Source organism: Strix aluco, chromosome Z (assembly GCF_031877795.1).
Source record: "Strix aluco isolate bStrAlu1 chromosome Z, bStrAlu1.hap1, whole genome shotgun sequence".
NCBI classification, from domain to species: domain Eukaryota; kingdom Metazoa; phylum Chordata; class Aves; order Strigiformes; family Strigidae; genus Strix; species Strix aluco.
Window position 1 is genome coordinate 21263483 of NC_133971.1, and position 144179 is coordinate 21407661.

Consider the following 144179-nt stretch of genomic DNA (forward strand, 5'->3'; position numbering starts at 1 on the left):
ATGATAGCACCATAAATACAGGATTCAGCATGACAAAGTGTCATAAATGTCTCAAGTAGTAATACTGACTGCAAAACACTGGCCATGTGTTTTCAGGGATCCTTCTGCCACACTGAGGACTACTGGGTAGAACAGTTGCATGGTCAAGCTTCCACATTGTTTTTTAGCACAGTTGATAATGTACTGTACTGTACTGTACTCACTGGAAAAATTACCTCTCTGCTACACTCCTGTTTTGTTCGTGTCTGTAGTATGAACTCTTGCCTTGTTCTAATGAATTGTCTAAGTGTATTACTTCTCAAAATATGCTGCTGCCAAGATCTTAACACAACCAACTCCTATTCTGTGTTTTCCATAATAGATGAAGTCATTTTTACCTTGCTATAGTAAGCAAGAAATTTTTGGAGTAGTTCAATAATAATATAGTGTTGGACTGAAACCCCTTGAAACCAGTGGATCTAGCTGCCACCCATCATCTGAAATGGTTGTGAAAAGTCATTAGAGAAGCAGGCAGAAAAAATAATCACAATGCCTAACTTATTTCATCATAAATGTCTAAGCGGAGATGTGTGTCTCTTTTCAAATCAAAGACTGTGTGAGCCCCCTTGGGATTTCAGTGATTCAGGAAGAAGAATTTTGCATTGTTATTATTTTAGAACATGAATATTTGCCTGTGCAGGAGAAAAACTACCATAAACAGGTGCTAAATATTTTTATTAATGGCTAAGGTCTGTGTCAAGCATGTCATCAGTTACCTGACAACTAAGCTGCTATGGGACTTTATCTATAAATCGGATGTAAGTGTCCTAAGCATCAGAATTCCAGCAAGGTAAATGGGGCAGCACTGCAATCATGTTGTCATTTTTCACCTTCTTCATGAAGAAGTTTGGCATTTAAACAAACAATTTCAGGTACAGGCAAGTTGAAATGGTATTTCATCTTTTTTCTATTCAGCCCTGTGTTCATGTTCTTAATTGTTCTTTACTTTCAGATGTTATCTAAGAGTAATTATCATTATTTATAATGTTAACTAAAGATCAGTAAAAGTATCTCTTCCAAGCTTCTCAAACTACTTGATTTCTAGTAATTGGCTTCAGAATACCATAAGAATTGTTAAGAGTGTTACATTACTACAAGTTGCATCTTGAACACTCTTCTTACTGAGTTAGATGCCGAGAACAGTATTGTAGTTCAGCCATAATCTTCCGTGCAAAGTTCCTCATTTCAACAGGGAAATGAGGTCTACACAGATGAGACTGATTGACAGCAGTGCTGTCACATCCCTCTCAGATGAGGGAGACGAGTGACTCAGATTTGTAAATCTCCAATGGAGTGGACAATGGTGACACAAGTCTCAAAGTCCAAATGTTTATTAACTTCCCACAAGGTACTAATTGGACACATGATAAAATATGCCTTGCATTTCTTAATGATAATGAAGGAAAAGGGGGAAAAGGAAAGGAGAGAGATAGAGGGAATAGAGGAGTAGAGATCACCAGTCTGGGTTCCTGCATTGATCCCGCCAGTGAGGGTTCCAGGAGGCATCTGTCTTCTTCGCTGCACTGCACTCTCCACGCCACTCCACCCCCCCCCCCCCCCCCTTCCCTCCCCCTCGTTTTATACCCACTTTCCTTGGGTCCATCCCCTAGGTCGACCCACATACCTACGTATCCCATGTACAGGGAGGGGTAAGGTGTTTCATGGGATGATGTAATTCGCATGATCTTGTTAGTCTGCGTTAGCATATTGAGGGCTGTTAACTTTAATATACATTTCATGGATAGTGAAGCAAAGGTCATTCACCGGACAGATGGCCCTTGAAATTTGACCAGATGCACCAGAGCAGAGCTGTCCTGTCTCCACAGGGCTTCCCCTTCCAGCTGCATCCTATGTTATTTGGGCATCCTTATCAGCTTCAACCTCCACATTATCCACCCCATGACTATAGTTTCATCTTGTGAGTGTTTGAGGCATTCCTTAGCTCAGAGGGCCTCCACTCCCCCTGCTAACTTTTCTTTCTTTCTCAGGCTGTTTTTCTCAGTCCATGTTTCTCGTAAGGCCTGATTTTTATCCCTCACATCTGCCTCTGGAGTATCAGAAAAAATTAGAGAGAAGTTTGGTCAAATTTCCTGCCAGTAAAGGACCACAGAAGAAAATGGTAAGTGTGGAATGGAGGTGCTTTAAGCAATCAGCAAAACTAACATGTGAGCATGTGGGTCTCATGACAAATTCTCTTATACGTGTCATGTAAGTACGTGTTTCCCATGAAGGCACACTAGGGGACAGCCACATCCTGTCTTTGGGCAGGTCTACTCAGACCTCTCTCATTGTCAAGACATTCCTGTCTCCAAAGCTCTTGTGTCTCCTTAATTAGCTCCTGTGATCCAGGAATGACAGAATGTTGCTATGGGGGGCTGTCACAGATGAAAGTATCTCACACAGTTATGATTTAATATCATTTTAAGATATATTCATGGTGTGAGGTAGACCAAAGGTTGAATTTTAGCAACACTTAATGGTTGATGGATTTAAAGGTCAACAAAGTGATTTAGTAAAATATATTATGATTAAAAGAGCCACTTAATTACAGATTTGAGAATGACATGATTCACACTAACCTACTGCAAGGTATTCTAAACCAAAGTGTGTATATATATACGTATATATGTATAAACACAAAACATACACACATACATAAACCGCAGAAATATTTGGATATCCAGTGAAATACATAGACACCATCATGAAGGCAAATGTGTGTAGTTAAACACATAGATAGGCAAAGAGGTTGATGGAAGAGGCTAGCCTATAGTTAAAATTTCCCTTTTGTCGAGTTTGGACCAAATACTTGCAATGCATTAGTATTTCTCAATGGGTGATAATTGAGATTTGAGGAGTCTGACTTCACCCTGGTCTTCTGTCAGCTTTGTGGGCAGACAATCTTCAATCTTTGAGAAGTCTGAGCCTGACAGGTGTCCCAGCTCAGGAGAGATGCTGGTTACAGTCCACTGAGATCCAGGACAGCTCAAAGGGTCTCATTTAGATTCACTATTTATAAGGTCTGAGATAATTGACTTTTGTCAGGTACTTTTTCATTTCAGCCCGACTCGGATGACAGAATATTTTGGTACTTTCTACCAGCTGCACAGGCCAAGAACTTCCTAGATTTTGGAGTTGTGGTATCACCCCACTTTGGGCCACAACTGAGTACAGATGTATTAGGCTGTCAGGAAGAATTGATGGTTCTTATTGTTCTTTAAATGGTAAGAGAAGGGGGCAGAAACCAGGTGGGCTAAGGGAGTGCCTTAGTGTTTTGATCCCCTGCCTTTGTCATTGTTCTCAAACAGTAGGAGAGGAGGGGGTCAGGAACAAGGTGACTAAGGGGGCACCTTAACGCTCTGGTCTACTGCCTTTCCCAGGCCATTTGAGTTGGCATGTGGTCTGTTCCCAAGCAACAGGGGAGGTAGGAATCAGGAGCATTAAGGGAGTGCCTTTACGCTCTGATTCCCTACCTTTCCCTATACATCTTGGTTTGGCATGTGACCCAGGGGAGGAAAGTTGCACTAAGCACTGAGTGGCCTAAGAGCGGCAGGGTTGCACCACCACAGAGGCAAATACAGTCTTGCTGAAAAGCCATTTTATTCTCCCTGGTTGAGAAGTAGTATAATCTTACATCATCCCTAGAGTGAAGGTGAAGAAGGTCTTGCTGCCAGTGTCACAGCCATGCAACTCTGACTGGGAGAACTATTCCAGGTGTTTCACAGTCTACTTAGGTTCTTTGCATCCAGCGAAAGAATAAATGGACTTCTCCTGGAGGGCTTTTTTTGGGTTATTTGTTTAATACAAAGGTGGAATTGCTTTCTTTTTGTTGCATAGATACACAGATTCTCTGTTTACCAATAATGTTTGCTGCAGGATGTGCAGCTCACAAACATGGGTTTGACTGTCATTCCAGACTTTATTTTTTATCAGGCAGTGCAGTTCAAAGAAACAAATTCTCAACTCTTAAATAATTCTTCTACATGAATGCTAAGTCCAGGCTGTTCTTGTGGTCTTTTCCTTGATTCTTAAGCTTCTTCTTTCTCCAATCTGATGTAGGACTCAACATGGGAAGTTGCAGGCTGCTACTGAGGAACCAGGATTGTATTTGTTTGTGAACAAAATCTGTTAGATCTCCTAGACGATTCTGACTGAATGTCTGGGCCATGAAATTATATAGAGGAAATAGTGTGGATATCTTCTTGGTAATTGTTAGAGTAATTTTTTGGCACAAATGTCTGATACCTCCACTGGTCTATATCTAGATGGGTATGGTTCTATGAAGCTATAAATTGAGGCATATTTTCTTGACCAGGTACCAAATATACACATTTTGCCACCTCTGTTCCTTTGGAAATCAGCTTCAATACCAAATGGCATTTAAATCCAGCCATTGCCAATACAAGTCCCTAATTCAGTGGATGAAGCTTTTGCAAATGTAGTTAATCTGGAGAATTGTCAGTACTTCACATTCTGCACTACATACATTTATAGCAGGATAAATTAGCCAATGCAAGGCTCTTGTACTGCCAGAGCTAACATAATTTTAGCACGTACTGTAACTGGCTCAGAACTCCAGTATGACTGAATCACAGCATTGTCTACAGTCAGCAAACCTGCATACATTCTGCTGGAAGTTGTAACAAATAAGACTGTAATACAACATTGCCACTGCTAGTAACAGGCCATAATCTTTGCAGCAAATTTGGAAGACTTCAGGAGGGAGGCTTTTTGGGCCTATTGTGTTGGAACTTTTCTTGATCTACTTCCAGCTTTGTCGTAATTTGGTTTAACTGTCAGCAATTTTTCTAGTGGACCAGGTGTCTATGCCTAATTTGTTTTACTTTTGTGTATCTTTGTGTGGTACAACCATATTTTTATACAGATAGCAGTGACAAGCAGTGAATCAGCAAAGAATGAAGTATTTCTGACCCTAACTTTAACCACACAGTGCAGAGAAGGCCTGACATCACAGCAGAAATGGAAACACAGGACGGGGCACAGGTTTGCCAGTGGTCACCCCACAGCTATAAACAAATCAACCATAATCAGTTAAAGAAATACATACCTAAAGTTGGGCAAAACTGGTTTTAAGGGTAACAAAGAGGAAAAAGAAATTGGTCTATGTCTACTATAGGTAAAAGTCACCTTATACAACAAATTCACGTGTAATATGGAGCTTCAAAAACAGTTATGTGTAAAAGTGTATTAGTAAATATATAAAAATAACTTCATGTGGATCCTAGAATGAGGAAGGAGAAACCACTGACAGACATCATATTCTTTCCAGAAAAGGATTCCACATGCTGAAACCCACTCCCACTGCCAACATCAGGGTGAGACCATCAACTTTAGGATCCAGAGGAGTAGCTGGAGGGTTAGCATCACATGAAGAAAAGAGGTAGAAACAAAGACTGTGTATAATAATTTTAACTGCATTATTTATTTATTTTTTTAAACTATTAAATGTAGACTATTCTTGAATTAGACTGTTAAGATTTCAATTATACTATCAATAAATTCTTGGTTACATACCTAAATATTTACAGATATGTATGGTATGTTTCACTCTGTCCTTGAACAAAACACAGTATTTGAAGCAAATGTAAATGTGGACAAGGCATATTACTTTTCAGTCCGTAGAGTTACTTTATTTTTAAAACCATGTTTGTCTTTATTTAGCAAAATGGATCCTAATTCAGATTAAAAAAACCCAAACATTTTAACTTAAAGCAATTAGAAAAAAGTGAGAGAAAAAATATTTAGGATAGATAATTCTAAATGGCATAATATTTTATTCTGTAGCAGTTCAAAGGTCAACTGCTATGCCATGGCATTACATTACATCTTGCCTGAACCTTTATGACAATTACTCGAAATAAATAGCTTCATCTCAAAACCTGAGTCACAGCTGGAAGCTAAATTAGGCTGAAGGACAGCTTCCCAGTGTCTCAAGTTATATATTATTCCCAGTTTATTACCAAAATTGCCTTTATCATTTTAATCCAGATAATATTTTCTACTATTTATCAAGCAAATTATTATTCATTGGTGTGACATGCATAATTTTAATTAATTTACTGAGAGATTTTTTTGCTTCTTCTCTTAATATGGAGCCTATGCTTTTGAACAAAACAGGAAAAAAAAAATCCCTAGCTAAATGCATTGAAATCTGTCTCAGGTTGCCAAAGCAAGACCTGATCATCTCAGCATAGAGTAAATATTTAGCTCCTTAACTTTACACTGGTCTGAAATTTCCCAACACTGTCATAGATCATGCAAAGTTTTCCCTTTATTTTTTAAAAGCTGGAAACAAAGTCTCACTTTAATTGTTCAAAGAATCCTCCTGCCTCACAAGCAGAAAAAAGACTCAACCAAATATTAAGGGACCACAGATTTCTCACTTCATTGCCAAAGAATTTAATCTGACAGTGTTTGTAACAAGGTTTCTCTTTCAATAAAATGTGGTGGTGAGAACTGGAACATCTTTTAAACAACCAATTTCTCTTCTACCCTCCCCCCTTCTCTCTGAAAAGTTAACTTTGAAACCAGCAATTATGAAAGGAGCCCTATATCCTAAAGAAAACAGCAGGGAAGCTCTTTGATTATTTATTGAAGATACTTTTAAAAAGAGTGGTACTTTGATCATGAATGCCCATTTTCAAAGACTCTCCAACCCTGCACAAGAAGAACTGAGGACTATATTATGATATTAAGCAACAGATTTTTTCCCTAACAGTAGTGGGATCTGTTGGTTTCAGTGTTGTGCAAACATTTAATTTCACTGTTAAAAATGGAAGAATATATTCTCAGATCTTTGAATGATCATTAGTCTGTTATTGTGAATTCTCATCCTTCCTTTACAATCCATCCATTTTCTGTTTTCAATAATGTGATTCCTCCAGTCTATGCCCTTGGCACAGCACAACAATTTTTTTCAAGCTTCTGCGTATTTAACAATAGCTAGCTATTGTTTACATTTGCACATAAACAGGTTTTTTAACTTTGATAGAAAAATATCCACTATGAAACTAGATCTGTAACTTTGGTCTGCGAGGCTTTTTCTAGGTTGTGATACTGCAACAGTAATACAGATCTAATTTTTTTCAACTTTTCAATATTAAGATTCTATAAAATATGTCATATTTTGCCATAGAAATTTAAAGTCAAAGAGGAAATATTATTCTTTTGAACAATAGAATAAAGAAATATTCTTTCATGTCAGCTGTTGTTTTAGTTCTGTCAGAACTAAGCTAAACTGGACATGGTTAAATGAAGTTCTCATCAAGTGATTACTCTTGAACATGTTGCCATGTTCTGCCAGAAACAATCTGTTCAAAGTGACAATGACTGGTCTGTACTTTAAACAGCGTGTCACTGTGAGAGGTGCATCACCATTTTTTGTGTTGCTGCTAGTAGAAGTAAACGTGTTTATTAGCAGAACTTGTACTGGTGTGAACCAAGGTGTGGTAGGTACTCTGTGTGCGTACTTAAATCATATACAGACAAAATCAATCAGATGGCTATTTCATGGCCACTCTTTGAGGAAGCTGAGTCTTGGGCTAATGCTGCAACAATATTAATTCTTTTCGTATTCCAAGAAGAACTTTGAAAAGGCAGCCTTTCTGGATGTCCTTTAGCTTGATGATTTCCAAGTCATAATGGAAATATTTAATGCTAGATTTACCAGCTACTACCACTCCTTTACATTACCACCATATGTTGTTTTTTTGTTTTTTTGTTTTTTTTTTCCCAACAAGTCCTTTACCTCAATCTAAATGTTTGATTTGTCCATGCAATGGTTTCTTTGATGCTGTGCATATCAAGAATTTGTCAGTAGATCTGTTTTATATGGGTTTTTTTAAATGGAAACAGACAGCTGTCTAGTATTTTACTGATATATGTAATTTTCTGAGAATTGTTCCTCTGTGAAAAGATGTACACGTATGCGCCATCCATTTTATATATTCAGCATTCCAGTATCAGCAATTCAGTCATGTAGGGATCAATAACAGAATGTCCAAATATATGTTTGCATCTAGATCCACATCTACATTTCACCAGAGATATTACCATAATTTTTTTCACTTTTATCTCTAAGCTGGCTTCTATCTAAAATGGAGTGAGATATGCATTGTTTGCAGAGAGGAATTCTGGGTCCAAATTAGTAGAGCAATACATCATTCTGTTGTTACTGTTTACTTCATATTTCTCCCACTTCATGTTTCTTTCATTTTCCATTCTAAATGCAGTAAGAATTTGAGATGAACTTTGCATGTGATTTCAAATATGCATCCATCATGTGTCCAGATTTTATAATGCAAAAAAAAGAGTACCTGAAAGACTAGCCTGTACACAAGCAAAGTGACATAGTTAGTTACTAATTGCTCAGTCAACAAGTGTAATGAATGGCCATTATGATTATTAGTTGCTGATTGCCTTCTGAGCCTCTATTCAATGTCGTGTCAAGCAAAATTATTGTAGCAATGTAGCAAAACTAATTAGACAAGGATAACCACATTGGTGGACAGATACATTTAAAATCAGCTAGTTTGAACATGCTTGAGTTTTTCAAAAAAGATAACAAAGTATAAATTTACTTACACTTCCAAAAATCTTAAGACAATTATATTTTATTTAAAAGGACACATGTACAATTAATATATTTATCAAGCAGTCAGTTCCTGGCAAGGAAAAACTGGAATGCAGTTTTGTCATGTAATGATTTTGTCAAATTAAATAAATGTGTTCATCTGCAAATTCAGTTTTGACTCTTATTTTCTTCTAATTTCCATAAGATTGTAAATCCATTGTCATTTATGCAGTTATTCTTGTTTCACATAAATACAGGTTAGTGAATGTCCTGGTTTAGCCAGGATAGGGTTAAGTTTCCCTAGCAGTGGAGGGGGGAGCTCTAGCCGGGTTATTCAGATACCATGCGGATGTCACATCCTGGCGCAGAAGCGGGACAAGGGGTTACCGCATGTACTGTGGGATTTCCTCTGTTCTCACTGCTGTATTGGTAGATATTTTGCTCTGTTCATCGTTATTACTGTTATTCTTATTGTTATTGTTGTTGTTTGTTGTGTTGCTGTTGCACTGTTGTATTAAACCTTTCCTTATCTCAGCCTCGGGGCTTTGTATTTCACTCCCTTTGTGGGGGAGGGGCAGTGGCCGCCTGGTCTCAGACCCTGGCAGGGGCTAAACCACCACAGTGAAGAACCAAACCCTCTCCACAAGTCAAGTTTTCTGAATGGTGGTGACCTTTTAATATTTGTCGTTTTCATAGCAAATTTTTATATTTGTACAGTTTACATCTGTATGAAAATGCCAATTTCATTGCAAGAGAAAATCAAATAGTTTTGGATGGCAGCTTTTAAATAACCATACAATTAATTATAGAATTAAATTTGTTCCAAGTCTACTGAAAAACTGTTCAATGTACCCCCCCAAGCCCTGTGTCATACAGGAGTTCTGCCCATGACTTAGGTTTCATTGTAAAACCCCAAAAGGATCCTGAGACACCTTCTTTTAGAAAGTTGAGAGAATTGTTCCTTTTTATAAGCAAGTAGAAACAAAAGAGCTGGAGTCTCTCATTTTTCAGACTACTCTGTTTTCTCCTGCAAAATCCTATAAGGAAAGTATTGATTGGAAGATGCCCCACTGTAGCCCAGCAGATGGGCAACAATCAGGGTAACGGTAGAACTCAGGTTGACTTTGCTAACCATAGACCTCCCAGAAAAGAGAAAAGTTGCATCCACAAGACAAATGGGCTGGACACTCGTCTACCCATGGGAAGTGGTGAGTGGTTGCCTTTGCATCATTTGCTCTGTTTTGTTTTCTTTCTTTCTTATTCCTGTTCTTCTTCACTTATAAACCAAGTTTTATCTTGACCCTCATATTGCCTTGCTCCTACTTCTCCTTTGCTCTTCCTCTATCACTTGGAGGGGAACGGGGGAGTGAGTGAGCAGCTATGTAGTTCTTACCTGTCTACTGGGGCTAACCCATAACAGTGTAAGAGAAGTCTGCGAGTTTGAAAACTTCTGATCACAGACTTAGTCAAAGAAAAAAGTTACGTCAAATTCCAGTGCTCATATAAAATTTCCAGTATTGTTATATATTCATGCAGCATTCAGAGATATCAGACATTCAGAGATGGCTGCAAAAGCCTTTGAAACCCGTATTCTGACACCTGCAGATTTATGGCTTACCATCTGCTGTGAAGCTGAAAACTCAGATTTTAAACCTCCCAGACATCTCTTGTCTGTTTTGCCAAACACATTTACGTGATAGAAGGAAAGAATAATGAGAAAGCTCATGTTCATCGAGTGTAGCGAGTACAGCTAATCTGCAATGTTTTATTCTGTGCTATGTTACTTGTTTTCAGCCATTGCCCCTCACTTCAGAGGGTCAATATTGTAGTTTTGATCTTTAGCAGAAGAAGCATACAAGTGAAGAAACCAAATTAAAATCAAAGTTACCACAGGCACTTGTAATAATGTTATAAAGTTCTGGTTTATAAGTTATACTGTTTCAGGTACCAACTGAATAGCAGGTCTATCGTTAAATGAAAGTCATATTCTTATGCATGAAAACAACTATAAGTTGCTGAGGAAGAGTTGGTGACTCCATGAAGAAAAGATTTTGGATTACAAAACATGTCAGTTTGGAACACAGCAGATTTGATTGCCATCTCAGTACCACCTGGATGTAATAAAAAAGGCAACTGTGTTTAAAAAGATACAACCTAACGGAAATCCATGGTTAAAAATTGTGTTGGAAACAATTCCCTTCATCTCAACTGTTTTTCCTACTTCTCTTCATCAATAAAAAGCCTTTGTGAGAACATGAACCTTGTTCTTTGAGGAGATTGCCTGGACACACTGGTGTAGGAAATGCAAGGCAAAGCTGAGGAAAATGTTCAGAAGATGGCATACATGAGCTGGAGAGCAAAAGGGCTCTTTTTTACTGAGCAAAAGGGAGGACCAGGTCGAGGGCAGAGAGAAAGCTGGTCAGTAGTGAAAGCAGAAAAGAAATGAGTTATGAAATATAGTTGGAAATGATACAAGAATTTTATTGTAACTGATGGGATGGGCTTGAAACATTGAAAGGAAATTCATGTAAAACCAAAGCAGGTGTGCCCCACTGTGACCTGAAATCCTATTTGTATGATTCCCATCATGTAAGATGTTTGAAGTGTAATTGAAGATATAATTCACATGTACATTTTCAGTCCCCAGTCTGGTTGCCATAATCATGAAAAATTTTTTTTCTACCTGTAATGAATAACATTTTAATGTTACTTTCAATGTTTATTTGGGGATTATTTTAGAGTCAGCTTTCCCCCTCCCCAGTTTTTTCTTTCCTTGCCTGAAAAAAGTCAAGCTAACATGTGAAAACAAAATCAAAAAATTAGGAAAAACAGTCAAAACAGGCGTAACTAAAATGCATGCAAAGACTAAAATAGGAATTTACCTCTGCAGTTAAAAAATAAAAGTTAAAGTAAGTAATTTAGTTCACTTCAGATAAGCATATATAAATTCAGATAAATTCCTGTTGTTTTTCACAAACAGGAAATCAAATATTTTGTGAAATTACCAAGAGATGTTCAGTACTTTAAGTTTTGCCATTTCCTATAATTTCATACTCTCTGTAAAGCTGATAAGAGATTTAGACAAAAATGAAATTCTAAATTAAACTTTTTTTACTTAACTAAATATTTTGAGTTTTCAGCAAGAAATCTTAACATTTTTTATCTCCATTTAGTTCTCTTTAACACTAGCAGCTTATACTGTAATACAAGATAAATAGCCTATAAAAATGTTAATTTTTTGCTCAGAGTTTAAATTAGTAGCTATACCAAAAGAAAATCCTTTAGCTGAATTTGAATAGGGTGTCTAAAGGTGAAATCGATGGAACATTAAAAGTTGCAATCTTTTTATGTCACATTTTATGACCTCATCACACAGATCCCCAGGCTCATCATTCTCTGTGTTTCTTTGTTAATGGAATGGGCCTGATCAGCCTCTTTTCTGCATTATCATTTGAACTGGTGTATTTTACAGTATAGCTTTGTAATAATCTCTAGTTGTTGTTATGGTTATAGTAGTAATGAAATCCATGATATGATGCCATTAGCAAGCTATATAAAATCTATGCATTCAAGGTCAGTTCAGAGTCCTCAAAACAATGCTAATTCAATCTGTTGATTTGTAGCAACTTTGACTTTTTGCCAAATGTCACAGAAGAATGTTGCACATTGTCAACAACACACAGAAGAACAAGTTTGTCATTTTATGGGTTCATTTATCAGGCAAATGCCTAGAAGACATTCTGATAGGCCTGGATCCTGAAGAGGAGAACTGCAAGATGGTTTTGAGCATAGCTGAGCATTCTTGGCAAAAAAAGACATCATTCAGTTTTCATTGCTTTTGTTCAAAGTTATGTTTACTATGGCTTTTGTTCTTTTATCTGCCACAGTACTGCAGGTTATATTTAGACTTTTTCATCAAGTAAAGATATTCTGCTGATGGCTTGGTAACTCAATTTAGAAGTACTACAGTCTTTCACATGGAAAAAAATATATTTGACATAGACTTGACTGGTTTTTTTTTTCTCATGAAATAAGCTCACAGTGATAATGTTAGGATACCCCAGAATTGATAGTAATTTATCTAATGGCTGCAGTGGAGCAATGGAGCTATCTATAGTTGTAGTTAAAATTTGAAGTCTACTATTATGGAAGCATATAATTGTCCAATGGATTGGCAACCAAACCAGACTTTTCACTTTTCTTCTTTACATTGCTTTGAGTGATGTAGGTAGAGTGATAACTTGCCTGAATACATTTTAAACATGCCTCTAGTATTGCTGAGGTGTCTGAATTATGCTTGCATGATTTCATTGTCTTCAACAGGAGGTAGCTTAGTAGCCCCTGTGCAACACTTAGTAATGTATGGGCAAAGGATTTCGGTCTTAATATATTGGAAAAGAAATACATATGGGCAGGATTCTTATTCCAGACCTCTTTCCTTCACTGAATTTAATGTAGGTTTTCCCATTAATTTAAATATCTGGAAGAGCAGATCTTCATGAATCTTTGACAGTCCTAAACAGAGAGTCTGAGGCATAGCTGTCAGCTACTCCCATGACAACTAGGGCATATTAGTAAGATACATAAGCCATACTGTTACTGTTTCATAGCTGAGCATGTCCTAGGTGGCATTTTGTCTGTTTGGGGGGATTTTTGGGGTGACAAGTAAATTATCTTAGGGAAGACACTAACAAAAGGTTAAATTCACTAGCTAAAACCTACTGTAATTCTGTGTAATGAATCATTTATTTTTCTGTGGAAGTGTTAAAGTAATTAAAAAGAATGACATTCTTTTTCTCTCTATTACCATAAACGTATATATATATATCATGACTATATGTGTGGTGGTCTTAAGCTTTCAGAATATTTGCTTGAAGAAACCAAGAAAGAAAAAAGTATTGTCCATAGCAGCGAATTCTTCCAAAGTAAAGGGATCTCAGAATAGAAATACAATATTCCAATGACGCATTGCAATCTTCCCATTTGGATTTCTCTAAACCAGACTCAGACTATGCCTTAAATTAGAGAAATCTGAGCATCATCACTGGAGAAAACACATAAAGCATAAGTGATATATCTACACCTTGATAGAGTCTTTTGATGCTATTGAAAGTTTGTTAGCTGTCAACCTCCCTAACCATAATTGAGCCATCCAACAAACTGATCTTTCTGGGTTCAGATATGATAATTCTTCAAAATTAGGGAAATCTTAAAAATCTGGGGGAAAAAAAAAAGGAATAATGCACAATTATCTCCTCCCCTTTGTCTCAGCTGTCCAGATTTTCTGTAGCCTCCAGCAGCTTCCTAGTAGCGTATTGGGCCATTGGAAGTTTGGCTGCTCAGCTCTCCCCACAAATTATATTAATCAAATTCAGGACATTTACTTAATTGTCTGAAACTACCACATCAAATGATTATAAAGAAATCTTCTAAAGGCTCTGGCTCATGTTGAGTCTTGGGAATTGTTAATTTGCTTTTATGTGAGTATTAGAATAGAACATATGAGCACTGGAGGCGTAATCTGAAGAAAGCAAGCTAAATACAAGAAGACACTAAGAAATACAGGGGATTAAGAAATTAAATAAGGAGATTAAAACATTCATCTGGTGTCCCAGGAAAAACAGTCCCTTATCAATAACCCTCCCTTCAGAAGCCTGCTAGCCATTAACCACTGAAATTCATCTTCCAGAAGGAAGTTCTGTAGGAAATTATGTTAATAACAGAATTCCACTGGAGGTAAAAAACTTCACAAACTCACTTCACAAGTGTACGTGGAGCAAGAATCCAAGAATTAAATTAACAGTGTTGTGTCTATACTAAGCACCCACCTTATTTCTCAAATAAATATACTAAGACCACCAATAGTTTTAAGTATGACATACAGGTATCAAACAACAATATTCAGGTGCTCTCAACATGAGCTTTGTTCAAACCCAAAACTTTTCAGTGACCATAACATCACTGGATTCATTCAGTCCCATAACTAAAAACACTGAAAAAACAATTAGATGAAAGCATGTATTTGTCGGTGTTTATATGAAGAGTTAACAATTGCATTTCTTAGTGCTGTACAGAAAGTGCTTATCAAATGTCACTGGATGACAGACACTTCAGTTAAGCGACAATGACAATGAGAAAATAGTGATATTATGTGGTGTTCCTATGTATTTTGTTCTCTGGCAGTACTGTTATTTTCAATTCAATGTCCCAAGTATGAATACTACTCTTATTGCCTCAGACTTAATCTCCTGCCAGTAATGTGACAAAGCAAATCAAACAGTGGCCTCTTCTCCTAAGTGAGAAAGCATATTTATTGTAATCTAATCGAATATATTTTTAGTATTGGTGGTAACTCTGTCCTTCAACATCAGAACAATGACACAATAAACTGAAATATCAGTGGCAACTTTATATTAAAATTAACCTCTTCATAAGACTTTGTAAGGAAAGGAAAGTGTAACAACATTATTTGTAAAGCCAGAAAATTGTGATGGTGATACTTTTGCAGAAATGCATTGTCTAGTAAATTTGGGTACTGAAATGAAGCCCTGAATTAATTTTAAGTAAGGTAATGTTGAAAGATATCCTAAATTATCAGAAAGCACAGAAAAAACACTTGGGATTGTTGATTGTTTCAGACACTTATGAAACAACTTATGAAATTCAAAGAGATTCAGTGACCACTTACATGGTGTTGTCCTGTCTTTCTTTCTTTAAATTTCGCTCATGTACATTCATATAATGTTTCTTCCCCAAGAAATGCTTCTTGGGCACTGTTTTGGATGTGGCAGTCTTTAAAGTCTGACAACTTCTGTAGAGACACTAGCCTAGAAGGACTATGTTTACAGAAAAACATACATATATAAATAGATTAATTAGGTCTTACAAAATCTGGACACTATACACATGATAATCAAGAGATTTCTCACCTGAGGGTGAACATGGATCACATTGTATTGGAGAAAGTCTTGAGGCTGATCAGGGCTTCCAATGTCAGATGAGATAAAAAGGTATGACTGAAAGATCTTTCATCCCAGCTGTGGCCAGAGAACAGAGAAAATTTAACCAGAGAAGTCCAGGAGATAGCACCCAGAAAAAGGGAAGGATTGTGATCAAGACTCAAAGCAAGCTCACATGTGGCAAGACCACTGAATGGAGAAAACCAACACACATATATTTATTGTGTAACAGCTGTCAGCCCTGAGACCCTGGCCTCTGTGAATTTATGTGTAAAACTGTTTTCAAAGTCTGTGTTTTTCTAAGTGCTACATTTTAAATCAAAGTACCCAGCAGACTGAAACCAAGCAGGCTGTGCAAGGCCCTGGGAATTTTTGTAGGTTATTGAGAATGTCGCAATATAAGAGGGTGACCAGTGGGTCTCATGACAGAGAGGGCATTCAAAGAAGAAGAGACAGGGATCTGATGATACTATCTGAACATGGCAGTCTCGGGAGAGTTTTAAGGCCACTGCAGAGCTTCACCAAAGCTATGACAAGACTAACAAAATATACTTTCAATGTTTATATCATACCTGGCATCACTTAGCTGACACTTGATGACACGAGATAAATCCCCTGCCATTGATTTTTATATCCAGCTGCCTTAACCAGAATATAGGGTAAAAAACCCTACAGGTCTAAACCAGTCTGAGGCGTTAAGAGTTCAGCTACTCTCCTTTGTCTTGCACCATCTTCAGTAAGAGTTGTGACCAAAACTGAGTCAATAATGTTGCTGTTGATCCCTGATGCATAACAGCAACATGAGGCTGGAATTACTGGGCAACAGCCTCATGTAGTTAATGTTCCTAAGGTGCAGTTTTCACTAAGTTGTGTTAGCAATATTACAATTTCTCAACAACTAGAATGGAATGGATTATATATGAAATGGTGAATTATATATGAAGCAGTAAGGACAATAAAAATTAATTCAGTCTTATAAATATCTTTCAGCTTTTGGGGTTAGTGATACTTGCTCTTATGAAAAGCATTTACAATTATGAAAGAAGAAATTATACCCTCTCAGCAAGGTCACCCATGGCCACACTTATGTTAATGACTCCCAGTTTTCTGTAGATCTCATCTGTCCTACCCCTTTTGGACTTCCAGTTCTACTGCCAGTTTGATATCTTATCTCTGGTATTCTACTCTCAGGTGATATTGAAGAATTTTATTAACAGTTGTCTGGGCAATCTTTATACATATTGCTTATCTTACCTTTAATGCTCACTAGATTGCATCACGGCACTTCTGGTCTTTCTACCTCACAGTTTATTTATTGTGTTGTCTTGCCAGATAAATATTAGTCAAGAATATCAGATGATTTGAAATGAAGAAACACCAGTGAAGTGGTAACTACTGACACTGAAGATCTGGATTGCTTTAACTCAGTTCAGACTGGTTTAGACACTGTATGAATTCCCTTCTCCTTCATATCTATCTGCAAATCTGAGAGTCTTTAACTCTCATAATGGGCCTGCAAGGTAAGGCATTTGCATAACAACCAGAATGAACCATACAAGTAACCCACAACAAACCATGTGAGTAGCTTAGATGCACTAGAATTAATGCTATTGCTGTACATAATCACTCCATGGGTCTTGATTTCTATGAACTTTTGAGACTCCTACCCTTAGTCCTTTAAAATATGAACAGTGACATTTATTTTCTTGTTTCTTTTATTTCTTCTACCTTTTTTTTTTCTATTTCAGTCTGAGCATCTGTATATCTATATTTCAAAAGCTCAGTAGTCCTCTAAGCTTTCTGTTATAGGCAAAGGTGGTATTTAATGCTGATCAAGATACCATGCATGTTTCATCTTCTGAAATTTTATTTTTTATTAACTAAGTAGACATGGCTAAAAACTTGTCATTAATAAAAATTCAAGGGAATGAAGAACTTAAAATGCAAACTGAAAAAAATTGCTCTCAGTATATAATCATCCTTCTGACTTCTATCTTACAAGGTATATCTTGTATCTTACAAGACATTTCTTCTATCTTACAAGCAAATACTTGTTTTTTGCTACTCTTAAATTTCTGCTTCTAAGACAGGAAACTTTGATCTATGGATCTATTCAATGATGGACAGCAGTTAATTCATGAGACGCATCCCAGCAGCACTATAAAAAAAGCTCACATTTTCTTTTCCATTTTTCTCCTGTAGATGCATCCCTACTTAGAAAGGGACATCACAGGCTTGGCCAAGCAGCTCACATGGGTGAGAAAGGAAGTGACCCTGCACCTGGGGCGCCGTTCATTGGGAATGTCAGTCCTTAGTTTTGCCAGATGATGAAAATTTGAATAATCCAGGAGAAAAGCCTGGAGCATATTTCAAGTACTTGTTATTCACCAAAATGTAAAAATCTTATAGGTGGCTTAAAGGAAACTTTTTTCTCTGCTTCTCAAAATATAAATAATTTACCTATGGATCTCCCTCTTGTGGGCACTAGGTATCTGTTATTCATGTGTAAAAAGATATGAAAAGCGTCTTCAAAGAAAGTACAACAGATGTAAGAAGCTCTAGATTTTATTTCATTAAGGTGGAGTTTGGTTATTTTACTCTAAATCAATACCAGTGGCAGTAAAGAAAAGCATGAAATAGAAGTGATTCAACCTAAAGTAATGAGAGCTGAATAGCCATAGTGTATTAATCTAGGTGAATTGGTTTTATCACTCTGCAGGAATTTGTCAAGGTTTAATATTCTCTTATATATATTTAAAAAAAAAAAAAAAAAGAAAGAGAAAAAGGAAAAGATGATTGGAAATTATTAAACATATAATTGGGAAAGATATTCATTTCAGACAAATGAAAATTAGAAAGAGCAATTAATTTCTATAGTGCTCAGTAATGTTATTTAAGAGACAAGTATAGTTCACTTAAAATATGCTGAAATAGATTCAGAAAAAAAAAGACATGGAGGTATTTTAATTTCTAATTAAGTACTTTGAGACAGTGAGATATTTCACTGAAACTAAATTGTCCTTCCTTCTTAAATCTTTGTAGCCATTTCAATCACTTGGAAATTCTAATAATTTTGCAGTGAAATCCATAAAATAAGATTAAATTCCTGTTGTTTATGTGAAAGGATTTTATGAGTACACACAAAAATAAATTCTTGAAAACACATAGGATCTTTCAGAACAGTGTTTCGATTCAGGACAGCCAATATTAGAAATAGACTTAGTAATAACTATTTGTTTCCATTTCACTGAAGCCAAAAGGTCTAAAGCACAAAGTTAAATGTTTGAAATGCATGTAAGTATTGTAAAGCCCAAATATTTCCATGTCGTGAATCGTACTACTGAAATCATGAGACTGAAAGTAATCATGCCATTTCCTGCTTTTCATCTAAACTTCCTACCTTTGAAAGGAGATATCTTGTCCCCGGGGTTAATGAGATCCATTCATGCTGTTAGGGTACTTGAACGTGTCCAGGGGAGGGCAAGAAAGCCAGTGAAAGGGCTGGAAGGTATGTCCTGTGAGGAGCGGCTGAGGACTGTGTGTTTGTTTAGTTTGAGGAAAAGGAGGCTGAGGGGTGACCTTATTGCTCTCTGCAGCTTCTCAAGAAGGGGAAGTGGAGAAGGAGGTGCTGAGCTCTTCTGCCTGGGGTCCAGGATGCGTTAAGAAATCTTTCTTTACCAAGAGGGTAATCAAACACTAGAAAAGGCTTCTTAGAGAGATGGTCGATGCCCCATGCCTGTCAGTGTTTAAGATGCATTTGGACAATACCCTTAATAACATGCTTTAACTTTAGGTCAGCCTTGAAGTGGTCAGACAGTTCGACTGGATGATCGTTGTAGGTTCCTTCCAGCCGAAATATTCTATGCTATGCTATGCTATGCTATGCTATGCTATGCTATGCTATGCTATGCTATGCTATGCTATGTTATTCTGTCATCCTAAAAGGTACACATGAAATGCTGGCTTCCCTAACCACTATGTGCAAGGACGCTTCCCTGATAAGCAGTGACCAACTTTTAACCTTTCACTTTTACTGCCTACCTAGACAACATATTACTCATATCCCTTCTCCAGCATCCTGTTTTTGCCACATACCTTCTATCACTGTTACTTCATCCTTTTGGCCATACCTGCCAACTCACAACCATGTGGTCTTTTCATTTCTCTCTCAGATACTTGCACTCCTCTGCAGTTTCTCAGGTTTTTTTCTGTTCCTCACAGTCCTTTTCACTGCAGATATCACAAGAATATGAGCCAAGCTGAGCAGCTAGCCCTATTACGTATATACCATTTTTTGTATGAAGACCCTCTCTCTGTTGGCTAAATCTAACAAGACTAGTTATCTATTTATGATTGACAATCAACATAATACTTTGAGGCATTTAGGCCAAAATAATTTAGAAGCTTGAAGACTATCATCTTGAATGTCTCTCAAAATTAGCAGACCAACTTAAATTAACTACAGTATTCAAGGCTGTGAGACTAGAGACATATGCAATGAACATTTGATTCTATATCTCTATTCTTCTCTATAGAATTTCTTTTTGTATTTTGATATCTGAATATTTTTAATAAAAGCTTTTTTTTAGGATCTTGAACTATATAGTTATTACAGTAAAACATAATGTTATAATACCCAGTAAGAAGACACCAAGTCTTTGGCATGATGGGAAATAAGACACAACTTGCCTCCTTCCACTAGGCATGAAATAATATCTTCCTTCTCTCAGTGTACAAACAAATAGAAAAAAATGTCTTAGAACAACATTTAAAAAAAAGAAAAAGGAAAAAAAAAAAAAGCTAAGGGTCTCTAAATTGAGTTTCCAGACTTTCTTTCTCCACTTCTTTGTATTTATTTGCCATCCATAGAGCTGATTTCTCATCTTCACCTACATCTCAAGGGCTTCTAGTATCCCATAGAAGACAACTAGCTAAGCATCTGTGGTAGCCAACTTGAAAATAAAAATGCATAATTTTCTTCAGCTTTAGGCTGTAACAGTTTTTCTGTCTAGAGTTTTTTCTCTTGGGCTGTGGTAGGTGGAGGTGCAGAAGGGACAGACAGCTCCTCTCCAAAGTCTGCACTGCTATTCTACATTACTACCCACTTCTGTTACTGTTTAGTTCATATGACCAAACCAAACTTACCCAAAAGTCACTTCTGAATCGCTGTACAGCACCAAAAACTCTTGGGGTAATATCTCCACAGGTAAGTCTGCCACGTGGTGATAAGGTAATATCCTAAGCAATTTTCGATGTTTCTGCTTTCTGTTTCTCATCACCGCTGCTCTGGACTGCACCAATGCAAGTAGTGCCTCCCAGCATCTCACTGCCTATTATATCTTCTCTACAAATAAAGGAGACCTTTTGCTCCTTTTGTTCCTCCACTCTGCTTTAACTCACAATGGAAAAAGAACCCTGAACCCCAAATATCAAAACATTATTTTCCCCATTTAAATTTTACACAGGGGTCTTTAATATAAAGACAACTCTGACTGAGTGAAGTGTTAGTATTAACAGAAATGGTGTTGCACTCAAATAAAATCCTGGAAAAATCGTAAAACACTATACTTCATACAGTTATGGGACTGGAATAGAAATCTGACAAAGATATTATAGGAGAACATGGGAAAAAAGTCCAATCTCCAATACAGATTTTGAAAGGATAAAACTTGTCATGAGAATTTAACATGGAGATGCAGTTTCATTTCAGGACAATCATAGGTGCCTGTATCTACTTAGAGTACATTATTTTGACCTATTATGAGATGTTTATTTGAACTAGACATAAGATAAGAATCAGTTGCATGTTATGATTATGCACCCACGATGTTGTTCTTAGAGTATAAGCATCTAATTTTTCAATGCACTGTGTGAGTCCCAAGTTAGCCAGTTACTGATGGTCTCTGTACTGAGAAAGACTGAGAAGGAACAAGATCCTGGTGTAACTAAACAAGGACAAAAATGCAGTTGGCAGTGTTACTAAAGGTTAGAGTCAGTAGAACTTAAGAGACAAAATAATGCTATGGGAACAAGGATCACCATCCAAATATCAGCAAAATATACAGTTAGAGAGCCTCCAGATATACAGCTTTTGGTAGTAATTATGTTGTAAGTTCTCTATGGGGATCTAAGAGTCAGTCATTATTCTATTCCTAGGTATTAACAAGTAAGTATCAAATACTCCAGTACTTCAAGGAAACTAAACTATTTAAGGATAGCACCTGAGCGGTTTAGGAAATACTATGTGAAAGATAGGAAAATTCTTATAGGTATAAAATTGAGCTAGAGCTTTATGGGTCTAAATATACATGCACTGATATCTTTTAACAGGTTTTAAAGCAGTTTATTACTTCACTGGTTCCACTGTATGTTGCATTAGTCCCATGCTTGAGGTAGAAAGGAACTTCTGTTCCTAGGTACACAGCTTAGCCTTCAGAAGTCTCATTCTTTTGAAATATTGCAGGTCGGTTAGAAGTAGACCCTGGAATAGGGAGTGACAGACCAGTGTTCCTACTACTTCTGAAATCTCTCAGACATCTGGCAAATATTTTGTAATGCACACAAAATTAAGTTGACTAACAGGTCTGATGTCAGGAAGGAGTTTTAGATTGGAGTTTTACCTCTTAAGGCTGTGCATAGATGTTACTAAATTATTTCTCTCTTGTTCTGAAATCTTTGATACTGGCAAAGTCTCTGACTTTTTCTCAGCTTTTTCACTGGTATTTCATTATTGTAGCTTTTAGTCTTTTACTATACTTTTTGGAAGGTTGGGATATGATATTTAGAGGTGGTGGGATAGGCTCTCAGTGTATCTACAGCTTTATTATTTCATCATATTGAATTGTAGAGGACTGCACTTAAAAACCCATGTAGTCATTGTCCGAAACCACTCTGGCAGTGTGGGTGGTTCTGCTTTCCTGAGCCAACTTGTAAGACTAGGCTAAAAAGTAGATAGCCTGCAAGCCTTTCTAAATTCAGGGATATCAGCACTTTAAAATATTCTCTAAAGTAAAGTACACTTCAGTAGACACTCTTACAGATATTCAGTCCTCAGCCCATGGCAACCAACAGAAGTACCTCCCAAACAGAAAAAAGCAGGAAGATTGTGCTTCCAAGAACATATACAGATATATATGGGTACGTGGCCAAGTAAACCTAGAGACCTATTAAGACATCATATACTTTCAGCCTGAATACTTTCCTTCCTCTGATGATACAAAAATTACCAAGCACAGTGCAGTTGAAAAGAGGAGTCTCCAAACCAGCTTCCTGAGGAGAGTTGTCTTCTCTGTAAATGACTTGCAGAGTCTCAGCAATGACTGGTCTAACATGTCTGGGAAAACTCACAATACTTCTTTGCTACTAAATAAATATAATCTATTTCTTACCTGGGGGAAAAAACCAAATATATATATACACACATGTACAACACACATAATATTAAGTATAACTGTTACTACATAACAATAACACTATATAGATATATTCAATATTATATTTTATATATGCACATAACTCTGCATCTCTCTCTCTATATATATATTTACCGTAAGTATGAGGAATTGCTAGTCAACACCAAAGGGCAGAACTTTCTGTAAGATTCTTTTTGTTTGTGCTACTACTTTCTCACTAAGCAACATTAAAGAAAATGTACAAAACAGGCATAATTATTAGTTCCCAGGCCTGGTACTAGACTTGCTCCAGTATTATTCATCACTTTCTCTTCTACATCCGTCTCTTGTTAGAGACATAGATCTAAAAAAAAAAAAAAAAAAACCCAAACCAAAAAAAACCCAACTAATTTTGTTGTGTAGATTGCATTCTTTTTTTGTATTATTTCATGAACAGATCAACAGAAATCCTAGCTGCAACCATAACCATATTTTAAGAAAATATCCACAAAAAACCACACCCAAATTTCAAATATGTAAACATATACAGTTGTACCTATGGTATTATACAAAGACTTGTCTTATGCAACCAAAGCATACTCAACAGATCAGGACATCTAATATACCAAATTAAACAAGATCAAATGTTAATATGTGTTCAATATGCATAAATAAGAACTTCTGCAAAACTCCTCAATCTGCAGATTACATTGGTCTTTTGTTTCCAGCAGCAAAACAAGCCAGAAATACATAGAGAACCATATGTTTGACACTAGGAAAGGAAAACAGACAGAAAAAGGAAAAAACACTTTGCAATAGATACTTTCCTTCTTCAGTTTCTTGCTTCAATAAAATAAAAAATAAGTCTGGCCTGAAGAAACAGACTGCAGAAATCCAATATTTTTTGTGTGATTTTTGAAAAGGGAAAAATTATTCAAAACACTATACTCAATAAGCGTCACCGAAGGAGTGTTGTGGAGAATATTTCATAAAATATCTAGTCAGACTTAAAATATGCCAGTGAAATGGCATTTGGTCAACTGCATTTCTCTAATTTCAGTGAATGAAGAGATGGTCTTTGGATGAAAGGAGGGCATTTCCCAATTTGAGTAAACTATGACTTAGTGAATGCATCTTTCTTATAATCCTTTTTGGAGAAGAGCATTCCATTCATCCCATTTTATCATGTGTTGTAGGCACCTCAGAGGGAAATCCCATGTTCCACAGCATGGTTTCTACAAGGAAAAGATTATTTAAGTCTAAGAAGATTTACAGTTAATTAGGGAACCTGAAAGGGAGTATGTGTAAGTGTGTGACATAGTTCAACTTTCCAGAATGCATATTAATGAACCTGAAATTTCACCAATGGAGTGCATTATTAAAATTTTATTGCAAATGGATGTACACAACATTTCCTATCTGAAAAAAATAAGTGAGACCGACTTTACTACTTTATACATAAATACTTGGTTTACACATGCAATATTTCAAATTATAACAAGAAACATGAACAAGTATTCTTAAGAAAGGAAATGAAAATCTTTAAGAAAAAATGAAAACTTAATCATACACCTTACACAATAAAAAAATTTAAAATCTTATTTTCCAGGCCGTTTGTTATGCTTAACTACACGTAACTTAATTTTGTTTCTGACCCTTTAAGTCCAATCACTAAAACAATGAAAAGATTTTAGGAATACATCATCAGCAAACATTTTTGTAAACACATGTTCAAGAAAAATAATGGCAAAGATGAGTTTTTTTCACATCAGAAAGATCAGGAACTTAGAACTCATAAAAACCTTGAAATGAGAGGAAAGGACATTGTCCTTACTACCTTCAGGCAAATCAGGCCACTACACAAAGACTTTGCTATGTGGTCCCAAAAAAGCTTCAGTGATATCAGAAGACTGTGGTAGTAATCCTTGGTTGGTTGAAAGCTGACTCAATTCTTGTTCTGCTTTGTTTGTGCACCTGGCTTTTTCTTTACCTATTAAACTGCCTGGATCTCAACCCACAAGTTTTCTCATTTTTGTCCTTCAGATTCTCTTCCCCATCCTACTGGGGGGGCGGGGTGTGGGGTGGGGGACTGTGCAAGCAACTATGGGGTGCTTCATTGCCAACTGGGGTTAAATCATGACACATGAAATTCAGGGAAATAATTATTTCTTAATATATATTTTTTCCTTGCGAATTTGATAATTGTTGTTCGTTAGATATGAAATTAATATGTATAATACTACTGCATTTTCATCTTGATTAGGTGACATATCAATGAGGTTAGCAGCACTGGTACCTTATATTACAGATAAATATGCAAGTATAAATTTGTTGTCAGTCAGTAACACAAGGAATTTGTAAGCATTATTAATTAAACTGGTTAGCCGTATAAGCCAAAATTCTAATTGTAGAATGTATACTCATAGCTTGAATGATTTGAAAAACTGTTGAAAATCAGGAATAATTTAGAATAATTAACATGCTTGAAAATTTTGAGAGATGCTTACAGCCAATTTACTCAGTAAAAAAAAAAAAAAAAAAGACAATCAATTATTTGTTATATATTCTTACTTGAACTCTGTAATTTTCTGATCTTCGTATCTGTGAGGTACAGTGTAAGCAATTAATAGGATAGAGTACAATGAAATTACAGGAAATGAGAACAAGATACAAACCCATCTTCTATGAAGATATGCAAGGACTGTATGTTTTGGTATAAAAGTTGCACTTCATGTCCCTAACCATGGATACAGGTAATGCCTGACATTATCATACAGCAGAAGTACTGTTGAGTCACAATGAGAGAAAAAGTATTTCTTTCCAAACACTGCTAAATAAAAACTTCACAATGCTGTCAGTTCTGTAATTTCTAAGAGTAGCTGTGCTCAATTAGGTTTTAAAAAGTGAATAGCCTGGAATATTTCATTTTTTTTTTCCATGCAGATTTCAGAGTGCATTTTATATGATGAAATTTTGAAATTGGATCAGCATGAGCTTGATGACCAGTGTTAGGTACCTACAGAGTCAAAATTCCTCATTCAAATGTGCTCAGCAAAGAAACAAATAGGAGATAAAGAGATTCAAATGAGAGCTGATCAGGCCACCCAGTTTGTTTCCTGAATAAATAATCTGGAACCTAGCTTTTGGTAGTTGGGCAATATGTAACCATGAAGATCTCTGAAAGAGCCTGAAACTTTAAATAGTTCAGTATTTTATAAAACAGATGGAAGCATAGAAGGCTCTATAGAAACTAATAAAAAATTAGAATCTATGTATAATGATATATTCTTCTAGATAATGTATAGTCTAGCTCAGACGTGGTCGTGTTTGTTGTTCAGTTTGAATTGGCTAAATATTTGCATATGATTACACAGCTTTGATCTCTTTTTTCACTCTTTTCTTAAGTTTTTCTGTATTTATGACCAGTTTCATTGAATATTACAGAAGGAACATCAGCAGTTTGGGATCTTAATTCATCTATAGAAGCTTTTTACTTGTATTAACATCATTTTCATGTTTCATTTGCATCTCATTTTCTATCTTGTAAAAAGTATTTATTACAATTAAGTTCATTGTATTATTTTGTTCAAATTCTGTGACGTTTATTGTTCAGAGGTAATGTTCTGGAATTTTGTCACTCTGGTGATTTGAATGCAGAAATTTTCTGCTCTCCTTTTTCCTTAATTCTGAATTCTTATGCTTGTTTAAAAAAAAAAAATTAAAAAATCTGCTTAAGAAACTTGTTATCTGTAGAGAAATTATTGATTATTCCAAAATTCATATCTTTTTGGGAAGTCATATATGAATGTATGCAAAGATGACTTTGTATGCCAACCTTCTAAATTCATTAGAATATTAAATGTATAATATATGTTAATCACAGTCTTCATTGTTTCTCTGTCTTCAGCTTGTGCCAAATCCAATTAGTTTATTTTCATTTTCAAGGCAGTCTAATATTAAAAAAATGAAACAGCAAACACTAGCATAATGAAAGGTAGTTTTAGGAGGACCATCCTCTGAACAGGTGTTCTGGGAAATCTTCATAACTAGCCAGTCCCCATGAACATTACAGAGATTATCTGATGAGGTAGACAGAGCCAAGATTCTGCTGTCTTATTGGCCCTTCTGGGAGTACTGGACATACAACATACCCACATGCAGTTTTTGTACGTGACTGCTACTGGGAGCTTCATGGACAGAAATAACTAGAGGTTTTAGCGTCTCTGTCATAAGACTTTTTTTTTTTTTATGATCAATGAATTAACATTCACTGCAGACATCTAAAGTTTATCACTGGCATCAGAAACCTCACCTGCTGAAATAAACATGCCTTTCACAACTATCTGTACAAATTTTGAAAGCATGCATAAACATTTTTTGTTTGAATTCCAGCACTTTAAGGACCACTTTGAAGGAATGTTTATGTCAAAGAAACAGCATGAAAAGTTTGCCCTTATTTTGTACTGTGACAAACTAGCACAATGCAAATTTCATTTAGTTCTAAACAACCTATAAAAGGGCTTACAATATCACTATAGGTGACAGAGATTTATAACATTCTTGAATATATAAACAGAGATCAGGGAATTCTATGTTCTTTAAATATGTGATTGACAAGACAACTTTGTATACGAAGTAATCTTCAGGGAGCTATATACAAAAATATACTGAAAATTATGAAGGACCCAGAGAATTGTAAGAATGTTTCAAAGACTGGAAAAGTGCCCATCCATGAGGAATGCTACACCTATCTTCTTGGTCTACTGGCAAAAAAACCCAAACCATAATCCTCTGCATATGATCAATATTAATAGAGGATATCAGTTTATCTGTAAAATTGTTTAAAATTGTTGCTTGATAAATTTACACAATGTTCAAAGCTTTTATTATCAGAATGCTTGTCTACAGAAACAACATATTGAGGTGCATTAAGAATTATACATAATTTGAAATATTTGAATATTCTTCAGAAAGATGAACTCTATGTCATAAAAATACATGATTCTGATGGTTCAATAATGTCAAAAGTTTATGTCCTATGTTAAGCAGAATAAATTTCCTAATAAGAGTAATTACGTCTGCCATTAAAAGCTATGAATCCATTAATATAACCCACAAACTACAAATCTCGGCCAGAAATGATACACAGTAGCATAATAATTGCTGCATTCCTCAAAAATATCCAAAGCATTTTAACTTTTGAACAGGAAGGATTTATTAACTCAAATCTTATGAGACTTGTCAGAACAACTCTGTTGTTGAAACAGCAGTGAAATGTTTTCTTTGTTGTAATATCGATTTCAGCTTGCCTAAATTAATACCATTGAACATCATCAAACAATGCTATTAGTCATACCTTTTTTGCAAGACATTGAATGGTCATGTTCCTTATTACTCTGTAAAAAGAAAGCTATGAAATTAAAATACAGCTAATCATATTCAGAAAAAAAGAAACCCTACACACAGCTGTTTTTGTCTTCCATGATTTCTGAGAAAGTATGAACTTAGTAGTTATTAGACAGCTGAAAGTGATTGTGATTAAGATTTCTTCTGTTCTAGAAAGAAAAAAATTTTTAGTTCACTTGCATACACCATTTCCAGCCATTACATATAATTTTATGCACTTTTTGTGATATCTTCCAATGAAAATATGGAAAAAATATGCAATAACATATCAACAATTCCAGCATCTTTAGAAGTTAGAAAGAGTAACCAGAGAGCAAAGTGGTTTAATTCATAACAACCACAAAAATCTCCTTGTTTATATGTAAAGAAGTCAGATAAGAAATAACTGATGGACTAAAAATGCACTGTCTAAAAGACAAAAAACCCAACCCAAATCAAAACAAACAAAAAAAAAGAGTGCTTGCATCCTTTGGGATAAGTACAATCCTTGCAGAACTTGCTTTAAAGGTCAGGAAAGGATCACCAGGGACTGATATCATCGTAGGCTTTTAAAGTGCATTATCTCAGTCTCACTCTACTGCTTCTTTTCCCTGTGGAGGACAGAAACACAACTATTGCAAGATTAACACTTTAGGTTCTTAATTTACAACCATTTACTTACACAACCTTCAAATCCAGAAAAGATCCCTCTATCATATCAGGTCTCTTTATCCCTGTTACTAAAATCTGAAACAGATAGAAAAGACAGTGAGTTATCTACTGACTAACAGGACGTTTTGTAATGTTAGTGTATTCCCTTGATTTCTACGTTTGTCATAGCCTGGATGTCCAGAAGACTCCAGGGTTTCAGTCTCTGATGTCTCCCCTTCACTTCTGCAATTCTGTGTTAAGGGATAATGCAATATCAGCTACAGAGATTCCGGTTTACTACCATACAAGGGAAAAACTTGCCTTCTCCAGTTTCAGAGTTAAGATCTTTTAGCCAAAACACTGAAAACTAGGCTTAAGAATTTTGCTGATATGAGTCATGTATGCAATTTGGCCCTATAAAGGTTCAGCTTTCATAAATATCTTTAATGAAAAAATACACTGGCAAAACAAGTGAAACTTTATTCTTTCAAAATGGGGTGAAGAAAACCTGCTATACTATTTACTAAAGAATGAAACACAGCATTCATAATATGATGTATGTGATATGAAAACTTTGTCTGTGAAGTCTACCAAAAACTTTCCGAGAACTAACATGTATACCCACACCTTTCATTTATAAAAGTATATCTAAATCTACACTTGTTTCCCTTAGAGTTAGTATGTATTTTCCAAGATAATAGTGAAAGCAGTTTTAGTCAATTATTGACCATAAAATTCCGTGAAGTTCTTGCTGATAACACTAAAATTTAGGCTCAGTAAATTATATTTATACCAGCAAAGTTATTTACTGGATTTGCTCAGTGTTTTCAGTTAGTGTCATCTTCCTTTTAAACATTTTAAAGTTCAAATCAATAATGATCCTTCTTCACACTGATATAAACTTTTCAGTAAATAAAGGTTCCATGTAACATAAAGGGTCATTTATGAAATTGTTTATGGTGAATGACATTTACAATTTGCTCTCAGAAATTAATAGGCATTGTTTCTATGACTATGTACCATTACAAAATAAAGTATGTACGGAAATGTCACATCATTGAATAATCTTGTTTCCTGGATAATTGGCTTCTCAGATTATTTTTTTTCACCTTAGAGAAAACTGAAAGTAACCTGACTTGAAATAGGGAATTTAACTAATATTCACTCTGATACTCAGATATGACTTTCAAAAAATCATATCCGTGGTAAGCATTTTGCATCTTCCTGAGGCCTATATCTGCTGAGTAAATTCATAAAGACAGGTATATCAAGGTCTGGACAGTATTTAATCTGGAAAAGTCCACTTATTAACCCAGAGTTTTCTTTCCTTTTATCTTAGTTTTTGCTACTTGTAATGATACTTATTTCTTCTAGAATTTCTTCAATACATTAAAAAGACTGCTTCTATTTCAAATAAAAATTATACACCTTTACCATTATTGTTATCACAGCTGCTCCTGCCATGAAGATCAGGCTCTAACAGACCACCTTCTTCTCCAGCTTGCCCCAATAGCTTTTATTAAGTTCAGTTTCAGAGGGATAGGGAAAAAAAATTGTCAGTGAATATTTTCTGCAATGAACAGAAGGTGTAATAAAAGGACCTTTTATATTAACTATTGGGAAAGCAAAATATAAGGTACCTGTCTTATAATTTGTGTAATTCCACATGCAGGACCTAGTTAGAGAGGAATTTATCTCCTCAAGGTGTTTAAGTTAATGTCATAGTGTTGTGTCACAAAATTACTCATATTCACAGTATGCAACTCTGTAGCAAGTTCAGTAAATATTTTCGTGATTTATTAAAGGGTTCTTTCATTCATCCCTTACCCTCTCTTAGATACAGCAGCATATGTCAGACACCATACCTTTACTTACTTCAGAGAAAACCTTTTTCTGTATAAGAAACATTGGTTCTGATATGTTTGTACTTTGCTGATATGAATCTCCCCTGCAGTCCAACCCAAAGATCTAAAAATGCTGTGTCCCTGGACCCACATAATAGACAAATCTAATCAATATGGAGCAAGAGTATCTTTAAGTGATACATATAGGAAGACAGCAGAAGGAAATATTGAGTGTAAGTGAACACCTTTTGGGAAATAAAAAGGGAGACTGAGAAAAGTTGAAGATTATCTCAGAAGCAGGGCAGAACTATGGATATAAATAATAAATGTTTACATACATTTATAGCACAAAACCTTTCATTCCACTCTTAGAAATAATGACTTACCAGAATGGGGAATATGACCTACAAGGTAGGAGACATATATAGACAACATGACTTCGTGGAGGGGTTATGGATGTTTGTGATCTATGAAAATAATTTTTCCACTTACATGTTTAAGCTTTTATCTTCTTGACAGGGTTGATCACCACAGGTAATTTATGTAGTGTACAACAGGATAGCCATAGACTCTCACAAACCATTTGTGTTCTCTAATCTTTGGGTCAAATTTTGAGCACTTGTTTCAGCTCCAGAACAACTGTAAGTATTTGACCATCCACAGATTTTCCAAGCATTTTGTACTGGAGTAATCAGGAAATAAGAGTGCATTTGGAAAATGGGTGTTTTTCAGAAAATCACTTTCGCCAACAGAATTCTTACTAGACTAAGTAGGCTGCACTGAAGTCAGTTTTTGTTAAATCCATTAATATAGCTACAATTCCAACAGAATAACTTCCAAATCCCTACTGTATTGATAATTCATGCTTTTATATTTTTGTGGAGATGTAAACTAAATAGAACTGCAAGGGGGCAATCAGTTATTTCAGCTTTTGCCTTAGAAATGTCTTGCAGATATTTTATATCTTGCTGTACACAGATAGCTATTAATAACAGAATCATTAAGCTAGGACTAAGGATGCTTACTTTTTATTTAAGCTCTGCTGTTGAACTTTTATATCAATTTGGAGAAGTCATTTCATTGCTTCTTATTTCACATCCAATAATAAAATTCAGACTGTAGAATTAAAAAGGCTGTAAAAGACTGAAGTGTTATTTTTTTTATTGGTAAGTGTAGTAATTTTACATGTGCTTAATTAACAAGTACTGCTGTTCTATTGGTATGATATCATCTTACTAACAGATTTATAAAGACATATAACTCTACATATAGTAACTTATCAGCTACTCAAAGATTCCCTTGGTATCTAACACAAAGATGAATTTGAACAATCAGTTCTCTGTTTTAAATTTAATCTTTACAATATATGGAAAACAGCAAAAAGAGTTTTCATGGAGCATAGACAAAACACTAAGATGCTCATTTTCTGTATGTTTTCTGTGTGGTACTGTGGAGAAGACATACAAACCATGAGATGTTTGGCGAACCACTGATTTTTAGTGTTTTTCAGGTCACTCAACTCAAGAGGATTCACAGAGCAGAGGATAAACTTGGATGTCAACACTGAATATTGCTATTTGAAACAGAATCATAGAAACACAGAATCACAGAATGCTTGTGGCTGGAAGGGACCTCTGGAGGTTATCTGGCCCAAGTCCCCTGCTCAGGAAGGGCCACCTAAAGTCAGTTGCCCAGGACTGTGTCCAGATAACTTTTGGATATCTTCAAGGGTACTCTACAACCTCCCTGGGCAACTTATTTTAGTGCCCAGCCACCCTTACAGTAAAAAAGAGTTACCTGATATTCAGAGGGAACCTTCTGTGTTTCAGCTTGTGCCCATTGTCTCTGCTCCTGTCACTAGGCATCACTGAAAAGAGCCTGAATGTGTCTGCTTTATGCTGACTCTGCAGGTATTTATATACGTATATATATATATATTTATATATATATACAGCCTTCTTTTCTCCAGGCTAAACAACTCTGGCTCTTACAGCCCTTCCTCACATTGGAGATTTTCCAGTGCCTTAATCATCTTCCTGGACTTTTGTTGGACTCTCTCTAATATGTCCATGTCTCTCTTGTACTGAGGAGCCCAGAACTGGACACAGTACTTCTGATGCCATCTTATCAGTGCTGAGTAGAGGGAAAGGAATACCTCCCTCAAACTGCTGTCTATGCTTTGTCAAATGCAGCCCAGGTACCAGTCGACTTCTTTGCTGCAAGTGCACTTTGCTGGCTCATGTTGAAATTGGACCAGGGCCTTTTTTGCCAAAGCGTGTGACAGTTGGGTGATCCCCAGCTTATATTTGTGACTGGGTTTTTCCCTCCCCTGGTGCAGGACTTTGGGCTTCCACTTGTTGAACCTCATGAGGTTCCTGTCAGCACATTTCTCCAGCCTGTTGAGGTCCCTCTGAATGTCAGCACAGCCCTCTGGTCTATCAGCTACTCCTCCCAGTTTTGTGTCGTTGGCAAACCTGCTGAGAGTACACTCTGCCCCATCATCCAGATCATTAATGAAGATGTTGAAAAGAACTGGAACCAGTATAGACTCCAACTAGACTTCATGCCACTGATCACCAGCCTCTGGGCCCAGCCATCCAGCCAGTTTTCAATCCATCCCACTGTCTGTTCATCCAGACTGCTACTTCAACAGCTCCATTATGGCAGTCTTACAAGAGACAGTGTCAAAGGCCTTCCTGAAGTCCAGGTAGACAATATCCACCACTCTCCCCTCATCTACCAGACCAGTCATTTCATTGTTGAAGTTTAAGCATGGTAAAGCCATGTCTACTGTCCTTAATGTGCCTGAAAATGATTACCAAGATTAGCTGCTCCATCAAAATGAAAAGATGATACCTTTGTGGTACTTGGACTGTCTCCACTTCTTATCATAGATTCACACTTTTCTTCTATGTTAGTAAAATCCCTACAAAATGAAGTCTAGGTGGCTAGGAGTAGTGCTGCTATGATATAGATACCCATGTCCTTTAATTAAAATTTCTGACATAGGGTAGTGGATTTCTTAAGGGGCTGAAGCATCCTAAGTAGTTTGCTCTTGCTCTTCCAGACTTAGGGAATTCCTGGTTTTTTGTATTCTTGAGCCAGTGTTTTGCACCAAAAAAACATAGGTTTTCAGCATAGGGTTTGTGGGGTTTTTTCAATATTTTACAGAGCTAATTCTTTTTTTTTATCCTTGCAATCATTTGTTAAAATCATAGGTGCATGAAAAAACTGTATCAAACTTTTCAGGGAAACACCATTTTTTACAGCAACTATTCAATAATATTGTAGGCAGCAGTGAAAACCAACGTAAACCTTCAGATTTGCATGACAATGATGGCTTCAGAAGATTTTTAACAGTAGAAATTATATTGACCTTTGAAGGAAGAGGAAGAGGTAGTATGACTATGCTATGTTAAAAAGTCCTACAAAGGGTCTCCCGGCATAAACAGAATTAAGTGCAACAGGAAAACATCCTTAAGCCTCTATGAATAAGTGTTATATGTCCAGATAATAAAGCTGATGAAAACAGATCTTCTTTTAAATACCTTGACCTTAGGAATACTGAGCAGGGGAGGCTTCAGTGAAGAACAAGGGAGTGAGCGAGGCATTTAACAGATTAACATCTCATAAGCTTTACTTTTCATTATGCTGAATTTTGACCCTGAACTAGATTTGAAAGAAATGTGAAATGGATCCAAAAATCTTTATTCTCTCAGGCATGTGCTTCTGGAATGAATGGCAGAAAATGAGAGACAAGACTTTGCTTACAGATACTAAAGCAAAGCATTTTAACTTAGGAGAAGGTTAAGGAAAACTGTCTTGCTGATTAGCATGACCCTGGAGAAAGTAGCTTTGCCTTTTGCTCCCTAAATAGGCATTGGATAGACATGGAACTCAGTTCAGAAAGAAGGTTCTATTACCATCATTTTCTCTTCACACACAAAGCAAGAATTACTGTGCCCTCTTAGATTCCTGTAAAATGATACCAACAGTGTTTAAGAATTTCTCTTCACTTATTTGACAGTCTAGAATTTTTATATGAGAAGCTCATCAGGATCACCAGAAAATAATGTTCCAATATGGAAAAGGAAAAGTCAGAGAAATTTTTTCCAGCATACTACTTGAAGCAGTGAGCTCTTGCCTTCTTTTTCAAAAAAAAATCTACTTCAAACACTATTAATTTATTGCTCTTTTAAATTTATTTTTATTGGTTGGAAAAAACCTCACAGTTACAAGGAGGGAAGTCCTCCTTTCCTTTACTCTGGTCCTTCCTTATTCACCCACAAAGTGAACCTGCCTCAAATTGTCTCTTTTTCCTTCCACAAGGCAGAGGCAGTTTACTGTTTTTTGTAACTGGGTCCATTCAGAATAAACAATTGTTGAAACAGATGAGCCTATAAGCTTTTCTGTGCTACCGCTTTAGTTCAGTTCTGGCATGTGCTTTTGAAATGAATCTCTGACTTGTTACCATGATCTGTACTTTAGTTCTCAGCACAGAGCAATTTCTTTCAGATCACAAACTGAATTTCTTTTGGTTAAATGTGAAGTAGAAGGTGTGCTCTAACTGGTCAGCTGTGTTTACAGGCTTCCAAAATATCACAAATTTCTGTAATCTCAAAATCTGAAAAAAAATGTTACTTGTTTGGAAATCATCTCAGAAATGTTGATAATATTCTTCTGAAAACAAGCATAGTCATCCCACTGGGAAGTAAACCATCACTGCTTCAGGGACCATTGAAAATCTGTGAATGGGAAAGAGTGAAGAAACCATGAACACAAGTTGAACAACGTTTAAAGGCTAGCTTAACCTACATAATTCATTTTTTATTAACTTTTGTTTTAAAAGAAGGCACATATTTTTAATACCTTCCATTTTCCAAGAACAAAATATCAGTTTATCATTTTAGAAAAATATGAAGTTTTCATTAATAACCATAAAGCCTGTTTGCCATCTCAAAATATGGAAAAACTTAATAGAAAGAATGCAGCTGGATGTTTTGTGGGCACCATGAAAACATTCTCACAAAGGGCAGCATACTGTATCAAAGTACAGTGAAAATAAACTGGGTTCTTTGAATAGTTAGTCATTAAGAGAAAGTGCATATCCTCTGAAAGGACAAATATTTTACATTAATATTGACATACATTTTGCCAAATCACTATGGTACTTATAACATACTGCTACAGCATATTAGACCAACACCTAATAGTACTTCAGACTGGATTAGGACAGTTACACTGGAAATCACACCATCTACTGCCATATCAGATAAAGTTGAAAAGAAACAAAGATCAGTATTGGACAGTGTGTGGGAAGAAGATACTTCAATTCTGTTGAAATATTCTGGCTTCGGTTCAACATTTTCATCTTTCTTTCAACAAGTCATCTAATTTTCTGATTCTAAAGGCACAAGTTTTATGCTTGTGCCATTACAGCCAACAGTGGTTGACCCATGGCAGCAGCACCTACTAACAGACACAAATCATCTGTTTTAGAGCTCGATAAACCTTTTTTAATCAAAAGAGAATTCACGAAGAATTAATCTGTATGTGGGTTTATTGTGACCTGCAGATCTAACAGACCTAGGATAAGTGTGAATTAGACTCTGTTCAGAGAAAAGATAGTAAAATTATTACTATGTTTTTAATTGGTATGATAATATTATTTTTTCAAGTGCCTTTCCTGCATCTAATCAAATGCAAGTAACATTTTACATCACTAATTTTGAAAACAGACAAATAATGATCATTCAATGTGATTCTAATATTAGATACTACCCAGAGTCACCAAATATTGGTCTTTGGCATGGTACGCTTCTTGGATGAAATTTCTGCAGCAAATTTCAAAATGCTTTAAAAGAATTAATGTCATGTAATTAGTGTTCTAAAATTTAGTGAAAAAGCCGTGCATCATTATCACCTTTATGCAGACAGACTAGTTATTGGGCTCCCTGTAGGATGAAATAACTGGATGAAAGTAGGATGATTATGTTTTAATGGAAAAACACAAAGCACTAAGGCAGATTTTTTTAAGGTAGTTCCCTGTTGTTGATAGTTTAACATCAGGGGCTTGGATAGATTGAAAGAAAAACTTCTGATTTTCTTCGCTCTCAAATGTGAATCAGGCAATAACAAAAGTGAGCACATTTCTCCAGAGGACAAAGCTAAAATTATTAAAAGCATAAATACTGTTTGACTTAACTTAGTGACTGCATACATCAAGTCCAGGCAGGCTAAGGGTAAAAGATCCTTGAGATAGTTCAGAGCTTTGATCTTATTTTACAGAGACTAATTGATTTAAAATACATGCCATAGCTGCAGAATGAGTCAGATTCTATTTCATCATGGTTTTGAAGGACAAATCAGATGTCTCCTTATAATATTCTCTACCAGTAGAACTAGCATTTTCATCTCATTACTGTACAAGTTAAACTCAAATGTATTTAGCCAGTACAAAGAGAGAGAGGCATTTGTGACAATTGCAGTAATAGGAAGAATGAAATTTTCAAGCTGCTTGGCAAAGCATTCATGGCTTTGCAGCCTTAACTCAACTCTCAAAGGGCAGCACATCAGACTCTTTAGGTCACATGATTTAGAGCAGGTAGAGAAGACAACAAAAACAACAAATGAATTATGGCTAGAGCACAGAGTAGTTACTATATTATTTATTAGAACAGAGCAAATAATTCACAGCAAATACTCTCTGCTCAATAGATTTTATGCCTCTGGAATTACCGAATCAAACATTTCCTTGACAACATTTGTTGATTTAAAGTATGTTGGTCTGGGCTTTTTTGTGAATTGATAATAAGCAGTTCACTGTTTCCATAACTAGTTTGTTTAAAGATAATTCATTCACCTCTCCAGCACCCAGCACAGTATATGAGAAAAACACAACAAAAAACTTACCAGGAAAAGTTGAAATAAGTCTTAAAAGTTAGAACAGAAATCACTCAAATAATCATTTTTAATTTTACCTGAGACAGTAAAAATGGGATGTGCATTTCCTTACACCCATAGGATGCTTACCTGCTTCTGGATATTTGGTGATAAAGTACATACTATACCTTTTTTAAACATTTATACTTGTGATGTAATGCCTAAATGGTCCATTTTACTTCTGAAACCGATGGCATGTATATGGGCTTGAGGGTGGAGACAAAAGAATTACAAAGCCAAGAAACCTTTACCAACAACACCTTCTGCCAACAATCTTCCATTCAAACAAGCTCTGAGCTCAATGTCTGTCAAGTGAGTTAAAATGCTGGAGAGCTGTACAAAAACGTTTTCTTAGGTAGCTAGCTATAAAACATTCAAACTCCAGGATGCAGTGGGAAAGGAATCTTAGAAACCTATGCAATTTTGAGTACATGGACCTTCCTTTTTTTATTTGGACAGTTGCAAGCCTTAAATAAATTTTAAGCAACTGCTGGAATTGATGAAAAGTATTCTAAAAAATGTACAGACAAGCACGTTATTTGAAGGAAATATTTTTAAAGGAGAAAACATAGTTAGTGGATTTCAGTGTCACTCAGATCTTTGTCTCAGGGACTACTAGACTGATGTATGAAGGCTGTGAAGTATAGAAGTAATGTATCCATATAATAGATTATATTTACTACCTATTTACTATCATACTTGTTGAAAATAAGAAATGTTTTGTATGCTTCCCAAAATAAAAAGTATGGTTTAAATTTAAATAAAAGAATTTTAGAATTGATTTTTTCATTCAATTATAAGCTTTGTACTTTAACACTAGTAACCTGAACTGAAGTTTCACCTAATTCCACCTGCCTCCTCTAAGTTAGATAAATAACAGTGAAGAGTTAGGAAAATTTCCCATTTTTTCTTCGCTATATTTTTTAATAACAGGAGGAAATTCTTCATTTATAAAAAAGCATCATTGGAGCTGTGGATTTGGTGGGGAGATTAGGAAGGGACAAATTTGTCTTATTTTTAATGTAAAAGTGGTTAAGTGTACACCTGCAATCAGTAAATGCATAAGATATTTAAATCTCTTTAGCAGCTTTGCAACTAAATTGTAAAGAGCTTATTAAAAGTACAGCAAATAGCAGACAAGCACAGAATATTAAGTATTTCATAAATACCATTGTAATACTCTTTTTTAAATCATTGTAACTCCTATATGTGTAAACCCATTGCATAAAAATATTTGCCTATTTTCTAAATAATATTTAATTACCATGAAAGTGATCTTCCCTTTTCCCTTCCCTTCCCTTCCCTTCCCTTCCCTTCCCTTCCCTTCCCTTCCCTTCCCTTCCCTTCCCTTCCCTTCCCTTCCCTTCCCTTCCCTTCCCTTCCCTTCCCTTCCCTTCCCTTCCCTTCCCTTCCCTTCCCTTCCCTTCCCTTCCCTTCCCTTCCCTTCCCTTCCCTTCCCTTCCCTTCCCTTCCCTTCCCTTCCCTTCCCTTCCCTTCCCTTCCCACCCCGCCCCTGCCCCTGCCCCTTATCTTCACCCTAATTAAGCTAAGCAGGACATTACCCTACTTGTGTAGTAATTTTTCTATTATTCCAGAGACTATAAGGATTAATTATTCAACATGTCATAACGTTGTCTGTTTTCACCATCCTTCCCCTCTTCTCATCAAATCAACTTAACTTTTGGTAATGACATAACCTTATTTCACAGAATGTTTTAAAAGTAAATATCAGAGAAGAAAATGTGTGTCCATGAACACCCACGTGTTTGCACATTTGCTATATGAGGGAGCACAGACTTTATTCTAGCAGCTGTACGGGGCTAATATTCTTTTCTTTTAATATAGCCTCTGAACTCTCAATACTGAGCAGTTTAAAAAAATAAACAAACAAACAAATAATAAAAAAAAAAAAAGCCCAAGCCCCTCCCCAAAAACCCAAACCAAAAAACCCCCAAACAAACCTAGTATCCAGGGACCAGCTGCAGAATATAATGGATGGACTTACTTTTTACATTTTTAACCACATGGACTAGATGAATTATTTAGAAACCTTAAATATATAATGCTTTCAAAGCAGGGAAATGGACCAGGTTTCTAAAGATATTGCTTTCAAAATGCTATATGGAGAGCAAAGTATTAAATTTTTAAATATTCTGATCTTAATCTTTACATTACAGACTATCAGTGTATTGATTAGAGCAGCATGCTCTTTCTTCTAGTGAAGGCCATTTGAAGATATCACCAGCTCCCATTCTAGGAAATGCATTATTGTGTCTTTATCTTCTCACGTAATCAGAAACTCCCAGAGTTTGTTTTGTCACAGTTGGTGTTTTGTCAGCTTTTTAAAAGCATGATATGGGTTCTAATTTTCAGGAAGAATAGTCTTTTTGTTCAATTGTTAAAGGAATACGGAGATGTCTGGTTAACAGCAGCTTTAGATTTTGCAAAGCCAGAGATGTTGTTCCAGCTTTTCTCCGCACAACCTAGAAACTATATTCAAATGTTCATTTACTTAAGGGAGCAGAGAAACTGAGTTATCCTATAAATAAGTGAAGTGAATAGTAGAAGAGGGAGATGGAATTATCCTATTTGGGCAGATATAAAGAAATTTAGGATTTCATAGACACTGTAAAATATAGGGTTTACTGATTTATTTTTTCAGCACGGACCTTAAATTATTAATGTGAACCTACAAATTTCTAACATACGATTTATTTTCAAGTCATCTCCAACACCATGATTTATTTGTCAAAAAGATCTGGGAGAGTGTCAAGATGTCCACTTAAACTCTACATCCCTAGGTCAAAGTGCATGAAACCAAGAGTTCTGAAAAAGTTTTGTTTTTTTCATTTCATAGTGGTAAATTAGTGCTTATAAAAAAGGTATTCAACAGCTTTTATAGTGATATAAAAACAGCAAAATTAATTTGGAACTATACTGTAACTTCTATACAACACTGTAATTTTTTGTTTTCTCCTGCATTTCTAAAAAGTGGCTCAGCCATTGAAAATTGTAGATTCAGGTTAGAAATGAGAAAAACTTTCCCACAGTGAGTGAAGCACTGGAACAGACTGACTGGGGACTCCAGCACTGAAGATCTTTAAGAGCAGCCTAGACCACTCCTGTCAGGAGTAATAAAGCTGTAGTTGTTTCTGCTCTGGGGCAGAAGAACAGAAAAAATGATCTCCTGAGCCTTTTCTAGCCCCATCAAGATATTCTGGGACAGTGCCTCAATAAGACATATTTTTCAGTACCTTCTTAAATCTTTAATGTACTACAGAATGAATGGTATACGTTTCAAGAGGAAAGGAAAAATTCTGAAGTAATGTATTTTAGAAACCTTTCAAATGTAGTATTTTAAAACCCTTCCTTCCGTAATGATACAATTCTCTCTGGTTTAGAATAGAAGGGAAATATAATACAGGGTCATGCATGTTTCAGTCTTCCTCAAAAAAGTCTGAGCTGAAAAACTCTAGATATCTCTTTCCATTTAACTCTCTAAGAGGAAAAGAAAATGCATCAGAAGGATTTACTGATCTATCTTAGAACTTTTTTTATAATATCCATTGCTGTAGTTTAGCTATAGCCTGAAAACTATGCAAGATAAACATAGTATGAAAAGATTTAGAAACCAAAGAGGAAAGGCATAATGGAAAACCTGTCAGTAGCAGTATACTAAAAAGTGCAGGAAGCACCACTGTTCTGAACTTCTTGTCTCTTTGTCTTAAACTTCTTGAATTCAATTTCAATTCTAAAATATTTGAGAGCTGATTGACATTGGTATGGAGGGTCATATTCCTTCCAATAAAGATTATTAGGGAAAGTCTTTGAATAGAAAGAGTAAACATCATAAGAATTCCTTCCAGCTGAAGTCTCATCGTACATTGAAAAAATAATTATAAAGAACCTTCTACTTAATTAAAAACATAGGTAAAATACTGTGATTAGTCCGGTACAGATTTGGGCATGTTGGTGCAGAGTTGATCCTATTGAAGTCATTAACAAGATTCTCACTTCCTTCATTAGAGCCAGGATAAAATTTCTTCTTAATAGATCTGTATTCCACAGGGAAATGGATAAAAGAGGTAGACTAGCTGAGATTTCTGTCTAAAAGAAAACTTAATTAAAAAACAAAAAAATAGGAGAGGAAGAAATAAGAAAGAAATATTTGAAAATTAAGCAAAACTGAAGAAAATAATCCAAACATTGGAATTTGGAGTTTGTGAGCTTTACAATATAAATGAAATCCCAAATGTTGTAATATGTGTAGAAGTGAAACGAAACAAAACAAAGCAGGGACAATCCACAAGATAAATGAAATGCATATGCAAAAAACTTCTTCAGTGTATCAAATATTACATACAGTAAAACTCTATGGATTCATGCAGGAACCCCTGTAAGTGTTCAATTTGAACATCTGCTTGTGAAGAGCATGAAATATATCTCTGCATGCTATGGAACTTTGAAGAAGCACACAAGAGAATCCCAATGCCTTGTTTTCTTACATGATTCTAGTTTGATGATTGCCTCATCATTACCATAGCGCTGCTCAGCTATGCCAGACCATTGACTTGGTGTCTATACCCATTCATTCTCTACTAATTACTGTACGAATGCGAGTGAAATATAGAATATGCTGTCCCATTTTCATTCCTTGTCTGCAGCAGTAATGAGTGGAGGCTATACTTATTAAAAAGAGTTTTTAAGTTTTCAGTGTCCTGGTCATGCAATGCTGGAACATGTCCATGCAACTCTGTGGGACCAAATGAGATGCATTGCAGGGTCCTGAGGGAACCAGCAGATGTAGTTGCTAAGTCACTCTCCATCATATTTGAAAAGTCATGGCAGTCAGGTGAAGTTCCCAGTGAATGGAATGAATGATGAAATATTAGACCCATTTTTTAAAAAAAAGGGAAAAAGGGGAACCCTGAGAACTACCAGCCATTCAGCCTCATCTCTGTGCCTGCTAAGATCATGGAACAGATCCTCATGGAAACTATGTCAAAGCATGTGAATGAGAAGGAGGTGACTAGAGACAGCCAGCACGGCTTCACAAAGGGCAAATCACACCTGACTAATCTGGTGCCTTCTGTGATGGACTCTGTTGGTGGATAAGGCAAGAGTAACTGATGTCATCTACCTTGCCTTCCGTAAGGCCTTTGGCATGGTCTCACACAACATCCTCATTACTAAATTGGAGATATATGGGTTGGATGGATGGCCGATTTCATGGGTAAGGAATTGTCTGCATGATAACGTCCAAAGAGTTGCCGTCAACAGCTCAATGTCCAAGTGGAAACCAGTAACAAGTGGTGTTTCTCAGGGGTCCACAGTGGGACTGATACTATTCAATATCTTCATTAATGACATAGAGAGTGGGATTAAGTACACCAAGCGGAGCGGTACAGTTCCCGTGCTTGTGGGAAGGGATGCCCTCTAGAAGGACTTTGACAAGCTTGATGAGTGAGCCCATATGAACCTCATGAGGTTCAACAAGGCCAAGGGCAAGGGTCCTCCACCTGGGTTGGGGCAATCCCCAGTATCAGGACAAACTGGGCAAAGAATGCATTGAGAACTGCCCTGCAGGGAAGAAGGAGTTGGGGATACTGGTGGATGAAAATTTGGGTATGAGCTCACAATGTGTGCTTGCAGCCCAGAAAACCAATCCTATCTTGGGCTGCATCAAAAGAAGTGTGACCAGCAGGTCGAGGGAGGTGATTCCGTTCCTCTACACCACATTTGTGAGACCCTGCTTCGAGTTCTTTGTCCAGCTCCGGGGTCCCCAACATAAGAAGGACATGTTAGAGCAGGACCAGAGGAGGGCCACAAAGATGATCAGAGGACTGGAACATCTCTCCTGTGAAGAAAGTCTGAGAGAGTTGGGGTCGTTCAGCCTAGAGAAGAGAAGGTTTTGGGAAGACCCTATTGTTGCTTTTCAGTATGTAAATGAGGCTCATAAGAAAGATGGAGGGAAACTTTATACCAGGGCCTGTAGTGATGGAAGAAGGAGTAACAGTTTTAAACTAAAAGAAGGTAGATTTATATTAGATATAAGGAAGAAATTCTTTACTGTGAAGGTGGTGAGACATTGGAACAGGTTGCCCACAGAAGTTGTGGAATCCCTCTCCCTGGAATTGTTCAAGGTCAGGTTGGATGGGGCTTTGAGCAACCTGGTCTAGTGGAAGATGTCCTGCCCACAGCAGGAGGGTTGGATGAGGTGATATTTAATCATCCCTTTCAACCCAAGCCATTCTATGTTTCTATGATTTACCAGTTCATCCTAGTGTTAGCCCTTTACTTTACTTTTCTGATCTATTACATAGCGGTATGGTCCATTCTGTTCAGACAACAGAATAAGCCAAATTATTGGGAATAAAATACAGGGTTCAAGTTTTTCAAAGCTATATGATCTATAATTGGTGGTTTATAGCTACATTATTTTCAACTAGCAAACTTCAAAGAACAGAAACTTTTCAAAATATTGTCCTTTTGACCCTCATGTAAAGAAAGCAGATATTTCAGTATTGTAAATAGAAAGATAATTGTTTCAATATTCAACATTTGTTTCAATATTCAACATTTTTCTTATTATCAAATATATGACAATAAAACAGCTTGAGAACAATTTGTTGCGTATTTTTTATTTCCAAGGACACATTATTTTTTGTAATCTTGGTTTTATCTGTTTCTTACAGCAACTTTCTTACTATTTTCAAAGTTACTGCAAAATTAGAACATTATAATGACATTAAAAATCTAAATGTTTAATATATATAAAATTGAAAATTCCATGTAAAGCAGGATTTGTCAGTATGTGAACACCAAAATATATATGTTACAAATATGTTGTGATAGAACCATATTTGAGAAGACGTGGCACCCCGGTGAAGTTCCTGCTGACTGGAAGAGGGGAAATATAACCCCCATTTTTAAAAAGGGAAAAAAGGAAGACCCAAGGAACTACAGGCCAGTCAGTGTCAAATTTGTGCCCAGCAAAATCATGGTGCAGATCCTCCTGGAAGCTATGCTAGGGCACATGGAAAATAAGGAGGTGATTGGTGACAGCCAACACAGTTTCACTAAGGGCAAATTGTGCCTGACAAATTTGGTGGCCTTCTACGATGGGGTTACAGTGTTGGTGGATAAGGGAAGAGCAACTGACATCATCTGCCTGGACTTGTGCAAAGATTTTGACACTATTCCGTATGACATCCTTGTCTCTGAACTGGAGAGACATGGATTTGATGGATGGACCACTCAGTGGATAAGAAATTGGCTGGATGGTCACACTCAAAGAGTTGTGGTCAACAGCTCAATGTCCAAGTGGAGAGCAGTGACAAGTGGTGTTCCTCAGGGGTCGGTGTTGGGACTGGTGTTTAATATTTTTGTTGGTGACATGGACAGTGGGATTGAGTGCACCCTCAGCAAGTCCACCAATGACACCAAGCTGTGTGGTGCAGTCAATGAGCTGGAGGGAAGGGATGTGCCAGGCTTGAGACGTGGGCCTGTGCAAATCTCATGAAGTTCACCAAGGCCACGTGCAAGGTCCTGCACATGGGTAGAGGCAATCCCAAGCACAAACACAGCCTGGAAAATGAATGAATTGAGAGCAGCCCTGTGGAGAAGGACTTGGAGGTATTGGTGGATGGAAGACTGACCATGACCCAGCAATGTACATTTGCAGGCCAGAAATCCAACAGTATCCTGGCCTGCATCAAGACAAGTGTGGCCAGCAGGTTGAGGGAGGTAATTCTCCCCCTCTACTCTGCTCTCGTGAGACCCCACCTGCAGTGCTGTGTCCAGCTCTGGGGCCTCTAACATGAGAAAGACATGGACCTGTTGGAGCGGGTCCACAGGAGGGTCACGAAGATGATCAGGGGGATGGAGCACCTCCCTTATGAGGACAGGCTGAGAGAGTTGGGGTTGTTCAGCCTGGAGAAGAGAAGGCTCCAGGGAGACCTTATAGCGGCCTTCCAGTACTTCAAGGTGGCCTACAGGAAAGATAGGGAAGGACTTTTTTCCAGAGTGTAACAACAGAATGGGGGATATTGGTTTTAAACTGAAAGATGGTAGATTCAGTTTAGATAGAAGGAAGAAATTCTTTACTGTGAGGGTGGTGAGACACTGGCACAGGTTGCCCAGAGAGGCTGTGGCTGCCCCCTCCCTGGAAGTGTTCAAAACCAGGTTGGACGGGGCTTTGAGCAACCTGGTCTAGTGGAAGGTGTCCCTGCCTCATGTCAGGGGGTTGGAACTACATGATCTTTAAGGTCCCTTCCTACTCAAACCATTCTATGATTCTATAAAATATGAAAAAATAGCAAAAAATGCTAGTTATAAAGAAAATAAAGGTTAGTTATTGTATGTCTGACTCTGTGCTGAACCTTGGTTTTACAATTTATTTTTCTTTCTCCAAAAAGAGAAGAAATGAAAGCCTCTTGAAATAAAAACAAATATCTAAAAAAATGTCATTGGTATTGTTTATGTTGCATCATGTTTGCCAGGCTTCTTTTATTTACTTTTATTATCTTCTCTTACCTGTAACTCAGGTATAAATAAAATTATCAATATAATATATGCACTAAACAGTTTATTCTAACCTTGTTCCCTGAATGTAAGACAGAAGGAATCATTATGCTTATTTAATTTCTGGGAAGACTGTGTAAAGATACTTACAAATCACTGAATGTTGCCAGTAACAATTGGTTCTAAAAAGGTAAGTGAAATATCAAGGCACAATTTCAAATCTGAAGATTTCTATTAGTCCTGGATTAGACACAAACTTCCTAATTACCTTTCTCCTTTACTAACTTATTCAATCTCAGGTGCTTTTTGGAGGCTTATCAATGGAGATCCTTTTGCAATAGGACCAAAGATTTAAAGATAAAATCCATTCCAAAGAAGTATTTGAGTCAGCCATTACACATGTTCTATCTGAATTCACATGTGTATGTTTTAATGAATGGTCAGAGATAACAAAAAGTGAAATTTGTGTTGTTTTTCATCATCTTAGTCTTCAGCCAAATTCATGTTAAATTTAATACAGGAGTGTTGAAAATACAGATTGGACTTTTAAATCCGACTTCTGGGATGTTTTAGTCTCTTCTAAACATGTTACTGGAGATACCTGTGTCAATTGTTATTGGAACAGCAGCTCAAAATGAAAATAATTTGAATCCTGAATATGTCAGTGTCAGGCAAAAGATGTTGTTCACATACATTCTACTAGAGCAGGGAAAACACTGGTCTTTCTGAAACACTGTATTTGAGCTTGCTTAAATTTTTTGAGTGAAAAATATAGTATTCTATCTTTTGGAATATCATCCTGCAATCTGATTAAGAGCTAGCAAGGGTAAAACCCAACACAGGGGTACCCATTTCTGTCCTAGAACTTATAATAGCTTAATTCATACAACATGAACCACTAAAAATATTGTTGCTAATAAGAATCAGTATGACAAGATGCTAAACCTTCTTCACAAGGAGAAAATGTGCCTCCTAAATTTCATAAATGGGAAATCCTAACCAAGCCAGATCTCTCTCCATGATCCAATCTCCCCATCAGTAGAATGACAATAAAGCTCTCTCATTATTTTAAAGAGCTCTGACATGCACAACTTCAAAATAGTATTATTTCACTACAGTAATGTAGTTTTCTTATATTTGAAACTAAGTCATGTAAGAACAATGTTTGCCAAATCAGACAAAGGAAGTTTAGGATACTTTTGTCTTATAGATTTAGAACAATTTCTACTGCAGAGTTTATATCATTAATATTTTTGGAATGGGATCCACATGCTAATTTATTAAGTTCTTAAATTTCATAAGAAAATACATTCTAATTTCTAAAGTAATTTGTGCATAAAGTAACAGGCAATTGTTGCTTCAGGAGGCTAGGCTTATTCTGTGGTCAACAGAGATGACTTCTGCAGGAACAATAAGAAGAGAAGCCTTAGGTGTTCTGAATTATCCTCTGGAGGAGTCTCCTAGACATTCCACTGCTTTGCTTATGGGAGAGCTTGGCTTGTCAAGGAAGAATATGTTTGCAAGGAGAATTCACTGAGGCCAAACATCATTAATTTTAGTGTAAAGTAAGATGTTGCTCCATTTCCAACTGCTCTTTATTATACCTAGGTATATTTTATATATAGTTTTGAGTCCTCAGATAACAGTATTTAAGTCCCTACGTAACTCAAAAAAACCCCTGACAAACCCACAAGTGAAAAACCCACAATACCCAAACATTTTATTCCAAGAAAAAAATCAAGGTACCTCAATTGTATCAAACCAAATAGTTCATGTTTGACAGGAGTAGACTACCATGCAGTTATATAAATTTTTAACTTGTTATCTGGCCTTAAAACACTGTGTGGACTAAATGGAAGTTTAGGTGCATTTGCAGCAGCTTTATGTGCTGAGCAGAAGCAAAGTTTGGGTATAGCTGCTGATACTACTGCACATGCAATTCTGCCTTCCAAACCTTACTGTGCAAATCACCCTGCAGCAGTGTGGAGGACACCATGTGAAGTCAGGTGCTGCTCATGACTAATTGGGTTAGCAGTAAATACAGCAGTCTAAGCAGTGAGAAGTAACAGACATAGCATTTTTCAAGCACTTATCTCAGAATTTACAGCAGTTTATTGTGAAGCTTGTCGTTTATGCTAATGGCAGTGTTTTGTTCTGAAATGTTTCAGGGTATTTTTCTCTTGGCATGAAAAAGATCATTTTGACACATACTTGCAAATTGTTTTGTGATTTCAAAATGTAATCAGAAGCAGCATTTTCATTTTTCTATGTATATCAAAGGTAGCTTCAAAGAGAGTTTATATAATAAAATGTGATGAGGAGCTTAAAAAAGAGAGAGATGGCAATTAACCACTCAAACAACAGGTGTAAGGCTGTGGTGGATGAAGTTTTAACTCACTGAAGTGTCTCAAACAGTGACAACTTTTTAAAAATTATTCTTCAGCCCAATTATATGAGATTGCCATGATACTCAAAGCATAAGAGGCAATTGTATGACTTATATTAAACATGAATTCAAACAAATCACTTAAAAGAGTTTCTTCTGACCTTAAAACCTTTGAATGATATAAAAATGATATCATACATTTATGTATGTAAATGCAATGAATTTTATTCTGTAGGACTGAATGAATCCATTAGCTTGCCCAATTTTAATGTGTCAAAAATTTATTCTCAAAACAATTCTGCTATGTTCCTGAAACTGCTTTAGTAGTGCTACACAAAGTTGTACTACTATTCTGATCTGTACAGGTTTTTTAACAGGAGTTTCTTTTGGTACAAAAAATGCAAACAAAAATTGAGAAATTATTGCATATTCATCCAACAAGGAAAAAGATTTTGTAATAGTAATTTTTATCAGCATATATCATACCCATATTAACCTAAGTCTTCTAAAATACATGCAAGCATATTCTAAAATGTCTTTAAATCTTGAGCATGTTAAGCATATCTAGAAAAAAGACAAAGCTTGACTCATAAAATACAACAGTGTCTGAGTGGTGAAGATGGGTAGCACCTGAGATACCCATCTTCTCTCCAGCACTGTACTTCAGATTGAAATTGCTGCTTTTTTTCACCATAGAGATGAAACAGCACAGATGAAACATGAACCACCCACTGCCAGAAAACAAAACCGGGATTAGCTCAAACTCAGCTAACTCAGACTGTTAGTGGACATACAGAATAATTTATATTTTCAGCCTTCATCTGAATCTTATGATTCCAAGAGGAACAAAAATAATTCTGAAATTTGCTGGAAGGAAATAACAGCAGCAAGACTTATCTTAGTCTACTTTTCCATCTGACCAGAAGTAAGATATGTTAGATTCCTTCCTTCTCTCTTTTTTTTCTGTGAGTCCAACCAAATTGTGAATATTTCTGATTATTTACAAATAATAATCTATAACTATTATTTATAAATAGTTTATAAGTACAACACAACTGTATATGAGATGTAAACCAGAGACAAAATCTATGGTTATCTTAATTAAAAATAAAAATAAAATTGAACTGTATTAACTAGCTGAGTACTACAGAAGTGCTAAGGATGGCAATGACATAGTTAATGAAAAAAAAGCTTGTTTATATTGGTTTTGGTTTTTTCTTTTCTTAAAAAAGAAAATGCAATATAATAAAAAAGGATGGGAAGAATTCTCTTATACTTCATATACTGTATCCCAGAATTGTTAAGTAATAATAAATATATAGGTTGAATATGTACATATCAACATGACTTGTATGTTTGACCTTTAGTTTACAGTGCCGAAGTCCACAATCTTTGTTTCTGAATAAGAGACACAAATCAGAAAATACCAATTTTGAGTCTCAAAATATGAAGATATGGTAATGAAATATATTCACATACAAAAAAAGTTTTTCCTTCCCCCATTCTGCCAGGAGAATCATACCAAAATATTTCACCTTTCATATGCACAAATTGAATCAAAGTGGTTTCGTTTTCTGAATAAATCTGAAATCTCCATTTATATATTGTTTAGACCTAAAATTATCTACCGAACTGTTAATGAGCCTAATGAGGTTTGTGGTGCAGACAACTTCAGAGTCATGCTCTCCTTCATGATTAGGGCTCTCTAGAAAGAATCTCTGTGGGGAAAATGAGCCTGGGTCATAACATAAGGTTCTCATGACTACATTGTCTCCTGGCAGATGTATTTCAGGTATAAGGGGAAGTGAATGCAGCCTAACAGAAATTACAGATTCTGTGTACCAACCACAGTTCCAATAATGCACAGAAGCATAACAGATAAACATCTCACTGAGCCAAAAATAAATTTGTTGAGACATCACTAAATGAAACATTTAAAAACAATTTTCCTATGAAAAAATAATTATTTCAACTTGCACTGATAATGGACAAAAACAAATGTAGAAAAATCATATTTTTCACCAAAGAGACACTCCAAGTTTCTGCTTCCTGTGGGCAGAGCACAGCAATGCTCATTTTTACTCTTCGTGCAAGGCACAACTGAAGCCCTATCTGTAAGCTCTGTTGCACCTCTAGCATGCAGAATTTACACATTCAGCAGGCTATGTATTTCATCAGACTGAGTTTAAAATTACTACCTTAGAAAGACAACCAGGTAACATGGCTAAAAGCTACATTCTGTAACTGGTTATCCTTTCTGAATAGCAAATGAAGTAAGATTTTTTTTTTTTTTTTTTTTTTAATGCAGTGTATTTGATTCAGTAGTCACTGTACAAAAAATGGCTTTCAATGTAGCATGCATTATTTTTCACATTAAGTTTCAGGAGACCGTGGGATGAATTAAATTTTCTGAGGTCTCCATAAATATGAGAAGTAGCAAAAATAAAAAAAAATAATTTTTAATAACAGAATCTGGGATGGTTTAGTACTATAAGTTATCATGGAAAATATATTAATAAAATGTGATAATAAAATAAATTCCAATTCTGGGAATTTTCAGTCAAAATATATTTTGAAAGAAAAATAGTAAATATGACAGAGTAATTTATGATATTGTGATTTACTTACAATAATTTTTTAAAAAAGTACAATGGGAGTTCTGCCTGAAAATTTCATGTCCTTGTATAATGTATTTAAACAGTTGACACCTACCCACACACCCTCTTAGTGGGTGTTGTGGGTTCATGAGACACAGGAACTGATTTAAAATTAAGGGATTGATAAAAAAGAGGTCTGCTCTTTTCTGCTGTGTCTTTACAATGTTTTTTTACTGTATTTAACAGAATTTATTTATGCCCTGCATTTTGCTGATACGGTATCATAATGGGACGGTTCTGCATTCAAAAGCAAATATAATTCTGTGTGAACCAATTCTTTGAGCAATTGATGGGCAACTGAAAGAAGAAAACACTTGACAACTGCTGGGTGAATCACCTGTAAACGGTGCTAGTTCAAGGGCTCTGTTATGCCATGTGCCCCTTTGTTCTCTTCCAGACAGAGCTGAGAGCAGATAACAAGCCGAAACTGTTAGCTCAAATGATATTCATAGCCTGCTATTTTGTTCCTCTGTATTAAAGACACAAAATAAAAATTGTCTTGAAGAAAATGAAACTCAATAAGAAAAAGCCCAGCAAAATGGTACACATATTTATAACCAGACAACGAGGTGTATAGTATAATGCATTACAGTTTCACAAACAATCGATACAAATGATTGGATATAAAATTACTTTTTGATTACCACTGTGAAAACACAAGCTGCTCAAGTCATTCCTCACACCACTATTGATTTTACTCCACTTTTTCTATTGCATTTTTAAAGCATTTCATGTCAATTCTTAAGTCTCCATTCTACTGCTAAATGCTAAGCAAATTCACAAAGGAGAAACCTGGAAGTTTTGAGGGTGGAGAGTTCTAAATATTCTTTTTCCTCCTTTAATCTCCGCACTCTTTTACCACAGCTTGTTGAAGACTGAAACATATTTTCATACTCAGACTACACATAGGAACTAACAGTATTTTTCTAACCTTTTAACCTCTTCATTTATCTCATGTTATTAGCCTTTACCACACTGCAGCAGCTTTCTATCATATGGTACTTTGCTCCCTGCTTGTTCCCATAGCAATGGTCAGGTCATCTGTCAAATGACAGAACAATATACTATAGTCATCTCTCAAAGCTGGTAAGTGGGTTCTTTTATTTTTCATTTGTCAAGTTGTCAAATACTCAGCAACAAGTATGGTACTTCTGCCTCTCTTCTGTTCCTGAGAGGTGAAATAGGAAACTTAAGGACCACGACAAGGACAAACCTAGGAACATTCTTGCTGTTGTATTCACTTTTTTTTCTCAATGAACTGAGCTTTGTAAGGTATAAAAAGTTAGTTTCAATTTAGGGTTAGATGTGGAATTAGCTGTTTTGAATATAATGTGATACAAATTTCTCCCAGTCCTATGTGGTGAGACTAGTGTATGCATTTTATTTTCTCCATTATCTTGACTGTGCCAGTATTTCTATGCTGTTGCAGTTCTGATGCTCTCTTTGATGAACGTCTGCATTTACAATGTATGTTTGACAGCATATGGCTGAAAAAATATGTATGGATATCCATACGAAGAAAGTATCAGTTAGCACAATATTGGAAACCTCTCTTGGAATGAAATAGAATAACTGTTTAGCAAGCATCAGCACAATGTCCAGACTAACAGTGAGAAGAAATACTGAACACAGTTAAAAGTTCAAGGGAACAACTTTTGTAGTTAGAGTGTCATTACTATGAAGACCACGACTCAAAGGTAGTGGTCCTAGTCTTGCAAGACAATGAATTACATGATGATGACAATGAGAAAAAATTCAGTTTCGGAAGTAATGAGAAAGAGAAGGATGCATAAGAAAGCCATCTGAAACCTATGGACTAATTTTTGATGGAAAACTTCATCAAAAATGGCATTGTATGCAACAGCTCTGCTGACGATGTGAATTACATCTTCTACCCAGAGATTAAACACACAAAGAACACTGAACCTCAGGTTACCCTAAATTGGATACTAGTGTAAAGTGGACACTGTTAAGAAAATGTTGGGTAATATCCAACCATAAAACAAGATGAAAAAAAGCTTTATTGCTTTTTTGCAAGGTGTAACATCGATCTTAACTTCTCGGATGCTTGAAAAAGAATATAATCATCAAAGTTTTGGTATTGACATTCGCATAGGAGCCTCCAGAGCAGAATAAGAAATAAGAATACTAATCTGACCATTGATTTGCCAGGTTCTGACTAACAGAAACTTCACATTTACACAATTTTACTTATTCAGCTTTCTACTAGGTAGAGGATTTTACAGAAAACACAGCATTAAATTAGAAATATGAGAAAATATTTGCAATCTATAATGAACACTAAAAGTTGATGCAGTAAATTAACTTCAGACAGATTTCCTATATTTAAAGAATAAATATAAGGAACATAAGAAAAATTACTTAAACTGACAGAGTGTTTTTATAGCGTACATAAAGTAATAGCAAAATATGGTCATTTTACTTCAGTGTTTATAGCAAAATTACTTCAAAGGAATGTCAGGTCAACTTTTCTTAAATTTAGCCATACATTTTATGAAAAGTAACCAACATTTTAATTTGAATAACACAGTCTGAATAACAGTAGCACAGTTGACCACACTTGGATTACATTAGCGCAGTCCATGTCGATTCAACATTCAGTAATAGTCAGTAATTGTTGACTATTTGGCTAATGTCCAAACCATGTAAAAGATAAACGCAACCAAGTCCTTGGTTATATCTTCCCCAGAATTCCTCTGCTGGCTAAGGCTATGACATTAGCAAGTCTCAGTGGTTTTGTTATACTTCTAGTTAAGATGATCAAGGAAATAACTATTAGCTTAAACCTTAGACCTGAATCCTTCTTCTTCATAAAAAGTTCACATTATGACTGTCAAGGGATTGCCATATTATCGTTGCCATTTATATCAAATTGCATATTTTTCAAAGGGTTATTCAGGAATTAGCTCATGAAATGATCAGTCTTCAACTATATAGTGACCAGCTGTTCTAACAGACATGTAAAGCCCACATCCCCTCATTCCTAACACTATTACATAAAGAAAAAACCAACCCCCACATTCTTGTTCATGTTTAAGAAAACATCTAAAAGCCCTGAAACTAATTGTTGTCTGCATTAGGGGGTTTGTTTATCTCATCATGATAGGACAAAGGCAAAGAATTGTTTTCCTCACCATTTATCAGAGTAGATTCAAGTCTTTCTAAAAGATGTTGTTAATTAGAGATTATCCTAAATCATACAGTACAAGACATATTAGTGCATTCAGATGTATCTATGGCAGCTTCTATTATGGGTTTTGGAAAAGTTTGTTCATTAGAAAATGCAGAAATTTTTTACTGTAAGAACTTTATATGGCCTTATCCTCTTGACCCCTCATAAAAATCTGATGATCAATAAGATTTTTGATAACATATTATTCCTATTTATAACACTACATACTTAATTCACTTGTTTGCTTCTTGTTTCTGAGTGATGTTTTACTTAGCAGTGTTTTTAAAGAGAAAGAAATTACTGAATTCATGTGCTGATGGGTGTTTTACATACTATAATTACAAACAGGTATTTAACATGCATATGAATTGCACCAAATTGAAGTCAGAAGACAAAATTAGAGATGCATGCAGGTAATAGAAATAAGCTTTATTTCATCACTTAGAATACATTCTTTACCTGCAGATCTTAAATTTCTGATCTGTAAGAATAGACAGTATGTTTTCAGCTTGTGCAGCTTGCAAAAATACTTCTTTTTTTTTTTTTTTTTTTTTTTTTTTAATCCAAGATTATATACTTAATTCTCATTACTTTCTTGATCACTTCTGCAAGCTTAACATTAAGCTTTGGTTAAAGGTGCAATATTTTTTGGTGCTCATTTGTGTTGGAATTTTCAGTCTTTTGATCTCTGTCCTGCAGTAATAATCCACTAATAATCATAGTATCATAGAATTCCAGGTTGGAAGGGACCTCAAGGATCATCTGGTCCAACCTTTCTTGGCAAAAGCACAGTCTAGACAAGATGTTCCAGCTGAACAATCTTCAGGGTAATTTGAAATGAATGTTTATAGATTCTGTGAGAGAAAACACTTATTACTAAAAATAAAAGATTCTTCACCATTTTGATTTCAGTTTAGTTTTTCTAATGAGTAGTTAATTACGGACTATGCAACAAAATATATTTTTCAGAAGAAAATAATACTTCACATGGATTTTGTATAAAGTACCTACCTGTAGCACTCAACTACACTTTTGCTATGAACAGTTTTCCATCCTGATTGAAAAAGTTAGTGTTGAATTTAACAGGGATGAGAAACATAGTTTCTAAGAAAACTAAAACATTCTCAGGCAGTAAAACTGTATCACCAGAACAGAGGACATAACTGGTTACTTTATTAAAATGAATAGATGTTGTCACATAAAAGATTTTCTTTCCTACCCTTGTCATATCTGATGCTTCAGAGGCATGGACAAATGGAGACGTGACAGAAGAGAACAAAGAAGATGACTGGATACCATGATAACAAGGCCTATGGCAAAAGACTGAAAAAGTGACCATTGTCTACTCTCATACCAGAGAAGACTGAGAGAATGTGTGATTACAGTCCTCAGCTCAGAAGGTGAGCTGCCTCAAAAACAGGAAGAATCAGCTGTTTCCTATGACCACAGGGTGTGCATCAAAAGGCAATAGGCTTAAATTGCACAGGATAAGGTTTGAGTGGGTGAACAAATAAAATTTTATTATGTTGGGGGAGTTAAGTACAGGAGATTTCACAACTTGCCAGGCAAAGCTGTGCAATCTTATCCCTGGAAATGTTATACACAGGCTAGACAGCTCTCAAAAACTTTGTCACTATTTTTTCCTGGTGGAAGGAGAGTGAACTAGAAATTACCCTCTGTTTTGCTCAGGAAACCACATGAGAGCTTATATGCTGTGAAGTTAGGGAGACCAAATCACCATTGCTTTCGGGAATGTTGTCATTTGCTATTTTTTCTTCCCCATATTAAGAAGAGACACTGAATTGTATTAACATAAAGCTGAACCTACAGTATTCATTACCAGTTCACATCTAATAAACTGGTGCTTGTATTTAACCTAAAATAATCTCATGACTTGTGTATTTTTACTGTTGTTAGTGGATACTTTTGTCATTTTTCTTCATATTCAGTAGTGTTCTGTAGCACTTTTTTTTTATTTCCTCTGTTAAGCTGGAGACAGACATGCATTCTTGGTCTGACAGCTGTGTGTAGTGGCATTATAGTTCAGTATTATCTTCATTCATAGTTTATACATCATTTGCCATTGTAAAAGAGGAGTGGGATCTCATTATCAAAAATCTTGCTTATTTCTTTCATGATCCTTATTTATACTTAGTTAATTTTTCAAGCAAACATAATGATGCAAAAATTCAGGTTGTTTGTAATCATAGTATCTCTAATAGCTGAAGCAGTAGCTGTGAATAAAAGAACACTTTTGAGAACACAACTAAAAATAGAATGAATCTAGCATTAGAAGATCATTTATTAAAATATTCAATAAATACTTAACAAACACGAAGTATGCAGGGAACATTCAGAGCCTTCTCTCCCTCCTTCTCTTAATAAAACCTGAGGGCATTTATCACCTTTTGGTCATTTAATACTTTTACCTGTTCCAATATCTGATCAAAAGTTGCGACAAGGAAATCTGTATTTTTCTCTGACACTAGATTTACAGTGATAGATGGTAGACCAGAAGTGAAAGTGTAGTGTAATTATTTCTTTCACATTAACAGAGTTACCAGTTACAATCAAAGCAAAGTGCTTGTCACATCCAGTGCAACATGAGCCCTCTGTGTCACTGATCACACCACTGTGCTGCCAGTCAGTATCAAGTTGAAAGTCAGCCACAGAGAACCACATTAGACAAATGGATAAAGTCATGTTTCTAGAATACTGCATACTTAGAAATAACACAGATCCGTAGTTTTCATATGTATGGATATGTGTGATACTATTATACATCCATGATAATGCTTGCTTCTCCTGTTTTGCATTGTACATATTGCTTTCCTTTTGCATCCTAATTTTACAAACTTGAATGCTGAGGTCCCTCCATAGGTATAATGAAATCTGCTAATAAATCTCAAAATCTCTTCAAGTAAGCAGTCCTCCTGGAGACTCAGGTCTCTCTCCCTTGACTTTAGTAGAGACAAAATAAGATTTGTGCTCTGACAGAGCAAGCATTTACTTTATGAGAAAGCATATTAGTGTAGGCATGTCTCAACATAATGTGCACCAAAATCTGAGATTATGACTAATTTGTTCTGCTATTAAGTGAATGATGAAATTATTTGGGTACATAGATATGGAGCATTGGGCTCTTTAGGAATTACATGTAGTTGTCTCATCCTAAGTCTGTGAAAGTCTGAGACCTTTTAGTGTAGAAAATTATATTTCAGGAAAGACTGGGGTTTGCATAGAGAAGACTCTGAGAAACAGGAATTCTGCAACAACCTCCTGAGAGTACAGGACTATGAACTCACACAATTTCTGCAGTCTCTTTACCTTTGCCTGATATCCTCTCAGTACAGGATGTAGAGGTAATGGAAGTGGAAGAGGGAAGACAATGCTTGTTTGGGAAGCTGTTTTGATTAAAGCACGCAGAATTGTGTTTCACGGTCAAGTCTTGGCAGTGAATCTTTATAAAGCAAACAACTGTACAAAAAATAAGAAAATAACGTAGATCTAAGTATGTCATCTTTCAGATATGTTTGGACAAGTATTGAATAGTGGTGTGCATTAGCTCTTCCAGTCTACTGTTTAATGACCAAAGCAATGATAGTTCATTAAATTGAAGTTCCAGTAGAAAATCTCAGGCCTTGAATGAGGCTGTAAAGCCTGCAGAATTGTATTAGATGTACACTGGTTTCAATGCAGGTGTTTATTTAGGCTGCTGTACAAAAAACCTAAGTGCTGGGCCTGTGTTAGGCTGCAGCTTTTGCTGCAGGTTACCTCCCCAAGACATGTACAGTCTATGAACACATTAGAGAACATTGATCCAAACACCTCATACAACCTAAGTGAGTAAGTGGAGCTGCAGCTGATATGTTCCAGGATTACGGATTCCGCACAGTATTTTCCACATGTTGGATTCACCTGTTGGGAACAGGATGGTCATGTTTCCACTCAGGATTTATATTTAATGTTAGATCTGCTACATATCCTGAAGCTCATCAGGACATGTCCATAATAACTGCTGGTACTACCACAGGCAAGCTGATAAACCTCCAGGACACCCAGACAGCATAGACAATTCTTTTCAGTTCAGCAACACAGAATTTACAGTCAGAAAAAGAACATGATATATCACATGTTCTTTTTTAGTTAAAGGAAGAGGGAGATGAAAAATTAGAGTCCCACTACAGTGCTAACTATGCCTCGGGCCTTCTCATTTCGCTTGTAGCTATTATTGGGAAGAATAAGATCAGCCAACACTTGGAAATTTTGTCACCTCATACTCCTGTATTCCTTGGTGAATCTTTTCCCCAATTACTGAAAAATCCTTATTGGAAGACTAAAACTATTAGAAACAGTACTCAATTTTGCATTGTGCTCATCAAACAAATACTTTGGCACGTATTGTGTAGCTCTTACAATAATAAGGGTTCCTCCCTTTTCTGTTTGTCCATTACTAACTGGCTATGTTTGGCTGGTTTAACCTGGATTATCCCTGAATGAGATAGATGAACTACTTCAGAATTTGGAACTTCAATACTTCTGTCTCAGTTGAGTCTATTAGCTCTAGCTCTATTAGATCTTCACAAATAAAAAAAAATCAAGGATTTTTTTTTTTTTTTAAAGGAAAAAAGTGAGACTGGAGAGACCAGATAGGGAATGACCCCAAAAAGTATCAAGGGAGCAAAGCTCAGGTTTGTGAAAATATTTATTAAATAATGATTAAGCATCCTTTTACTCCAGGTGTGGTCTGACTGCTCTTATTATGGAGATACCACTATTTTGCCCAAAATTCTACCAGATTTCAAAGTGAGAACTGGTGTTCAAGAAGTTTAAGAGAGAAAAAGTAGATTGTGTGTTAAGTAGTCCTTTACCTGATTTGCCTTTTCTTTAATGTGAGAACAGAACACTCTGCATAGATGTGCTATTCTAACTCAAGTGGATCAAAAAGACAAAAAGGCTATGTCAAAATTTTTCAGTCACAAGAAAAGGCAATAGAATCCTGCTGCAGCCTAGCCAGTGGGGAAACCAGACATCAGTGAAACTCTTCTTTGGCACTGAACCAACTGAAAGGAAATAAAAGATGGTATTTTTTAACTGAGTGGAAGTATTTTCAACTTTTAACATGAATGTCAGTAATCTCAACAAATAAACTCTGTATTATTCTTTCAGAGGAAGCTTAAATTCTCTTTTCTAATTACAGGAATCTGTTATACGCTATATTCAGGCTACCTAACCACACTTTTCCAAAGTGAACTACTACTGGAATGCAAAATGAACAGAAATTATATTTATTTATTAAGCTAAGCAAGGAATTATGTCTAGTATATAGCAAAGAATTTAATTTATTGTAGATAGCAAATAAATTTTAAAGACACTTGAAATTGCTCCAAGGTAAATGATAATTCAATCATTAAATCAATTACTTCCTTGCTTATTGTGAGAAAAATTTGGTTACCAAAATTATGACAGGTTTATGAAGTAAATGCAGTTTAATCTAAAAACTTCAAACTATATAGATCTGTGGCTTTGCTGAGGTCACCTGTACAAGGACTGGAATTAGTATAATGAATCAAGACATGAAACAAATCTTGGTTTAATATTTTTCAGCAGCTAAGTCATCATTTTTTAAGTGGATTTCAGCTTTTGAGGTAAGACTGTATACCTACTGTATGGAATATGATTTTATATATCAGTTACAAGAGAAGCAGTGTGAGTTGCTGAATAAGACACTCGCTGAGCTAGGAAGATCTACCATTAACTGTATTGTGGAACTGCATATTAAATATCAGTCATCATCTCTTTGTGCTACTGTTTCCATTCATAGTTTTGTCTGTCTTGCCTGTTCAGATTTGAAGCTGAGGTTGCATGTACTGGCAGGGACGGCAGCACACAGAGTAAAACCTTGATCTTGACAGCCATTGAATGGATTATTTAATGTTGATTCTTGTATAAATACAGATATATTTAGATAACATGTAAATAAATATAGATACACATATCTAATATATTTATTGGATATATCTTATTTACTTCATATATGTGATATGATATATATTATACATATTTAATACATATCACTATACGATTTATAAAGTTCAGCCTGCTACTCATACAACATAAAAAGGAACACACCTTGACTCAATCAACAGAGAATCTGAGTTTTATTCTTAATAATCCATTATAATACAATGCCCAGGTAAATTGTTATATAATTCTATCAGTTTATAAGAATGTTTCCCAATTATATACTGTAGGCAGGGAAAATATTTTTTTTTTTTTTGTCATCAGATTGAATCAAACAGATAGCTAGTGTGAATTTTTGTCATTTTAGACCCCATTGTTTCTTAGTGAAAAAATGTCTAGTGGACTATAAAAAGTCTAAAGACCTTGACAGATCAAACTCAAATTTGCAAACAGTCTGAGATATTTTCCTTGATTTTAGTTTCATTCTCTGTTCTTCTCATCTTGTCCCTACTGTCCTTTCAAAAAAACTATTAAAATAGACTATTTTTCAAATTTATATACTATTTTAAATTTTATCCTTTGCCAAATCTCCCCAAAGTTTTAAATCCAGTTACAAAACTATCCAGCAATTCCATTATTGCTACAGACCTTACTATTCCCAATATTTTAACAATTTATTTTCTGTACTATGTAACCTATAAGTCATAATTGACATTATGATTGTATTGTAATCAGAAATTAACATATTTCTGGCTTAAATTGTCATTTATAGCAACCAATTGTAGTAATGAATTTCTATATATTCTTGGTTAGTTTGTGACCAGACATTTGCATTTGCATCTTTTTTGCCCTCTATTTAATAATTTTTCATGGTGTTATTCCAGTTCCATTAGTGTTTTAGCCTCTAATGAAATCCATTAATCAACTTTTTGTATTCTTCTGTATCATTCTTCATTTTCACAATAAATTCCACTGTCTATAAAATCTCTTCCACTTTTGACTTGTTGATGAATATACTCATTACTTCAGGCCTTACCTGAAAGCAACAGCTAGCACTCAATTCATCTGAAATCTACACGAATACCCAATGAATCTTCCAGAGAAACTGCTTTGGATAAACCTTTCCAAGCCAACATGATTTCTATGGTATTTGGTAAAGTAGACAAAGTTAATACTCTTCATTAGCATTTGTTTTCTAGCAAAATTTGTTAGGACCTGGTACAACAATGGGATACCAAAAGATCTGCCCATATTGAAGTCTTTTTTGACAGAAATTAATATTTTGTCTGCAGGCAAAAATTCTTCCACCTATGCAGAATGATGGTCAAAACTATTTTATATTTTTTTCTCCCTTAAAAAAGATGCAAAAATTCTGCTTCACTGTACAGTGTTTCCCCAGGGAACTCTCCTTCCTTTTGTCCATATGTTTTGTCCTGATGCTAGATTTTAAAATCCACTTAGTTGGGCAAAGGTATAGTCTTCAGCAGGTTTACTTTAGACAACCAAGTAGTGTAAATAAAAACAATTCTAACAGCCATCACTTGCACCACAGAGCTCCAAGGGAGAAAATACACATTCCTGTGTGTAAGAGCTCATCCAACACAACAGTCTGTCCATGGCTGTGAGATCTGTTGAGTCCTTTATGCTGTGAGCCTGACGATCATGAGTTGCTCTCTGCAGCCATTTTGTAACAGTAATGCCTCCTGTGGATTCTCCCACATTCAAAACCACACATCCATGGGCCTTTGCGCTGCTTTCCACCCTTGTTTCCGGACACATCCCATAGAACTCCTCCAAATGTCGGATATCCTTATCTCCTGATGGCATGCTAGTGCTGTCCTCTGCAGCATTTGGGATAGCAGGCGTGTGTACCTGTGCGTATCCCCCTTTTTCATGATGTTACTTTTCTTGGAAATATATTTTAGGTCTTGAATTCATGTTGGCAATTACCTGTTCCACAAAAGAAAATAAAACCTTAAGAGAGCAATGCAGAAACCACTTGCTTCTCGCTGACATACAAATAACATTTATAGAACTATCCTTATGTCCTACAGCCAGTTGTACAATTAACATTTTCTTCCCCAGTTACTACTTCTAGCAAAAGTTTCCTTGAAAAAAGTCTTTTTTGGGAGCTTTACCTTTCTACTTGCTGAAGACTATTCATGGCTCTGCTAGGAGGTATATTTGGGTAAACATGGTATCTTATTATTTAATGACTTCTCTTGTGTTTCCATTATTGTATTAATTACAATCTAAGCACATAACCTAGCCACATTATTGATTTTTCTAATTATCTAACATTGATTTGTTTTAGCTAGCGATATGATTCCTGCTATTACTGATTGTAAATAATCTTATGTATTAAAATACAGACTTCCTCTGAGGCAAAGGCTGATGTTATGTAGAGCTAGTGATGTATAAAAACCAATATATTTAATCTAGACCTTTCAAAAGGAAAGACATTTTCCCCCATGTCTGTTTCCCGGAAGGTCCTGAGCAGCTCAAGCTGCTTTTCATATAAGATGATTAATACCATGTAATGGTGTCTTCTGCTTTGTCCCATAACTTCCCAATCGGTCATGAGAAATCCAAAATCAAATGGGCTTCTCAGAAGTAGTGAGTGTCCTCATGAAATTAATGAAACAAGGCAGGAAACAGGCTGGTTTAAGAACATTGGAAAAAATTCCCTGCAGCACATGAAGGATGACCTGATTATGGGCTTAAAACTTGGATCCTCAAGGAGGAACTCTACACTCCAGTACTTATCTGTGCCTTCCTACTCAGAGATACAGAAGAACCTCCACACTTAAAAAGGCTGGCAAAAATTGTATGAGAAATTGCAGAAGAGTGTGAGATGCCCATAGAGAATTAACATACTCTCATTCATTATGCAGCTCTAAAACTAGCAGCCTGACCAGATCTTCACTCTTCCCTCAGCCCTATTAATTTCCAGTTTTTACCTCACCCTGTATTTTCAGTAGAATAATTTTTTATCCCTTATCTCCAACACTCCAGATTTTTGAGCTGATGGAGGGTGCAGGTATACTAAATGAAATCCTGTCCAAGTTTTCAATATATTTTCTTTAGAAGTTTTAACTAAAAATTTAATTTCTTGCACTAGTGTTAGTTAGGCTAAATCCATACCACATATACAGCTGGAGTTTGAAACTTGTAGTGTTATGTGTTCTGATCTGAAATTAATAACTGATTTTTTTTCCATTTATAATAGCACAGATTTATATTTGTAGAAGAATGTATCTAATTTGTATTTCTATATAATAGATATTTTTTGTGTTAAAAAACCTGTGCAACTCTCTCATACCATTTTTGGAAAGGTCAATGTTGCAGAGCATGGAGGGGTAGAGGGAACCCATCTTCATCAAACATCAATCTGCAGCAAATGAGGGCTCATGTATACTTTGGGGTGGTACATAGCTGGCTGGAAACAGTCAGAAAAAGGCAGAAAAGACACTATTGAATTGGCCAGAAGATATTTATTTTATCATAAAAATGTCCATCTGTATCTCAGACTCTGTGTCCAGTAGACTGATTTGCAGCAGAAATGAAATTCTTCCATCTGTGTTTTCCATATTCAAAGATACACACATACATGCACAAGTTACTACATACATATACTAATTATTTCTGTTTTCACAGAGAATTTTATTATCTCTAAATTTTATCTACTTTATCATTAACAAGCTAAATATATGAACTACCTATCACTTATGTGAATAAGGTTATGAACAATCATAAAAAATACACTTCCATTCATTTTTTTTAATATTGTTAAGTCTTTATTACTGATAATACCAAGATCATGTCTTCCACCAATGCAAAAACCACCTAAGACAGGGAGAAAAATGTATTAAATAATTATTAGAATCCAGTTCTGGAAATGGTTACTCATAGTTGTTCCCTTTGTCAGTAACGCTAAATAGAAGTCTTCCTCAGAAAATGTTGTAGATATGTGTAGGTAAATATATGTTTGGAGGAATAGATGAAGAAGGGTCTAGCTTGAACGAGAAGATAGAAATGGGGCAGGATAGACATGAATAAACTGACCTGGTAATTACACCAGAGAAAACATCCATAAGACTCAAAGTCATTGGAATAAATGGATTTCTGTTCATCCATGAAAACTTTTTCCATCAGCCTAAATGTTTTCTTTCCTAGTATTTATTCCTTTGCTTGTGTGTAGATGAAAGATTATAAATTGTTGTAAACATTTTTAACTTTGCAGTTGAACTAGTACAGTTTGTCTTTTTTTAATTTTTTTTTAATTTTTCATTTTCTCCAGACAAGCAACCTTACCAGGCTCTAGCCTACACTATTATTTTCTTTTTCTGGATTCTCGGTGGGCATGGCAGTGGACATATGTTGTGCACAATGACATTATGTGTGTTTGAATTCACTTCTGCAAGGCATTGAATGCATTATCCCTATTCAATATAGAACTTATCCACATTCTTATATGTTTTGATGATCAGTATATAATGACCCCTCTGATATCTTTACACTGACCCTATCCCAGAACTACTTACAAGAGTCAGAACACAGCAGTGTGCCCAGGTGGCCAAGAAGGCCAATGGCATCCTGGCTTGCACCAGAAATAGCGTGGCCAGCAGGGACAGGGAAGGGATCTTACCCCTGTACTCGGCACTGGTGAGGCCGCAACTCAATTACTGTGTTCAGTTTTGGGCCCCTCACTACAAAAAGGACATTGAATTACTCAAGTGTGTCCAGAGAAGGGCAACGAAGCTGGTGCAGGGTCTGGAGCACATGTCGTACGAGGAGCGGCTGAGGGAACTGGGGTTGTTTAGTCTGGAGAAGAGGAGGCTGAGAGGAGACCTCATCGCCCTCTACAGCTACCTGAAAGGAGGTTGCAGAGAACTGGGGATGAGTCTCTTTAAAAAAGTAATAAGTGATAAGACAAGAGGTAATGGCCTCAAGTTGCTCCAGGGAAGGTTTAGACTAGATATTAGGAAGTATTTCTTTACAGAACGGGTTGTTAGGTGTTGGAATGGGCTGCCCAGGGAGGTGGTGGAGTCCCCATCCCTGGAGGTGTTCAAGAGTAGGGTTGACATAGCGCTTAGGGATTTAGTGTATTTGAGAACTGTCAATGTTAGGCTAATGGTTGGACTTGGTGACCTTCAAGGTCTTTTCCAACCTAGGTGATTCTGTGATTCTGTGAAGTACACAGGTAATATCTGATTAATTTTTGTCAAACTTTTATTCTTTTAGAAAGAACAAAAGGGAAAAATAAATTTGAGGAGACCTGAGAAAGATAATATCTTTAAACATGTATCTTGTTGATAAGCTCCCATTTTGAAACTTGTTCCATTCTCCTTTTCCATCTGACTTAATTTTATCAGAATTACATAATTCGTCATGAAAAAGAACAGTATATCATGAGGGATAATCTTCATAATTTGTAATCTCACTGTCTTTCAAAATGTCTTTTAAATTGTGCTTAATGATGGCTTTAATACTGTGCCTAATGTCACTGTATGTATTTTTTTCTAATCAGAAAAAAATACTGAAATAAATAAACCCACATATGCTGAATCTAAGTACAAGGTAAACTCTCCTTTCCCGTTTGGTTGTTGTAATGTAGATGATGCCTGGTGTTAATCTGCAGAGATTCAGCTCTATTTGAAGGGATTCCCACATAGGATGGTATCACAAATGAAAAGAGATTTGACAGTATTAAGCTAGCCACAAATGGAAGAACTATCATAGTGAGAACTGCCTCTGTTGTTCAAATGTTTCAAATTAAAAGTTATTAAAGTCAGGACAAAGCTATACAGGCAGAGGTTCTCAAGAAGGCTTTCAGATTTCCTAACTGTCCTGTATAATAACTGAATGTAGCTTCTTCTGTAAATTTTTTTTTTTTCATGAATATGAAAATTTGTTGTACACTTCCTCTTAAAATTTGTTTTCCCTGACATATTACTCATTATAATTGCATTTTAGCACTTTTTAATGGTGACGGTGTGAGCACTTTTTTCCCAGCTGTCAACTGAAACAGAAGTTGAAATGTAACATTATTTTTCAAATCTCTGACAATATTGGAGATCCATAATTTTATAAACTAGTGAAGCATAAAGAGAAGTGATATATGTTGAAATTGAGTTGAATTTGACCTTTACTATGTCCAGTAAAGTTGATATCATTTCCAGAAAAGGCATGCTTTTAATTATGTATTTTTATGCAGTGCAGGTGCATACAACATTGTTAACAAATATTGGCTTAGCACAGCACTAACAAAAATATTCTTTCTTATCATTGTATCTGGAAGAAGTCTGTACTGGACTATACCTACTGCTTCCAGGATGAATAGAAGGGAGATCTTGATCTTTCATATTTCTTAATATCCTGAGAAAAAAAATGTTGTAGGAGGACCTAGGAGTGGCATTTAGAAACTAAGTGAAGTCAGTTGTATGCTTACATTAATGCACCTTCAAGCCCTATAAATATCTATAAAAATGACCCATTTGGGAATCCGCATGAACGCAGATTTAACTAAAGGCCAGTGCAAATTCACATATATGGCAATACTCAAAAGTTGTTACATCATAGTTAATATTTTCTGAGTCAAATTATTAACAAACAGGACATGTTATGAGACTGTCATTTTATATGTGTGTTCATGGAAGAAGGAACTATGATAGGAATATTTCTCTGTAGGAGATTAGTTGCTATATTGTTTTAAACTTCTTTCAGCTACCTTGAATACACAGGTAAACAGTGTCTTGTTTTGTTTTGTTTCCAGGATTGCTAAGGTAACAATACTAGAATTAAGGCACAATGTGATGTCTTATGTGCAGGTACATAACTAATTCTAAATATTTCACCTACAGTAGATAGTGACAGAGCAGCAAACATAGTAAAACCAAGCCTAAGAATGATAAAAGAAATAAAGGTTCTCTCTGACAGAATAGCACAGAACTCCTTCAGGCAGAAGTCCCAGAAGCTCAGTGTTTATGGGGGTAGACTAGAATTTTCAGGCTAATCTAGAGCCCTTAACATGGTGTGGGGAGTTGTACACTGGCCCCTGACCACTGGTCTCTTTCCCATCAAAATGAGGGCATGAGGATGGTGGAGTGGGAAACAAACCCAGTGGACCCCAGCCCTTACTTCACTCTCAGCATAAAAATTGAGTGTGGTCAAAGCATGCAACTGAAAAATGAGTTGGAAAGTACTCCTGGACACTGCATGCACACATGCTGTTGAAAATTTTGTCTTCTTCAGTAGTTTAAAAAGGAATATTTGTCAAGATCAAAGAACAGGAGAATAGGTGACACTAGGATTTGCAAGCTGTGATAAAAGTTAGATAAACTGAAGAGAAGAAATCAATAAAAAGTTGAACTATTATTTAAATTGAGGGGAATAATCCACAAATTCTTCCAGCTTCCATAAGAAAGATGTTCCAGATACACCAGCACAGCTATGGAGATTTTGAGAAGAAAATTAACAGAGGCCATGATGTTGTATTAGTCATTTGCTTTCCTGTAACTTTCTAAAATCCACAGGCTTTGAGTTTTCTAAACTACCACAGAGAGATTTTCTTTCAGACATCCTTGGAAAACTGCAGATAGATATATACGTATTTTACAAGAATGATGGTAACTTACGTTCTTTAACCTTTTTACCAAGCTTTGAAAACACTGAACAGTGTTTTTTAGATCTGTTACAAAAATGGTATTATTACAGCTACTTGCAAGAAACAAGCCATAAATGCAAGACATTAGTACAATGAACTGAATTTCAAATAGTGACACTATTCACTGTAGAAATACTAGATGAGTGGGGAACTAGAAGGAAGACATGAATGAAAAGCAGATATATAAATAATTTAGCTTGTCAAAGTGTTGACAGATTATGGATGAGGAACATTGCATCAGTATCAGCCTTCACCCCCCAAATTACTTTCATTCATTTATGGTAAAATCCTCTTATAGCACTTTGCAAGTATAAAAAGAAGATATTAAATTAATTTATTCACACAATAAAAAATTCACAGATTTACAGTTGTTAGTGCAATATGGAAAAAGGATTTACTGTAAATATTAAATCTGAAACTGACTTACAACTGACTTAATAAATTTCTGATTAAGAAATTTCTGTGATTTCTGGAATCACACCTTCTCTCCTGAAAAGTCCTCTCCTACACATTTAAATTCAACTCAGAGATATGTAAAGGTTAATGTCTTGTCTAACACTCAAAATGGCAGTTCTAGAGGAAAACTCAGGAGGCTTTTTTCCATTCTCCAGCTATCATTAGCAGTTCATAGCTTGATCACACAGCCCATGAGCTTGAACTGTCTTTCCAGTAAACTCACCATAAAACTTCTTTGCTCACTGCTGAAAGCAAATGATTTCCTATGTGATAGAGTTCATAATGCAGAACACACTAGCTTCCAAAGGTTTTAACTGGTTTTACTTGTTGTATATCTTAATATTAAAGATCTGTTCACTGTTGATTTAGCAGAGCAGAAAAGATTATTGAAATGTGCTGTTCTTCACATTCTAGATGCTGTAAAAATATATTTTGGGTGAAAATTAGGAAGTAGCCTAACACAACACAAATTTTTCTATACAGCTTCATGCAACTATCTTTGCAGACATTTAAGCTACATTTTATGTTTTTACCTTATAATGAATTCTAGGAATAAACACATTAAGGCTTTGCCTTGTTTTCATGAAAATACTCAATAAAATATAAATAAAGAGTCATAACATTTATCTGTTTTTCTTCTATATTTGCAAAAGAAAACACCTAAAAATGTCACATCACTGACAGGATTTAAATGATGCTAACAGAAATAACAAAATTATTTTATAAAGAAAAAATAATTGAGATTGGCTTTTCACAAAATCTTTTGTTCCCCTTTTTTTCTTTTCCCCTTTTTTACATCAGAATATCTGAACTGTATAAAGTATTTTGGCCTACTGTTGATGCACAGGGTCTGATGTGCTTGACAAGTGGCATATTGGCAAGGTTTACACAGCTTGAAGGATATGCCAAGGCTAGTCTATAAATAATATTAAACAGGAACCTGTTTTTCCCCACCTCCATTTCTGTGAAATGTTGCCTGAATTCTAATAATAAATCCAGAAAGGGACAGCTCTGTTGGTATTTGAAAACCCTCTGATACACTTTGAAGCCTACAGACTGTATATTTTCTCAGCTAGAAAGGTATCCTCTCTTTTAAACTGAAAAGCTATATAACATAAGGAAACTATATCATTCAAGTGACATGGAATAAATCTTGTTAGCAGTCTTCACTGTAACTTAACCAAGATGCAAGTCAGTATGTTTTAGCATAGTAAGGCTGATTAAATGAAAGCTGAAATCGAAGCAAAGCATATGCTAGTTTATCTGCAAAGTAAGCACAATTGCAAAGAATAAAGTATCCAAAACAAAGGAATCCTAAAATCTCAGTTATGGTCTTGTAATCATTCATATGTTATTTTATAGCTCAAATATTTGATTCTGACACTTTCTTTTCCAACCTATGTCCATTTTGTCAATAGAAATAAAACTGAATATGGTCAGACAATTAAATGTAAAGAGTGTAAACCATAATTCCATATTATGTGGTTTTCATCAAAACAGGTCTAAATTCTGGCAGCTTGAGCCCTAAATTCTCCTTTATACCAGACACTACATGTTGTCTTTATTGTAAAGAAATTGTAATTTTAAGGCAACTCCAAGAAGCATGTACAAGAATATAAATACATAAAAATGCAGGCATAAATCTCATGATCTGCAAGTAAAGAAGAAAAGGGAAATTGGGAGCCATGGGTGGTTTTCCTCATTTCCATTTGTCTGTTTTCAACTCAGAATGGCAAGTGTGAAAGAAGGAGTGGAAATGGATGAAAATAGGTTTTTTAGCTGTATTAGAATATAGATCCAATAAGGACTTTTCCCTGTAAACAATGAAGAGAATGGTATCTTTTCTTAAGTCAGTTGGTGTCTAGGAGAGAGGGGAAAAAGATAGAAAGACTTTGGTACAGCTGAACAGGAAATGAAAGAAACTTCCAATAAGGTAACATCCTTTCAACAAGTCCTGATCCTAAACCTCTCCTTCAAGGAATGAAGTTTTATAGCACACTTGAAGAAATTGGTGCGGAAGTTTGAGTTCATATATTTCATTCAGATGTATATGGTCAACTACGCAAAGAGAACGTTTGTAACTGTCCCAAGGTAGGAAAAAAATCATTAGCAGACAAAAATGTTACATGTTGAAATAACAGTGTGGGGATAGAAAGCAAAGTGTTTGATTAATTTGGCATGTAATTGCCGTTGTTAACTGCAACACAAAGTACTTGTTCAAGAAAGTATGATCCATGAAATTAACATAGATATTCCAGAAAGATTCTGCTAACTTTGAGCACAGTCTTTAAATTCCACTGACTTGAACTTACAAGGACAAGTGGTCTAATGAGCTCAAACTACAGCTGGGAAAAGTCAGGATGATGTTAGGAAATACTCTTCAGTGGGAAGGATGGTGAAACACTGAAACAGACAGGAAGGGTGATTGTAGAGTTCTGTTACGTACTTTTGCTTTCCATAAGAAGAATTGATAGAGTTATTTCTTTTCTCCAAAGCTGATGTTTGAGCCGACATTTTTCAGTTTAATGAAAAATGTCTTCTGTTGTGCTTGTTTAAAAAAAAAAAAAAAAAAAAAAAAAAAAAGTCACTCCTAATATGAGCAAGGAAGAAGAAAATACACATGGAAAAGTGAGAAGTGTAAAAAGAAGCTGTTGGAATGTTACTGGAGCAGGGAGCAGGAAGGAGAAAAAACTGTTTTTTGTGAAAATGCAAATTTTCAGTCAGTGCCCAGGTTTACTGGGCTTGAATGGGTGTTTTTATTACCAGAAGCTTGGATCTACAGAATGGAGTCTCCTAGTTTTCTACAGAGCGGGAGTAGCTCATTCACCCTGTTACATACTTCCATTCTGGCATGCCAGTATGCCTCAGTCCTCATCAGTTCAGAAATGTGGTTGCCTTGTCCCTTGAGGATTTTGCCTCTTTTCTACATCTGTCAGCAAGTTTTGCAGGGATGAAGCCTTCAATTTCCCATTTGGAGCTGTGGACAAGAACAAGAGCATCACACAGTAAATGTTCTCCATTAGTAGTAGCATCAACAGCACTGCACGAAGCTTTCTTTTGACAAGAACACAACCTCATTGAGGCATCTGGCCAAAAATTGTATTTCAAGACAGAGCATTATCGTTCAGTACCACATTTTCAATAGGCCTATTCATGACTTTAAAATATTTTCTGTGCTTTTGAATCTCTCTGAAAATTGTGAAAGACATGGACTTTTAATAACCCAAATATATTCCATTAAACCTGATGAAGGTCTTCAACACAAAACAGAACTATGTGACACTATGAAAGAATATGAGCCTGAAGCAGCATGAAAGATGAGCAATTTAGCTACTGTCAGAATTAATAGTCTATTCTGTTAGTTCAGTGTTCTTTGGATCATGGCCCAGAAGAGTATTTAATTATGATACTGATTCAAGAAAATATGTAAATATGTGATTAACTTTAAGCTCACTGACTTGAAATTATGTAAGTGGTAAAGTGCATCTCCTGAATAAGGCTTTTGAGTGATGCTTTGAGCAGGCTTTACTGTGTTTATATACTGTGATCCAGCAAAACATTCATTCCAATCAGACTGTTCTACTTAAAGTGAAGCATGACTTTTTTCTGTCATAGGACAATATTGCATTAATAATAAACACATGAAAGAACAGAAATCATATAGCTAGCAAAAGTTCATTTGGTCACCATGCATAAAATTCACTGAAAGATATTGTAGTTGAAAGAGAAACCCATAGACTGAAACCAGGTTATGGTATTTCTTTTGTAATAGGAAACCCTATTTTATGTAATGATAGCATAGTGATATCAGGGATTTATGTGTAATCAGCGTCTATGAAAGTAGCCAAGCCATCCAGGTACTATCATTGATATTCTCACTGAAAGATTTCCTATTTAAAGAGGAGAGAGGAAGAAGTGTTGGGTTGTTTGGTTTGTTTGTTTTTTTTCCTTTAAAAGCTCTTTAGAAAAGATTTAATTTAATTTGCTGTCTAGCTTCAGCAGTTGCTAAATGACAGAGAAGACTTGTTAGTGGTCTAGAACTGGTGTTAACAGATTTAAAAAACAGACAAGCATACAAGGACAGAGAAAAAAATAAGAAATCCTGCTAGCATTAGTAAAACATTTGGATAAGCTTACGTTCTTGAAAGAGTGAAGAGACATATAAGACAGGGAATCTGATGGGGAGAGTCAACAGTAATGTACATAATATATTTTTTAAAAAAAGTTTACAAAATAAGACAAAGCGAAAAGGTTATATATTTTAGGATTTGTAGTCAAAGTTGTATTTAGTTACCAGTATAAGGAACTGGCTCTTCTAAAGTTTTTCACATCATACATTGCTTTATCACTTATTTTTTTCAGTTCTTAGACCCTTTCTATAAATATAAAACATACTGCTTTCATTTTTATTTCATTTAGATCTTACCAAGGGCCTAAGTTTGAAAAAGTATCTCTGAGTCTTCTTCTAGGCAGAGTGGGTCTGAAATGCAAAATGTTACCATTCATCATAAATTCACTGGCCTCATCAAAAGAACGTGCATGAACAAGGAGATAGTTAGCATCACTTAGTGGTTTGCTCAGTACCTGCTGCATCTTCCTCAGCTGTCAGCAGACCCTCTCCACACCTGAGAGCTCAGTGCTGCACCCCGTGGCGCTCTCTCCAGCCGGGCTAGCAGGACCTCAGGGCTCTCCTAGCCCTGCCACTGATGTGACAATAGCTCCTCCCAAGAACAGACCATCATGTTGTGAAGTAAATTCTACATCAAGGGACAGCAAAGGAAAAAACAAGAACAGCAGAAGTGTATTTTAGAAATCTTATATAAAAGAGAAGTTTGGAATCTTTAGTGATCAACTTTCTACAAGATGTTTGTTTTGAGACTTCAGTGAGACATTTTATGATGCCATAGAGCTGGACGCTAACATAACATCAAAAAATTAGCAGTAGAAATGCATTTAAATAAGGTAGAATGACAGTATTTGGGATAGTAGAAGTAGTGCCTAAGCTGAATTTTAAGTGTGGAGATGATTCTATACTTCTGTGATAGTGGGAGATAATCACAGGTAGAGGCATAAAGGGCTGCATTCAAAGAAAAGACAGAAGAAAGGTCAGAGATATCAGAGAAGTTTCCCATTAAATCATTTGGAATCATCTAGGATGCAACTTCAGCAGTATTGGCCAACTCATTTGAGTGTCAATAACACAGATCGAGACCATATTTCCAGCCCACATCTTCCTGAGTCGTTGCATCCTGAAGTTTGAATATTCCCCTTTGATCTTAGATTCAGATACAGTGTTTTCTTGGGACGGGAAAGTCCTCTCCTTTTGCCAAGTTAGTGTGCAAGACATATGCAGGGTGAAGGAAGTAAAAGGAGGATTTTAGAGAATTTATGTAAGTTCTGAGCAGTGCAAACATGTGAGGAATTTCCCCTGTCTTTCTTTCGGCAAATAGAATATTTCTGTGATAATTTGGCTCCTTTAGACACAAATGTAAGCACATGTAAGTGAAGAACCATTACAAACTACAACATATATGTATCTATAGTGGACATGTCAGACCACATGGAAGAATACTCCTTTGTATGCACAATGTATGTAGTGACAATGGGTCACATGTAATGTAGGAATCATGGAGCAAGAAACTAACATTTTAAATAAAATGTGAGTGCTTGTTGAATTTTCACACAGTTTCTTTACAGTAATCTCTGTGTTCAATTATGTTCTCATTACTCATCCTTTTTTAGTTTAGAAGAACTCCAGTAGTTTGAATTTTCCTCCTAGTACAGCGTAACCTGAGATTTTTGTTTAGAAATATTGTATTGACAATCTATTTATGGTTCCAGCAGATACCTACTCAATGCACAGTAAAAAGCAGAAAACCATACCTGAAGAATTGCATCCTCAAACTTCTATTCTCCATGTCTAAACACACTGAAGCTAATAGACACTTGTTTAAATTTACTGTATAACATCATATTGCCATAGCAACAGAGATGAGACCATACTTTGCAAACAAAATTGGCAATGAGACTCACTGTCAGTGGTTGTGCGACTCCTGCAAAAGTGGTTTGAAAGATCAAGAGATGGCAACATGATAAATAACACAGATGAAAGCCACTGGATCGGTGTGTGGTAAATTCACTAGCAGGCACTAAAGAAGAATTCCGTTGAACTTTTTCATCACAGTGATGAAAAAAAATAATTCCCTTTTCCTTCAATAGGAAGAACACACCTTTATCTTTTTGCTTCTCTTTTGTTCTAAATGCTGCCTTTTGTGGATTTGGTTTTGGTTTTGGTTTTGGCTTTGGCTTTTTTTAAATAATCACAACAGAAGACACCAGTCATTCAATTCATTTAAAATTTATTACAACAAAATAACTGACTATAGCTTAGGTCCATGTAAAACAATAAACTGAAAATTAGGAAGGTGTATATCTGAAGTATTTCTATTTGTTAATAATTCATCCATCTTTCACCTTTCTGATGGAATAGGTCAGAAAATATTCCAACTGCACATACAAACACAAGTTATCACTCTCAATATATCATACTATGACTTGCACTATTTACAAGTACACAGCTGAGTTTCAACTCTGATATTATTTCCAAAACAGATGTAGAATGCTGCAGGATAAAAAGCATTGATTACTTGTTGTTGCATTGATTAGTACTGAAAATTAACTTCAGATATAACCCACCCTCATGTATATAAAAAATTCTGAATGGATCCATAACTTTAAGTAGTTCTATGTTAATAACAACAATGACAATAATAATTGTGAGGAATTCTGGAAAAGCAGAGTTATCTGAATATAATGGGATGAATCTAGTAGAGAGGAATGAACTCAAAGAAAACTCATTGTAGCTGTGAATCTGTCCAGAACTCCTACAAATATTTAAAAAAATAATATTTTTATCATTTAACACACTATCTTATTCCTATGCCTCTTACTTAACTGGGAAATGTGGAAAGGCCATCAGCACACTTCTTTCTCTACTTCATCAACAAATGTTTAACAGTACAATTAAGTAAGAATCAAAGTATGCCCTGTCCTACCATACCAGGAAAATATGCAGTGGATATTAAAGTAAGAAAAATCTCCAGCAATATATACACTGCTCCCCCAGAACATATTTAAGACTCAATAAAAGCTCTGTTGTTCCCCCCATTTCATGCAAAATATCCAAATCTACTGCTGCCATAAATCTTGACTATACTGTGTCCAGTATACCCATACCTAAACAGGGTGAGCTTGAAGCCATGATGCAGCATGAGAACTATGACATAGTAGCCATAACAGAAACGTGGTGGGATGCCTCACACGACTGGAGTGCTGCAATCGATGGCTACAATCTCTTCAGGAGGGACAGACAGGGAAGGAGCGGTGGTGGAGTAAGAGAATGCTATGACAGCTCAGAAATCAAGTATAGTGATAACGGGGTTGAGAGTGTTTGGATTAGGTTAAGGACCAATAAAGCAGATCTTGCTGTGGGAGTCTGCTATAGACCTCCCAACCAAAGCAGTGAGGTGGATGAAGCTTTCCATAAACAGTTGGGAGAAATCTCGCGGACACTTGCCGTTGTTCTTGTGGGGGACTTTAACCTCCCGGGTATCTGCTGGGATCACAGCACAGCAGAGAGGGAACAATCCAGGAGGTTCCTGGAATGTGTGGAGGATAACTTCCTCACACAGCTGGTGAGTGAGCCGACCAGGGAAGGTGCCCTCCTGGACCTGCTTCTTGTGAACAGGGAAGAGCTTGTGGGGGAGGTAAAGGTTGGAGGCTGTCTAGGGTGCAGTGATCATGAGATGATTGAGTTTTCGATCCTTGGAGAAACAAAGAGAGGGGTTAGTAAAACTGCCACCTTAGACTTCCGGAGGGCTAACTCTGACCTGTTCAAAAGACTGATTAACAAAATCCCTTGGGAGGCTGCCCTGAAGGATAAGGGAGTCCAGGAAGCCTGGACATACTTCAAGAGTGAAGTCTTAAAGGCACAGGAGCAGGCTGTTCCCATGTGCCGAAAAACAATCAGGTGGGGAAGGAGACCGGCCTGGCTAAACAGGGACCTTTGGCTGGATCTCAAGAACAAAAGGAGAATCTATGAACTTTGGAAGAGGGACCAGGTCTCTCATTAAGACTATAAAGATGTAGTGAAGCTATGCAGGGAGAATATTGGGAGAGCCAAAGCGCAGCTAGAGCTCAACTTGGCTACAGATGTTAAGGATAATAAAAAATGTTTCTGTAAATTCTTTAACAGCAAAAGGAGGATTAGGGAAAATCTCCCTCCTTTACTGGATGCAGAGGGAAACATAGTAACAAAGGATGAGGAAAAGGCTGAGGTGCTCAACGCCTACTTTGCCTCAGTCTTTAGCAGTGGAACTGGCTGTTCCCTGGGGGACACCCAGCCTCATGAGATAGGAGATGGGAAGGGGAAACAGAATGAGGTAGCACAGTTGAAGAGGAAGTGGTCAGAGACCTGCTACACCGCTTGGATGCACAGAAGTCTGTGGGACCAGATGGGTTACACCCAAGGGTGCTGAAAGAGTTGGCAGATGTGCTCGCCAAGCCACTTTCCATGATTTTCCTGAAATCATGGCTAACTGGGGAGGTCCCATTGGACTGGAGGGTGGCAAATGTGACACCCATCTACAAGAAAGGCAGGAAGGAGGATCCAGGAAACTATAGGCCTGTCAGTCTGACCTTGGTGCCAGAGAAGGTCATGGAGCAGATCATCTCAAGTGCCATTAAAAGTCATATAATGGACAACCAGGGGACCAGGCCTAGTCAGCATGGGTTTATGAAAGGCAGGTCCTGCCTGACAAACCTGATCTCTTTCTGTGACAAGATGACCCAACTATTCGATGAGGGAAAAGCTGTCGATATTATCTACCTGGATTTTCAAAAAGCATTCGACACTGTTCTCCTTAGAATTCTCATAGAAAAACTGGCTGCCCATGGCCTGGATGAGCGAACAGTCTGCTGGGTCAAGCACTGGCTGGATGGACGGTCCCAGAGAGTGGTGGTCAATGGAGCTAAATCCAACTGGCAGCCAGTCATAAGTGGTGTTTCTCAGGGCTTGGTATTGGGACCTTTTCTGTTCAACATCTTTATTGATGATCTTGATAAGGACATAGAGTGTATCATCAGTAAATTCGCAGATGGCACCAAGTTAAGCGGGAGTGTGGATCTGCATGAAGATAGGGAGGCACTACAGAGGGACTTGGATAGGTTGGATCGGTGGGCCAATGTTAACAGGATGAGCTTCAACAAGGCCAAGTGCCAGGTCCTGCACTTGGGTCACAACAACCCCCTGCATGGCTACAGCCTTGGGGAGGTGTGGCTGGAGAGCTGTGTGGAAGAGAAGGATCTGGGGGTTTTAACTGACAAGCAGCTGAACATGAGCGGGCAGTGTGCCCAGGTGGCCAAGAAAGCCAACGGCATCCTGGCTTGTATTAGAAATAGTGTGACCAGCAGAAGTAGGGAGGTGATAGTCCCCCTGTACTCTGCACTGGTGAGGCCACACCTGGAGTATTGTGTCCAGTTTTGGGCACCTCAATACGAGAGGGATATCGAGGTGCTGGAGTGTGTGCAGAGGAGGGCAACGAAGCTGGTGAAGGGCCTGGAGAACAAATCCTATGAGGAGCGATTGAAGGAGCTGGGACTGTTCAGTTTGAGGAAGAGAAGGCTGAGGGGAGACCTCATCACTCTCTACAGCTACCTGAAAGGACATTGTAGAGAGGTTGGTGCTGGTCTCTTCTCACAGGTGATTAGTGACAGAACAAGGGGAATGGCTTTAAACTGCAACAGAGGAGGTTTAGACTGGACATTAGGAAAAAATTTTTCACTAAAAGAGTGGTCAGAGAGTGGAATAGGCTGCCCAGGGAGGTGGTGGAGTCACCATCCCTGGATGTGTTTAAGGGTTGTTTAGATGAGATGCTGGGGGATATGGTGTAGGGGAGAACTTTGTAGAGTAGGGCTGATGGTTGGACTCGATGATCCCAAGGGTCTTTTCCAACCTGAATGATTCTGTGATTCTGTGATTTCCATCATGATGCATATGTGACAGTTGCTAAGTGTCATTTGGTTTTGCCAAACGCAATAATACTCTCGCTGTACATCAACATGTGTTGGATCATTTTCTCTGCTCTTTATTTTTACTTTCCTTCATACTGTAGTAATGTATTACTTAAGTCCCATTATATAGTGCAGTTGCAAATTCATTGCTCATATTTCTTATTCATAGAGCTTTTCAGAATTATCTTTGATTTTTATGGTCAAAGCTTCTTTCAGACTTAATATTGATGTTATTTTGTTTAAATTGTTTTATATACATATGTTATCTAAAAAAGGTGTTAACCCTTGGCATAGGCAGAAATAATGTGCATGATATAGGGGGTCAGACAGGATGATTTCAAAATTGGATATTGGACATTATATTACTAACAAAGAAAGGAAATGAAAGCAAAGAAAGTAATAACTATTTCCCTAAATAATTTTCCTCTTTTACAATGATACATTGTTTTAAATTGGATATTCAGTGATCCTTGTTACTGAAATTTGAGATCCTAGCACACCTTGTTTTATCACAGAATCACAGAATTGTCTAGGTTGGAAAGGACTTTGAAGATCATCTAGTCCAACTGTTAACCTAGCATGGATAGATGGACAAGATCTGCTACATTATTTAGACAGGTACAAGGTTAAAAAAACAATCAGATAAGGAGCAAGCTGTGTTCTCCTCCTTCTGCAAATCAAACTTTTATTTAGTATAGCTATCCGTTTTTGTTGATGAAATATCCTTAACCTTTAACTACAGTGAATACGTACTTATATACACATGAGTAAAATGTTCAGAAATAGCAAAATGAAAAGGGGGATAATAAACAAAGATTTTTTATTTTTCAAGTATTTATTAGATAGCATTTTCTTTCTGTTGATTAATTTTATATCAGATGGAATTGGGGTGTATGCCAGTTCTTGCTCCTCTCCATGTTTACTTTGTAAACTGCAGACAGATTGTCATCTTCTCTTGTGATGTGTTCTCTGTTTCAAATCAATTCATAGTTGTCCTAATGAGAATTATGGTTGCTAAACACATGACAAATCTTGGCTCAAAGATGCAACATTGATTTGCTAGATTAACATCTCAGAAGGGAAAGAAGGATGAACATAAATTAGTTAGAGTCCCATGAGTAATGCTCAGAAAACTTATCTTACACAGATTTTCAAATACAGTCCTGCTGGATGTTTTTTGAGTCTACCCAGTATGCAGCTTTCCACTGATATTAATATTGTTTGATACTATCTATATTGTGTATTCATATTAATAATGCATTTATAAGTAAATACTTTGTACTTACACAGTTAAATAAGTTTTCATAGTCTTTATAAGCTTACTTGCCATGCCTGAAAAATTGCCAGACTGCACAGTATGTTTAGTAAGAGGTTGAATTTAGAAAGTGGCAGTGGGTTTTGCCTGAACATCTATCCCTACGCTGATCCTATAGATTCACAGTTTTGTACATTCTACTTCTATTACATTCTATTGTAATTAGTTTTCCCTGGTGCTTCTGGCTAGTGTAATCACAGCATGGCACAGCTCCATGCTTACATTTTCAGTCAGTCAGTTCAGAAAGAATATAAATATAAAGGCACAGTGACAGGTAAACAGAATGATTGGTGATGTAGAAAAGCTTGTATAAGAGAAGAAATTAAAGTCAAATTCAACAGGCAAGTGTTCTTCAACTTTTAAAGTATGCAGGTCAGAGAATCTCGTAGAGCTACCTAAAGGCAATGAAAACAAATATGAAATGGTTGCTCCCTATTTCGCATAACAGAAGAAGTAGCATGTACTAACGAGGTTTAAATTAAGCAGGAAAAAAAAAAAAAAAGTGAGTAAATTCATGATTAAATCATGTAGCTCACTATCAGAGGATGGCTTACTGTCATAAATTGTTTTTCAAAGCCCCATCTAACCTAGCCTTGAACACTTCCAGTGAGGGGACATCCAAAACTTCTCTGGGCAACCTGTTTCAGTGCCTCACCACCATCAAGTAAAGAATTTCTTCCTTATATCTAATCTAAATCTACCCTCTTTCAGTTTGAAACCATTACATGTCATCCTATCACTACACTCCCTGATAAAGTGTCCCTCCCCACCTTTCTGTAGGCCCCTTTAAATACTGGAAGGCTGCTATAAGGACTCCCTGGAGCTTTCTCTTCTCTAGGCTAAAACTCTCTCAGTATGTCTTCATAAGGGAGGTGCTCCAGCACTCTGATCCTCTTTATGGCCCTTCTCTGGACCCACTCCAGCAGGTCCATGTCCTTCTTATGTTGGGAGCCCCAGAGCTGAACACAGTACTCCATGTGTGGTCTCACAAGAGCACAGTAGCGGGGTAGAATCACCTCCCTCCTGGTCACACTTGTCTTGATGCAGCCCAGGACACAGTTGTCTTTCTGGGCTACAAGTGCACACTGCTGACTCATATTCAGTATTCCATTGACTAGTACTCTAAAATCCTTCTCCACAGGGCTTCTCTCAATCCACTCATCACCCAGTCTGTATTTGTGCATGGGATTTCCTCAACCCCTGTGCAGGACCTTGCATTTGGCCTTGTTGAACTTCATGAGTCCCTTGTTGATCTTTGCACAGGCCTGTCCATGTCTGTCTGGATGGCATCCCTTCCCTCCAGAGTGTCGACCACACCACACAGCTTGGTATAGTCAGCAAAATTCCTGAAGGTGCACTCAATCCCACTGCCCATGTTGCCAACAAAGATGTTAAACAGCACCAGTCCCAACAATGACCCCTGAGGAATGCCACACACCACTCTGCTCCACTTGGACATCAAGCTGTTTACCACAACACTTTTGAGTGCAACCATCCAGCCAATTCCTTATCCACCAAGTGGTCCATCTGTCAAATCCATGTCTCCCCAATTTAGAGACAAGGATGTTGTGTGGGACAGTGTCAAAAGCTTTGCACAAATCCAGACAGATGATGTCAGTTGTTATTCCCTTATCCACCAATGCTGTAATCCTGTCACAGAAGGCCACCAAATCAGTCAGGCACAATTTGGCCTTAGTGAAGCCCTGTTGGCTGTCACCAGTCACCTCCTTATTTTCCATGTGCCCTAGCAGTTTCCAGGAGGATCCACTCCATGATATTGCTGGACACAGAAGTGATACTGACTGGCCTGTTGTTCCCCAGGTCTTCCGTTTTTCCCTTTTTAAAAATGGGGGCTATGTTTCCCCTTTTCCAGTCAGCGGGAACTTCACTGGACTGCCATGACTTCCCAAAGATAATGGCTTAGCCACTTCAGCCACCAGTTGCCTCAGGACCTGTGGATGCATCTCATCAGGTCTCATTGACTTGTGCACCTTCAGGTTCCTTCAATGGTTTTGAACCTGATCTTCTCCTACAATGGACAGTTCTTCCTTCTCCCAGTCCCCGCCTTTGCCTTCTATGTCTTAGGAGTGTGGCTGGAGCCCTTGCCAGTGAAGGAATGAAGGACAAGAAATGGCAGAATTGTCAAAGATAATGCCATATCTACAGCAGTATTAAAGTATCAGTGAACTGTTATTGTTGATATATAATAATACCTGGCTTAATACCTAAATACTAGTTTGATCATCCAACCCTACTGAATGTGTTAACACAGCTGCTTCAAAGGATGTTCTTCCACACTTTCTTACACAGGTCAAACTGTCTTTTAGATATGGAAATGTCATAACATATGGTGTATTCAAAGAGGTGGCCTCTCAGTGGTGACAAGGTGTATGTATTTCTCTCAAACTTAAAGACGTGGAAAATTATGGCATGATAAATATAGGTGTCCAACATGCGTAGTACACAATCAACATGCTAAGACAGTTGCACAGATGACTGCTATTAGGATGACTATGATTTGCAGCTGAGATCTAGGATCTTGTTGTGACCAAAAGAGAGAGGTACAATTCTCTCCTCTCTCCTAACCCATGCCTTCTTCATTACATTCTCCTGCTTCCTTATTTGGCTTTGCATTTCTTCCAGTCTTCTCTCAGGTTATTAAATTCAATCCTCAACACACACTCTTACAAAATCATGTTCACATTTTTTCAATTTGGTCTTCTTCAGGTTCAGCAGCTGAACAGTTTGAAAGCAAGTTCTATCAGCTGCCAGGGGCAGTCTGTAGAAAAGCTTAAGTATGAAGCCAAGACCTCTCTCCATGAGGCTAGAGCAGGTTCTTCCCATTTCAGTGGCAGTGAAACACTGGACTGGGTAAAGCCATAGATGTATAATGTTACAGTCATCTCATTGTAAAAACAATACATGTTAGGATCTGAAGGAAACCAGTCTAACAGCACATAAATACTATCATTTTTATAGTACTGAGTGGGAAATCAATGCATGATAAGTAAATCCTTTCTACAGTGACATGCAAAGAATCTTTTGCAGAGAGGAAGAGAGCACAGTTTTCCAGATTTTCAGTCTTTTGATTCAATTAGAAAATTATCTTTGATTATGATCAACATTCTGCCAGTTGGGGGATGAATGTACTTCTCCATGTAGCTGTTTGGTGCTCTGTATGGAAATTAATAATACTTGAAAATAGATTCCATGCTACATGTGCAAGTGAACAGTCATGGTTACTAAAGTATACAGATTACCTACCTGTAATTAAAAGTTCTAGCCCATTTGGACACTCAAGATTTTTCCATCAGTTTCTACAAAGTTCATTATGTCACTTTTAATTTTTAGTCTTTATATAAAGACGGGATTAGCATAATTAGTCTTAGGGGACTAAATAACATCCTTGACGTTATACATCAATTCCTGTATTTTTTCCAAACTCAAGTCTGTCTGAATTTAAAAACTGATATTCAGATGTACAAACGATGCCAGGGTTATCACAATTTATTACACAACTGTAGGTCAGAATGTAATAATGTGATCAAGGTGAAATAAAATAACAAATGTATAAAGCAAATAGGAAAATTCTAAAACCTGCATCATAATGGAAAAGTTGGTGATTTAAGAAGTTACTGTGCCATTAACTAGGCCATCTAGGTTTTGTCCATTTCTTCAGTTATTTTTCATACTGTCTACTTTCCCGCTTTGACTTCAGCCCTTGGTATTTTTTCTTGGCACCAAAACATATTTTATTCACAATGTTTTTTTTCTGGGGTTTTTTGCATACATATAGTCCAAAATAAATGCATTTTCAAGCTTATTTTCTTGTCTCAGAAAACCAATGGATTCTTATTATTGACTTAGCTGGGTGCTGAGTCTGACTACAATGGCTTCACAGGGACATATGAGACAACTCAGTTACCCACTCTTCTAAACTGTGTTACAAGAAAGTGTCAGATGAGCTTGACAAAAACCCAAACTCATAGACACTTCAAGGTGCAGTGCACAAAGAATCAAAGTGATAAGGGTAACTTTTAGCTTGGATTTCAGCAGTCTGTCAGGAATATCTTTTGCATTTCTATATTTTTGCTAAAGCAGTCTTGATACTGACACACAGCTTTTAAAGTATTTGCCAAAGTAGTTCATTATGTTACTAATACTATTATGTATTTCAATAACATCGAGGAGTCCTCAAGATAGGTGCCATTCAAGAGCTTACAGTTTAAAATAGACCAGAATAGGGAGCAGGAACAAAAACACAAAGTGAAGTAAATTGCCTGTTATCATTCAGAAAGTCAGTAGCAGGAATGGAACTTAGATTTCAAGGTCCTTATTCCAAATTCAATGCATATCTTCCTCTGGGGATTCCGTTGATATGTTATGTCTTATTCTTGTCCAGGGAAGACCTCTTTTCCTCATATCACTCCTCAGCACAAGACACGGAACAGGAGACACCCGAAGGGTGTGATAGGTGCTTGGGGAATGGATTATAATGACTTGGCACCTTTCCACCTTGGATACAGGCTCAAGCAGACTTTCAATAATCACTTGCAGACTTTGCTCCACTTTACTGAAATATTCTACAAACATCAATTCTCCACACAGGCACTGGGAGAGCTAGGGAGATACCTTAGGCCTAAAAGTCAACTACACATTGACAGGGCACTAGCAGCTGTAGATGCTGTTCACTGTGAAGCTGTAGTATCATTCTGTGCCTTAAGTGACATCTCCTGCAAGCAGTTCTATACTATCTAACTTACCTGTTATTTTCTCCTTGGACTGAAACCAGGATTGAAATTATTGATTTCAAAAAATCCAGCAGAACAAAAAAAATCCAGCAGAACTTTTGCAAGAAGCAGTGTCCCCTTCCCCCACTGCCAACAGAGGCAAACTGCCAAAGCAGCCCTTCTTCATCCCCACATGGTGACAAGGCAGAAGGACATTTAAGATTTTAGCAATCTTTTCTTATTTTTTCTGCAGAACTTCTTTGCTACCAATTTATTACCATAAAAAGAAAAATCCCTTGTGCATCAGGACTTTTTTTTTTATAACAGTCATATTCAAAAATAGAATAGGGTGTATCTGTTGATCCATCTGAAACTCACTCCGTCTCTTAACTAATGAAAAAGCTTTTCTAGATTTCTGTTAAATTCCTTCGCATTTAGTCATGTTCTGATATCAAGTAAAGTGTTTTAAAGCTCTTTAAAAGGGCAATTTACCAATGTCTGCAAAACAGACCTGACAAAATTCTGTCCAAGACAGCAAATATAGATCCTTTCCTTACAGCACTAAGGCAGGCAGACTAACAAAACAGAATTGCTCTTATAGACCCAGGGAACAAAAAAAAAAAAAAAAAAGAGGGAGAGCAAGGAAGGGGAGGGAGGAAGAAAAGAAAAAAGGCAATTAAGCTAATGCAAGTTGAGTATCACAAGGTTATAGATATTTCAAGAGCTGAGCAATTTACCGTCTGGAAAGGGAGAAGAGCTCTTGCATAAAATGTCCCCCAGTTCAGATTTATTATGCTTTTACTTGCGTTATATGTGATACAATTAGCAGGAGGTGCCAATAAGGCATTCTCTCAAGGACGTGGTCATTCTGTACCATCTGTTATTAATTGCATTGTCCTTTCCACAGCTAGCTAGAGGGGAAAAAGTTCTCTGAGAACCACCTGCAAATTCTGATTGTATGATGACTGGAATTTAAAAATAGCTAACCAGAGTATGAGGGTGGATGAAGAGTACAAGAAAAAAGCTGTTTCTCAAAAATCCATGAAAAATATACATGAATATAAGGCCCCAGTGCAACATAGACTCAAGTTGTACTGATTTATTTTTAAAAAAATTTTCAACTGCAGTGGTAGCTTCCCTGTAAAAATATATTGCGGAAATGAAAAAGGAACAATTAAAGCGGACCACTGGAAATATAGCTACAGTGTATATGGTTTGTTGAAGATGTGGATGTTTTAATGGGTTTTCATTTGCATGTCCCCTATGCTGCTCATAAAATCAGGAATCAAAGATAATAAAGATTGATTGCTCCTTTTTTTTTTTTTTTTGTAGAGAGGAGGAAAGAAAAAGAAGGAGAAACATAAATGAGATTCTACACCAGCAAAATCATTTTATTAGGCTGTTAGTGAAAATATATTGTAGAATTTTGTCAACACTATATATTTTGTACCATTTTGGTTATTGGGGTCTAGATAGTCTGGAGTGTTTATATATCTTAAAAAGGATAAAGACTAAGCTCTCTATTGGAAAAAAAAAAATCCTTTCCCATATGTCATAGTTTAACCCCAGCCAGCAACTAAGCAACTACGTCCCACACAGCCTCTCACTCACTCCCCTCTAGTGGGATGGGGGAGAGAGAATTGAAAAGGTAAAAGTGAGAAAACTCGTGGGTTCAGATAAAGACATTTTAATAGGTAAACAAAAGCCATGCACACCAGAAAAACAAACCAAGGAATTCATTCACTGCTTCCCATTGGCAAGAAGGTGCTCAGCCATCTCTGGGAAAGCAGGGCTCCATCATGTGTAACGGTTACTTGAAAAGACAAACTCCATCACTCTGAATGTATCCCCTTCCTTCTCCTTCTCTCAGGTTTGTATGCTGAGCATGACATCATATGGTATGGAATATGCCCTTTAGTCAGCTGGGATCAGCTTCCTGTCTGTGTCCCCTCCCAATGTCTTGTGCATCCCCAGACTACCCACTGGTGGGGTGGTGTGAGAAGCAGAAAAGGCCTTGATGCTCTGTAAGAACTGCTCAGCTATAATGAAACAGTGTATAAACATAACCCCATGTTAGCTACTATGAAAAAATTTAACTCTATCTCAGCTGAAACGAGTACACCATCTCACTGTAAAGATATGTTAAACAGGTTCATATTGGGAAATTTTCTTTGTCATGTTGGTCTAGATTACTGGTTATATCCATGTACACCCATGTACTAAAAGAAGGAAAGCATTCTATTACTACGTTTCCTTAGCTATTTGAATCAGGTAGAAGAAAAACTAACCATGTCATGTGGATGTCACTGAAGCGGCACACAAGAGCCTTTACTAGTGCACAACTAAATGGTCATGCCATGCAAAAGTATATTCTAACAAAAAGAGAAGCAGTGAAGTACTGAAGCAAGAAAACCAGGGAAACCAGGAGGCACAAGGTGAAATCTCAGTCACAGTAGACTGTGTGGCACATTCCCCAGGAAACAAAAATACAAGCTCCAGACAAAGCTTGTGGACTCCTCACTTTCAATACAGTAATTTAATTGTAAAATATACAACACCGAACATGGACACATTTCCAATAGAATCAATAAGATGTGGATTATGCAAGAAAAATTTTCAGGATTCTGATAATTTTCTCAAAAATGCTGAATCTTTTAAAAATCACGGCTTTCAGTGGAAATTGAGGGGGGCTGTCATCAGAATTAGGAGCACAGAGCAGACCATCACAGTAACACCAAACAAAAGGATTATACACAGGAGAAAAAGAGAGGGGTGAGATCTTGTTTAAGTTTATATATTCTTAGTTGTTTTCTGACATCATATATCAAACAAGCAGGTCTAAAGTAGGAATTTGAATTGCACTGCAGATGAAAACGCATGAGATGTGAGGAGAAATTTGAGGAAGCAGTCTGAAGTTACTTGAACTCCAGGAAAAAAAAAAAATCACATGTAGAAGTCAATATCAAGATATAAATGTAAAAGATTATGGTCAAAGAGTTTAATTATATATAAAGTCTCTACCCTGTGAGCATGAACACACAAAACTGAGAACAAGAAACAAACCTGCAGTCCTTAAATAATCTATATCATATTTCTATACATACATGAAATTGAAGAAATGTAATAGAGTTTGTATCCAAAACCATACAAGTCTGTGACATCCTTCCACCATTTTTTTTTCTTTGTGAATTGTTTGTTTATCCTCCTAGCAAGGACTTCATAGGCCATAGCAAATCAGGAGTGAAATTTCATGTGGTCTTTGTATTTTCCATTAAACAAAGGAAAAATGTCTATATTTTTGTTATACTTTTTAAAAAACAACAAAAGAAAACATCTTTATCCTCCTTCAAATCAGGCAGAAATGGCTCAGTCTCTTTCAGAAGTACAACATCATTCACTTTGAGCTGTTCCCAGCCTGAGTGTCTTTCTCAATATTCAGTGGAAACCTTTATTTCTAAGTGGATTCCCATTTTGATTATGTATTTATCCCATCAGACAGGGCTAGTTGCCGTTTGCATCCTTATAAATACCATCCTAAATTACCCTTTCTGAAATTGTTAAAGCATGTTCTGTACTAGAGACATACACCAACTTCTCTGTAGCTGGCTGAAACCTGGTTACTATTAGGACTGAATTATAAGCTTCTGTCACTTAAGTAAGTATGTGCAACACTGAAAATTCACAGAAATCTACATTACTTTTGTTCAAAAATGAGATGCACACCTGAAGAGTGTGTGAACTTAACAGGGCATACAGAGCTCTGATTACAAAGATAATCATGGTTAATCATAATCATGAGGTTAGTTACCTCATGACCCTAGCACTGGTAAGAAGCTCATTTGAAACAGAAACCATAATCTCAGCATCCTATATAGAAGCTAAAGGAGAAGCAGAACATTTGCCCCAGGTATTGGCAAAGATTGGTCACCAGATCAATCAAAATCTATCTCTTTTCACCCCATGTATGTTGACAGCCATGTCAAAAAGTCTAGTGGACTGGTAGAAGATGAAGAGCAGAGCAAGCTGTGCTGAGCACTTGCAATGGGCAGTGGCAAATTGAGTCATATTTTCTTTCTTCTGAAAACCTTAAATTATGCTCAGTTTTTCAAATCAGAGAATCATGCAATTGTAGAATCATGGAACCAAAGAATGACTTGGGTTGGAAGGGACCTTTAAATAGTTACAAGACACCAGTCCTGCTAGTGACAGACAGGGTGCACTGTTCTCACTCACAGTGAGGAAAGGATCCTTTGCACAAGGGTTAGCAGGGTTCATAGAAAAAGCTTTAAACTAGATTTGAAGGGGGAAAGGGATAAAACCAGGCTTGCTAGAGAAAAGCCTAGGGGTGGCAAGCAAATGTTTGAGGGACGGTGTGTTAGGCAAATCCTTCAGTCTGCTCCATGATGCGCTGAGTACATTGGAGCATATTTGAAATGTCTTTATACTAATGTGTGCAGTGTAAGGAATAAACAAGAGGAACTAGAAACTTTGGACCAGTCTCGGAGCTACAACAACATCGGCATAAGTGAAACCTGGTGGGAGGAGCCCTGTGACTGGTATGCCATGATGGACAGTTATAGGCTTTTCAGGATAGATAGGCAGGGCAGACAAGGTGGGGGGGTGCTATATGCAAGGAAGGGGTTGGACTGTATGGCATTTGCAGTTGACAATGACATGGTTGAGAGCCTCTGGGTAAGGATGAGGGGGAAAGCAAATAAAACGGATGTTGTTCTGGAAGTGTACTGTCAACCACCTAACCAGGACAAAGACACCTATGTATTGTTCTACAAGGAAGTAAAGGATATCTCTAGATCAGCTGCCTTTGTCCTTATGGGTGATTTTAACTTTCCAGACATAGCTGGAAATATCATACACTGGACACAAACAGATCCAAAAAATTTCTGAAGCACATTGAAGATAAATTCTTGGTGCAGGTATTAAGGTTGCAAAACTTTTGATACTGTCTCTTACAGTATCCTTCTGGACAAAATATCCAGTATACATCTAGAAAAGTCTGTAATATGATGGGTGGGCAATTGGCTGATGAGGATGTTGTGTGAAACCATGCCAAAGGCCTTACGGAAGGCAAGGTAAATGACATCAGTTACTCTTGCCTTGTCCACCAACAGAGTCCATCACAGAAGGCACCAGATTAGTCAGGTGTGATTTGCCCTTTTTGTGAAGTCGTGCTGGCTGTCTCTAGTCACCTTCTTCGCATTCACATGCCTTGACATCGTTTCCATGAGGATCTGTTACATGATCTTAGCAGGCACAGAGATGAGGCTGAATGGCTGGTAGTTCTCAGGGTTCCCCTTTTTCCCTTTTTTTTAAAAAAATGGGTCTGATGTTTCATCATTCATTCCATTCACTGGGGACTTCACCTGACTGCCATGACTTTTCAAATATGATGGAGAGTGACTTAGCAACTACATCTGCCAGTTCCATCCTGGTATGCATTTCATTGGATCTCACGGGCTATGTTCAGATTCCTCAGATAGTCTCGAAACTGATATTGTCCTAGGATGAATGGGGACTTCATTCCCCCAGTCTCTGACCTGAAATTCAGGCACTCAAGAGATGTAGAAGGAGCAATTTTGAGTGAAAACTGAGTCAAAATACTTATTATCTCAGCCTTTTCAATGTCTGTTGTCATCAGAAGACGTTTCATTTATTGGGGGGCTACAATTTCTTTTGTCTTCCTTTTCTAATGTACCTGTAGAAGCTTTTCTTATTATTCTTCACATACCTTGCCAAATTTATCTCCAACTGTGCCTCAGCTTTCCTGATCCCATCCTTACACCCCCAGGCAGTATCACTATATTCTTCCCAAGATACATATTCCTGCTTCCACTGCCTATGCATTTCCTTTTTGTGTTTCATTTTGACCAGGAGGTTCTTACTCTGTCATGCTGGTCTCCTCCCTTACTTGCCTGGTTTCTGCCCAGGGGAATCAAGAGCTCTCATGATCTAAGAAAAAAGTCTATAAGAAAAATGTCTTTAAGCAGCTTCCAGACCTATTCTACTCCTTTATCCCTAAGGGTATTTTCCCAGGGTCTCCCATGCACTAGTCCCTTAAACAACTGAATGTTCACTTTCCTAAGGTTTAGGGTCTTGACTTCACTTTTCACCTGGCCTGTATCCCTCAAGATCATGAATTCCAACAGGGCATGATCACTTCATGTGAGGCTACCACCTATCTTGACCTCTCCAATAAGTCCATTAACACATCTCCTCTAGTTAGACTTCCTATCACCTGGATTAGAAACTTATCTTCAATGCACTCTAAGAGTCTCCTAGATTGCTTGCAGTTTGCTGCACTGCTATTTCAGCAGACATCAGGGTGATTGAAGTCCCCCAGCAGGATCAGGGCCTGCGACCATGATGTTTCCTGAGTTCAAATAAGAACTCTTCGTCAACATCCTGCTCTTGACTGCGTGGTCTGTAGTAAACACGAACCATGAGGATTCTTTTGTTGGCTTGGTCTCTAATATTCACCCACCATATTGCCCTCAACTTGGGCATTGCTGGTTTTCAAAGACAGCTCTGTGCAATCATTCTATTTATTTTTTTTTTAATGTAGAGGACAATCCCTCACCTTTCCGTCCCTGCCTGTCCCTCCTAAACAGTTTATAATCTTTGATTGCAGTGCTCCAATCACAATTCATCCAACCCAGTTTCAGTGATAGTGAATATAACTTTCTGATTGTACAGCTGTTTATCTTACTGTTTCCTCCTTTCCTCCCCTACATTGCCATAAAGGTGTCCATTGAATTGCCTCTGTAAGGTGAATGAAATTGGAGGCTTTCTCATATGGAAGGACCTTGCAAACTCAAGGGTGCTGCTTAAACATATGTTATTAAATTACAAATTGTTAAATCTCATCACATAATCCAGACCTCCAAAAATGCCTACTAAATACATATTTCTTATGAGTTTGCCTACATGCTATAATTTAATGCAACAAAATAGGGTAATAACGTCCCAAGTATCTGTAACTATATCCTTAGATGTCAAGACACACCTAGACCATTCCTCACGCATTATTCTCCAGTGCAACTACATATCACCTCTTGAGGAGTCAGCACCTCTGAGGACACTTAATCCCCTTCCATAAAAAGACCTTGAAAACATATCCAGAGATAGGTATCTGCCTCTATCCACTAGATTATAACTTATTACTAGAATGTTTAACTCTAAGACACTTCCCTAAATTGCAAAAGAAGTCAGAAATAGACAGACCTATCTTGCTATTTTTGCATTCCCCCAGATATTTGTAGCCATCTTCTCAGCACTCACAACCAAACATCCCCAGTTGTATATTCTTTGTTGAAATATGCATGATATAGCAAGGATAACTCTTTGGGGAATGCTGTAATTTTCTCTGTGTGCATCACACATGGTTCTGACATAGATAAACTACCAAAGTAAAGAATAGGGAGAAGAATATTTAATGTATAACCTCCACAAATGCAATACAGAGTCAGAAACACAGACAGCTTAGCAAGTTGTATTAAAACATGTCTATGGTTGAATTTAATGTTTATAAAAGATATTGGAACAGCAGCCCTAGAGATGGAAGCTTTTTATTCAGCCACACCAGGGGGGAGAGCCCATATGCTTTTTTCTGTTCGACTGAACAGACAGCAGCAGATGGGCATTTTTTTTGCCTAAGAAAACTTAGGAAGATCATACTCAAGGGAAATGCATCTATAGGACTAGATGTTACTGCATTAAGTAAACACCAGCAGACATGACACAGGCTATAAATCCTACAGGTATGATCAGTGAGGAAGGAACAATAACTGCCAGTGTGCTTTATTTCCTTAACAGTATGACCAAGTCTGTACCCATATACACTCTGAAGCTGACTGTTAGCTTTTAGCAGGTTGAAGTTTTCCATTCAAAGTTGTTTTGGTGGCTACAGACAATCACAGGTAGCTAACCCTGTTGTTGCCTGTGTAGGCTCTTCATTAAGAAGACTTCTTAACTTCTGTCTTGATGTGTGAGGTATATGCAATAGAGTGTCTGCCTTGTGAGGCTTTGTGTTGGGAAATACATGTGTACAAATCCTTCTGTAACAGAAGACAGAATCACAGAATCACAGAATCGTCTAGGTTGGAAAAGACCTTGAAGGTCATCCAGTCCAACCATTAGCCTAACATTCACAGTTCTCAAATATACCAAATCCCTAAGCGGTATGTCAACCTGACTCTTAAATACCTCCAGGGATGGGGACTCCACCACCTCCCTGGGCAGCCCATTCCAATGCCTAACAACCCATTCTGTAAAGAAATGCTTCCTAATATCTAGTCTAAACCTTCCCTGATGCAGCTGGAGGCCATTCCCTCTTGTCCTATCGCTTGTTACTTGGTTAAAGAGACTCATCCCCAGCTCTCTGCAACCTCCTTTCAGGTAGTTGTAGAGGGCAATGAGGTCTCCCCTCAGCCTCCTCTTCTCCAGACTAAACACCCCCAGTTCCCTCAGCCGCTCCTCATACGACATGTGCTCCAGACCCTTCACCAGCTTCGTTGTCCTTCTCTGGACACGCTCGAGTCATTCAATGTCCTTTTTGTAGTGAGGGGCCCAAAACTGAACACAGTAATTGGGTTGTGGCCTCGCCAGTGCTGAGTACAGGGGTAAGATCCCTTCCCTGTCCCTGCTGGCCATGCTATTTCTGCTACAGGCCAGGATGCCATTGGCCTTCTTGGCCACCTGGGCACACTGCTGGCTCATGTTCAGCTGACTGTCAATCAACACCCCCAGGTCCCTCTCTGACTGGCAGCTCTCCAGCCACTCCTCCCCAAGCCTGTAGCACTGCTGGGGGTTGTTGTGGCCCAGGTACAGCACCTGGTATTTGGCCTTATTGAAGCTCATCCAGTTGGCCTTAGCCCATCGCTCCAGCCTGTCCAGATCTCTCTGCAGAGCCTCCCTACCCTTGAGCAGATCAACACTCCCACCCAACTTGGTATCGTCTGCAAACTTACTGAGGGTGCACTCGATCCCCTCGTCTAGATCATCAATAAAGATGTTAAACAGGAGTGGCCCCAAAACCGAGCCCTGGGGGACACCACTCGTGACCAGCCACCAACTGGATTTAACTCCATTCACCACAACTCTTTGGGCCCACCCATCCAGCCAGTTTTTTACCCAGCAAAGCGTGCGATCATCCAAGCCTCGAGCAGCCAGTTATGCCAGGAGAATGTTGTGGGAAACGGTGTCAAAGGCCTGACAGAAGTCAAGGTAAACAACATCCACAGCCTTTCCCTCATCCAATAAGCAGGTCACCCTGTTGTAGAAGGAGATCAGGTTTGTCAAGCAGGACCTGCCTTTCATAAACCCATGCTGACTGGGCCTGATCATCTGGTTGTCCCGCACGTGTTGTGTGAGGGTACTCAGGATGAGCTGCTCCATCAGCTCCCTGGGCATCGATGTCAAGCTGACAGGCCTGTAATTTCCTGGATCATCCCTCTGACCCTTCTTATAAATGGGCATCACATTGGCCAATTTCCAGTCTGTTGGGACTTCCCCAGTCAGCCAGGACTGCTGGTAAATGATGGAAAGCGTCTTGGCGAGCACCCCAGCCAGCTCCTTCAGCACTCTCGGGTGTATCCCATCAGGTCCCATAGACTTGTGTATGTCTATGTGATGCAGTATGTCTCTGACTGTCTCCTGGATTGCGGGGGGGTCGTTCTCCCAGTCTCTGTCTTCTGTCTGAGGAGTCTGGACTCCCTCAATACAACTAGTCTTGTTATTAAAGACTGAGACAAAGAAGGCATTAAGGACTTCAGCCTTCTCCTCATCACTTGTTACCATGTTTCCTCCTGCATCTAGCAGGGGATGGATACTCTCCCTGGTCTTTCTTTGGCTACTGACATACTTATAGAAACATTTCTTGTTATCCTTGATTTTTGAAGCCAGAGTAGTTTCCAGTTGGGCTTTAGACCTCCTCATTTCCACCCTGCATAGCCTCACAACATCTTTGTAATCACTGTGAGTGGCTAGTCCCTTCTTCCAAAGGCGGTAAACTTTCCTTTTCTCCCTGAATTGCAACTAAAGCTCCCTGTTCAGCCAGGGTGGTCTTCTCTGTCACCAGCTTCTCTTACAGCACCTGGGGACCGCCTGCTCCTGAGCCATTAAAACTTTCTTCTTAAAGAGTGCCCAGCCTTCCTGGACCCCTATACCCTTCAGGATTGTCTCCCAAGGGATCCTGTCAAGCAGGTGCCTAAACAAGACAAAGTCAGCCCTTTGGAAGTCCAGCATGTCAGTTCTGCTTAGCCCTCTCCTGGCCTCTCTAAGAATAGGGAACTCTATTATTTCATGATCGCTGTGCTCTAGTCGTCCTCCAACCGCCACATCATCCACCAGTCCTTCTCTTTTCACAAAGAGGAGATCCAGTAGGGCACTTTGTCTGGTTGGTTCTCTCACCAGTTGTGTCAGGACGCTGTCTCCCACACATTCCAGGAATCTCTGAGACTGGTCCCATTCTGCTGTGTTGTATTTCCAGCAGATGTCTGGGAAGTTAAAGTCTCCCACAAGAACAAGGGCAAGCGATCGTGAGATTTCAGCTAAATGCCTATAGAATATTTCATCCACCTCTCTGTCCTGGGTGGGTGGCCTATAGTAGACTCCTACTACAACATCTGTCCTGTTGGTCTTCCCCCTGATTCTAACGCAAAGACACTCCACCCTGTCTTCACTACACTTGTGCTCAAAGCAATCATAACAGTCCCTAACATACAGGGCTACCCCACCACCTCTCCTTCCTTGTCTGTCCCTCCTAAAGAGCTTGTAGCCATCAACAGGTGCACTCCAGTCATGGGAGACATCCCACCATGTTTCTGTAATAACCACAACATCATAATTTTCCTGTTTTATCATGGCTTCAAGCTCCTCCTATTTGTTACCCATGTTGTGTGCATTGGTTTACATGCACATCAGATGGGCTGATGTTTTCCCCCCTTCCCCCTTCAAATCTAGTTTAAAGCTCTGTCAATGAGGCCAGCTAACTCCTGCCCCAAGATCCTCTTCCCCCTCTGGGACAGGTGCATTCCATCTAATGCCAAAAGGTCTGGTGTCCTGTATGTCAACCCATGATTGAAAACGCCAAAGCCCTGCCGGTAACACCAGTCTTGGAGCCACAAGTTCATCTGTTGAGTTCCCCTGTATTCTTTTTCATCCATTCCCCCAACTGAAGGGATGGAGGAGAACACAATTTGTGCCCCCGACCCCTTAATCACTTTCCCCAAGGACCTGAAATCTCTCTTCATAGCTTTAGGACTTCTCCTAGTAATGTTGTCACTACCTACCTGAACAACCAGGAGAGGGTAGTAGTCCTTGGGTCTCACTAGAGCAGGGATTTTAGCTGTGAGGTCCCTGACGCGGGCCCCAGGGAGGCAGCAGACTTCCTTATGAAACAGGTCCGGTCTGCATATGAGGCCTTCGATACCCCTCAGAATGGAGTCACACACTACAATGACTCTTCTGGGGTTCTTTTTAGAACTGGTTTTAATACCTGGTCTAGAATGACCCTGCCTTGGTGGACCTTGGTCTTCCTCCTTGTTTGTCTCATTTCCTTCTCCTTCTCTTCCTCACTCAAAGGTTCCAGGGTCCCGAATCTATTGTGAAGGGACAGCATGGAGGGTGAGGGAGGTTGGGAGAGGATTTTCCTGCCTCCCTGAGTGGGGACCTGTTTCTAGCCTCCCCCATCTCTTAGGTCCCCTCCTTCTGCCTGGTAGCAAGAGGATCAGGGATTACTTGCCTCCTTTGGAGCCTCCATTTGCTCCTGTTGCTTTAGGGGTGCTAGGGTGTTACTCCACCAATCAAGTTCCCTTTCACACTCCCTAATACTTCTTAATCTCTTGACCTCCTCTTTGAGTTCCGTCACCAGGCTGAGCAGGTCATCCAGCTGATCACAGCGCACAGAGGTGTTATCACTGGTGCCTTCCGACAGGACTGACAGTCTCAGACACTCCCTGCAGCCCAGGACCTGGATTGCTGCATGTTTGCGTGGCAGCTCCGTCTGGGTCCCCACGTTTTTTCTGGTGGTGGTTTTGACCTGAGTGGAGACCATGGTTCAGTCTACTCATGGAGGACTATAAGATGAAACTAGCTCAGATAAGTTCTAGACCCTAGAGATGGACTGCGCTCTGTCCGCTCGCTCTGCGTGCTCGAACTGCCGCGCAAACTGACGCGCCTCACCCTTCTGATGCGCCACGCTGTGTTTGCCTGCCCTGTTCACCGCGCTCCTGGTTGCTTGCGCTCCAGAGCACAAGTCTGCTATTGGTGTGTTTGCCCATTTTTGTAGTTCCTAAGAAGGTGTGCATGATTACAGACTCTCCTACACATGCTGGGCACCAGCATCATGGAGGAGCTCAAATAAACAAACCAGCTGTAGCCACAAGGTGGGACCAGATGTGAGAAGATTCGGAGGTATGAAAAAAAAACACAGCAGTGGGGCAGTTAATGCAGAGAGCATAAGATGAAAGTTCAGACCTGTCAGGGGAGAATCAACAGCCTGTTTTTCCCTCCAAAAAGAGAAGTCAGCTCAGTGACGCCCTAAACTATCTTCCTGAACTTTATAGAAAGCTTTTTTACAGAGTATATCAGGCAATTTGTCCTTTATTCATGATGGGTTATTCATGATGGAAGGAAAGGATGTAAGGACTCAGTCTACCTTTTTGGTCTGGTCAGCATTTTACATACTCTCAACACACTACCCATTTCTGTCAAGATTCACCTCCTCCACATGGAAGTCTGCATTTAAATGTTGATTCATATGAAGGCTATATCTGGAAGATCATACCTGTCTTGTGGGGCTGTTTAGGGTAAGTCTCAGAAAACTTTTCCATTGGTACACAATATCAACAGCTGAAACCCATTTCATAGTCCTGCCATCTTTCTTCTAGACATGTCGATTGCCTTTATTATCATATACATTCCTCGCTAGATTGCACCTCTCGTTTCTTTCAGCACTGTGGTCTATCAGATGTTAATTTAACTAATAGATTTTCAGGTATCCTACTTCATTAATGTCTCATAAAATCTGGACAAGAAACAAATACCTGTATTAGCCCATCTAAGTCTTCTTTAGTAAATAAGTCTCTGGATAATTATGAAAGGACCACTGCTCAATCAGAGTTCTGATGTGTGTTTTTCTAGGTCTTTTCCTACAAAAACTTCACAGACAAAGCTAAATAACTTCTAAACCCAAACTTTTATACTCAGAAAGGCTGATTATAGAAAACTAAAATATAGAGTATTTAACATTCTTCATAGAGAAAACCAAGCTGTGAGGGCAGGCTGAGCAGGAAAAAACCACAACCTTGTCATACACAACCTTGCCTCTGCCCACATGTCATTGCATCCAGGCATTTTCTACACTGTGACTCACTTCCCATTCCCACCCAGTCCTCTGAAAATTATTTCATCCTGTCACACATCGTTGGAGGTCAGATTGGCTACACTTGCTCCTTGCTGCCATATCTCACTCCATCAGTAGCTTATTAGCAATAAGGCACCCCCACACACACCTCCCCCTCCCCCTCCCCTCCCCTCCCCTCTCCTCCCCTCTCCTCCCCATCCTTCTCTTCTGTCAACATGGTCTGTTTTCCCCAAGGCAATCAGCAATCTCCCTTCCTCTCTACCCTCCATCCTCCTCCTCTTCTTATGGAAACACAGCACGAACCATGAACCAAACAAACCAAGAATACAGTATGTTGCAGTGGTTTACCACGTCTTCATAAGATCTAAGCTGGGACAAACTATTTGTTATTCAAATTAAATTTAATGTGATGACTATATCCAAACCATTTTTTTCTGTTTTAGAAATCAGGCATATCATATCTAAGGTTGTAAATTTATCTATGATGTTTGTAATCCGATTTTAAAATAGCAAGTTGATTACTGTTTCTTTAGCAACCGGTGCTGTTAATTACTTAATTTTCTAGTACTTGCTTTTTAGTCAATACCTAACTTAGGAGTACTAGGGAAAGCAGAGTGGTGGGGAGAAAGCTCTGGAGCAGTTTTCAAAGTCATCCTTAGAACTGGCATGAGAAGTGATCCTGAACAAATTGCTGTATCACTCTGTGCTTTCACTCCTGCCCCAGAGTTTCCACTGTTTCTCACAAATGAATACTAACGTCTGACAATTTTTTACTGACTATCTCATAAACTGAGGCTTTGTGTCATTGGACCTGCTGCTTTCCTATCATCAGATCTCTTTCTCCTCTATTGAGTGGGCCTTTGGATGAGGTCTGTAAGAGTTTTAGTGAGAATATCTCAGTAGAAGGAGGTGGCAAACCCTCAACTGTAAACACTCTTGAAGCTACCTGCTATGGAGAGGTGTTTTGCCTCCTTTCACTGTACCTCAGCTGTTTAACTGCAACCAACAGAAGGATATTTTGTGGATCAACTGAAAATACTGACTCCACAGAGAAGTTGGGCTAAGGCTATTTTGCAGCAAAGAAAAAAAAAGACTTTGCCAGAGGATAACAAATATGCCAGGTATTCCACTTTTAGAAAAATAAAGATATGAGACTAAAGATAAATAAAGATATGAGAAGTACAATGATATTAGGAGGCAAGGTTTACAAGCTCAAGTGCACAGTATGCGAAATAGGTATATCCAAGTACATTTTGATAAAAATAACAAATTCTTTCTCTCTGTGTAGCATCTTACAAGATAACTAAAGGTTAACAGTTACAATTTTGACTTTCTTTTTTACATAAAGACCACTACCACCACCACAATTGCCTTCTTTTCCCAACCAGAATTCTATCTTCAAACCTCTCTTTCAAACAGAAATTAATTTCTCATACCACTATACCACATCACAATGACTTCCAAGTTAAATTTTGTTAGATTATGGGAGAGAAAAGTCCAAACCACATTTCATTTCATTTTCAAGGAACAAAGTTCGTTTGGGATTTCCAGACATTGGGACTTATGTTGGTCATTAATTTATTTAGAATTAAAAGATTGAATGAGAAATTAAACTTTACACACACTAAAACCAAAATTCCTTCTTTAAGTTATATCTTCTCCAACCCTTCATAACTACTACGAAAGAATGAAAAGAGGAGACTGAGTTCCCTGCTGCCCCAGTTTTATCTTTCCTATTTTCAGTACCTTGAAGAACTGACCTTTTATACTACTGTATATTTTAAGATGCATATTTATTCAAACAGTGTCATGATGTATAAATCAATACAGGGTCAGGTTTAATTCAGCAATTTTATTAAGAATAAAGTACTATTGCTGATATTTTATTTTTAATGTTTGCATTGAAATGTGTCTTTTACTTATGTTCAACTACATAAACAGCAGGTTTAACTGAATTTTCAAGCCCTTTGGTTAAGAATTGAACTTCTGAATGCTAAATTAACCATTACTATAAGGATTGCTATAAATATGTCTATAAAACCCAAACACTGTTCTTGATTAATAGATTAAGCTGATGTTAAATTGTATTTTTTTTCTTAATTTGTTTTCTCCGTATTAATCTTATTAAAAATACCTCTGAATTTAATTAACATTTAACACAGAAATTGTGTTCAGTAATTGACTTAATTTTTTTAATAATTGGTTACATATTAAATACTCATTTTCCAAGAACACTGCTCATTACTAAAGAATAATAATTCTAGTGAAGAAAATATTCATCTTTTTGTTGGGGAGAGTTTTCTTTTTAAGTTAATAAGGCAAACATTTTTGTTGAATCACCTCTGAGTTAGGATTATTATGACCAACCAGTCTGGTTCTCTTCTTATATGTAACTACCAGTACATTACAATTCATTGAAAAGCATTGGAGAAGCCAATAGCAAAATTCTGTTCTTAGGAAAGTAATTTGTCTTTGTTTAAACAACCATAATTACCAGCCATGGATTCCCGTATGGTTAATTGCTTAATAACAGTATTTACTTGCACAAATTAAAACATTGTCTTTCTTTTGAAATAAGTTATGTTTTATGATCAACACTTGTAGATACTTTATAAAAAATTGTGATGTTATTTTAAGATTTATTTACAGAATTTTGATTTCATTAGAGCATCCTGTTCATGAATAAGCATCTCGTGGAAGAATACTTACAAAGAAAGCTGTAAGTGAAAAAAGCACAGCAAAAGGTGTCAGAGACACTGAAAATCGTTTGCTGTATAATATGTTATTTTTTACAACACTGAACAAAACAGAATATTTTTTCTTCTCAGCTGATGGAGCAGGACAAATTTCCTTTCCAGGTTTAATGTCTGGAATCCCAGTCCTGCAAAGTTCATATCTCCCACATTATATATAGCATCAAGGTGCTGACCTCTCAGATGAGTTAAGAGCATGGATATACCCATGGAGAGCAAAGCATGACACACAGTTCTACGCATTGAACAGAAATACCAAGACCATCTTACATGCTTTCTTTTACCTTAAGGAACACAAGATAAATGGGCCAGAGAGATGACAACCAATGCGTAGGAATAGAAGTCATGTACCTTAAATGCCAGAGACTTATAGGTGATCATTACTCTGATAACTTGCAAGCTACATATGTACTACTTTCTGTATCCTTCCTCCTGTTACTAGAAAAGAGATTACTGAAAGATCACACTCTTGCATTTAGCCTATCCTGGCTTATCTGGTTTTATATGTCATTTATGAGAATGATGTTCTGAACTTCTCTGCATAATCAAATTCTGACTGTCCCATGACACCTTTACCCCTCTGCTTGTTCCTGTATGCCTGCCTTGTAACTGGAGTCTAGCACTGCACAAGTGATCACTAAAGTGTATCCTCCTCCTTAGACTAAAAGGTCTTCAGCAGGTGTGGGTCTGTTAGATATGGGTGAAACTTACTACAGATAATTTAGTAATTTGACTAATGTTAGAAAAAAATTTAGGATTTTTTTTTCCTGCATGTATACAGGTAGATAAGCACTAATATATAAAAGTTACAAAAGCCTTATTTATTGACCTACACAAGTTAAAATGTGTTCAGTCTTTTTTCACCCCTTTTTTAACATGAACTTCTGAATTTTGTTTTTCTTCTCCTGAAAGGAATCTCATAAGCCAGACATTCAAAGGAAGACTTAGATATAAGTACCTTTCAGAAATCCTATGAAATCAGTCTCACAGAAATCACTGAAGTTATGCACTATATACTGCAGACTGACTCAGGCTCATGTTCCACTATGGTCATCCTGATTTATTAGTACACTCATTCATTTGAGCAATTTTATTGATTGAGCCTAGAGTGTTGCTGCCTTGAAGTGACACTGTCTTGAAAACCACGTTCCTGACCAACTGCATTGCTGTGGTGTGAAGCATACTTGGAAATGTCATCTGCGAGCTACATCTGAGGTGCTGGTAGAAACCCAACTGCTAGGCCCAGCTGGCCTTCACAGCATCCTATTGTTAGAAACATCTTGAAACTGCAAAGCAGCCTGCTTTGCATCAAACCACCCCATTGTCATTTTGTCTCATATCGCCTTGCTCTTATATTCCCTGGTTTTACATATGGCTCCTCAGTGCAAAATCAGAGCCCAGGAAGGCCACAAGTACTGGCACTGTTTGGCTAGCTGCATTCATGTACCAGCCACTAGATGCTGTTAAGTGAAAGAATGGTTCATTTATGCCTAAAAACCAGCAGGCTCTCATTATACAAGAACCACTTGTACAGCTACATAGACACCACTGAAAGGACAACTACCAATACAAAACAACAGAGCTATAAAATCTGCACTTTCAAACACAACTTCAGCAATATTTTCTCCTTGAAGAAACCAAACATACTAAATCTTCTTGCCAACCAGCTACACCAAGTGTTAGGAGAACATGGCAGTGGACCCAGACAGTCTGACCTGTATTCATGTATGTGCCAGAAGCCATTTTTATCTTGGAAGCTGCTACGTATAAGCACATTTTATGCCTATTCAGCACACTCTACTCTTTTTTCACTTTCTCAGTAAGCACAGGACATCTGAACCATTTTTTAACAAGCATGAGCACAGACAGAAAAGCAGAACAGTTGTGGCTTGTTTTGCATAATATATATTTTCTGTTAAGTCTGGATTTGCAGTGCATCTTGCTTGTTGAGTAGTTTTACCTATTGTGTCTGCACTGTCCTTTTGCATTTTCAAACACAAATTTTTTTGACCATAAACTTGCTTTTGCTTCATGGTGTACTTCACAGTCTGCTGTCCCTCACTGCCGCAGCTACTTATCGTCTGTGCTCTCCATTGGTTCTCAGCTCAAGAGCAACCTGTAAATGAAAAACACTGTGTGACTCACGCAGACCTCATGCACCTCCCAGAGCACAGGCTTAATCTGGTGCATCACTACCGTTCCACCTCCAGCTCATCGGGAAGATAATAGTTCTTAAATTGCACATTGGTGGGTGCATACAATTTGTGCTCTCTCGTGCAGTTACTGTTTTAAGATCCATCTAAGCAGATGCAAAATTTGTCTTTGCTTCTTTCTCATTTGCCATGACTAAATGTACCTGTTTTGCATAAATCATCATCTCATACATATTATAACAATGTGTCATTTAAAAATATTTCATACGTGATGACCTTTGAGTGTTCCTTATTCAAAGATTCATGAAAGCTTAGCATGAGGTATGTCTAATGATCCCTGTATAAACACTCTGAAAGCTCTCTTCTACAAAGGCTCAGGAAGGTGTAAGAGTCATTTTTGAAACTCACCCTTCAGGCTAAGGTCCTTTGGCAGTGCTTGACAGTTCTCATTTGCTAAATAAAGTACAATGTGCCAATCCGAAATAAATGTAAATTATCACTTTTCTTTCATGTTAATTAAGGTCTGATTAATGTATTCCAGCAGTTGTTGCTGGTACAGTAGGGGAATGCCTTTTGTTGCAGAAACAAAACATATATATAAATCATGGTTCTGCTTCATCTGTTGAATTTTGGGTTAAGCTGTAAAGATTACCTTGCCTGAAAATATCACCAACCTGGTCTCTTGAACAAAAAAAAGCTTGAGGAATACATGCTGGATTTACAATTGTCCACCTGATATAAATTCTGCTATTGTAAGGAAAAAAAATTGGAAAATTAAAATTGATTCCAAACTCTCTTCCTCACAGATGCATAAGGAAAAGCAGGACAAGTTCTAAGACAAGTTCTATGTCTTATGAGGAGCAGCTGAGGGAACTGGGGGTGTTTAGTCTGGAGAAGAGGAGGCTGAGGGGAGACCTCATTGCCCTCTACAACGACCTGAAAGGAGGTTGCAGAGAGCTGGGGATGAGTCTCTTTAACCAAGTAACAAGCGATAGAACAAGAGGGAATGGCCTCAAGCTGCATCAGGGAAGGTTTAGACTGAATATTAGGAAACATTTCTTTACAGAACAGATTGTTAGGCATTGGAATGTGCTGCCCAGGGAGGTGGTGGAGTCCCCATCCCTGGAGGGGTTTAAGAGTAAGGTTGACATAGAGGGATATGGTGTAGTTGAGAACAGTCAGCGTTAGGTTAATGGTTGGACTAGATGATCTTCAGGGCCTTTTCCAACCTAGATGATTCTGTGAGCTTTTTGGGCCAGGCATACCTGTCACTTGTTAATTACCATTCATAGAAGGTATTCTCAGTTTGTGTGAAAAACTAGATGTTGAAAATTGAGACCAGCTGTGTCATTATGAGAGATCTTTAATATATGATCAAGGTATGATCAAGGTGAAATGCATCTTTTTAATTCATATCTTAAATGAACATTTTAAGGGTTTCTTTTAATACACATTTTTATACAGCTCTACTCATGAAATCTTCCTATGTAGATTTCAAACATCAAAACATCAAAAGTTTGTGAGCTCTCCAGCAGAGAAACATTATTCAAGAGTGGAAGACAAGTGTTATAAACAAACAGGACTGCCACACGAGAAAGACAACAAGTAAAGGGCTGACTTTGTCTTGTTTAGGCACCTGTTTGACAGGATCCCTTGGGAGATGATCCTGAAGGGTATAGGGGTCCAGGAAGGCTGGGCACTCTTTAAGAAGAAAGTCTTAATGGCTCAGGAGCAGGCAGTCCCCAGGTGCTGTAAGAGAAGCCGGCGACAAAGACCATCCTGGCTAAACAGGGAGCTTTGGCTGCAACTCAGGGAGAAAAGGAGACTATACGGCCTTTGGAAGAAGGGGCTAGCCACTCACAATGATTACACAGATGCTGTGAGGCTATGCAGGGTGGAAATCAGGAGGTCTAAAGCCCAGCTGGAAATTAATCTGGCTTCAGCAATCAAAGATAACAAGAAATGTTTCTATAAGTATGTCTGTAGCAAAAGAAAGACCAGGGAGAGTCTCCATCCCCTGCTAGACGCAGGAGGAAACATGGTACAAACGATAAGGAAAAAGGCTGAGGTCCTTAATGCCTTCTTTGCCTCAGTCTTTAATAACAAGACTAGTTGTATTGAGGGAATCCAGCCTCCTCAGCCAGAAGACAGATACTGGGAGAACAAACCTGTCACAAGCCAGGAGGAGATAGTCAGTGACCTACTGCATCACATAGACACACACAAGTCTATGGGACCTGATGGGATACACCCGAGGGTGCTGAAGGAGCTGGCTGGGGTGCTCGCCAAGACGCTTTCCATCATTTACCAGCAGTCCTGGCTGACTGGGGAGGTCCCAACAGATTGGAAATTGGCCAATGTGACGCCTATCTATAAGAAGGGTCGGAGGGATGATCCAGGAAATTACAGGCCTGTCAGCTTGACATCGATGCCCAGGAAGCTGATGGAGCAGCTCATCCTGCGTACCCTCACACAACACGTGTGGGACAACCAGACGCTCAGGCCCAGCCATCATGGGTTTATGAAAGGCAGGTCCTGCTTGACAAACCTGATCTCCTTCTATGACAGGGCAACCTGCTTATTGGATGAGGGAAAGGCTGTGGATGTTGTTTACCTTGACTACAGTAAGGCCTTTGACACTGTTTCCCACAACATTCTACTGGCAAAACTGGCTGCTTGTTGCTTGGATGGGCACACGCTTTGCTGGGTAAAAAACTGGCTGGATGGCCGGGCCCAAAGAGTTGTGGTGAATGGAGTTAAATCCAGTTGGTGGCTGGTCACGAGTGGTGTCCCCCAGGGCTCGGTTTTGGGGCCACTCCTGTTTAACATCTTTATTGATGATCTAGACGAGGGGATCGAGTGCACCCTCAGTAAGTTTGCAGATGACACCAAGTTGGGTGGGAGTGTTGATCTGCTCGAGGGTAGGGAGGCTCTGCAGAGAGACCTGGACAGGCTGGAGCGATGGGCTAAGGCCAACTGGATGAGCTTCAATAAGGCCAAATGCCGGGTGCTGCACTTGGGCCACAACAACCCCCAGCAGTGCTACAGGCTTGGGGAGGAGTGGCTGGAGAGCTGCCAGTCAGAGAGGGACCTGGGGGTGTTGATTGACAGTCAGCTGAACATGAGCCAGCAGTGTGCCCAGGTGGCCAAGAAGGCCAATGGCATCCTGGCCTGTAGCAGAAATAGCATGGCCAGCAGGGACAGGGAAGGGATCTTACCCCTGTACTCAGCACTGGTGAGGCCACAACTCAATTACTGTGTTCAGTTTTGGGCCCCTCACTACAAAAAGGACATTGAATGACTCGAGCGTGTCCAGAGAAGGGCAACGAAGCTGGTGAAGGGTCTGGAGCACATGTCGTATGAGGAGCGGCTGAGGGAACTGGGGGTGTTTAGTCTGGAGAAGAGGAGGCTGAGGGGAGACCTCATTGCCCTCTACAGCTACCTGAAAGGAGGTTGCAGAGAGCTGGGGATGAGTCTCTTTAACCAAGTAACAAGTGATAGGACAAGAGGGAGTGGCCTTCTGTTGAGCCAGGGAAGGTTTAGACTAGATATTAGGAAGCATTTCTTTACAGAATGGGTTGTTAGGCATTGGAATGGGCTGCCCAGGGAGGTGGTGGAGTCCCCATCCCTGGAGGTTTTGGGTTGATATAGCACTGAGGGATATGCTGTAGTTGAGAACTGTCAGTGTTTGGTTAATGGTTGGACTAGGTGATCTTCAAGGTCTTTTCCAACCTAGATGATTCTGTGATTCTATGATTCTGTAAGAAATCTAACTTCTAATAGTTCTGTCCTATAAAGTGTCTAAACCTTGAAAGACAAATAAGATGTAAGTAGCCAGAAGACAACTTGGTTAGAAGGGAAAAATTACTGAACAAAAAAAAAAAAAGCCTGAGAACCAGGCTTTGGAACTAGAAACATCCTGAAAAGTGCAGCTGGCCTCTTTGTATTTCAGTTGGGATACCTGGAAACTGGAGACATCCTGAGATACCACCGATAAGCACAAATAAACCAAAAAGCTGTAACAGGAGCTTTTGGACATGGTGTGGAAACAGTCTGGGAACGTGAAATTGGCCTGAAAGAATAGAGAACTTCATCACCTACTGGCTGTTACTGGTGAAAACAGAAATTAATGGCACCTATTGGCTACTCAGTGTGGTGGTGTTCTACACCCTCTGTCTCTAGGATATTAAAAAGACTTAATTTTTAACAAAAATGGAGCCTCTCTCTCCAAGAACTTCCCACGTTGCATGTCCTTTTCCTTTCCTACACAGGTTGAAACCCACACAAGCTTTCTGCAGTATCTTGGGCTCTCTCCAGGGATGTCTGGCTAACTCCAGGCTCTGACATGGTCTTTAAGTGAGACACTGTCTGTTATCATATTGGACCCCCTCTAGGCCCACTTTTGGTGTTGGGTTGGCTTGTCCTTCCCTCTTTTGGAGGTGGTTGGGTCCCCCTCTGGGACTGGTTTGTCTTCCCCTCTGTGGTGGTTTGGCTTATTCTGAAATCTGTCTAATTCACTTCAGGTCTATATTACATACCCATATAATTAGTCTATCATAGGTATATCTGCTGCATGTTGATAAGTTTCCTTCATTAATGATAAGTTTGTGATAACCTGTAATAGCATATGCCTACTTGGTTGTTGCTGTTATTGATTGTTGCTGTAATACTGATTGCTCTTATATGATTGGTTGCTGTTACTATTAATCACTGATAGTAATTTCTAATAACAATATGTATTTATATTCACTTTGTCAATCATAGGTATACTTGCTAGTAGTGATTTTGTGGTGGTATACCTGCTTGTGGTAATTTTTTTTGTATTTGTAGTAATCTGTAGTAAATAGAAAAATTTTGAGGATAAAAGACTCCATATTCTTGCATACAATGTTATCCTGCAAACCCACAGTCATGATCCCTGCACACCCACGGGCTGTGTAACCTTTTAGGTCATGACAAATTGGTGGAAGAAACTCACTCCAGATGAGTGGGAACCCCACGATGGAGTAAGGGCTAGCTCAACTGCTGTCACCTTACTCAGAGGCCTCTTATTTCAAGCTCCTTTGCTCTTCTCATTTGAAGACGAATATTTGCGCAAAGAGAGCAAGAATGGTATCCACTATCAGTTAAATGATACTAAATGAATCACTGCTCTGACCCAAAATGGAATTCAGCTGTCTGAAAAAGAAGAAAAATATCAGTATATTTATATACATAATGCAGTATATGGTCTTACCAAATTGCCATCAAAATAGATTGTCAACATATGTAATTGTTGGTGGACAGGAAACTGCAGAACACTTCATGGAAACAGCTTCATAGTATAATTTTCTGTTGCTTATTAATGCTTTTTCAAAAAAAGCTTTAAATCATCTTTCATATATAAACTTGGCTGTTGTTCAGCCACAGTGATATACTTACCTGTTTTATTTGAGCCCTTTTTTTTTTCTTGCATGCTGTCGTCACAGTGTGCTCAATAGTACAACATGGTCCACTGAGCATGTCTCCATTAGATATTGGACATACAATCTCAGGGTTCGAGGAAGATGCTTCTCTTTTATGACTGAAAACTGCATTAGTTCTTATCATACCTTTTCACAGTTATGTCAGTTATTAATCAAGCTGGAAGGCCAGGATTCTTAATGGTATGGAAAAATTGTCTCCATGGAAAGAAGCAGAGACCAGCAACTCAGACCACACAGAAGACCCACTTGATAACTCCCATGTTTTGATCACCACTACATTAAACAAGATATATATATGGGAATCAGCTGAAAATCTATTGTAAATCTTACATTAAATGTCAAGGAATTAGTATTTAGTTTCATGATAATCAATAATCCGTATGGAGGCATAAAATTTAGTTTTATTAAGCTTCTGAACTCCAAGACACTATGTTTTTAGCAGGGGAGTGAAGAACAACTAAATATATCTGATTTCTTTGTGAATTAATCAGAAAATATTCCTTCAACTACAGATTGTGAAAAAGAAGGTCAGAAGGCCTACGTATTTATATATTGAATGTTGCAGTGTTTCTTTATTCCCCTGTGGATCATATTTTTATGTAAGACAATATTGTGAGGTATTATGTTAAAAATAATAATATAATTACAGACTAATGACTTTATGTATGTCATGTAACAAGCATATATACAGCTTCTTTTCAACAAAAAGGTGTGGTAACTAATAACTATAAAAAAAAAAAAAAAGTAAAAGCCAGTGGGACATTTCTGCTGTTCCTCCAAGGGAAAGTTTGTCTAAATCATTGCTCTAAAAGCTTGGAACATATTATTCTGCACTATCAGGGACAATATACAACATATTTCCTTTGCATTCATCTAAGTTTCTACCAACAAAACTAATTACATAGATCAGCTCTTGGACCAGTAATATCACATTTTCAAAGCTCTGACATATAACCACCTTGCTAATACAATAAATGCATTTGCTAATAGAGGGTTCTAAACAAGAGTTTTTCCAGCCACAGTGGTCCAGAAATTGCTTACCAAACATGAGGCTGGCAATTTACGTGTCACTTAATTCTCTTTTCACTTTCCTAGGAAATAAGATAATACTTCTTTAATATGAATGAGATTCAGTGTCAGAGCTAAGATTTTAGTTTTATCCAAAAACATTAATTTTGTTTGGTTTTGTTTGCTTGTTTTGGAATAACGTAGGTAAATAGTATGTTTGCAGCAAGATAAATTTATGATTGGCCTGGGTTAATTTTGTTTATTATTCATTTCTCTTCTTCCTTCCAGTGATACAGAAAATTTATGAAAGTTAGCTATCCTGTACGTTAATTTTGGTCTCCTTTGAACATGGTGTTGCAAGAGTGAAAAAAATGGGTAAGTTGCTTGGGTTAGGGACAATTGTATTAATCATCTGTTTTGAGAATCTTCTCAACAATCAAAGAAACAATATATTTGTTTGGGAATATTTTTCATGTTTAGTCTCAGCCAAAAATAGACCAAGAAATTTTATAAAGCAAAACACTACAGCATAATTGGAAATTGTCATTATTGGGCTTTTGATCTGCTTTTCTGGACCTTGGCAAAAATAAAAATTAATGACGTTTTAAATAAGTCCTAGCCTTATACTCTTACTGCCTCCTGATTTGGCACATTCTTATAAATTCTTATAAATTTTTCTCCTTTTTTTTTTTTTTTTTAATTTTTGGTGCTAATTTTCACCTCAACCTACATGCAAACCAACTTATATTAATATTTTGAAAAAAGATTTAATGTGTCACAATATCAAGTAACTTGCTAAAAAGTGGAAGTATATAACTGTCACTTTCCTTCTACCTTTAATTTAAGAATAAACGTAAAAAACAACCATGTTTGACTTGCAGTACTTCTGTTTTGCAACAAGTAATGTCCATACATGCAAAAGAGTGCTGCTCTGCATGTATCCACAGCAACAAGCTAAAAAGCATGGTAGCTTTTTGTGAATTTGGACACAGCAAAAGAAAATGAAAGGTTTTAAAAAGTTGTATAGTACAGATATTAAATTTTTATACCACACATTCTATCTCTGCATGACAAAGGATATTACAGAAGGATCTGTATTATTAATGAAAATTATTTTCTTAACACAATGTATCACACTATTAACCAAACCAGAAATAGAATCAAGGTTACTAACACTCAGTAAAATGCTCTCCACATTATTCTTCATTCTCAGAAATAAAGTTAGGAAACTCCATTCATTTTCTAAACTCCTGAAAACTTCTCAGCTATATCCTGCTCCTTACTAAATTGAAAAAAAAAAAAAAAAAAAAAAAAAAAAAGAGGTGTTAAAACTTAGATTTACTGCAATTAGCTATTAAGTGGCAAGTGTTATTGATTTTATACAAACACAGAGAAAAACAATATATGAGATGATACATAAAGCAGCTGCACTGAGCAGATACTGACTTAACAGGTAAATATCAATGCTGTTTTAAGGTAAAAAAAACCTTTCATGTTTAATGGTTATTTAACAACACACACTTAAGACAGAAGATATTTTCTTCATATTTTGGTTTTGGTTTTGTTTCCTTGTCTAAATATGATACAAGATATGTAATAATTGCCCCATGATTCACTGAATTTTGAGTTAGCAGTGGCATTGAAAGGCATTAAACAGAGAAATGTCCTTGCTTCAAATTAACTCAGCAATGATGATTACAGCAAAACCTCAAGTACTGTACTTTTGACCTGCTATCAACAATTAAGACATGCTATGAAAGATTTGCATTTCCTCAAGCTTCAAGCCAGACCTTTTTAACAATAGCTTTAGGTGAATTTTTCCTAGTTATAAAAAAAAAATGTGAAATGGAAGTAGGAATTTGCCTTTTATTTACTTTAGTCAGGCAGAGCTTTGAATCATAGAAAAGAAAGCACTCTTTAGCCTTCCATATCCCCCCCAAATCTATCTCCTATAGAAACTTTTTTCCTTTAAAAAAAAAAAATGATTAAATTTATTGATCTGTGAACTGACATGAATTAAGACACTGCTGGTTCCTTTCTAACTAAAAAAGTGCATCAACACTACCAAGACTACTTGGAGAAAATAAATAAACAAACAAATAAATAAATAAATAAATAAAATATTTCCGTAATGGAAACTGATTATTTTTATGCATCGAAGAGTTTCATATAAAAAAAACCTAAGGTCTACTAAATAGATGCATTTTTCTCCCAGCGGAAAAATATTTTTTCCATCAGAAAAAATAATTACAATAATGACACCAGGTTTTTGGATTTATAAGAACTATTTCAGCTCAGAGAGTCCCCAAGAATTACAAATTAAAAAGAAATGCACCTATGCCATATTCCTTTCACTCTCTTGGGAATGGATCAACATCCTTCATTCTGATGGTGGAGACCATCTACAGTCAGAAACACCTGCAGGCAAGAAGGAAACAATTCTTCCTCTTATATCATCAGTCCAGGGCATGCTGTTTGGCTTCTGTCCTTGAAGAGCTTTACTTTTTTTTTTTTTTTTTTTTACAGTAAAATGTTTTCTTCTTTCTAATGTTTTATTTTTATTATATTTACATGGTTGAAATAAACTTGAAAGGGACTGTAGAGAATATATTAATGAAGACAAACACCCCATACTGTACTGGGATATTTATTTTCCCAGTGTTCTGTATAACTGTAAAACTTAACATAAATTCACTGAAATAATTAAGGTAGTCTTGGTTTGTGAGCTTTATCAAATAAGCCTTTCAATCAATTAACACTTTGGAGACTTTGCTGATTAAAATCTACTTCCACAGAATTAAAATTAATTCTTTGACTCTTTGGTTACCTTGTCTGCACTCTTTAAATGTTGCTTTCTGAGCCTCTTTCTAATATAGATCCCTTTTTTTCAAAAGACATCACCCTGTAGCAAAAGCTAAACAAAGAATTTACAATGTGCTGAATAGACATCTGTATTATTTATGGCTTTTGTAAGAATATTAGTCATGGAAAATCAGACATAAAAATCTTCATAGCTGTCCTGAGGTGGACAATGTATTCTATTTCTAATTTTTTTAATATTAATATATAAAATAATGCATTTTTAAAAGTTTTTTAATGCTGATTTTTTAACTCAGTTTAATTCTCTCACATTAGTTATCTAAAATATGTCTGAACTATACACAATAATGACTGTAAAAAAATTGATTCAGTAAAAATTATATCACTTTTATATCTGGTTTTCAGAAACAAACTAACAAATTTATTGGAGAACTTCTTACATATAATAGAAGACTTACATAAGTTATAAATAGAGATATGCATGACAGAAACCTGATCGAATGTGTTCCACTTGTTCTATCAGAGAACAAAAGCACTGCACACAAGAAAACTGCAATCAAAACCGTCTAGCACAAAACCAAATTTAAACACTGAATGTCACATTGAAACTCACCAGATATGACCCAAATCAAGCCCATCTCTTCCAAGAAAATACAGACTTATACCATTACAACTATTCAATACATGTTTGAAGTGACAAGCTTCTAGAAACAAAAGCACTGACAATTCATGGTTAGATCTAATAGCTTTAAATAAATTATATTCACACTAATACCATCCTAAAATCTCAGGAGTTCAAAGTCATCTTGATATAGTTCCAGTAGCACGTTGTGCAATTCTTAATGAATATTCCTTTTTTCTTTTTTTCATGAGCTGTCAGCATTGTTATTGATACCACTTTATCCATTTTAAATGGGTTTTTTTCTTCCACACCTTGTCATTAAACAGTTATTTACCCTGTCATTGCATTTGATGAAATCTGCCTGGCCTAATTTCCCAATAAACTGCTTGAGATACCCTCTGTGAAGAATGTCCATTTATCACACAGTCTGTGGAAGATTTTAGCTAGCTTATGGTAGATCAGGCCAGAGGTTTAAAATCTAAGACTCTGTCTTAAAGGAGGAATTTCTCCTCCATATGTAGAGGAAGTCCTTTCACATCTGTCCAGCACAAGTGTTTTGTAAGGTCAACATAAGTATCAACAAATAGTCTAACACGAACTGGATTAAGACGTACTCATGCAAGCCTGTGGGTAAATGTTGTTACATTACCACAGTTAACCTGTGTTTGTTTCTTTCCTCTGGACAGGGCAGCCAGTCACTATCCCACTCTTTTTATGATCTTTGAAAAACATGCTAAAATGATGGATGAAAATGAAATAATTAGCATAGTGTCAGAATCAAGAGGGACTGAATCCCTCTGTTTCTAGTGTTTTACAGGCTCTAGGTGGAAGGATACTAATAGCATTTTTTTCTAGAGATCTTTTATTGGCATGCTCTCCTTTACTCTGCAACAGGACAGGCATGATCCTTCTCCCATTGCCTTCTTTCTCACAGTTTAAACATGAAATGCTCTTTTCATGATTGGCTTTTTATTAATTAATTTCATATGGCTCTTACTTCTTCCCTCATATGTGTTTTTTCATTGCAGCTACTTTTGAACCGCAGTTGCTTCATTGCTTTTGAAAGTACTGTGTTCTACTATTCATATGACTATCCATCCAGCTGCTACTGGTAAAATGGAAAAGAAATGCCTTCTTGAGAAACTGGATATGTAATTTTTTTCAAGATAGAAAGTTACCAGACCCAAAGACATTGTCTTGAATCCATTTCTCTACAAGGCCAGTTAAAACTGGCCAACACTACCGGTACCCTTAAATTAATCATCTCAAAATATGAGCACATTATGGCTGAGTTTGCACTGAATAAGGGCACAGTATATCAGTATTTTCCATCTTGTATAATGATAAAATAATTAGAAAGGTAAAATTCTCTTTACTGTAACTATTTAGAGAGTGTTGTGAAATGAATAAATTTAATTTGATTGGAAATCTTGATTTTTACACCTTTATAACTTGCTAGAATGTCAAAATTTATGAAGACCTAGAAAAAATCTTGGGGTTTTTGAACCTCCTAGAATTCCTCAACTTTCACATGATGTTATTTTGGAAATACCCAAATATTTGAACACCATATATACACAAGTTTTCCAGAAATAGATCAAAATAGAAGTCTGATTTACTACAGAAATCAGTGGAATTCTGTCATTATGTAATTCTTATCAACTTCCACAGCAGATTGACTAAAAAAACTACAGAAAGTTTAACATTACTGAAGAGATGCCATTTGCAGACATATGCATATATTTTTTTACAGTTTTCCAAGCCAAACTTAGTTTTGGTGAATTTTATGAAAATTTAAACTTAGCCTTTAATGTCTCAGAGGATGTACTGAATTTCTTAATATTTTAGATAAAAATTTAACAGCTGGATATTTTTAAACAATTCAATCTTTCTCTAAATCTTGTCCCTAAAATAGAGAAAGCATTAATTTTCAAACAAAGCAATATATGTAATAAATATATTGAATTATTGCTTTCAAATGCAAAATTACTTCTCTAGCCAAAAAAATATATTATTACTAGTTGCAGTGACAGTGGGCCTATTTAGAAACAAGAGGTTCTTTAATATTCTGGATGGTTCTCCTTTTTCTGACACATACATTTAAGGGAAAATGATGTACCTCTAGACACTATTCCAAAGTTATTGTTGTGAATTCTGATGCTGTTATGATGTTAATCGACTTTATTCATTATGTTGTTGATTTCAGTGATAATTATGCACTTAGAAAGCCATTTCCTGTAGTCATGACTCAGTCCAAACCTCCACTGATCTCAGTGCAAATTTTCCATGTCTGCAAGATCGCATATAATCTGAACAAAATCTAACTACCAGTGTGCTAGTGTGATCCACCCATCGAAATATTCACCCATCAATTTTAGAATTATTTTCCATTACATTTTTGTCAGTTACAGTACAGAACAAGCCTTCATAGAACAACTTGTCCAAATCCTCACAGAATTGCCAATGGGAAGACAAAGGTCATGTTTGTCCTCTTGTTAGAGATCATATACTATATATTAAAAATTCTGTCGTCTGTCAAATCTGTGGTGACCTATGTCTTCATGGAATATGTTGAGATAATAACACATTGCAATGATGTGTTTTCCTCCATGGAAAAGCTATGCTGCTGTTCCTGGTAGGAAATAATTGGTACATAACATATAAAGTCAACATCTGAACTTAATGAAGTGTAAAGGAGGTGGTATTTCTCATAAAAGAAGTATATTATCCATTTAAACAGCTTTCAGTCTTGCACATAAACTATGACTTAGATAAGCCTTAGAAAAGGGAAACCAGATGGCAATGGATTAACTTGCCTGCATAATTCTAATAGCAGAATGCATTAAGTTTTTAAATGAGAGTATATGAAAGAATAACACCCTCTAAATACCCCTTTAAAAACTACAGAGCTAAGTGGAACAAATAACTATTTTTTGTTATTGCTATACCCTACCATTTGTAGATATTCACTGCATTTATTTTTTACATGATTTATATAGTGTAATTATTTTACAGAGTAGGTAACATTAAATAATGAACTTCCTATCTTCAAAATAAGGCAGTGTGTATCCCATTTATTTCATTAATTTATCAACCTTTTAGTTTTGATTTGCATTAGAATATGTATAACAACATGCAGATTTTAAGTAATGGAACTTTTTGTGCATAAATTGACTTTGAAAAGAATTCAAGTGTTTATTACACTAGTAAGTGCATGAAGCTGATTTCTAATGCTAAAGGCAAATAAGACTCAAAATTTACTAGATGAACATTGACTATTTTCATATCTGTTAATATTTCATTCCTTTTTTTTTTTTTTTACTTTGACAAAGCAGTGCTGGAAGGAACAATAATAAAAATTTCTGTATCATTCTGACTTGAGAAGACAGGAAAATGGGAAGTTTGATCATAACATCATCTGTATTTCTTCATGCTGCTAGGCCAAGATGGGGTGTGAATCTTTCTGGCCCAGACCTACTAGTCAAACTAAGTACTCATACAGACTAAGACTAATACTAAGTACTAAGACTAAACTCTTGGTGCTTTCTTTGCAACACACACAGACATGGTTGTACAAAGTAAATTTGTGGAGACTAAACCTTCTCCAAGAGGTATTTCTCCTGAGAATATTTAAAGAGAAAATAATGACCCCTAAGGTTGGAATAAATTATGGTAATATCCTTGAGATGCCCATTTAAACTTCAATATTTTTAACAGACCTGAGTGAAATACCCAGAAGTTGCACCGCAATTTTAAAATTTAGTTGAACTTCTCCCCATTTGTCTACTTCAACCGTTAATAAAATATGAAATATTAAGATAGTCAATTTCAGATTGGTTTCAACTATTCTCTGTTATGAATTCTGTAATCATATCTCAGGGAATGTGGTGAGAAGACTTATGTCTTGTATTGTTTTTCACAAGTCATCCTCCCTGTATGGGCTGTTTCTCTCATGGGGAAATTCTGACATAAGAGAAACCAGAGAAGGAGATTCTTGGAATAAGTTGGAATTTCTAGGCTCCTTTATACCATATTTTACAGTAAAAATTACTTAAAGTGCACAGATTGTGTGTTAATATTTGCTGATTTAGCTACTGTGTCTAAATGTAGCAATTCTGTTAAGGTTACCAATCAGTTTAAATTAAATTCTGTGTATAGAATTTATTCAAATACATTTTGAATGAGCATGGTTATCATAGAAGTTATTAATTTATTGGACTTGTATTTTTATTTTTTGAAATTAGTAATCTAGAAATGAACATAACAGGAGAACTAAGAATTAAATAGCAAAACCAGCCCCCTTTGAAAAGTTACTTCTCTGAGAAAATGTTTTAAGGAAAGGATGTGTTCTGCAAGATAGCAGTATTCCAACACTTAAAACTTACTATAAAGAAAAAAATTGTTACTTCAATCTGAATAATAATATTCAGATTAAAATTTGAATATGCATTTTTAGCATCAATGCTTTTCTGACTGACTAGTTGTTTACAATTGACGTTTACCTTTGTTACATGGACTCGTTAGTCTTTATTGGCTTGGCCCTGAAGATATTTTTTCTAAAGAAAGCCTTTCTTAACACTATTTCTAAAGGAATTTCAATTCCAGTTTCAAATATGCAGTCCTTCTGACCTCAACACAGCTTCAAATGTGTAAACAAAAAAATAAAGATGTTCCATGGGGGAAAGGAATGACTCCAAAGCCTAATTTGTTATATGGGAAGTCTGAAGAAGACCAGAATTAAGTCAATTTCATGCAACTGTGTGTGAGATGGTGAGAATGGAGGTTAGACATGTCCAGGACATCTGCTGAAATAATCGACATAAGAACCTGCTGAGGACCCTGAAAAAGAGAACTAACAAAAATTGCATGGTTTTGTTAGCTACAAAGACTGCTGCTGAGCAATTATCTCCCTGGATCTGCTCTGTGTATCCAAAAGAGAAATGAAGATTTCTGGTCATACCACTGCACAGCAAAATGTTTCTTGCACCTAAAGGTAAAACATTACACATAAGGCTCACAGTGAGATAACTAATTGTATTAGGTAAAAATGGACATTAACATCTATACAATAGCTTCTAAAACTTCAGAACTTCACCTTTGTAGAACTTGTAACAAAAGATGTGGTCAGTACTTGAATTACCTTTAAAGTAAATTAGTATTTTTAACACATCAACTTTCATTATTCTATTATAAAAAAAAAAAATTGATTTTTTGGACTGAATGTCAATTTGTTGAAATTTATGTTTGCTACCTTAAAATCTTATTTTAATAACTTTTCTAAGTAGTTCTAAAGTTCTAAATTATTCAGTTTTCCCAATTTGACCTAGATACATAAAATTAATTTCTGTTTAAAATTATATGTTTAAAATTTACATTTAAAAAAATCAAGAATACCAAAATGAACAATTCTGATCTATCATGTGAAATTGTTACTTGTCTTAACTGTACAAAGTTTGCCAAAGGTTTACATTTTCCTTTTAATTTAGGACAGGGTTTTCTTGCATTTTTCTTTTACCACTAAACCTCTCATTGAGTGGAAAAGTCAGCTCCCTTCTGTAAATGTATTTATCTAGAAGTGATTCAGCAAGGAAATGCCATTAGTCAATATCAACTCAATATTCTGGTGAATGGATAAAAACATTATTTTTTTCACATTCTAGCTGAGATGAAACCTGAGTTTGTAGTGGTAAAAGGGGTTTAAAGCATATATTAAAAAAGTTAAGAATAAATTATTGAAATTCTAAGTAAATGAAAATGCAAAGCTGGCAATATTTTCAATGAAACCATTAAAATTTTATTTTTCCTTGTTCAATTTGACTTGTATTTCACTTATTTCATAATATACTGTAATCTCCTCCTTTGTTTTGTCAATTGAACTTCAGTTACAGTTATTTTGTATTACTCTGTAAAATACAATATAACATGTATTTTCCAAGAATAATGACAATTAGTAAGGCTTGCTTTCACTAAAAATATACACTCAATCCTGACTGAATGCAACAGAAGGATCAACAACATTGTTTGAAGATTAATAAATGCAAGGATTAGGGAAATGAATGGGCAAGGTTTTTTCTGTGTGAAAGAAGACATAGTATATTAGATAGAACTAGGAGAAATTAATATATAGCAGCATTATATGAATGTGTTTTGGTTTCCCCCAAATTCTTACATTAATTTAACTTATTTTTAAGTTTTCCAAAGTTCTAATTACCTATTAGATACATTTTAGGAGATGATATTTGTTATTTGTCAGCACAGAGGGACTTGAGAAAAGAGAAAGAATGATAGAAGGGGAAAAACTTGTCAACACGTATTTTTTAATACCACCACAATAAGTCTCTAGCCTGCTGTTTAGGCAGTTACTGGCATTCAGCGCTTTCAAAAACAAGATGCTAACCTATGTAAGTACCCAGTTCCCAGTTTTGTCAAACAAAGCCAGCTATGGTTAGGACTTAGATAAGAAGAGAAGAAAAACTCTAATTAGACATTTCTAGAACTAAGCTCATTCAAAATTTAGACATTTTTAGAAGACAGTGTGAAGTGCTAAGGCTTGGACCAAGGCCCAAGCCAGAGTTGACCTATAGATGAATCCTGTATATTTTATAACTGATAACCATTGTGCTAACAGGTATTATATGAAGTTATAACAAACCACCTAGGCTGATGTAAAAGGTGGAAGTGTTGAAGCCTGAGCAACAGGCCCTGAACCGAAACTGTTAACTCAGTATGTAATCCCTAATGAAATATGCATGGAGGATGCAGCTATCTTGAATGTGTCTTTCCCTTCCTTTCTATATGAATAGAGTAACAGAGTCATGGAGACAGGTGCCTGTCCTCGAGGCCTGATGTGAGACCATGTGCATAATCCGATCAGATAAGCAGAGAAATTCCCTTAGTTTCTTCCGTGAGCCCTGACCAGGCTCTGGGGGGAACCTAATGTGAAATTTAAACCAGATATTTCTGCTTAAAACAAAGGTACCAGCTATTCTGGCTTGCTGATTTTTAGCATATAAGGCTGGACCCACTCACAGCAACTTTGGAAGCCTCACGTATGGGTGGACACACCGCGTAGGATTTCCCACTTGCCGGGACAGGCTCTCCAAATCCTCGCTGTAACCGGGGCTGCCCAGTGACTGCGGATCTGGATGATGGTAACATATGCAAGTGGTGATGAATCTTTCTTAATCACTATTCTCTCTCTCAGGTAGTAATGATGGGATGCATTACCCTATATTTTCCTGTTTGTTTAAGTGCACTATTCTGTCTTTTCTTACTGTATGTTTTCTGTATTATTCTGTTTTTTAGTTATTTCTAGTAAAATACACCTGCTCTTTTCACTCTGGTGTCTTGAGTTTAATTGATATCCCTAATCAGCAAAACAGAGTGTCATAGAATAACTAATGATTACCTCACCTCTACTATATAATGTTGTACTTCTATAAAAACAGTCTGGAAACCGGTGCAACAAAAGTAATCTTGATTTACTCTCAGATTCTTTTCTGAAAATTCAAAAAAATTGAGGAGCTGGTGCTTCTGGAGAGCACACTAACATAAAGAAATGTGTCTTCTGTTCTAAAACCTGCTGTATTGTGAAAAACTTGAGTTTGACTGGAAAATTAAATTCATTATTTTAAATTCTTATCAAATATTAAATTCCACATTCAAAGAGCATCTTCTCTTGTAAACCTATTGTGCTATCACAGAAAACATGCTATCTTAAATGCATTGTAGCAAAGTGAACTTTTCAACTGCTGTAAAACAGAAAGCATGCTGGTTTTCTTTATTCTACGTGTCTTGAAGGGTTTTTAAGACAAAACCCATGAGAAATATGTTTTGATCCAATTAAACTATGAGTTGATCTACAAGGTCCTACAGTAATTCCATATTTTTCAAGTATAAGCATTATATATGAATAATCACTCATCATCCTATTTGAAACTTATACTAACATGGAATGTAAAGCCAAATGTTTTAGAATCTACTTGGCAAATTAACTTATAGTAGCAGAAAATCATCCTGCCTTATCTATGTACTGACAATATTGCTGCAGACTGTCAGCATCTAGATTTAATTATTTTATCCTGTTCCAATTTAAGAACATGACATTTTAACGATCAGTTACATATGAAATATTTCCGATATGAAGAAAATAGTAACTATAACGAAAAATAATTTTTGTGCTAAAATTATGTGGAAGCATTGGGAAAAAATATCAAAGCAAACAGATGAATATATATTAATTGTCCATACAGGTTATGCTTGAAAAACTCATGATATGGACCACCGTGCTCTCTTTCAGCGTTGTAGACAGCACTTTCCAGTAGGCAATAAATACAAAAGACATGTTGTTCAAAAACCCAGACATGGATCTCTTCTGAAAATACCCTTAATCTTTATTTATCACTATGTGAAAATTGCTTGTCTTTTAAGACCCTAATTTGGAAAAGAGAGAAGGTATTCAAGGGTAACAAGAAAAGTATGGTGAATTTTATTTTGTTTACAAGGTAAAGGAGAGTACATACTACATTCCTATATGGTGTGTTAAAAAATAATTAAGGGAACATGGTCCCTTTAATCTTCTCAACAATACCCAGTGCACAATGAATGTTTTATACATGTTTGCATGTGTGTACGTGTGTGCATGTGTGTGCACATGAAAACGTGTGTGTTTGTGTACACTGTACACAACAAGTTCCATTTTAGCATTTCAAAGCCTTTGATACTGTCATAATTTACTTCACAATGACAGAAAAGTAATTCAGTTTTCCCCTGTACCTATGGAGTGTTAAATTTACTTTTAATCCCCTGTCTTGATGATTCATGGGGAAACTGAAGAACAAAGTTATGTATTTTGCTTAGTCATTTACACACAGTGTAACAGAGTTCTGGCCAAGTTCAGAAGAAAGCAAATTTAAAGGAAGCATAAGTCACAATCATATGCCATCTTCCAGAGGGAAAGAAAAATATTTTCCGTGAAAAAGTCCAAAATCTTGCTTACTTTATTTTATTATAATATAGGCTGAAAAGTAGAAATCATAACTTTGGTTGCCTTTAACTGTGTTGAAAGTTTAAGCAATTGCAAGAGTTCTGAAGTCATAGAAAACCATACAGAAAATAAAAGAAAAAGCAATATGAGTGCATAGATGTGCACAATTTATAGGACTGAAGTCTTACTTGAATTCATGCCTGCTCTACTTTATGAACACAGTCATAAAATCTCTCTTTTGTCTTTGTTTAATTTGTTTGCATTAGATAAACTAATACCAAGGGAATCCTTGTTGTAGATAGGGTTTGGTCGAGTTTAGAGATACTGATTTATGGTATTCCAGTATCATACTGAGTACAAATAGGTTTAAAAGATTCTTAACAGAAGCCACTAATGAACCATATTTAGTCAGTAGCAATGAGTGCATTCATCAACTCAAGTAAAGTAAAGAATAATCTATATGTATGTACTTGACTGCAGCTCTAAAATTGATGGGGCAATGCTGAATGTGCAAAGCACAAAATTCTGCGTATGTGGAAAAAGGTTTTGTTCAATAAGATTACAGATGAAAAATCATCCATACTGTAGTGAATTTCTTCCTGTTCCTCTTGTACAACAAAACAAAAACCTAGATCTTCAAGTTAGATTAAACTAATCAGGAGTGATGGCTGAAAGTGAATGAGATTTGCTATCATCTGATGAGAGGACCTAACCTGCTCATTGGATTCACCAGAAGGATTGTTACTACATCTGCAGAGTCAGTGCCCTACCTTACTCTTAGTGAATCAAGCTAATTTCAAATATTTTCCACATGTGTGTAGTCATATACAAACCAGAAGGGAATCGTATACCTTTTGAAAGATTACTGTGCCAGTGTACCACAACTGCCTTATTCCCACACATAATGCAAATGTCACTAATGCACTTCTGAAAAAGCAAAGAATATTTTAACTGTCCTTAGCTAAAGGTCTAATCTAACCATCCATTACCCTGAGCTGCAATGTCTTAGACTATATATCCTGATGCACTGAAGTGGGCTGCATTTTTGACTAAACACTTTTGATCCAATTTAGACCATTATCCAAGCATTTTACATTGAATATTTTGGAAAATCATGTGTTAAAAGCTAAATTACTAAATGACAAGAATTTACCTAAGATACTTATTTTTGTCCTGACTATATTGCTTTCTGTGCCTGAAGTAGCTAACAGCGTCATTCCTCTTCCCTGCACTTTTTGTTTTGTGTAAGTCACAAGTTAATTCTTTGAGAAAAAAAGCATACTTTCAAAAACAGAAAACAAATATATAATTTCTACTGTAACAGAAGGATCTTGTCTCTCAGAATAACATTATGAATTTTGTCATAAGTGTTTCAAATCTTAAAAATAAAAAACCACAACATATCAACCACAGATTTTCTTCAAGAAGTGTAGAAAATCTATTAAAATTTTTTTATACTGCAGATATGGTGTTCCAATGTTTTTGTCAATGGTATTCATCACATAACACTATATGAACCACATTCATTTGTTCAGATGAAGGAATTTACAGTAAGAATTTCTGTTTTGTCTTATAACTTTTGCAGCATCATCATGTTTGCATATATGGGAGACATCATAATCTTTCTTATTTCTTTTATGTTTTTTGCAGCCCATGTACAAACTATTCTATAAAAAAAAAAAAAAATTAAAAAAGAGGAATGAAGACCACAAGGGAAAGCTTTTATTGTTAATGTATGTGTAGCTATGTTGCTTTAATACTTCTAAGTCAAACTTGCATTTTTTTTTTCTGTGCACCTTTCATCATAATTTACTATTTATCACAAATAGGATATGCTCTATAAAACATTACATTTGTTTTGATCTATTCCAATCTATTTCACCTTGTGGAATATATAAATACATAAATAAATATATACCCGCACGCTCATATAAAGTGCTTTTTACAAATTTTGAATAATGTTAAAGGGATTAAAATACTGAAAAAAAAAAAAATACAAAGAGCTACGCTTATGCAGATTACTGCAATGCAAACTCAATGCTGTATCTCTTCTAGCTGCAGATGGACCAACTCAAAAATATTCAGTCCAAATCACTCAAATAGTATATATATCACATGTCATCAGTTTAATTTCTTTAGATCTTCAAATTTGTGTTGTCAGCAAACTAGCAAGGGCAGATGCAGTATCTCTATACCAGCAGCTGAACATTCCTGATCACATTTTAACATGGTCATTGAAATTATATAGCTTTCACACAATTACCTGTCAGTGAAATGTGGCTTTGATTTGGGTTTTTTTAAGTATTTTTTTATCTTACATTTTCCAAGCTCCATTTTAAAATTGAATGAATTATTGCTGTGACATCATTTTAAAGTGAAAAATGTTACTTTCTGAACAATACTCTGTTGTATTTAAATGAATATAGGTTCTTCTTCCCACATCCTTTTCCTGTTCTTTTTGAGGGAGACAAGGGCATTGAAAAAGTCTCAGACCTTAATTTCTGTGATTAAAGAAATTTATTTTACAGCCCACTTCAGTAAGGCACTGAATATAGTGCAGAGTTGTTTAAAAAGTGACTTTTTCTGGAAGCTGTTATGATGTCATCCATAGCTGTATTTCTCTGTCTATACAGTACTTTTCTGCAGCAGAGCAATATTTCAAGCTAACAACCATAATTTATTATTTAATGGACTGTGTGATTAATGGAATGTATCATATTTTAATCATCCCTGAATTTTTCCTCTTCTATCATGCTCAGAGATATTAATTGTGTTTGCTCTGAACTTCTTCACAGTTCCCAATATTTTTTTTTCCGTTAAACGGGTTCAGTGCTAAACATTTTAAATATTTACCTCTATATATATATAAGTAAAACATATTCAAAAACATGAACTCTAATAGTGTCCATACCGGTGGTCCCTGATGAATGCTAGATGCAGAATTTCTTCCAGTAAGATACCCACTTTTACTAATACTTAAGATATTTTAGAATTTCTAGATCTCTTTTTAGCTGATATGTTTTCTAATTTCAACTCACAATTCAGTCCATAATTTGACATATTAAATGTTTATTACACAGCTAAATATTTAGCATCTCTTAAGCATTTTAGTCTCCTTTTAATGCATGGAGTCTTCACATGATAGAACTAAGTGACATTACAAAAAATGCAATGTTGTCACCCACAGAGTGAATGCAACCAAACCAGGAATCTAGCTCTATCCTATGCGCTTTTCAGCAGATCATATTTCTAATTTGTTTCACTACTCCACATGGTTTGGCTAACTTATGTTTTTTGTGTGGAAATGGCATATAAACTAATACAAACCAAGCAAACTTAGTGATTTGAATGAGACGCGATTAAAGTACAAAAATGAAATTTCTGAGGTGGTGAAAATTCAAAGAAAGCAAAACAAGAAAGCAACATTCTGAAATCTACAGGACTGCAGAGACCCAATGAATATTTATTTGGTCATTAGCAAGAAAACCCCTCTGACTCCAGTCACATTAATGTTTCACACTGATCTCTTTTTATCTCTGTGTATAAACCAGCATCTTTCACACTTCATGTTTTCTAGTCAAGTTAAATGAGTTTTACATTGTGAAGTTTATGTACCAAATACTACTTTACCAAAACCTATCTTTTTGCCATTCCTGGGTTTGGGATTTATTTTTTTCAGTTATTTTTAAACAGATTTCTTTGTGAAAGCCTTTTTTTTTTTTTTTTTTTACAATTTATCTACAAAAATATTTTTACACTTCAGATATGACAGAATACTAATTATTATCTTTTACTGAACAAATTCAGATATTTTATAAGTAAAATAAATCCAGCTCTATATAGAATAGCAGCACTATATCTACTAGTGCTGTAGTATATAGCACTAATGATCTCAGAACTGTTCCATGATGTTACTGTAGCAGTTTAGATTCTGTTTATCTGAAGCTGTGTATTAGTCTATGTTCATGGGCGTTAGTGAAGTCATCATAGTTTATATCAGCTGAGAATCTGGCAGGATCACCATGCATGTCTCAGGTAACTGTTTATTAATGATGTCTGTGTTGTCAGAAATTAGTACACCCTACAATGTCTTTGGAAGATTTGCAATTATGATGTCACAGAAGAATGTTCAGCAATGCAGCCCTTACAAAGCAAAATGTCCATGTCTGTATCATAACCCATAGAGAATTATTAACAGTGATTCATATTTCTGACTACATAGATTTAGTTTACAACTGTTAACAACTGATTCAGGAAAGGAAAAATCGTTGCACTTCCTGAATTTTGGAATAAATATAGTGCCAAAAATGGCTTCCAATTGGCTCAACACCATGGGCCAAGCCTTTGAATTAATACCAAAAGCACATCCTCATTTCTCATTTAAAGTAAATGGTACTAGTTTGATTTCACCAGTAAGCTTTCCTCAAGCTCTAATTGCTTCCTGCACTTCTAAGAGTTCTCTCTTCCCTTTTTTTCTTCTCTTCTTTAATTCCTAGTATCAATTTCCTGTGACCACCTTTATGTTTTCCTCCTACTTGTTCAGTCATTATCAGACATTTCTAAAAGTTTCATTCACTTTGAATTCTCTGGATATTGTTTTGCTAACCCTAGCCCCTCACTGTGGGATTCTTAATATATTTGAAGTCTGATAGAATGAAGGACATACTCTGTCCCTCTCTGCTATTAGATGGTATTGTGTGTGAAAATATATCTAAGATAAGATGGCATTATGACAGAATATGAAAGAGAAAACTCAGATTTCAAGTTAAGAGTAGCTTGGGTTTAGATAAATGTGAGTAAAACAAAAATAGAGAAGGGAGAAAACAATTTGAATTCAGAACTACTGAGCAGTTCAAACAGCTAATAAACGAATTGGGAAGAAATACAGTTTGCAGCAATTCTGAAGAAGAAGGGGGAAAAAGCACCGTAACTAATAGTTCTGGGTTTATGTCTAGCCAAGCAAGTAGGAAGGCAGAGACAGATAATAAAGTGATTACTTTGGTAATGATATGCATTAAATACATTATGGGAAATAGTAATACTCCCTACTGAATGCAGTCAATCCAGTTATTGATTTTTCTTAATGGTAAAAGCACTGCTCCAAAACCTAAAAGAGATATCCTTTATTATTCTCCCTCCCTCATGAGCCCCATCTCCACAGTCCCCTTGATGGAGAATAGTAGACAGAGATAATGGAGTAATGTATATCTAATCTGACACCTACTGGGCCAGGCTAATGTTTCAGATAAAAGTTGCCTGAATCACTGCTGCTATTGAAAAGAAAATGTATGAATAACTTAATTTCTTAATAAATTAAGAAATCAAACTTCATTTTTGCTTGAAACATTGGTTAATTTTATTTTGTTTCATTTACCTACTTTGACTCCAGTTTTTAAGGACCTATAAGCATACACTCGCAAGAGTTCATCTGACTGCAAACCTAGCTAAATCTCTCTGATGGGCTGCTCTGAAGTCCTTGCACTTCTTACCCGCACTTCTGCAAATTATATTTAATATGTCTAGATTTTTAACAAGCTTTCAAAACACATATTCACCAAAGCTTCATTTTCTATGTTGCCATACCCTGATTTCAGCAATTAGAAAGATGTCTGATACGCAGAATCAAATCAAGTTCTATAACAAATTAGTTTTGGTCTTGACTCTTTTTTTTCCCATGACAAGAATAAAGACCCTGAATAGGTAAAGAAAAATAATAGAATTGAGTCAAAAGTCACTGTATGATTGATCTGATACATCAATAAAATCAAAGTATTTGTACCAACCATTTTTATTATGGCTGGTTTTCATTCCTACTCACTTCAAGTTTCATTTTCTGAGTGCAAAGAGAACAAAATATCTTTATGGTGCTGTTATCTTTACTTTAAACTTTTCACAGACATCTGGAAATGTCCAAGATGACAAGGCTCTAATCAGCTAGAGAGAGTAGGCTAGGCATTCAGTATCTTCTGCTATCACCAGTATGGATACCTTTATGATAGGTGCATAACAAATGCATTTTCACATAAACCAATAAAACAAGACACAAGATACAAATAAAAATTAGTAAATATCAAGTCTTACTGTAATGTTACTAATTAATCAATGGCCCAACACATTTTTTGATACATATGTGTAGCTTGGTATTTAAAATCATGGATTTGGGACAGAAAAAAAAAAAAATATATATAAAATTATAATTATATTGAGCATTCTCCATTTAACATTTCTAATTTTGACACTAGCCTGTCAAGAACTGAACAAATAATTAAACAAAGAAATCTGTTCAGTATCAATATATTTACAGCATATGATTCATGGGTTCCAATCTTATTATGTAACTGTAGGCCTTTACATCCATATTTAGAAACATAATTTCTCACAAATACTGGGTCTTCACAGTTTCTGTTGACTTGTGTTGAAAATCTTCTACTGAAATGCCTTCTTATAGTGATAGGAGCCTAAGCAGGGAGTCCACTTTGACTGTTACTACTTGGGTATTTTGAAGGTACTCTCAAAAATCTATTTTTGTGAAATCCTGTCTCAAAGTTATGGCAATGATTTTATAGATCATTCACACTGTTCTTAAATCAAATAAGGAATCTCCTCCAGCCTATGTAGATGAGCCAAAATGTGGGACCTTGAAAAAGAACCTCAAAGAAATGTCTGTCGTTATACAAAATCACACCAGTCCTAAGTACAATCTGCTCCTCTTGTGTTTCTGAGGACTGCTGTGGCTCTCACTACAAAGAGAAAAGTGAGTGCATGCAGAAGCAGCAGAAAACATGGAGATGCCAATCCAGCTGTCTGAATTGGTGAATAGTTATGTGAAAGAAAGCATCCCTAGAAATGGAGAAAATAACCTTCAGTGGGGAATGAACCAGTCAAAATTATAACTGCAAGTAGAGGAGGAAAGTTCTAGTAAACATGGAGCAAGGAAAAAAGGTTGAAAACCTGAATACCAACTGAAGAGCTGAAGAGTGAAAAGAGAAGCAGAACAGAAACAAGAGGGAAGAGAAAGGATAACCAAATGCAGAAAGAGCAACAAAAATTGGGAACAAAAATTTGGTCATGTGGACAGAAGTTAAAAGTAGTTCCAGTTTTGTGTGGAAAAAAAACCACCAAGAGAATGGCAGGGAAAATGGTCATAAAAAATTATATTTTACCTGTTTTACCTGGGGCTGTAGCTCACACCCTCATTTTTAAAAATATTATAATTATCAGCCTGCAGCTGAAATGTATTTATTATTCAGAAATTATGCTGGTTCTGTGACCAGATGAAAATGAGGCACTGTGGGAACATGGAGATCTCTTCTTTCAGTAGATTTTAACTTCTAGAATTTTTAGACTGATTTAGGAAACTGCATTATTTTAAAAGTGTAATTAATGTCTCCTCCAACACTTACATAAGAGGTATGCAACAAAACAAAACCAAAACAAAATCCCAACACCAAACAATACCAAAAAGGACTTGACTTGAACTCCAGCATCTTGAGTGGGTAACTCAGCCTGTCTCTCAGCTTTAGCCTTTGAAGAAGTCATAGAGGAAGGAAACCAGTTTCACTAAGGCCAACAAAATGATTTGTTTCTGTTGTCTCCATCATGAAATCAATGGAAAGACTGGTATAGATTTCAAGCTTTTTCAGATAAGTTCATCATTTACTTATACACTGACTTCAACCACAAAGTTTGTCATATAACACCTCTGCAAATCAGGTCCCGTATTCAGCTGTAAAATCTGAAAAATTCTGTCAGAGAAGGGGAAGAGCACCTTCAGTCATAGACTTGCCAAGCTGGTGAAGAGAGCTTTAAACTAAAGTTGCAGGGGGACCTCAATACATCCCACTCCTACCAGTTTGATGTCAGTGCCACCAGTAGATTCCCAGAGCCTGGAGAAGGGCCACAGGTCAGCAGGAGAGCACCTTAAGAGCAGCACAGAGGAGCTCCAGCCAGTAAGTCAGCTTCATCGGGACCAACTTAAATGCCTCTATGCAAACACATCTAGCACGGGAAATAAGAGGAGTTAGAGACATGCACACACCTGCGGGGCTGTGATCTTATTGGCATCATGGAGATGTGGTGGGATGGCTCCTATGACTGGAGTGTTGGCATGAAATAATACAGGCTCTTTAGGAAGAACAGGCAGGGGAAGTGAGGTGTTGCCCTCTATGGAAATGACCAGCTGGAGAGCATGGACCTCTGCCTAGGGATGGATGAGGAGCAGGGAGGGCAGGGATAACTGACATTATAGTGAGGGGTCTGCTACAGACCACCCGACTAGGAAGACCGAATGTATGAGACCCTCGATAGACAGATATGAGCAGCCTCACGTTCACAAGCCCTGGCCCTCATGGGGGACTTCAATCACCCCAATATCTGTTAGTGGGACAACACTGCAGGGCATAAACAATCCACAAGGTTCCAGGAATGCACTGATGATAACCTCCTTCTCCAAGTGATAGAGGAGCCAATGAGGAGAGGTGCTATGCTGGACCTTGTTCTCACCAACAAGGAGGGGCTGGTGGGGAATGTGAAGTTCAAGGGTAACCTTGGCTGCAGTGACCATGAAATGGTGGAGTTCAAGATCCTTAAGGCAGCGAAGAGGGCACACAGTAAGCTCATTACCCTGGACTTCAGGAGAGCAGACTTTGGCCTCTTCACCTCCTCCAAGCTCATGAGTGATGTATCCCAACAAAGAGGAAGTCAGGTAAGAATGCCAGGAGTCCTGCATGGATGAGCAAGGAGCTCCTGGACAAGCTCAAACACAAAAGAATTCTACAGATGGTGGAAACAAGGACAGGTAGCCTGGGAGGAATACAGAAAAATTGTCTGAGCAGCCAGGGATCAGGTTAGGAAGGTCAAAGCCCTGATAGAATTAAATCTGGCCAGTGACATCAAGGGCAACAAGAAAAGCTTCTATAAGTATATTGGTGATAAAAGGAAGACTAGGGGAATTGTGGGCTCTCTCTGGAAGGAAACGGCAGACCTGGTTACCTGGGATATGGAGAAGGTTGAGGTATCAATGACTTCTTTGCCTCAGTCTTCATCAGCAAGGGCTCCAGCCACAGCGCGAAAGATGCAAGAACCACCCACCGAGTAGGAGAAGGTCAGGTTCGAGACCGTTTAAGGAACCTGAAGGTGCACAAGTCCATGGGACCTGATGAGATGCATCTGCAGGTCCTGAGAAAAGTGGTGGATGAAGTGGCTAAGACACTACCCATCATATCTGAGAAGTCATAGCAGTCAGGTGAAGTTCCTGCTGACTGGAAGAGGGGCAACATAACCATTTTTAAAAAGGGAAAAAGGAATACTTGGGGAACTACAGGCCAGTGTCATCTCTGTGCCTGGAAAGATCATGGAGCAGATCCTCCTGGAAACTTTACTAGGTCAAATGGAAAATAAGGAGGTGATTTCTGATGGCCACTGTGGCTTCACTAAGGGCAAATTGTGCCTGAGAAATTTGGTGGCCTTCTGCGACAGGGTTACAGCGTTGGTGGATAAGGGAAGAGCAACTAACATCATCTGCCTGGACTTTTCTAAAGCTTTTGACACTGTTCCACACAACATCTTTGTCTCTAAATTGGAGAGACATGGATTTGATGGATGGACCACTCAGTGGATAAGGAATTGTCTGGATGGTCACACTCAAAGTGCTGTGGTCAATGGCTCAATGTCCAGAGCAGTGACTAGTGCCATTCCTCAGGGGTCAGTGTTGGGACTGGCGCTGTTTAACATCTTTGTTGGCGACATGGACAGTGGGATTGAGTGCACCCTCAGCAAGTTTGCCAACAACACCAAGCTGTGTGGTGTGGTTGACATACTGAAGGGAAGGGATGTGCCATCCAGAAGGATCTTGACAAGCTTCAGAGCTGGACTTGTGCAAACCTCATGAAGTTCAACAACGCCAAGAGCAAGGTGTTGCACATGGGTCGAGGCAATCTCAAACATGAATACAGGCTGGGCAAAGAGTAAATTGAGAACAGCACTGTGGAGAAGACTTGGAGGTATTGGTTGACAAGAACATGACCTGGCAACGTGCACTCACAGCCCAGAAAGCCAACCATATCCTGGGCTGCATCAAAAGAAACATGGCTAGCAGGTTGAGGAATGTGATTCTGCCCCTCTACTCTGCTCTTATGAGACCCCACCTGGAGTACTGTGTTCAGCTCTGGGCCCTCCAGCATAAGAAGGACCTGGACCTGCTGAAGCAGGTCCAGAGGAGGCTACAAAGATGGTCAGAGGGCTGGTGCCCTATGCATAAAGTCTGAGAGAGTTGTGGTTGTTCAACCTAGAGAAGAGAAGGCTCTGGGAATACCTTATAACAGCCTTCCAGTACCTATAGGGGGCCTTCAAGAAAGCTAGAGACAGACTTTTTACAAGGGCATGTAGTGATAGGACAATGGGTAATGGCTTTAAAGTGAAAGAGGGCAGATTTATATTATATGTAAGGAAGACATTCTTCACTGTGAAGGTGGTGAAGCACTGGAAGCTGTTGCCCAGAGAAGTCATGGATGTCCCCTCCTTGGAAGTGTTCAAGGCCAGGGTGGATGGGTCTATGAGCAATCTGATCTTGTGGAACGTGTCACTTTCGATGGAAGCAGGGTTGGAACTAGATTTTTATTGTCCCTTCCAGCTCAAATCATTCGATGATTCTGTGAATTAAATGTTTTAGACTTGAAAATATTTAAGGTGAGTGTTGAATCTTCTCTCTTCCTGACTACTAGTTCTGAATTTTTCTGATCCTATGTCAATAACAAAATCAAATTATCTAAATACTGATACTTTTATGCTTCAGCTGAATAGAAACTCATTCCCTGCTTACTCCCAATATGTAACATGTACACATTAAGAGGAATAATATGATTTAGAATCTGGCCTATAACTGCCAAAATCAATTTGGTCACTCCTTGGATAAGCACACATTCTAAAATAAACCTAATTTTTTTGTTCTTGTACAATTGTTGTATAAAGAAAACTAGAAGTCTTTTCAAATCACAGGCTGTAGTTTCACCCACATGCTTCCAATTATCGTTTTACATGTTCCTGCAGTATGACTCACAGTTTTTTTCTGAATGATTAATGATTGAGAATATATTATTGAACACATAAGGAAATCTTTCTCTCTGTTATAATCTAATTCATTTTCACTGTCATTAAAATGAAAAGATAGGTCATCTCTATTGTAATATGACAATTTTGCTGGAAACGAGCAGGAAAATATTGAAGGAGGGAAAAAAAAAAAGAAAAACTTTTTTTTTTTTTTTTTATGTTCCACCTACAAATTTAAACATTTCTGAGAGGTTAAGCTAATAAAGCAAAGAAACAGTAAGGGAGAAAGGAAGTGTTAGCTTTTAAGGATTAAATTGGGAGAGTGATAAGGAGACCTACAATTAAATAATTATTTAAGAATCTAAAGATCTTCTTGAATCTTCAATATTAAAAGGGTTCTCTTTTTCATTCACATTTATGTAGAACCTTCCCAGTTTTAAATTGTACCTAATTAGTTCTCCAGTTAAGGCAGAGATCATTCTTCAAAGATGAAATGCTGTCTTTAACCAGTGCTTGCACTTCCCATATCCCCAGCCAAACATGAATAGAGAGCTTTAGCACAAACTATTTGTGTTAATTTTGAATAGACTACTACAGGAACATTTTGATAATTTTTACATTTTCCTCATTTGGAAATAGATAGAAATCTTTGTTTCTGCATTTTCTTCCATCCATCCTTAAACTTTAGGTGTTCAAACCAAAGCTGATACTTGTATTTTGAAATGTGCACTGGAAATGCAGGTGTTGAAGTTTGTTGTCCTTCAAAAGCATATTTGTTGAATGAGAGAAAATCCTTAGATGGATTTTTAAATTTATGTATTCATAATAAGCTCTAAGAATGTGATCCCCGCCCCCCACTGCTTCCTTTAAATGACATTGTGGCAATACTAAGTTAGTCAGCAGGCAATGCAGCTATATAGAATAAATAGATTCCATATGATTAGAAAGCAGGCAAAAATATAAAAGTACTAAGCATTCATACCCATATGCTTCATTCATATTCATATATAAACACTGACAAAACCAATGAACACACATAAAGTTATATATCCTTAAATATAGGAAAACATTATAGGTTGTAACTGAGCTTCCCAGGTTAACATGTTTTTTAAAATATCCAGCTTTGATTAGACTAAACTATACTGAATCCACTTTTTTTCTTTTTTAGTACAAGTGTGATTTTGTCAGGATATAACTTTTCTGCAAATAGATGTAACAACAAACAAGGGAGAAAGATGAAAAATCTAGGTATCCACAATAACAATAAAGCCTTCACGCTAATACTTATGATTCTTATAAAATTAAAAAAGTCTTCTAAATTAACTTAGCTACATATGCCATATTTATTTTGTTAAGCAATGATGCCTTGACAAAGGCAAAAAACTTGGGAAAAAATGTTTAAGGGATTTGTGGGTTCTGCTATACATGAATAAAACATATGGTGAGTTACAGTTAGAATATCAGCATATTCTTGGATTTTCACAGCCTTTTTTTTCTTTTCATCTTAACATCACATACTACTTAAAAGAAAAACAGTCTTATTTGGAAAAAATAATTTTTAATATGTTTCATAGCACTTTGCTTTCTCGCTACTGTTTCATATATTACTGTTATACTGTCAGATGTATTTGCCCTTGCAGAGTGCTTTGCATTTGCAGCAACTCTACAAGCTTGTATTGTGGCATTGTTTATATAAGGAGAATTACAAAATTAATATTATTATTTCCACAAGAGAAATAACCAACTTTGTTCATGTCCTGCTTCCATTGTATGAAACCTGTTACAGCTAATAAAAACTAAAAACCTCTTGTCATACTTCACATGTTTTTTGGCTTTGGATATTTTGGCTGATGGTGCTGAAATTCTCCTCCTGCTGCAAGATAGCCAGCCCAGGGAAAGGAAAAATGAAATTTAACTAAAGAGATTGGTATTTTGGCCTCCTCCTGAAACTCTACATTGAAACACAGGGATGATTTAGCACCCTCTCTGACAGCAATTGTCTTGTCTGGTCACCTACATCTTTTTAGTGTGGCTATAAAACCCTACTGAGATGAACTTATAGTATTTCAGAGGACATCCAGTACTAATTTTTCACACAAAGTATGCCAGTGAGTGGAGAATCAGAGAGAGAGGAGGAAACAGCCCCAGCACAGGCTGCAGAAAAGCTCCCTGCGGTCGTTCCATACCTGCCATTGAAAAGGGAGGCTGAAGCACATTCGGGGAAACAGCTTCCTCTCCTTCTACTTGTGCTGTGAATTAGAGACCGGCCTTCATCTACAAAGATACCCTTCAGATGGCACGCAGAGGCCTGCCGTGCATTTGCAGCCTAGTGCAGCACCATGCAGTGGCAGAAACGAAGTGCTGCAGCCTAATAAAATGCTTTAAAATCTATGTTTCTGGAGTAAAAACTTTGCTTGGCAAAGAAACCAGCAAATGAATACATTTGAGAATCCAAAAGCTGATTTTTTCAGTCATAAAAACTATAAAGTTTCCTATTTGATAAAAATAGAGTTTTATTTGTGATTTTAGTAGTGAAAAGTGGGTGTGGGGTTATGCTCTAAAAATGCTGAAAACAAAAAGGTTTTCTACCATGTTAAATGCTTTCAGGGGAATCCATTCAGCTGTATGTGAAGGCCTATGTGTATACGAGATATGTTTTAATTAAATTTTGGGGGACAGAACATCATTAATTTTGTATTTCCATGACCCTTCACATAAAAGATCTATACTAGGGTTGTTATTACTATAGTAAAAATAATAGTTTAAAAAAGAAAAATAAAGCATTTAAAAATTCCATCTGCAGCCCTAAGAAAGAGAGCAAAACTAAATGTCACATACTTTCCTCTTACTGGTAATCAGCAGAATTTAATAAAGGGGAAATTGTGTCCAAGTGAAATAACTGTTGGTTTATTATGGCTGTTACATTATCAAGACCTTACGCTACTACCCGAACATTTTCACACAGATCCCACATTTTGTCTTTAGCCACAAAACACTGACACATTGAAGCAGATCTTGAGAGAAGTTCATTGAATAACTCTTAGAGAGGACTTCAGATCTGGCAAAGAAATATGTTTTTCATTCTCCTGAGTGTATGTATGTGTGTGTGCATAACACTGAAAACCCAGAAACCATCATTTTGCATTCTGCACATCAGTCCAATGCCAAAAAAATCTAACATGAAGACATAGCACAGTGGCCCTGGAAAATACCTTAAAACATATGCACACATATCTACCGAGACATAGGATAAGGAAGAATGAGTGAAATGGTAATGGAAAAAGAGATCATTTCCTCATAGGAAGGCAAGGTAAGCTTTAAACAGAACCAAATTATGTCTGCAGGGTAAGGACAGATCTGCTGGTAGCACTTAAGTAAATTTGATTGAAAGCAGCTAATAATTCCCAAGTGTAGAAATATTAGATTGCTTGTACTAACACAAATTATATTCCAGTTTGATGATCTAATTCTTGAAATGTATAGCAGAAATGCAGAACAGACACAGAGGGCTGAAGCCAACTCCAGGCAGGCACTCAGCTGATGAGTCACTGGCTTCCAATAATTTTTGGCATGTTCCCTACATTTCAAAAGGCCAGCAAATACATGCAATTCTGAAACCTTCTGTGCGCTACAAATCTGAATTTGAGTTGAACTACAATGTGTGAACATATAGCACTGCTGTGGATACACCATGGCTCGTATAAAAGAATTTTCCGTATGCTTTACAAAACCAACATGGCATGCAATTTGACTCATCCAGTGATATTCAAAGTGCTATAATGAGCAGGAGTTTACAAATCTGTTACTGTGTTTTCTCCTCTTTTTTACTGGTTTTATTCTTGTCCTGCTTTGTGACTCACATCAATGATCCCTAAAAGCTTTCATGATTAGCTAAATGAGCTTACATATTGGTCTTTAGCATGAGCAAAGAAGAGACATCACAGAGGACTAGCTCCATGTGTACCCCATACTTCTTTAAAAAGTATCATGCTCTCAGGAAATTTCACAGTGTATCATAATCGCAGTGATGTTCTGGAGATGGCCTTTGCACTGTCAGCATGTTTAAGCCATTGTAAAACAATAGTTAATTCTATTGATGGATGTTGTAGCCACCATCAGCGTCATCAACTTGTGGGCCTTTGAAACATGTCTTAGCCCCTTTAACAGGATTTCCGTTTAGGACTTTGGGTGGAATGAAAAAATAAGATAAAAAATACTTGTTCAAAACAAAATATAAAAACTCGCAATGTTAAATGACTTACAGTAATAATTTATTAATGAAAGTTATCCTCATGTGATGGTAGCAGCTGTTGACTGAAAGATCCTGTCTGTACCACCACTCATGCCACCTGTACTTGTTTCACAAAACCCAGCTGGACTAATATTGAGGTCAGATTTGAACCTTCTCTGGAAAATAGAAGACCTTTATGTCTTTATTTTTGAAGGAGCTTTTAAATTTACATTTACACAGCTAGAAATTCAAAATCAGTCACTACTCTTTTTGTATTGCTTTAGCATATCTATCCACATGATCAATTAAACCACCTACAAAAGAGTGCATTATGAAAGGGATATTTCCAAAGCTGATTTACAAATTTGCAAGTTCAATAAAGGGAAACAGGCATGGTGACTTGTTCAAAATCATCCAGAAAGCAGGCCAAGTACACCAAGAACAGAACTCACTTCAGTGCTCTCCTGAAATTCAAGCCAGTAATATAGTTCTTAGTTTATCATGAAAACTTCAGTCTTTGTTCCACTTTACTCCTAAGTCTTTTCTGTAACATCCGTATCTACCAATACTTTCACAGAATCACGGAATCATAGAATGGTTTGGGTTCGAAGGGACCTTTAAAGATTGTCTAGTCCAACCTCCCCTGCAATGAGCAGGGACATCTCCAACTAGATCACTTTACTTCAGTGCTCTCCCTTGCCATGTCTCCAAAAGACACATATTTGTGAAACTACTGTTTTTATTTGCCTGATCTCTTAAATACTTTCTATCATTGACTTTTCTGTATTTAACTGTTTGCCTTGATAATTAAGATTCCTGAATAACTACTTAAGCTAAGGACTGCACACTATGTCTAGAACATTGTAAACATAGCATCTCGATGTAAGAAAATAGAAAAAAAAATAATTGAGACAAATTCTCTAATCTAATCTTAATATTACAAAAAAGATTAAGTCAAATTTTGAAAGAATGGGAGATGATTCAGATGGAACTGGGGAAAAATTGTAAACAGTTTACCAAAGTAAGTAGGTTAGTATGCTTCTTGATAACCTTTCTAGAAAAAGGACAAAAGGGTGGCTCCTATCTGGCTGGACATTTTGACATGGTGTCTCATAAAAGCAGTTGGTATAAGAATAGAGAGTAGCAAAATATAATGACGAAATGGAACACGGCAATGGCTTGTACTGTAAATGGATCAGTTGGACTTGAGCCAAGTCACAAGTGCAGTTCTTCAGTGGTTCACTGTGGGAGTAATCTTATTTTCATTAATAATAATTTCATTAATGATTTTTGCACAAAATGCAGGGCCACAGAAAGCTGAATTGCAGATCTGGGGCCACTGTAAGGAAAGGAAAGGATAAAGGAAAGAAGGACACTCTGGAGGACTGAAGATGCAGAAACAAGCTGAAATGCAGAGACTTGGGATGGAGACTGGGGACAGATACAAAGATTTATTTTCTTTCTGACTGGGGGGGAATAAGCAGCGAACTCTGTGCTCATGACTTGAAAGTGACTAGAAATGAAAGAAAATGTCATAAGACACAGGCTGAATATGCACTGCTAGTGAATAGCTACAAATAAGCAAATTCATTTCTATATTGTATCAGTTATCTTCAGGAAGGTTTAAGGTGTAAATGCCCCAGTACAAAACATAAGTTAAACTTGTTTTTTGGCTACCCATCTCCAATAAAAAAGAGGAATGCAGAGTAGAAGAAGCACTACAAAGAAAACCATGAGAGACACCTGTCTAGGAAAAGGGTGTTAAAATCTGTCATTCATTTAGCCTAGAAATAGCAAAGAGAAGGGATCACTATCAATTAATACCTGAAATGGAGAACAGCTGAATGCACTCAGCAGCAGTGCTCGCTTACTGACAAATATAGGTAGAATGGTTACGGTAAACCAGGGGTAGAGTTAAAAACTTTCTCACTTTCAGGTATTATGACTCTGCAAAATATGTCCCAGCATGTGACTGCTTTGGGGGAAGAGGTTGTGAAGCTGTAGAGGAGAAGGAGAAAAAACTTTAACAGTGTACAAAAAGAGGTTATATAGCAATAATGCTATTTCAAAGTCTATTCCATTCCTCCTTTTCCCCTTTTATGAGTTCCTTATTAGCCCTCACAACTTGTCTGTGACACAGATACTCAGTTTTCTTCCTGTTCAGCTGAAACAGGAAAATGGGCAGGAAAGTTTGCATTACTCTTCATGGAAATGTTCTATTATGCTCTTTACTAAAGAGATACAGTTCCACCTCCAATCAAGATACAATCACTGAAGCATGCATCAAGTACACGTGCCACTCATGTTATTTGACTTTTGTAGACAAAATATAAAAATGGAGGGGAAGGAAAAGGAAATCAAGCAATAGCTTGAAGTGTTCATCATTCATCAGCTAATTAACAGGCATTAAAAAAATCTAATGCAATTATTGTCCTTCTTGCATCCAACTTGTTTTTGTCTTGTATGAAATAAAACAAATCCTGACGGTGAGGAAGGAAAGGAAAGGAAAGGAAGGAAAGGAAAGGAAAGGAAAAGGAAAGGAAAGGAAAGGAAAGGAAGGAAAGGAAAGGAAAGGAAAGGAAAGGAAAGGAAAGGAAAGGAAAGGAAAGGAAAGGAAAGGAAAGGAAAGGAAAGGAAAGGAAAGGAAGAGAAAAGGAAAGGAAAGGAAAGGAAAGGAAAGGAAAGGAAAGGAAAGGAAGGAAAGGAAAGGAAAAGGAAAAGGAAAGGAAAGGAAAGGAAAGGAAAGGAAAGGAAAGGGAGAAAAACCTCCATCTTGCCCAGTGTATGATGCAGATGGGTCACCTGGTATATTGTTCTCACCAGTATGCTTTACATATGATGCATATAACTCTGGAAATACCGGGTGGTGCTTCCAAAGGTTACCTTGACTACTCATCTTCACACAAAGTTAGGGAAATGAAAAAGTATTTACAGATCTATGGCATTCTGAATAAACTCAAATATTTAAAAAATAAGAAATTTACTTTAAAATCTTAAATCGAAACTCAAATTTTTATTTTGTTTTTTATGTGTCCAGTGATGTTTGAGCCCTTCTAGGTGCAGATGGGTTATATTTACACATTCATGTTTGTAGGAGTAAATGAACAAATAAAGATCCCTATGTATGGATGTAAACTCCAGAGGCAGGTTTCTAAAAATAAAACTTAATTTTGCACAAAATCATTTTCTGAAAATTTATAAACTCTGGAGCTCTACACCTTCAGTAAGAAATTGTATGGGACCAAGACCAAAATATCTAAACAAATTTTAGTTATATCTGATTGTCACTAACTTTTTTAAAGTTAAAATGGTAAGAACACTTAAATTAAGCACAAGAATAACTGAAGACAATAGACAGGAACAGAGCATAAACGGTTTGCTTTTTAGAAACATTCAAAATTGCTTGATTTGACACTTGAGGATTTTCTCATGACTGTCTTTGATAATCAGTGTTATCCTTGGAGCTACTAAAAGTGTGTTGTCTTTCCAACATCTGTTTCTTTGATTAATCTCTGAACTCAGTGGAGTTTCCTTGAGTCCTTCATTGTGAAGAGTAAGAGTCTGGAGTTTGTAGTCTGGTCTCCCATCAATGCTTTGAGGATTAACATGCATCACTGCTATTGACACTACAGGTGCTACCTGTGTAAGTACCTCTATCAGTGGGAAGAGACCCCATAGCATCAGGGTGTTGAACAGATAGAAGGATTAAAAAGAAATAGTTCCTAACTGGTGTGAGTGATGCTCTTTCTCTCTCTTTTTTTTTTTTTTTTATTAGCCTGGGCTGACCATTGAAAGCAAGAACAGAATGTTTGACAGACACAGAATAGCCTAATCTATAGCGCTCTGACAGTTTTTTATAGTTTTCTAAGGAACCGACAAAGAAATGCTGTTTATTCCATCAGGAAATGTCATGCTTTCTGTCTGCATGATCCGGTTAGTTGGTGGGATTTTTCATTTTATGTTAGAGAGACCTTGCAGACCCTACAACTGAATTTTCAAACAAAAAAAACCCCATCCTAAATGGGTGGCTGCATAAATCTTAGTCATTAAATTTTAACCCTAAATGTCAAAAAGTACTCATGTCCATACACACAGTGTGGAACTACACAGAACACTCCCTCCCTGACCAGCAGTGGATTTGGCCCTCTTTCTTGCAAGGCACTCTTTTAAAACAAAACAGAACATTTACAAAACATATATTTTTCTTCTTCAGAAGCTATTTCCTGCTGCAATAATCCACTATTCACAAAGTGTCTGCAGTTTCAATCCTGCAAGTGTTCAGACTCACAGCTGATATTCAAAAACATCAGAGTCTTAGCATCTTATTGAACAGTAAGAAATATGAATAATTGAAGTTTATTAGCTTTATATACATGGCATACAGTTTTTCACTATCTATTTTTGTCTAAATCCACCTTTAAATACTAATTTAAAATCTGTGGCTACACGGATGTATTAAACTTAGATGCTCTTAACATAAAAGCATTATGAAAAATATATGCAAACCTGAAAGAAATGACATTTCCTTAAAAGACAAACCAGCCATGACATTTTTTGTTGTTATTACTTTTATTGTCACATTCCCCCTCCCCCCCCCCCCCCCCCCCCCCCCCGCCTTTAATTCATCCCCACAAGACACGCCACTAGCATCTGCCTTAGAGACAAGCTGCCGGAAATGGCAGAGACTAAACCCAACCTAACTATTCTATTCCTATCCTTAGTTATGAATCAGTGAACAGGCACTACACGGTGCTTCGTCTTACAGTCTTTGTCTTCCTAATTGAATTTCCCTCTTTGTAATAATTGCTTTTAGCACCAAGACACTGAGTTCCAGAAAACAGTCTCACCAAGAGATGAAGTCCCCAGCTGGGACATGAACTTGTGGCACTGAAGTGCAGAGGAAGAAGTGCATCGAAGCAGTGACAGAGCTTTGTCTCGTTAAAATAAGAGCTGAAGCTCTTCTGTAATTAACTCAGTGCTGTCTGACTCCCTGTGTTTGCTCTCAGCAGAAGGGAATGTTGTGCACTAGCTTGAAAAAAGAAAGGATTTTCATTTACGCACAAAAATCTATCCTCCTCTGAAGCTCACCAGGGCAGACTGTGGTGCTGTGTACGTACAGTGCACCCAGGGCTTTGGGTGGCTGCCTGCTTACTGCCCACACACTGCCACACACCGCACTCCCGCTGGCCCCAGCAGCCTGCCTCCTGCTCGTGCAGCAACAGGCTTCACAGCCACATCTGACTCCTTTTGACTTTTGGGTTTTTTTCATTATGATTGTCTGAAATATGGCATTCACTGAGTGTTCCAGCACAAAAGCTGCATACGGAGCTGAGTACCAGAGGGTGCAGGCTAGTTCAGGCACTGCAGGGCTCATGACAGGAAAATGTGAGTTTTATTTTCTCTGAGGCCCTCTTTCAGGACACAACGTCTTTCTGAGTATCGTGGTGTAAAGAAATTCATGTCAACATTACAGGCTGTATTGCTGAGATGACAAAAAAAAAACCAAACCCACAATAACTTTTCCCCAGTTAACCAGTTAAATTAGGCCAATAACGTGAAATTGCAGAGAGAACTCGCCTTTGAAATCCTTTCACCGATTACATTCACTATAAAGCACCACGTTATCGACAGAGGAAACTGAAAACGACTATAATTCCACTTGTAAGAGCAGATTTTTTCAGATACTATAGACTGGGATTACATCAACGCTGCTGATTGCACACATCCAATAGATGTAATGCTCTTTTCCCTCCAGGAAGGAAAGTAGATTCAAAGAGAACATCAACACTTCCTCCAGCTGGTGTACTAACACCCTTCAGAGGAGGTGGAACAGAGCCACCAAAACAATATTGACTTTTCCTTTTAAGGTCGAATTATTAGAACCATGAAATTAATTCTGTATAAAAGATACCTCATTTCCTGCCCAGAACACAGATGCAAAGCTGTCTTCAAAATCATAACATTGACAAAAAGGAAAATAACATTTTTTTCTGAAATTATTTGTAGATGTCTCTTACCAAGTTTGCTTTCTAGTCGCTTTGTTTTCTCCCATTCTGTTGCTCTTTTCTCAAAATTTCTTCCAAGAAAATATATTTTCGTTTTTCTATCTGAGGTATTTTTTAAATGATTTATTAAACATTTTTCTTCTGTGACTGTGATAAAGCCTCTTATATTTATTTATTTGCAGGATTTGCATCTCAAAATAATAGAAGGACACCAACCGAATAGATAAAGCAATACAAAGTAAAAACACACAGACTGAAATATTTGTCAAAATGGCAACATTTGCCCACACAGTTATCACTGCATGAAACTGAGACCATTGCAATTATTTTCATAATTTATTTTTAAAATCTCCATGCATAGAGTACAGGCATCGGCAATAATAGGTAATATCTTTGGTCACATTTTCCTTTCCAGAGAAAACATTTTGGCTTTATAAGCATTTATGACCTTTTAAAAAAGTGCTCCAGAATTACTTTGATTTGCTGTATGACTTTGACATTTGTCCAGTCAGCAGTCCTAGCATTTGGCTGCAATTTGGGGAATGAATCTTTTCAAAGCAAAAGAATTGCACTTCAGTTCACATTTTTCTGCTGCCACCATGGTCGAGTTAAGGCCAGATACATAAAGTTATTTAAAGATCTAAGGAGGCAAATCAGTGATCCGATTCCTAGCTCTTAGTGCTTAATGCCTTCTTTTCTCTACAATTACCTGATATTCCCATTCTATTTGTCATGTTTATTTGCATTAATATGGGAAGTCTTGTAATATCACATATTCAGGCTTAACTTAGATATCAGAAAACAGCAATCAGCATCTTAAGCTACTTAAGATAAAAATATGTCAATTACTAAGTTGAGTGAGTTGCTCAAGGTGAAAACAGAAATTAGTTCGTTAAACAAGGAGCATGCCTCATATGGGTCCACATGCCTGTCAGAGAGCCTTG